We start from the raw sequence: 144179 nt of genomic DNA on the forward strand, positions 1-144179 counted from the left end.
TTTGATGACAGGGGTTATGGAACATTGTGATGTCAGGGGTCATGGAAAATTGTGCTGATAAGGGGATGTAGCATTGTGATGACAGGGGTCATGGAACATTGTGATAACAGGGGTGAGGGAGGATTGTGATGACAAGTGATGGAACATTGTGATATCTCATGTGAGAGAGCATTTGGATGAGAAGTGCATGGAGCATTGTGATTACAAGGTTTATGGAGCATAGCGATGACAAGGTTGTGGATCATTGTGATGAAAAGCACATGGCACATTGTGATGACAAGGGTCATGGAGCATTGTTCTGACAAAGGCATGGAGCATTGTGATGACAAGGGTCACGGAGAATTGTGATGAAATTTTCATGGAGCATTGTGGTTACAAAAGTCCCAGAGCCTTGCGATGACGCAGGCATGGACCGTTGTGATGACAAACGTTATGAAGCATTGTGACGACTGGAGTCACGGAGCATTGTGATGACAAGGTCATGGAGCATTGTGATGATAAGAGCATGGATCATTGTGATGACAGGGGCATGGAGCATTGGTCTGACCAGTTTAATAGATTATTGTGATGACATTGGACATGGTGCATTGTGATGACAAGGACATGGAGCATTGTGATGACAAGGGCATGGAGTATTGTGAAAACAGGTGTAAGGGGGCATTGTGATGACATATGTCATGGTCAATTTCAAAGACAATGGCATGGAGCATTGTGATGCCAAATGCCATGGTCCATTGCGATGACAGGGGCATGAAGCATTGTGATTACATAGGTCTTGGAGCATTGTGATGACAAAGGTCATGGAGCATTGTGATGAGAAATCCATGGAGCCTTCTGATGACATGTCTCAAGGAGCATTCTGATGAAAAGGGGCATGGAGCATTCTGATTACAGGGGTCTTGGAACATTGTGATAACAAGGGCAAGGAGCATTGGTCTAATAAGTTTCATGGATTATTGTGATGAGAGTTGGAATGGCACATTGTGATGACAAGGGCATGGAGCATTGTGATGACCAGGTTATGCAGTATTGTGAAGAGAGGTGTCAGGGAGCATTGTGATGACATATGTAATGGCCCATTGTGATGACAATGGCATGGAGCATTGTGATGCCAAGTGTCATGGAGGATTCTGATGACAAAGGTAATGGAGCATTGTGATGACAATGGCTTGGAACATTGTGATGATAAGGGTCAGGGAGCATTTTGCTGACAAGTGCACGGAGAATTGTGATGACAAGCGTCATGGAGCATTCTGAGGACAAGCTTGTGGAGTATTTTGATGACAATGGCATGGAGCACTGGGATGAAAACGGCATGTGGATTTGTGTTGAAAGTCGCATGGAGCCTTTTCGTGACACAGTTCAAGGAGCATTCTGACGACAAGTGTCAGGGAGCATTTTGATGACAAGTGTATGGAGAATTGTGATCACAAATTTCATGGAGCATTGTGATGAAAAGGGCATGGAGTATTGTGATGACAGGCATCATGGAGCGTTGTGAGGACAAGTGTTATTGAACATTTTGATCACAAGGGTTTGGAGCATTGTGATGACAGAGGTCATGGATCATTTTGATTTCAAGGAGCATGGAGCATTTTGATGACAAGTGCCTGAAGCAATGTGATCCCAAGGTTCCTGGAGGATTGTGATGACAATGGTAATGGAGTATTGTGATGACAATCGCATAGAGCATTGTAATGACAAGGTCATGTAGCATTTTGCTGACAAAGGCATGGAGCACTGTGATGACAGATGTCATGGAGCACTGTGATTACAAGCGTCATGGAACATTGGGATGACAAGTGCATGGATCATTGTGATGACAAGGGTCATGGAGCACTGGGCTGAAAATGTACATGGAGTATTGTGATGACAGGGGTCATGGAGCATTGTGATGACAAGGTCATGGAGCTTTGTTATGACAGGGGCATGGAGCATTGGTCTTACAAGTTTCATAGATTATTGTGATGACAGTGGATATGGTGCATTGTGATGACCAGGGCATGGAGCATTGTGATGACAAGGGACTGGAGTATTGTGAAGACAGGTGTCAGGGGGCATTGTGATGAAATATGTCATGGTCCATTGCGATGACAATAGCATGGAGCATAGTGATGCCAAATGCAAGGGAAGATTGTGATGACAAATATAATGGAGCACTGTGATGACTAGGGCTTGGAGCATTATGAAGACAAGGGCCATTGAGAATTTTCATGACAATGTCGTGAACCATTGTGATGACAAGGTCCTGGAGCATTGTGATGAGAAAACCATGGAGCCTTGCGATGACAAGTCTCATGGAGCATACTGATGAAAAGGGGCATGGGGCATTCTGATTACAGGGGTCTTAAACATTGTGATAACAAGAGCATGGAGCAATGTGATGACAAGGGCATGGACCATTGGTCTAATAAGTTTCATGGATTATTGTGATGACAGTTGGAATGGCGCATTATGAAGACAAGAGCATGGAGCATTGTGATGACCAGATCATGCAGTATTGTGAAGAGAGGTGTCAGGGAGCATTGTGATGACATATGTAATGGCCCATTGTGATGACAATGGCATGGAGCATTGTGATGATGAGGGTCAGGGAGCATTTTGCTGACAAGTGCACGGAGAATTGTGATGACAAGCGTCATGGAGCATTCTGATGACAAGCTTGTGGAGTATTTTGATGACAATGGCATGGAGCACTGGGATGAAAACGGCATGTGGATTTGTGATGAAAATGGCATGGAGCCTTTTCGTGACACAGTTCAAGGAGCATTCTGACGACAAGTGTCAGGGAGCATTTTGATGACAAGTGTATGGAGAATTGTGATGAAAAAGTTCATGGAGCATTGTGATGAAAAGGGCATGGAGTATTGTGATGACAGGCATCATGGAGCGTTGTGAGGACAAGTGTTATTGAACATTGTGATCACAAGGGTTTGGAGCATTGTGATGACAGAGGTCATAGATCATTTTGATTTCAAGGAGCATGGAGCATTGTGATGACAAGGGCCTGAAGCAATGTGATCCCAAGGTTCCTGGAGGATTGTGATGACAATGGTAATGGAGTATTGTGATGACATGCGCATAGAGCATTGTAATGACAAGGTCATGTAGCATTTTGCTGACAAAGGCATGGAGCATTGTGATGACAGATGTCATGGAGCACTGTGATTACAAGCGTCATGGAACATTGGGATGACAAGTGCATGGATCATTGTGATGACAAGGGTCATGGAGCACTGGGTTGAAAATGTTCATGGAGTATTGTGATGACAGGGGTCATGGAGCATTGTGATGACAAGGGCATGGAGCATAGTTATGACAGGGGCATGGAGCATTGGTCTGACAAGTTTCATAGATTATTGTGATGACAGTGGACATGGTGCATTGTGATGACAAGGGCATAGAGCATTGTGATGACAAGGGCATGGAGTATTGTGAAGACAGGTGTCAGGGGGCATTGTGATGAAATATGTCATGGTCCATTGCGATGACAATAGCATATAGCATAGTGATGCCAAATGCAAGGGAGGATTGTGATGACAAATATAATGGAGCACTGTGATGACTAGGGCTTGGAGCATTATGAAGACAAGGGCCATTGAGAATTTTCATGACAATGTCGTGAACCAGTATGATGTCAATGTCCTGGAGCATTGTGATGAGAAAACCATGGAGCCTTGCGATGACAAGTCTCATGGAGCATACTGATGAAAAGGGGCATGGGGCATTCTGATTACAGGGGTCTTGGAACATTGTGATAACAAGAGCATGGAGCAATGTGATGACAAGGGCATGGAGCATTGGTCTAATAAGTTTCATGGATTATTGTGATGACAGTTGGAATGGCACATTATGAAGACAAGAGCATGGAGCATTCTGATGACCAGTTCATACAGTATTGTGAAGAGAGGTGTCAGGGAGCATTGTGATTACATATGTAATGGCCCATTGTGATGACAATGGCTTGGAGCATTGTGTTTCCAAGTGTCATGGGGGATTCTAATGACAAAGGTAATGGAGCATTGTGATGACAATGGCTTGGATCATTGTGATGACAAGGGTCAGGGAGCATTGTGCTGACAAGTGCATGGAGAATTGTGATGACAAGGGTCATGGAGCACTCTGATGACAAGCTTGTGTAGTATTTTGATGACAATGGCATGGAGCATTGGGATGAAAACAGCATGGGGCTTTGTGATGAAAAAGGCATGGAGCCTTTTCGTCACAGGGTTCAAGGTGCATTCTGACGACAAGTGTCAAGGAGCATTGTGATGACAAGTGTATTGAGAATTGTGATCACAAAGGTCATGGAGCATTGTGATGAGAAGACCATGGATAATTGTGATGATGAGCGTCATGGGGTGTTGTGATGATAAGTGTTTTGCAACATTGTGATCACCAGGGTTCGGAGCATTGTGATGACAGAGGTCATGGAGCATTTTGATTTCACTGTGATGACAATAGCCTGAAGCATTATGATGATGGGCATGGTGCATTGTTATGACAGTGTTCATGGAGCATTGAGATGAAAAGGGGCATGGAGCATTGTGATTACAGGGGTCTTGGAGCATTGTGATGACAAGGGCATGGAGCATTGTGATGAGAAGTGCATGGAACATTCTGATGATATGCATCATGGAGCTTTGTGATGACAAGGGCAAGGAGCATTATGATTACAGGGGTCTTGGAGCACTGTGATGAAAAGGGCATGGATCATTGTGATGAAAAAGGCATGGAGCCTTGTCATGACAGAGTTCATGGAGCATACTGACGACAAGTGTCAGGGAGCATTGTGATGAAAAGAGTATTGAGAATTGTGATGACAAAGGTCATGGAGCCTTGTGATGAGAAGACCATGGATAATAGTGATGATTAGCGTCATGGGGTTTTGTGATGATAAGTGTTATGCAACATTGTGATCACCAGGGTTTGGAGCATTGTGATGACAGAGGTCATGGAGCATTTTGATTTCATTGTGATGACAATAGCCTGAAGCATTATGATGATGGGCATGGTTCATTGTGATGACAGGGTTCATGGAGCATTGTGATGAAAAGGAGCATGGAACACTGGGCTGAAAATGTTCATGGAGTATGTGATGACAGGGGTCTTGGAGCATTGTGATTACAAGAGTCCCGGATCATTGTGTTGTCAGGTGTTATGGAGTGTTGTGATGACAGTGGTCATGGAGCATTGTGATGATATTGGTCATGGAGCACTGTCATGAGAAGGTCATGGAGCATTGGGCTGAAAATGTTCATGGAGTATTGTGATGACATGGGTCATGGAGCATTGTGATGACAAGGGAATGGAGCATGGTGATGACAAGGTCTTGGAGCATTGTGATTAGATGACAATGGAGACATGTGATGACAAGTCTCATGGAGCATTCTGTTGAAAAGGGGCATGGAGCACTGTGATTACAGGGGTCTTGGAGTATTGTGATGACAAGGGCATGGAGCATTGTGAAGAGAAGGCCATGGAACATTCGAATGACATGCGTCATGGAGCTTTGTGATGACAAGGGCATGGAGCATTGTGATTACATGGGTCTTGGAGCATTGTGATGACAAGGGTCATGAAGCCTTGTGATGACAAGGCCCTGGAACATTTTGATGGCAGGGGTCATGGAGCATTGTTATGACAGAGGTAATGGAGCATTGTAATGAGAAGGGCATTGTGCATTGGTCTGAAATGTTTCATGGATTATTGTGATGAGATTGGGCATGGAGCATTTTGATGACAAGGGCACGGTGCACTGTGATACATGGGTCATGGAGGATTGTAATGACAAGGGCATCGAGCATTGTGATGATAAGTGTCATGGAGCTTTGTGATGACAAGGGCATGGAGCAATGTGATGAGAGTGTTCATGGAGCGTTGTGATGTCAATGACATGGAGCATTGTGATGCCAAGGGTCATGGAGCTTTGTGATGACAATGGTCATGAAGCATTTTGATGACAAGGGTGTGGTGCATTGTGATGAGAAGGGCAGGGAGCCTTTTGATGACAGGGTCATGTAGTAATTTGATGAAAAGTGTCATGGAACATTTTGATGACAGGGGTTATGGAAAATTGTGATGTCAGGGTTCATGGAACATTGTGCTGATAAGGGGATGTAGCACTGTGATGACAGGGGTCATGGAACATTGCGATAACAGGGGTGAGGGAGGATTGTGATGACTAGTGATGGAACATTGTGATATCTCATGTGAGAGAGCATTTGGATGAGAAGTGCATGGAGCATTGTGATTACAAGGTTTATGGAGCATAGCGATGACAAGGTTGTGGATCATTGTGATGAAAAGCGCATGGTACATTGTGATGACAAGGGTCATGGAGCATTGTGATCAAAAATTCATGGAGCATTGTGGTTACAAAGGTCACAGAGATTTGCGATGACGCGGGCATGGACCGTTGTGTTGAGAAACGTTATGAAGCATTGTGATGACTGGGGTCACGGAGCATTCTGATGACAGGGGTCATGGAGGTTGTTCTGACAAAGGCATGGAGCATTGTGATGACAAGTGTCACGGAACATTGTGATTAAAAGTTCATGGAGCATTGTGGTTACATAGGTCACAGAGCCTTGTGATGATGCGGGCATGTACCGTTGTGATGACAAATGTTATGAAGCATTGTGATGACTGGAGTCAAGGAGCATTGTGATGACAGGGGTCATGAAGCATTGTGATGACAAGGGCATGGAGCAATGTGATGAAAGGGTCATGGAGCATTGGTCTGACAAGTTTCATAGATTATTGTCATGACAGTGTACATGGTGCATTGTGATGACAAGGTCATGGATTATTGTGAAGACAGGTGTCAGGGAGCATTGTGATGACATATGTCATGGTCCATTGCGATGACAATGGCATGGAGCATTGTGATGCCAAATGTAATGGAGGATTGTGATGACAAATATAATGGAGCATTGGGATGACTAGGGCTTGGAGCATTATGATGACAAGGGCCATTGAGAGTTTCATGATAAGGTCGTGAAGCAATGTGATGACAAGTTCCTGGAGCACTGTGATGAGAAAACCATGGAGCCTTGTGATGACAAGTCTCATGGAGCATACTGATGAAAAGGGGCATGGAGCATTCTGATTACAGGGGTCTTGGAACATTGTGAGAACAAGGGCATGGAGCATTGTGATGACAAGGGCATGGAGCATTGGTCTAATATGTTTCATGGATTATTGCGATGACAGTTGGAATGGCGCATAGTGATGAAAAGGGCATGGAGCGTAGTGATGACCAGGTCATGCAGTATTGTGAAGACAGGTGTCAGGGAGCATGGTGATGACATATGTTATGGCCCATTGTGATGACAATGGCATGGAGCATTGTGATGCCAAGTGTCATGGAGGATTCTGATGACAAAGGTAATGGTGCATTGTGAAGACAATGGCTTGGAGCATTGTGATGACAAGGGTCAGGGAGCATTGTGCTGACAAGTGCATGGAGAATTGTGATGACAAGGGTCATGGAGCATTCTGATGACAAGCTTGAGGAGTATTTTGATGACAATGGCATGGAACATTGGGATGAAAATGGCATGGGGCACTGTGATGAAAAACCATAGAGCCTTTTCGTGACAGGTTTCAAGGAGCATTCTGATGACAAATGTCAGGGAGCATTTTGATGACAAGTGTATTGAGAATTGTGATGACAAAGGTCATGGAGCATTGTGATGAAAACGGCATGGAGTATTGTGATGACAGGCATCATGGAGCGTTGTGATAACAAGTGTTATGGAACACTGTGATCACAAGTGTTTGGAGCATTGTGATGACAGAGGTCATGGATCATTTTGATTTCAAGGAGCATGGAGCAGTGTGATGACCAGGGCATGGATCAATGTGATCCCAAGGTTCATGGAGGATTGTGATGACAATGTTAATGGAGTATTGTGATGACAAGCGCATAGAGCATTGTAATGACAAGGTCATGTACCATTTTGCAGACAATGGCATGGAGCATTGTGATGACATGTGTCATGGAGCACTGTGATGACAAGCGTCACAGAGCATTGTGAATACATGGGTCATGGAGCATTGGGATGACAAGGTCATGGATCATTGTGATGACATGGGTCATGGAGCACTGTGCTGAATATGTTCATAAAGTGTTGTGATGACAGGGGTCATGGAACATTGTGATGACTAGGGAATGGAGCATTGTGATGACAAGAGTCCTGGATCATTTTGTTGTCAGGTGTCATGGAGTGTTGTGATGACAGTGGTCATGGAGCATTGTGATGATATTGGCCATGGAGCATTGTGATGAGAAAGTCGTGGAGCATTGGACTGAAAGTATTCATGGATTATTGTGATGACAGGGGCCATGGAGCATTCTGATGACAACGGAACGGAGCATGGTGATGACAAGGTCGTGGAGCATTGTGATGAGAAGACCATGGAGACTTGAGATGACAAGTCTCATGGAGCATTCTGATGAAAAGGGGCATGGAGCATTGTGATTACAGGGGTCTTGGTGCACTGTGATGAGAAGGGAATGGAGCATTGTGATGAGAAGGCCATGAAGCATTCTGATGACATGCGTTATGGAGTTCTTGATGACAAGGGCTTGGAGCATTGTGATTACAGGGATCTTGGAGCATTGTGATGAAAAGGGCATGGATTATTGTGATGAAAAAGGCATGGAGCCTTGTCATGACAGGGTTCAAGGAGCATACTGACGACAAGTGTCAGGGAGCATTGTGATGACAAGTGTATTGAGCATTGTGATGACAAAGATCATGGAGCATTGTGATGAGAAGGCCATGGATAATTGTGATGATGTGCGTCATGGGGTGTTGTGATGATACGTGTTATGGAACATTGTGATCACAAGGGTTTGGAGCATTATGATGACAGAGGTCATGGAGAATATTGATTTCATTGTGATGACAATAGCCTGAAGCATTATGATGATGGGCATGGTGCATTGTGATGACAGGGTTCATGGAGCATTGAGATGAAAAGTGGCATAGAGCATTGTGTTTACAGGGGTCTTAGAGCATTATGATGACTAGGGTATGGAGCATTGTGATGTGAAGGCCATGGAACATTCTGATCACATGCGTCATGGAGCTTTGTGATGACAAGGGCATGGAGCATTGTGATGACAGGGTCATGGAGCATTCGTCTGAAAAGTTTCACAGATTATTGTGATGACAGTGGACATGGTGCATTGTGATGACAAGGGCATGGAGCATTGTGATGACAAGGGCATGGATTATTGTGAAGACAGGTGTCAGGGAGCATTGTGATGACATATGTCATGGTCCGTTGCGATGACAATGGCATGTAGCATTGTGATTCCAAATGTAAGGGAGTATTGTGATGACAAATATAATGGAGTATTGTGATGACGAGGGCAAGGAGCATTATGATGACAAGGGCCGTTGAGAATTCCCATGACAATGTCGTGAAGCATTGTCATGACAATTTCCTGGAGCATTGTGTTGAGAAATCCATGGAGCCTTGTGATGACAGGTCTCATGGAGCATAATGATGTAAACGGGCATGGAGCATTCTGATTACAGGGGTCTTGGAACATTGTGATAACAAGGGCGTGGAGCATTGTGATGACAAGGGCATGGAGCATTGTGATGAGAATGCCATGCAACATTCTGAAGACATGCGTCATGGAGCTTTGTGATGAAAAGTGCATGGAGCATTGTGATTACAGTGGTCTTCAGCATTGTGATGACAAGTGTCATGGAATCTTGTGATGACTAGGCCGTGGAACACTGTGATGGCAAGGGTCATGGTGCATTGTTATGACAGGGGTAATGGAGCATTTTGATGAGAAGGTCATGGAACATTGGTGTGAAATGTTTCATGAATTATTGTGATGAGAGTGGGCATGGAGCATTATGATGACAAGGGCAAGGAACACTGTGATACATGTGTCATGCAGGATTTTAATGACAATGGCATGGAGCATTGTGATGAGAAGGGCATCGAGCATTGTGATGACAAGTGTCATGGAGCTTTGTGATGACAAGGTCATGGAGCATTGTGATGAGAAGACCATGGATAATTGTGATGATGAGCGTCATGGGGCATTGTGATGACAAGTGTTATAGAATATTGTGATCACAAGGGTTTGGAGCATTGTTATGACAGAGGTCATGGAGCATTTTGATTTCATTGGGATGACAATAGCATGAAGCATTATGATGATGGGCATGGTGCATTGTGATCACAGGGTTCATGGATCATTGAGATGAAAATGGGCATAGAACATTGTGATTACAGGGTTCTTGGAGCATTGTGATGAGAAGGGTCATGGAGCTTTGTGATGACAAGGCCATGGAATATCGTGATGGCAAGGGCATGGCGCATTGTGATGAGAAGTCCATAGAGCATTCTTATGACATGTGACATGGAGCTCTGTGAAGACAAGGGCATGGAGCAATGTGATGAGAGCGTTCATGGAGCATTGTGAAGAAAATGACATGGAGCACTGTGATGCCAAGGGTCAAGGATCTTTGTGATGACAAAGGTCATGGAGCATTTTGATGGCAAGGGCATTGTGCATTTTGATGAGAAGGGCAGGGAGCATTCTGATAACAGGGTCATGGAGCAATTTGATGAAAAGTGTCATGGAACATTTTGCTGACAGGTGTTATGGAACATTGTGATGTCAGGGGTCATTGAACATTTTGATGATAAGTGCATGTAGCATTGTGATGACAGGAGTCATGGAACATTGTGATGACAGCGGTGTGGGAGTATTGTGACAAATAGTGATTTAGAATTGTGATATCAGTGGTGAGAGAGCATTTTGATGAGAAGTGCAAAGAGCATTGTGATGACAAATTTTAAGGAGCATTGTGATGACAAGATTGTGGAGCACTGTAATGACAAGCGCATGGTGCATTGTGATGACATGTGTCATGGAGCATTGTGCTGACAAGTGCATGGAGCATTGTGATGACAAGGGACAAAGAGCATTGTGATGAAAAATTCATGGAGCATTGTGGTTAAAAAGTCACAGAGACTGTTGATGATGAGGGCATCGACCATTGTGATGACAAATGTCATGAAGCATTGTGATGACTGGAGTCACGGAGCATTGTGATGACAGGGGACATGGAGCACTGTGATAACAATGGCATGGAGCATTGTGATGACAAGGGCATGGAACATTGGTCTAATAACTTTCATGGAGTATTGCGATGACAGCTGGAATTGCGCATTGTGATGACAAGGGCATGGAGCATTGTGATGACAAGGGTCAGGGAGCATTGTGCTGACAAGTGCATGGAGAATTGTGATGACAAGGGTCATGGAGCATCCTGATGACAAGCTTGTGCAGTATTCTGATGACAATGGCATGGAGCATTGTGATGAAAACGGCATGGGGCATTGTGATGAAAAAGGCATGGAGCCTTTTCATGACAGTGTTCAAGGAGCATTCTGACGACAAGTGTCAGGGAGCATTGTGATGACAAGTGTATTGAGAATTGTGATGACAAAGGTCATGGAGCATTGTGATGAAAAGGGCAAGGAGTATTGTGATGACAGGCATCATGGAGCTTTGTGATGACCAGTGTTATGGAACATTGTGATCACAAGGGTTTGGAGCATTGTGATGACACAGGTCATGGATCATTTTTATTTCAAGGGGCATGGAGTATTGTGATAAGAAGGGCATGAAGAAATGTGATACCCAAGTTCATGGAGGATTATGATGACAATGGAAATGGAGTACTGTGATGACAAGCGCATAGAGGATTGTAATGACAAGGTCATGTAGAATTTTGCTGACAAGGGCATGAAGCATTGTGAAGACATGTGTCGTGGAGCACTGTGATGACAAGCGTCAAGGAGCATTGTGAATACAGGGGTCATGGCGCATTGGGATGACAAGAGCATGGAGCACTGTGATTTCAGGGGTCTTGAGCATTGTGATGAGAAGTATCATGGAACCTTGTGATGACTAGGCCGTGGAACATTGTGATGGCAGGGGTCATTTTGCATTGTTATGACAGGGGTAATGGAGCATTGTGATGAAAAGGATATGGAACTTTGGTCTGAACTGTTTCATGGATTATTGTGATGAGAATGGGCAGGGAGCATTGTGATGACCAAGGCACGGGACACTATGATACATGGGTCATGCAGGACTGTAATAACAATGACATGGAGCATTGTGATGAGAAGGGCATCGAGCATTGTGATGACAAGTGTCATGGAGCTTTGTGATGACAAGGGCATGGAGCAATGTGATGAGAGGGATCATGGAGCATTGTGATGTCAATGACATGGAGCATTGTGATTCCAAGTGTCTTGGAGCTTTGTGATGACAAAGGTCATGGAGCATTTTGATGACAAAGGCATGGTGCATTGTGGTGAGAATTGCAGGGATCATTTTGATGACCGGGTCATGCAGCAATTTGATAAAAAGTGTAATGGAATATTTTGATGGCAGGGGTTATAGAACATTGTGATGTCAGGGGTCTTGGAGCTTTGGGATGGAATGGGTCATGGAGCATTTTGTTGACAGGGGTTATGGAACATTGTGATGGCAGGGGTCATGGAACACTGTGATTATAAGGGGATGTAGCATTGTGATGACAGCGTCATGGAATATTGTGATTACAAGGGTGAGGGAGTATTGTGATGACTAGTGATGGAACATTGTGATATCTCTGGTGAGAGAGCATTTTGATGAGAAGTGCATGGACCATTGTGCTTACTAGGTTTATGGCGTATTGCAATGACAAGGTTGTGGACCGTTGTGATGAAATGCACATGGCACATTGTGATGACAGTGGTCATGGAGCATTGTTCTGACAAAGACATGAAGCATTGTGATGACAAGTTTCACAGACAATTGTGATGAAAAGTTCATGGAGAATTGTTGTTACAAAGGTCACAGAGCCTTGTGATGATGCGGGATGGACCATAGTGATGAAAAACGTTATGAAGCATTGTGATGACTGGAGTCATCGAGCATTGTGATGACAGGGGTCATGGAACATTGTGATGACAAGGGCATGGAACATTTTGATGACAGTGGCATGGAGCATTGGTCTGACAAGTTGCATAGATTATTGTGATGAGAGTGGGAATTGTGCATTGTAATGACAAGGGCATGGAGCATTGTGATGACAAAACAATGGAGCCTTGTGATGACAAGTATCATGGTGCATACTGATGAACAGGGGCATGGAGCATTGTGATTACAGGGGTCTTGGAACATTGTGAAGACAAGGGAATGGAGCATTGTGAGAAGAAGGCCAAGGAGCACTCTGATGTCATGCGTCATTGAGCTTTGTGATGACAAGGGCATGGATCATTGTGATTACAGGGGTCTTGGAGCATTGTGATGAAAATGGCATGGAGCCTTGTCATGACAGGGTTCAAGGAGCATACAGACAACAAGTGTCAGGGAGCAGTTTGATGACAAGTGTATTGAGCATTGTGATGACGAAGGTCATGGCGCATGTGATGAGAAGGCCATGGTTAATTGTGATGACGAGCGTCATGGGGCATTTTGATGACAAGTGTTATGGAATATTGAGATCACAAGGGTTTGGAGCATTGTTATGACAGAGGTCATGGAACATTCTGATTTCATTGTTATGACAATAGCATGAAGCATTATGATGATGGGCATGGTGCATTGTGATGACAGTGTTCATGGATCATTGAGATGAAAAGGGGCATAGAGCATTGTGATTACAGTGTTCTTGGAGCATTGTGATGAGAAGGGTCATGGAGCCTGTGATGACAAGGCCATGGAACATCGTGATTACAGGGGTCATGGAGCATTGTTATGACAGGTGTAATGGAGCATTGTGATGGCAAGGGCATGGAGCATTGTGATGAGAAGGCCATGGAGCATTCTGATGACATGTGTCATGCAGCTATGTGAAGACAAGGGCATGGAGCAATGTGATGAGAGCGTTCATAGAGCATTGTGATGACAATGACATGGAGCATTGTGATGCCAAGGGTCATGGATCTTTGTGATGACAAAGGTCATGGAGCATTTTGATGGCAACGGCGTTGTGCATTGTGATGAGGAGGGCAGGGATTATTCTGATGACAGGGTCATGGAGCAATTTGATGAAAAGTGTCATGGAATATTTTGATGACAGGTGTTATGGAACATTGTAATGTCAGGGTTCAACGAACATTTTGATGATAAGTGCATGTAGCACTGTGATGACAGGAGTCATGGATCATTGTGTTGACAGGGGTAAGAGAGTACTCTGGCAAATAATGATGTAGAATTGTGATATCAGTGGTGAGAGAGCATTTGATGAGAAGTGCATGGAGCATTGTGACTACAAATTTTATGGAGCATTGTGATGACAAGTTTGTGGAGCACTGTGATGAAAAGCGCATGGTGCATTGTGATGACATGCGTCATGGAGCATTGTGCTGACAAGCGCATGGAGCATTGTGATAACAAGGGTCATGGAGCATTGTGCTGAGAAAGGCATAGAGCATTGTGATGACAAGGGTCAAAGTGCATTGTGATGAAAAGTTCATGGAGCATTGTGGTTAAAATGGTCACAGAGACTGTTGATGATGAGGGCATGGACCACTGTGATGACAAAGGTCATGAAGCATTGTGATGACTGGAGTCACGGAGCATTGTGATGACAGTGGTCATGGAGCATTGTGATAACAAGGGTATGGAGCATTGTGATGACAAGGGCATGGAACATTAGTCTAATAAGTTTCAAGGATTGTTGCGATGACAGTTGGAATGGTGCATTGTGATGACAAGGGCATGGAGCATGGTGATGACCAGGTCATGCAGTATTGTGAAGACAGGTGTCAGGGAGCATTGTGATCACATATGTAATGGCCCATTATGATGTTGATGTCATGGAGAATTGTCATGGCAAGTGTCATGGAAGATTCTGAGGACAAAGGTAATGGAGCTTTGTGATGACAATGGCTTGGAGCATTGTGATGACAAGCGTCAGTGAGCATTGTGCTGAGAAGTGCATGGAGAATTGTGATGACAAGCGTCATGGAGCATTCTGATGAAAAGCTTGTGGAGTATTTTGATGACAATGGCATGGAGCATTGTGATGAAAACGGCATGGGGCATTGTGATGAAAAAGGCATGGAGCCTTTTCGTGACAGGTTTCAAGGAGCATTCTGATGACAAGTGTCAGGTAGCATTGTGATGACAAGTGTATTGAGAATTGTGGTGACAAAACTCATGGAGCATTGTGATGAAAAGGGCATGGAGTATTGTGATGACAGGCATCATGGAGCGTTGTGAAGACAAGTGTTATGGAACATTGTGATCACAAGTGTTTGGAGCATTGTGATGACAGAGGTCATGGATCATTTTGATTTCAAGGAGCATGGAGCATTCTGATGAGAAGGGCATGAAGCAATGTGATCCCAATGTTCATGGAGGATTGTGATGACAATGGAAATGGAGTATTGTGATGACAAGCGCATAGAGCATTGTAATGACAAGGTCATGTAGCATTTTGCTGACAAAGGCATGGAGCATTGTTATGACATGTGTCATGGAGCACTGTGATGACAAGCGTCAAGGAGCATTGTGAATACAGGGGTCATGGAGCATTGGGATTACAAGGGCATAGATCATTGTGATGACAAGGGTCATGGAGCACTGGGCTGAAAATGTTCATGGAGAGTTGTGATTACAGGTGTCATGGAACATTGTGACGACAAGGGAACGGAGCATTGTGAAGACAAGAATCCCGGATCATTGTTTTGTCGGGTGTCATGGAGTGTTGTGATGACTGTGGTCATGGTGCATTGTGATGATATTGGCAATGGAGCATTGTGAAGAGAAGGTCGTGGAGCACAGGGCTGAAAATGTTCATGGATTACTGTGATGACAGGGATCATGAAGAATTGTGATGACAAGGGAATGGATCATGGTGATGAAAAGTTCCTGGAACATTGTGAAGAAAAGACCATGGAGACTTGTGATGGCAAGTCTCATGGAGCATTGTGATGAAAAGGGGCATGGAGCATTGTGCTTACAGGGGTCTAGGAGCATTGTGATGACTAGGGCATAGAGCATTGTGATGAGAAGGTCATGGAGCATTCTGATGACATGCGTCATGGAGTTTTGTGATGACAAGGGCATGGAGCATTGTGATTACAGGGACCTTGGAGGATTATGATGAAATGGTCATGGATCATTGTGATGAAAAAGGCATGGAAACTTGTCATGACAGGGTTCAAGGAGCATACTGACGACAAGTGTCAGGGAGCATTTGTGATGACAAATGTATTGAGAATTGTGATGACAAGATCATGGAGCATTGTGATGAGAAGTCCATGGATAATTGTGATGATGAGCGTCATGGGGTGTTGTGATGATATGTGTTATGCAACATTGTGATCACAAGGGTTTGGAGCATTATGATGACAGAGGTCATTCAGAATATTGATTTCATCGTGATGACAACAGCGTGAAGCATTATGATGATGGGTATGGTGCATTGTGATGACAGGGTTCATGGAGCACTAAGATGAAAAGGGGCATGGAGCATTGTGATTACAAGGCTCTTGGAGCATTGTGATGACAGATTTCATGGAGCATTGAGATGAAAATGGGCATGGAGCATTTTGACTACAAGGGACTTGGAGCATTGTGATGACAAGGGCATGGAGCATTTTGATGAGAAGGCCATGGAACATTCTGATGACATGCGTCATGGAGCTTTGTGATGACAAGCGCATGGAGCATTGTGATTTCAGAGGTCTTGAGTATTGTGATAAAAAGTATCATGGAACCTTGTGATGACTAGGCCGTGGAACATTGTGATGGCAGTTGTCAGGGTGCATTGTTATGACAGGGGTAATGGAGAATTGTGATGAAAAGGGTATGGAACATTGGTCTGAAATGTTTCATGGATTATTGTGATGAGAGTAGGCATGGAGCATTGTGAAGACAAGGGCACGGAACACTGTGATACATGGGTCATGCAGGACTGTAATGACAAGGCATGGAGCATTGTGATGAGAAGCTCATCGAGCATTGTGATGACAAGTGTCATGGAGCTGTGTGATGACAAGGGCATGGAGCAATGTGATGAGAGGGTTCAAGGAGCATTGTGATGACAATCACATGGAGCATTGTGATGCCAAGTGTCTTGGAGCTTTGTGATGACAAGGCATGGAACATTTTGATGAGAAGGGCAGGGAGCATTTTGATGACCAGCTCATGCAGCAATTTGATAAAAAGTATAATGGAACATTTTGATGGCAGGGGTTATAGAACATTGTGATGTCAGGGGTCTTGGAGCTTTGGTATGGAATGGGTCATGGAGCATTTTGATGACAGGGTTTATGGAATATTGTGATGGCAAGGGTCATGGAACATTGTGATGATAAGGGGATGTAGCATTGTGATGACAGGGTCATGGAACATTGTGATTACAAGGGTGAGGGTGTATTGTGATGACTAGTATTGGAACATTGTGATATCTCTGGTGAGAGAGCATTTTGATGAGAAGTGCATAGACTATTGTGATTACAAGGTTTATGGAGCATTGCAATGACAAAGTTTAGAACGTTGTGATGAAATGTTCGTGGCACATTGTGATGACAATGGTCTTGGAGCATTGTTCTGACAAATACATGGAGCATTGTGATGACAAGTTTCTCAGAGAATTGTGATGAAAAGTTCATGGAGCATTGTGGTTTCAAAGATCACAGAGCCTTGTGATGACGCAGGCATGGACCACTGTGATGACAAAGGTTATGAAGCATTGTGATGACTGGAGTCACGGAGCATTGTGATGACAGGGGTCATGGAGCATTGTGATGACAAGAGCATGGAGCATTGTGATGACAGTGGCATGGAGCATTGGTCTGACTAGTTTCATAGATTATTGTGAAGAGAGTGGGCATGGTGCATTGTGATGAGAAGGTCGTGGAGCATTGGGCTGAAAATGTTCATGGATTATTGTGATGAAAGTGGTCATGGAGCATTGTGATGACAAGGGCATGGCACATTGTGATGAGAATGCCAGGAAACAGTCTGATGACATGCCTCATGGAGCTTTTTGATGACAAGGCCATGAAGCATGGTGATTACAGGGATCTTGGAGCATTGTGATGAAAAGGGCATGGATTATTGTGATGAAAAAGGCATGGAGCCTTGTCATGACAGGGTTCAAGGAGAATACTGACGACAAGTGTCAGCGAGCATTGTGATGACAAGTGTATTGAGCATCGTGATGACAAAGATCATGGAGCATTGTGATGAGAAGACCATGGATAATTGTGATGATGAGCCTCAAGGGGTGCTGTAATTATAAGTTTTATGGAACATTGTGATCACAAGGGTTTTCAGCATTATGATGTCAGAGGTCATGGAGAATACTGATTTCATTGTGATGACAATAGACTGAAGTATTATGATGATGGGCATCGTGCACTGTGATGACAGGGTTCATGGAGCATTGAGATGAAATGGGGCATGGAGCATTGTTTTTACAAGGGTCTTGGAGCATTATGATGACAAGGGCATGGATAATTGTGATGAGAAGGCCATGGAACATTCTGATGACATGCGTCATGGAGCTTTGTGATGAGAAGGGCATGGAGCATTGTGATTACAGTGTTTTTCAGCATTGTAATGACAAGTGTCATGGAACCTTGTGAAGACGAGGCCGTGGAACATTGTGATGGCAGGGTTCATGGTGCATTTTTATGACGGAAGTAATGGAGCATTGTGATGAGAAGGGCATGGAACATTGGTCTGAAATGTTTCATGAATTTTTGTGATGAGAGTGCGCATGGAGCATTGTGATGACAAGGGTACGGAACACTATGATACATTCGTCATGCAGGATTGTAATGACAAAGGCATGGAGCATTGTGATGAGAAGGGCATCGAGCATTGTGATGACAAGTGTCATGGAGCTTTGTGATGACAAGAGCATTGAGCAAAGTTATGAGAGGGTTCATGGAGCATTGTGATGACAATGACATTTAGCATTGTGATGCCAGGGGTCATGGAGTTTTCTGCTGACAAGTCATGGAGCATTTTGATGACAAGGACATGGTGCATTGTGATGACAAGTTTCTCAGAGAATTGTGATGAAAAGTTCATGGAGCATTGTGGTTACAAAGATCACAGAGCCTTGTGATGACGCGGGCATGGACCATTGTGATGACAAACGTTATGAAGCATTGTGATGACTGTAGTCACGGAGCATTGTGATGACAGGCGTCATGGAGCATTGTGATGACAAGGGCATGGAGCATAGTGATGACAGTGTCATGGGGCATTGGTCTGACAATTTTCATAGATTATTGTGATGAGAGTGGGCATGGTGCATTGTGATGACAAGGGCATGGAGCATTGTGATGATAAGGTCATGGAGTATTGTGAAGACAGGTGTCAGGGAGCACTGTTATGACATATATCATGATCCATGGCGATGACAATGGCATGGAGCTTTGTGATACCAAATGTAATGGAGGATTGTGATGATTATGGCTGGGAGCATTATGATGACAAAGGCCATTGAAAATTTTGATGACAAGGTCGTGAAGCATTGTGATGACAATGTACTGGAGAATTGTGATGATAAAACCATGGAGCCTTGTGAAGAAGAGTCTCATGGAGCATACTGATGAAATAGGCATGGATCATTGTAATTACAGGGCTCTTGGAACATTGTGAAGACAAGGGCATGGAGCATTGTGAGGAGAAGACCAAGGAGCCTTCTGATGGCATGCGTCTTTGAGGTGTGTGAAGACATTGGCATGGACCATTGTGATTACATGGGACTTGGAGCATTGTGATGAAAAGGGCATGGATCATTGTGATGAAAATGGCATGGAGCCTTGTCATGACAGGGTTCAAGAAGCATACAGACAACAAGTGTCAGGGAGCATGTTGATGACAAGTGTATTGAGCATTGTGATGACGAAGGTCATGGAGTATTGTGATGAGAAGACCATGGATAATTGTGATGATGAGCATCATTGGGCATTGTGATGACAAATGTTATAGAATATTGTGATCACAAGGGTTTGGAGCATTGTTATGACAGAGGTCATGGAACATTTTGATTTCATTGTTATGACAATAGCATGAAGCATTATGATGATGGGCATTGTGCATTGTGATGATAGGGTTCATGGATCATTGAGATGAAAATGGGCATAGAGCACTGAGATTACAGTGTTATTGGAGCATTGTGATGAGAAGGGTCATGGAGCCTTGTATTGACAAGGCCATGGAACATCGTTATGGCAAGGGTCATGGAGCATTGTTATGACAGTTGTAATGGAGCATTGTGATGGCAAGGGCATGGAGCATTGTGATGAGAAGGCCATGGAGCATTCTGATGACATGTGTCATGGAGCTATGTGAAGACAAGGGCATGGAGCAATGTGATGAGAGCGTTCATGGAGCATTGTGATGACAATGACATGGAGCATTGTTATGCAAAGGGTCATGGATCTTTGTGATGACAATGTCATGGAGCATTTTGATGGCAAGGGCGATGAGCATTGTGATGAGAAGGGCAGGGAGCACTGTGATGACAGGGTCTTGGAGCAATTTGATGAAAGGTGTCATGGAACATTTTGATGACAAGTGTTATGGAACATTGTGATGTCAGTGGTCATCGAACTTTGTGATGATATGTGCATGTAGCATTGTGATGACAGGAGTCATGGAACATTGTGATGACAGGGGTGAGGGAGTATTGTGACAAATAGTGATGTAGCATTGTGATATCAGTGGTGAGAGAGCATTTTGATGAGAAGTGCATGGAGCACTGTGATGACAAATTTTATGAAGCATTGTGATGACAATGTTGTGGAGCACTGTGATGACAATCGCATGGTGCATTGTGATGATATGTGTCATGTAGCATTTTGATGAAAAGTGCATGGAGCATTGTGATGACAAGGGTCATGGAGCATTGTGCTGAGAAAGGCATAGAGCATTGTGATGACAAGGGTCAAAGAGCATTGTGATGAAAAGTTCATGGAGCATTGTGGTTAAAAAGGTCACAGAGATTGTTGATGACGAGGGCATGGACCATTGTGATGACAAAGGTCATGAAGCATTGTGATGACTGGAGTCACGGAGCACTGTGATGACAGGGGTCAAGGAGCATTGTGATAACAAGGGCATGGAGCATTGTGATGACAAGGGCATGGAACATTGGTCTAATAAGTTTCATGGAGTATTGCGATGACAGTTGGAATGTCACACTGTGATGACAAGGGCATGGAGCATTGTGCTTACAAGTTTTATGGAGCATTGCAATGACAAGGTTGTGGACCGTTGTGATGAAATGCGCATGGCACATTTTGATGACAATGGTCATGGAGCATTGTTCTGACGAAGACATGGAGCATTGTGATGACAAGTTTCACAGAGAAATGTGATGAAATGTTCATGGAGCATTGTGGTTACAAAGGTCACAGAGCCTTTTGAAGACGTGGACATGGACCATTGTGATGACAAACGTTATGAAGCATTGTGATGACTGGAGTCACGGAGCATTGTGATGACAGGGGTCATGGAGCATTGTGATGACAAGGGCATGGAGCATTGTGATGACAGTGGCATGGAGCATTGGACTGACTAGTTTCATAGATTATTGTGAAGAGAGTGTGCATGGTGCATTGTGATGAAAAGGGCATGGCACATTGTGATGACAATGGTCATGGAGCATTGTTCTGACAAAGACATAGAACATTGTTATGACAAGCGTCACAGAGAATTGTGATGAAAAGTTCATGGAGCATTGTGGTTACAAAGGTCACAGAGCCTTGTGATGACTCGGGCATGGACCTTTGTGATGACAATCGTTATGAAGCATTGTGATGACTGGAGTCACGGAGCATTGTGATGACAGGGGTCATGGAGCATTATGATGACATGTGTCATGGAGAATTGTGCTGACAAGTGCATGGAGCTTTGTGATGAAAAGGGTCATGGAGCATTGTGCTGAGAAAAGCTTAGAGCATTGTGATGACAAGTGTCAAAGAGCATTGTGATGAAAAGTTCATGGAGCATTGTGGTTAAAAAGTCACAGAGACTGTTGATGACGAAGGCATGGACCATTGTGATGACAAAGGTCATGAAGCATTGTGATGAATGGAGTCAAGGAGCATTGTGATGACAGGAATCATGGAGCATTGTGATAACAAGGGCATGGAAAATTGTTCCATTAAGTTTCATGGATTATTGCGATGACTGTTGGAATGGCACATTGTGATCACAAGGGCATGGAGCATTGTGATGACCAGGTCATGCAGTATTGCGAAAACAAGTGTCAGGGAGCATTGTGATCACATATGTAATGGCCCATTTTGATGACAATGGCATGGAGCATTGTGATGCCAAGTGTCATGGAATATTCTGATGAAAAATGTAATGGAGCATTGTGATGACAATGGCTTGGAGCACTGTGATACAAGGGTCAGGGAGCATTGTGCTGACAAGTGAATGGAGAATTGTGATGACAAGATTCATGGAACATTCTGATGACAAGCTTGTGGAGTATTTTGATGACAATGGCATGGAGCATTGTGATGAAAATGGCATGGGACATTGTGATGAAAAAGGCATGGAGCCTTTTCGTGACAGGTTTCAAGGAGCATTCTGATGACAAGTGTCAGGGAGCACTTTGATGACAAGTGTATTGAGAATTTTGATGACAAAGATCATGGAGCATTGTGATGAAAAGGGAATGGAGTATTGTGATGACAGGCATCATGGAGCATTGTGATAACAAGTGTTATGGAACATTGTGATCACAAGGGTTTGGAGCATTGTGATGACAGAGGTCATGGATCATTTTGATTTCAAGGAGCATGGAGCATTTTGATGACAAGGGCATGTAGCAATATGACGCCAAGGTTCATGGAGTATTGTGATGACAAAGGAAATGGAGTATTGTGATGACAAGCGCATATAGGATTGTAATGACAAAGTCATGTAGCATATTGCTGACAAAGGCATGGAGCATTGTGATGACATGTATCATGGAGCACTGTGATGACACGCGTCACGGAGCATTGTGAATAGAGGGGTCACGGAACATTGTGATGACAAGGGCATGGATCATTGTGATGACAATTGTCATGGAGCACTGCGCTGAAAATGTTCATGGAGTGTAGTGATGACAGGTGTCATGGAGCATTGTGATGACTAGGGAATTGGACATTGTGATGACAAGAGTCCCAGATGATTGTGTTGTCAGGTGTCATGGAGTGTTGTGATGACAGTGGTCATGGAGCATTGTGATGATATTGGCCACAGAGCATTGTGATGAGAAGTTCGTGGAGCATTGGGCTGAAAATGTTCATGGATTATTGTGATGACATGGGTCATGGAGCATTGTGATGACAAGGGAATGGAGCAGGGTGATGACAAGGTCCTGGAGCATTGTGATGAGAAGACCATGGAGACTTGTGATGACAAGTCTCATGGAACATTCTGATGAAAATGGACTTGGAGCATTGTGATTACAGGGGTGTTGGAGCATTGTGATTACAAGGGCATGGAGCATTGTGATGAGAAGGCCATGGAACATTCTGATGACATGCGTCATGGAGCTTTTTGATGACAAGGGCAAGGAGCATTGTGATTTCAGTGATCTTGGAGCATTGTAATGAAAAGGGCATGGATTATTGTGATGAAAAATTCATGGAGCCTTTTCATGACAGGGTTCAAGGAGCATACTGATGACAAGTGTCAGGGATCATTGTGATGACAAGTGTATTGAGCATCTTGATGACAAAGATCTTGGAGCACTGTGATGAGAAGACCATGGATAATTGTGATGATGAGCGTCATCGGGTGTTGTGATGATAAGTGTTATGGAACATTGTGATCCCAAGGGTTTGGAGCATTATGATGATAGAGGTCATGGAGTATATTGATTTCATTGTGCTTAAAATAGCCTGAAGCATTATGATGATGTGCATGATGCATTGAGATGACAGGGTTCATGGTGCATTGAGATGAAAAGGGGCATTCAGCATTGTGTTTACAGGGGTCTTGGAGCATTGTGATGAAAAGGGCTTGGATCATTTTGATAAGTGTCATGGAGCATTGGGATGAAAATGTACATGAAGTATTGTGATGACAGGGGTCATGGAGCATTGTGATGACAGAGGTCATGGAGAATTTTGATTTCCTTGTGCTGACAATAGCCTGAAGCATTATGATGATGGGCATGATGCATTGTGATGACAGAGTTCATGGATCATTGAGATGAAAAAGGGCATGGGGCATTGTGATTAAGGGGTCTTGGAGCATTTTGATGACAAGAGAAAGGAGCATTTTCATGAGAAAGCCATGGAACATTCTGATGACATGTGTCATAGGGCTTTGTGAAGACACGCGCATGGAACATTGTGATTACAGGGGTCTTGGAGCATTGTGATGACAAGGGTCATGGAGCCTTGTGGTGACAAGGCCGTGGAACATTGTGATGGCAGTGGTCATGGAGCATTGTTATCAGAGGGGTAATGGAGCATTGTGATGAGAAGGGCATGGAGCATTGTGATTACAAGCTTTATGGTGCATGGCGATGAGTAATTTGTGGACCATTGTGATGAAAAGTGCGTGGCACATTTTGATGACAAGAGTCATGTAGCATTTTTCTGACAAACACATGGAGCATTGTGATGACAAGTATTACGGAGCATTTTGATGAAAATATCATGGAGCATTGTGGTTACAGAGGTCACAGAGCCTTGTGACGAAGCGGGCATGGACCATTGTGATGACAAATGTTATGAAGCATTGTGATGCCTAGAGTCACGGAGCATTGTGATGACAGGGGTCATGGAGCTTTGTGATGACAAGTGCATGGAGTAATGTGATGAGAGTGTTCATGGAGCATTGTGATGACAATGATATGGAGCCTTGTGATGCCAAGGGTCATGGAGCTTTATGATGACAAGTCATGGAGCATTTTGATGACAAGGACATGGTGCATTGTGATGAGAAAGGCAGGGAGCATTTTGATGACCGGGTCAAGCAGCAAGTTAATGAAAAGTGTAATGGAACATTTTGATGGCAGGGGTTACAGAACATTGTGATGTCAGGGTTCTTGGAGATTTGGGATGAAAAGGGTCATGGAGCATTTTGATGACAGGGGTTATGGAACATTGTGATGTCAGGTGTCAGGGAACATTGTTAGGATAAGAGGATGTAGCATTGTGATGACAGGGTCATGGAACATTGTGATTACATGTGTGAGGTAGTATTGTGATGACTAGTGATGGAACATTGTGATATCTCTGGTGAGAGAGCATTTTGATGAGAAGTGCATGGACAATTGTTATTACAAGGTTTATGGAGCATTGCAATGACAAGGTTGTGTACTGTTGTGATGAAATGTGCGTGGCACATTGTGATGACAATGGTCATGGAGCATTGTTCTGACAAAGACAAGGAGCATTGTGATGACAAGGGTCACAGAGAATTGTGATGAAAATTTCATGGAGCTTTGTGGTTACAAAGGTCACAGAGCGTTGTGAGGACTCGGGCATGGACCATTGTGATGACACACGTTATGAAGCATTGTGATGACTGGAGTCACGGAGCATTGTGATGACAGTTGTCATGGAGCATTGTGATGACAAGGGCATGGAACATTGTGATGGCAGGGGCATGTAGCATTGGTCTGACAAGTTACATAGATTATTGTGATGACATTGAGCATGGTGCATTGTGATGACAAGGGCATGGAGCATTGTGATAAGTAGGTCATGGAGTATTGTGAAGTCAGGTGTCAGGGAGCATTGTGATGAAATATGTCATGGTCCATCGCGATGACAATGGCATGGAGCATTGTGATGCCAAATGTAAGGGAGGATTGTGATGACAAATATAATGGAGCATTGTGATGATTAGGGCTTGGAGCATTATGATGACAAGGGCCATTGAAAATTTTCATGACAAGGTCGTGAAGCATTGTGATGACAAGGTCCTGGAGCATTGTGATGAGAAAACCATGGAAAGATGTGATGACCATTCTCATGGAGCTTACTGATGAAAAGGGGCATGGAGCATTGTGAATACAGGGGTCTTGGAACATTGTGCTGACAAGGGCATGGAGCATTGTGAGGAGAAGACCAAGGAGCATTCTGATGGCATGCGTCATTGAGCTTTGTGATGACAAGGGCATGGAGCATTGTGATTACAGGGGTCTTGGACCACTGTGATGAAAAAGGCATGGATCATTGTGATGAAAAAGGCATGGAGCCTTGTCATGACAGGGTTCAAGGAGCATACAAACAACAAGTGTCTGGGAGCATTTTGATGACAAGTGTATTGAGCATTGCGATGACGAATGTCATGGAGCATTGTGATGAGAAGACCATGGATAATTGTGATGACGAGCGTCATGGGGCATAGTGAAGACAAGTGTTATGGAATATTGTGATCACAAGGGTTTGGAGCATTGTGATGACAGAGGTCATGGAGCATTTTGATTTCATTGTGATGACAATAGCATGAAGCATTATGATGATGGGCATGGTGCATTGTGATGACAGGTTTCATGGATCATTGAGATGAAAAGGGGCATACAGCATTGTGATTACAGGGTTCTTGGAGCATTGTGATGAGAAGGGTCATGGAGCCTTGTCATGACAAGGCCATGGGACTTCGTGATGGCAGGGGTCATGGAGCATTGTTATGACAGGTGTAATGGAGCATTGTCATGGCAAGGGCATGGAGCATTGTGATGAGAAGGGCAGGGAGCATTCTGATGACATGTGTCATGGAGCTTTGTGAAGACAAGGGCATGGAGCAATGTGAAGAGAGCGTTCATGGAGCATTGTGATGACAATGACATGGAGCATTGTGATGCCAAGGGTCATAGATCTTTGTGATGACAAATGTCAAGGAGCATTTTGATGGCAAGGTCATTGTACATTGTGATGAGAAGGGCAGGGAGCATTGTGATGACAGGGTCATTAAGCAATTTGATGAAAAGTGTCATGGAACATTTTGATGACAGGTGTTATGGAACATTGTGATGTCAGGGGTCATCGAACATTCTGATGATAAGTGCATTTAGCATTGTGCTGACAGGAGTCATGGAACATTGTGATGACAGGGGTGACGGAGTATTGTGACAAATAGTGATGTAGCATTGTGATATCAGTGGTGAGAGAACATTTTGATGAGAAGTGCATGGAGCATTGTGATGACAAATTTTATGGAGCATTGTGATGACAAGATTGTGGAGCACTGTGATGACAAGCACATGGTGCATTGTGATGACATGTGTCATGGAGCATTGTGCTGACAAGCGCATGGAGCATTGTGATGACAAGGGTCATGGAGCATTGTGCTGAGAAGGGCATAGAGCATTGTGATGACAAGTGTCAAAGACCATTGTGATGAAATGTTCATGGAACATTGTGCTTAAAAAGGTCACAGAGACTGTTGATGACGAGGGCATGGACCATTGTGATGACAAAGGTCAAGAAGCATTGTGATGACTGGAGTCACGGAGCATCATGATGACAAGGGTCATGGAGCATTGTGATAACAAGGGCATGGAGCATTGTGATGACAAGTGCATGGAACAATGGTCTAATAACTTTCATGGATTTTCGCGATGACAGTTGGAATGGCGCATTGTGTTGACAAGGGCATGGAGCATTGTGATGACCAGGTCATTCAGTACTGTGAAGACAGGTGTCAGGGAGCATTGTAATGACATATGTAATTGCCCATTGTGATGACAATGGCATCGAGCATTGTGATGACAAATGTCATAGAGCTTTGTGATGATAATTGTTATGCAACATTGTGATCACAAGGGTTTGGAGCATTAGGAACACAGAGGTCATGGAGAATATTGATTTAATTGTGATGACAATAGCCTGAAGCTTTTTGATGATGGGCATGGTTCTTTGTGATGCCAGGGTTCATGAAGCACTGAGATGAAATGGGGCATGGAGCTATGTGATTAGAGGGGTCTTGGAGCATTGTGATGACAAAGGTATGGAACATTGTGATGAGAAGGTCATGGAACATTAAGATGGCATGCGTCATGGAGCTTTGTGATGACAAGGGAATGTAGCATTGTGATTTCAGGGGTCTTGAGCATTCTGATGAGAAGTGTCATGGAACTTGGTGATGACTAGGCCATGGAATATTGTGATGGCAGGGGTCATGGTGCATTTTTATGACAGGGGTAATGGAGCATTGTGATGAGAAGGGTATGGAACTTTGGTCTGAAATGTTTCATGGATTATTGTGATGAGAGTGGGCATGGAGCATTGTGATGACAAGGGCACGGAACACTGTGATACATGGGTCATGCAGGACTGTAATGACAAGGGCATGGAGCATTGTGATTAGAAGGTCATCGAGCATTGTGATGACAAGTGTCATGGAGCTTTGTGATGACAAGGGCATGGAGCAAAGTTATGAGAGGGTACATGGAGCATTGTGATGACAATGACATGGAGCAGTGTGATGCCAAGTGTCATGGATCTTTGTGATGACAAAGGTCAGGAGCATTTTGATGGCAAGGGCGTTGTGCATTGTGATGAGAAGGGCAGGGAGCATCCTGATGACAGGGTCATGGAGCAATTTAATGAAAAGTTTTATGGAACATTTTGATGACAGTTGTTATGGAACACTGTGATGTCAGGGGGCATGGAGCATTTTGATGACGAGGTCATGCAGTATTGTGAAGAGAGGTGTCAGGGAGCATTGTGATGACATATGTAATGGCCCATTGTGATGACAATGGAATGGAGCATTGTGATGCCAAGTGTCCTGGAGGATTCTGATGACAAAGGTAATGGAGCACTGTGATGACAATGGCTTGGAGCATTGTGATGACAAGGTTCAGGGAGCATTGTGCTGACAAGTGCATGGAGAATTGTGATGACATGGGTCATGGAGCATTCTGATGACAAGCTTGTGGAGTATTTTGATGACAATGGCATGGAGCATTGTGATGAAAACGGCATGGGGCATTGTGATGAAAATGCATGGAGACTTTTCGTGACAGGGTTCAAGGAGCATTCTGACGACAAGTGTCAGGGAGCATTGTGATGACATGTGTATTGAGAATTGTGATCACAAAGGTCATGGACCATTATGATGAAAAGGGTATGGAGTATTGTGATGACAGGCATCATGGAGCGTTGTGATGACCAGTGTTATGGAACATTGTGATCACAAGGGTTTGGAGCATTATGATGACAGAGTTCATGGATCATTTTGATTTCAAGGAGCATGGAGCATTGTGATGACAAGGGCATGAAGCAATGTGATCGCAAGATTCATGGAGGATTGTGATGACAATGGAAATTGAGTATTGTGATGAAAAGCGCATAGAGCATTGTAATAACAAGGTCATGTAGCATTTTGCTGACAAAGGCATGGAGCATTGTGATGACAGGTGTCATGGAGCACTGGGCTGAAAATGTTCATGGAGTGTTCTGATGACTTGGTTCATGGAGCATTGTGAGGACTAGGGAATGGAGCATTGTGATCACAAGAGTCCAGGATCATTGCGTTGTCAAGGGTCATGGAGTGTTGTGATGACAGTGGTCATGGAGCACTGTGATTATATTGGCCATTGAGGATTGTGATGAGTAGGTCGTGGAGCATTGGGCTGAAAATGATCATGGATTATCGTGATGACAGGGGTCATGGAGCATTGTGTTGACAAGGGAATGGAGTATGGTGATAACAAGGTCCTGGAGCATTGTGATGAGAAGACCAGGAGACTTGTGATGACAAGTCTCATGGAGCATTCTGATGAAAAGGGGCATGTAGCATTGTGATTACAGGGTCTTGGAGCATTGTGATGACTAGGGCATGGAGCATTCTGATGACATGCGTCATGGAGTTTTTTGATGACAAGGGTATGGAGCATTGTGATTACCGGGGTCTTGGAACATTGTGAGGACTACGGCATGAAGCATTTTGAGGAGAAGAAGAAGGAGCATTCTGATGGCATGCGTCATTGAGCTTTGTGATGACAAGGGCATGGAGCATTGAAATTACATGGGTCTCGGAGCACTGTGATGAAAAGGGCATGGATCATTGTTATGAAAAAGGCATGCAGCCTTGTTATGACAGGGTTCAAGGAGCAAACAGACAACAAGTGTCAGGGAGCGTTTTGATGACAAGTGTGTTGCGCATTGTGATGACAACCGTCATGGAGCATTGTGATGAGAAGTCCATTGATAATTGTGATGACGAGCGTCATGGGGCATTGTGATGACAAGTGTTATGGAATATTGTGATCACAAGGGTTTGGAGCATTGTTATGACAGAGGTCATGGAGCATTTTTATTTCATTGTGATGACAATAGCCTGAAACCTTAGGACGATGGGCATGGTGCATTGTGATGACAGGATTCATGGATCATTGTGATGAAAAAGGGCATAGAGCATTGTGATTACAGGGTTCTTGGAGCCTTGTGATGAGAAGGGTCTTGGAGCTATGTGATGACAAGCCATGGAACATCGTGATGGCAGGGGTCATGGAGCATTTTTATGACTGGGGTAATGGAGCATTGTCATGGCAAGGACATGGAACATTGTGATGAGAAGGCCATGGAGCATTCTGATGACATTTGTCATGGAGCTTTGTGAAGAGAAGGGCATGGAGCAATGTGATGAGAGCGTTCATGGAGCATTGTGATTAAAAGTGTCATGGAGCCTTGTGCTGATAAAGGCATAGAGCATTGTGATGACAAGGGTCGAAGAGCATTGTGATGAAAAGTTCATGGAGCATTGTGGTTAAAAAGGTCACAGAGTCTGTTGATGACGAGGGCATGGACCATTGTGATGACAAAGGTCATGAAGCATTGTGATGACTGGAGTCACAGAGCATTGTGATGACAGGGGTCATGGAGCATTGTGATAACAAGGGCATGGAGCATTGTGATGACAAGGGCATAGAGCATTGGTCTATTAAATTTCAAGGATTATTGCGAGGACAGTTGGAATGGCACATTGTGATGACAAGGTCATGGAGCATTGTGATGACCAGGTCATGTAGTATTGTGATGACAATGGAAGGGAGCATTGTGATGAAAAGGGCATGGAGTATTGTGATGACAGGCATCATGGAGCATTGTGATGACAAGTGTTATGGAACACTGTGATCACAAGGGATTGGAGCCTTGTGGTGACAGAGGTCATGGCTCATTTGATTTCAAGGAGCATGGAGCATTGTGATGACCAGGTCATGCACTATTGTAAAGACAGGTGTCAGGTAGCATTGTTATGCTAAGTGTAATGGAAGATTCTGATGACTAAGGTAATGGAGCATTGTGATGACAGTGGCTTGGAGCATTGTGATAACAAGGGTCAGGGAGCATTGTGCTCACAAGTGCATGGAGAATTGTGATGACAAGAGTCATGGAGCATTCTGATGACAAGCTTGTGGAGTACTTTGATGACAATGGCATGGAGCATTGTGATGAAAACGGAATGGGGCTTTGTGATGAAAAAGGCATGGAGCCTTTTCGTGACAGGGTTCAAGGAGCATTCTGATGACAAGTGTCAGGGAGCATTGTGATGACAAGTGTATTGAGAATTGTGGTGACAAAGCTCATGGAGCATTGTGATGAAAAGGGCATGGAGTATTGTGATGACAGGCATCATGGAGCGTTGTGAGGACAAGTGTTATGGAACATTGTGATCACAAGCTTTTGGAGCACTGTGATGACAGAGGTCATGGATCATTTTGATTTCAAGGAGCATGGAGCATTGTGATGACAAGGGCATGAAGCAATGTGATCCCAAGATACATGGAGGATTGTGATGACAATGGAAATGGAGTATTGTGATGACAAGCGCATAGAGCATTGTAATGACAATGTCATGTAGCATTTTGCTGACAAAGGCATGGAGCATTGTGATGACATGTGTCATGGAGCACTGTGATGAGAAGCGTCAAGGAGCATTGTGAATACAGGGGTCATGGAGCATTGGGATGACAAGGGCCATGGAGCACTGGCCTGAAAATATACATGGAGTGTTGTGATAACAGGGGTCATGGAGCATTGTGATGATTAGGGAATGGAGCATTGTGATGACAAGAGTCCCTAATCATTGTGTTGTCAGGTGTCATGGAGTGTTGTGATGACTGTGGTCATGGAGCATTGTGATGATATTGGACATGGAGCATTGTGATGAGAAGGTCGTGGATCATTAGGCTGAAAATGTTCATGGATTATTGTGATGACAGTGCTCATGGAGCATTGTGATGACAAGGGAATGGAGCATCGTGATGTCAAGGTCCTGGAGCATTGTGATGAGAAGACCATGGAGACTTGTGATGGCAAGTCTCATGGAGCATTCTGATGAAAAGGGGCATGGAGCATTGTGATTACAGGGGTCTTGAAGCATTGTGATGACTAGGGTATAGAGCATTGTGACGAGAAGGCCATGGAGCATTGGTCTGACAAGTTTCATAGATTATTGTGATGACAGTGGGAATGGTGCATTGTGATGACAAAGGCATGGAGCACTGTGATGAGAAGCTCATGGAGTATTGTGAAGACAGATGCCAAAGAGCATTGTGATGACATATGTCTTGGTCGATTGCGATGACAATGGCATGGAGCATTCTGATGCCAAATGTAATGGAGAATGGTGATGACAAATATAATGGAGCATTGTGATGATTAGGGCTTCGAGCATTATGATGACAAGGGCCATTGAAAATTTTCATGACAAGGTCGAGAAGCATTGTGATGACAAGGTCCTGGAGCATTGTGATGACAAAACCATGGAGCCTTGTGATGACAAGTCTCATGGAGCATACTGATGAAAAGGGGCATGGAGCATTGTGATTACAGGTGTCTTGGAACATTGTGATGACAAGGGCATAGATCATTGTGAGGAGAAGACCAAGGAGCATTCTGATGGCATGCGTCATTTAGCTTTGTGATGACAAGTGCGTGGAGCATTGTGATTACATGGGACTTGGAGCATTGTGATCAAAAGGTCATGGATCATTGTGATGAAAAAGGCATGGAGCCTTGTCATGACAGGGTTCAAGGAGCATACAGACAACAAGTGTCAGGGAGCATTTTGATGACAATTGTATTGAGCATTGTGATGACAAAGTTCATGGAGCATTGTGATGAGAAGCCCATGGATAATTGTGATGACGAGCTTCATGGGGCATTGTGATGACACGTGTTATGGAATATTGTGATCACAAGGGTTTGGAGCATTGTTATGACAGAGGTCATGGAACATTTTGATTTCATTGTTATGAAAATAGCATGAAGCATTATGATGATGGGCATGGTGCATTGTGATGACAAGGTTCATGGATCATTGAGATGAAAAGGGGCATAGAGCATTGGGATTACAGTGTTCTTGGAGCATTGTGATGAGAAGGGTCATGGAGCCTTGTGATGACAATGCCATGGAACATTGTGATGGCAGGGGTCATGGAGCATTGTTATGACAGTTGTAATGGAGCATTGTGATGGCAAGGGCATGGAGCATTGTGATGAGAAGGCCATGGAGCATTCTGATGACATGTGTCATGGATCTATGTGAGGACAAGGGCATGGAGCAATGTGATGAGAGCGTTCATGGAGCATTGTGATGACAATGACATGGAGCATTGTGATGCCAAGTGTCATGGATCATTGTGATGACAAATGTCATGGAGTATTTTGATGGCAAGGGCTTTGTGCATTGTGATGAGAAGGGCAGAGAGCATTGTGATGACAGGGTCATAGAGCAATTTGATGAAAAGTGGCATGGAACATTTTGATGATAGGTGTTATGGAACATTGTGATTTCAGAGGTCATCGAACATTGTGATGATAAGTGCATGTAGCATTGTGATAACAGGAGTCATGGAACATTATGATGAAAGGGGTGAGGGAGTATTGTGACAAATAGTGATGTAGCATTGTGATATCAGTGGAGAGAGAGCATTTTGATGAGAAGTGCATGGAGCATTGTGATGACAAATTTTATGGAGCATTGTGAAGACAATGTTGTGGATCACTGTGATGACAAGTGCATGGTGCATTGTAATGAGATGTGTCATGGAGCATTGTGCTGACAAGCGAATGGAGCATAGTGATGACAAGGGTCATGGAGCATTTTGCTGAGCAGGGCATAGAGCATTGTGATGACAAGGGTCAAAGAGCATTGTGATGAAAAGTTCATGGAGCATTGTGGTTAAAAAGGTCACAGAGACTGTTGATGACGAGGGCATGGACCATTGTGTTGACAAAGGTCATGAAGCATTGTGATGACTGGAGTCACGGAGCATTGTGATGACAGGGGTCATGGAGCATTGTGATAACAAGGGCATGGAGCATTGTGATGACAAGTACATGGAACATTGGTCTAATAAGCTTCATGGAGTATTGCGATGACAGTTGGAATGGCACACTGTGATGACAAGGACATGGAGCATTGTGATGACCAGGTCATGCGTTTGGTGAAGACAGGTGTCAGGGAGCAATGTGATCACATATGTAATGGCCCATTGTGATGAGGATGGCATGGAGCATTGTGCTGCCAAGTGTCAGGGAGGATACTGATGAAAAATGTAATGGAGCATTGTGATGACAATTGCTTGGAGCATTGTGATGACAAGGGTCAGGGAGAATTGTGCTGACAAGTGCATGGAGAATTGTGATGACAAGTGTCATGGAGCATTCTGATGACAAGCTTGTGGTGTATTTTGATGACAATGGCATGGAGCATTGTGAGGAAAACGGCATGGGGCATTGTGATGAAAAAGGCATGGAGCCTTTTCGTGACAGGGTTCAAGGAGCATTCTGATGACAAGTGTCAGGGAGCATTGTGATGACAAATGTATTGAGAATTGTGGTGACAAAGCTCATGGAGCATTGTGATGAAAAGGGCATGGAGTATTCTGATGACAGGCATCATGGAGCGCTGTGAGGACAAGTGTTATGGAACATGGTGATCACAAGGGTATGGAGCATTGTGATGACACAGGTCATGGATCATTTTGATTTCAAGGAGCATGGAGCATTGTGATGACAAGGGCATGAAGCAATGTGATCCCCCAATTCATGCAGGATTGTGATGACAATGCAAGTCGAGTGTTGTAATGACAAGCGCATAGAGGATTTTAATGACAAGGTCATGTAGCATTTTGCTGACAAAGTCATGGAGCATTGTGATGACATGTGTCATGGAGCATTGTGCTGACAAGCGCATGGAGCATTGTGATGAGAAGGCCATGGAGCATTCTGATGACATGCGTCATGGAGTTTTGTGATGACAAGGGCATGGAGCATTGTGATTACAGGGAACTTGGAGGACTGTGATGAAATGATCATGGATCATTGTGATGAAAAATGCATGGAACCTTGTCATGACAGGGTTCAAGGAGCATACTGACGACAAGTGTCAGGGATCATTGTGATGACAAGTGTATTGAGCATTGTGATGACAAAGATCATGGAGCATTGTGATGAGAAGACCATGGATCATTGTGATGATGAGCGTCATGGGGTGTTGTAATGATACGTGTTATGCAACATTGTGATCACTAGGGTTTGGAGCATTATGATGACAGAGGTCATGCAGGATATTGATTTCATTGTGATGACAATAGCCTGAAGCATTATGATGATGGGCATGGTGCATTGTGATGACAGGGTTCATGGAGCACTGAGATGAAAAGGGGCATGGAGCATTGTGATTACAAGGGTCTTGGAGCATTGTGATGACAGATTTCATGGAGCATTGAGATGAAAAGTGGCATGGAGCAGTGTGATTACAATGGTCTTGGAGCATTGTGATGACAAGTGCATGGAGCATTGTGATGAGAAGGCCATGGAACATTCTGATGACATGCGTCATGGGGCTTTGTGATGACAAGGGCATGGAGCATTGTGATTTCAGGGGTCTTGAGCATTGTAATGAAAAATATCATGGAACCTTGTGATGACTAGGCCGTGGAACATTGTGATGGCAGGTGTCATGGTGCATTCTTATGACAGGGGTAATTAAGCAATGTGATGAGAAGGGTATGGAACTTTGGTCTGAAATGTTTCATGGATTATTGTGATGAGAGTGGGCATGGAGCATTGTGATTACATGGGACTTGGAGCATTGTGATGAAAAGGGCATGGATCATTGTGATGAAAAAGGCATGGAGCCTTGTCATTACAGGGTTCAAGGAGCATACAGACAACAAGTGTCAGGGAGCATGTTGATGACAAGTGTATTGAGCATTGTGATGACGAAGGTCATGGAGCATTGTTATGAGAAGACCATGGATAATTGTGATGACGAGCGTCATGGGGCATTGTGATGACAAGTGTTATGGAATATTGTGATCACAAGTGTTTGGAGCATTGTTATGACAGAGGTCATGGAGCATTTTGATTTCATTGTTATGACAATAGCATGAAGCATTATGATGATGGGCATGGTGCATTGTGATGACAGGGTTCATGGACCATTGAGATGAAAAGGGGCATATGGCATTGTGATTACAGTGTTCTTGAAGCATTGTGATGAGAAGGGTCATGGAGCCTTTGATGACAAGGCCATGGAACTTCGTGATGGCAGGGGTCATGGAGCATTGTTATGACAGTGGTAATGGAGCACTGTGATGGCAAGGGCATGGAGCATTGTGATGAGAAGGCCATGGAGCATTCTGATGACGTGTCATGGAGCTATGTGAAGACAAGGGCATGGAGCAATGTGATGAGAGCGTTCATGGAGCATTGTGATGACAATGACATGGAGCATTGTGATTCCAAGAGTCATGGATCTTTGTGATGACAAAGGTCATTGAGCATTTTGATGGCAAGGGCGTTGTGCATTGTGATGAGTAGGGCAGGGAGCATTCTGATGACTGGGTCATGGAGCAATTTGATGAAAAGTGTCATGGAACATTTTGATGACAGGTGTTATGGAACATTGTGATGTCAGGGGTCATCGAACATTGTGATGATAAGTGCATGTAGCATTGTGATAACAGGAGTCATGGAACATTATGATGACAGGGGTGAGGGAGTATTGCGACAAATAGTGATGTAGCATTGTGATATCAGTGGTGAGAGAGCATTTTGATGAGAAGTGCATGGAGCATTGTGATGACAAATTTTATGGAGCATTGTGAAGACAATGTTGTGGATCACTGTGATGACAAGTGCATGGTGCATTGTAATGACATGTGTCATGGAGCATTGTGCTGACAAGCGAATGGAGCATTGTGATGACAAGGGTCATGGAGCATTGTGCTGAGCAAGTCATAGAGCATTGTGATGACAAGGGTCAAAGAGCATTGTGATGAAAAGTTCATGGAGCATTGTGGTTAAAAAGGTCACAGAGACTGTTGATGACGAGGGCATGGAGCATTGTGTTGACAAAGGTCATGAAGCATTGTGATGACTGGAGTCACGGAGCATTGTGATGACAGGGGTCATGGAGCATTGTGATAACAAGGGCATGGAGCATTGTGATGACAAGTACATGGAACATTGGTCTAATAAGCTTCATGGAGTATTGCGATGACAGTTGGAATGGCACACTGTGATGACAAGGACATGGAGCATTGTGATGACCAGGTCATGCGTATGGTGAAGACAGGTGTCAGGGAGCACTGTGATCACATATGTAATGGCCCATTGTGATGAGGATGGCATGGAGCATTGTGCTGCCAAGTGTCAGGGAGGATTCTGATGAAAAAGGTAATGGAGCATTGTGATGACAATTGCTTGGAGCATTGTGATGACAAGGGTCAGGGAGAATTGTGCTGACAAGTGCATGGAGAATTGTGATGACAAGTGTCATGGAGCATTCTGATGACAAGCTTGTGGAGTATTTTGATGACAATGGCATGGAGCATTGTGAGGACAACGGCATGGGGCATTGTGATGAAAAAGGCATGGAGCCTTTTCCTAACAGGGTTCAAGGAGCATTCTGATGACAAGTGTCAGGGAGCATTGTGATGACAAGTGTATTGAGAATTGTGGTGACAAAGGTCATGGAGCATTGTGATGAAAAGGGCATGGAGTATTTTGATGACAGGCATCATGGAGCGTTGTGAGGACATGTGTTATGGAACATTGTGATCACAAGGGTTTGGAGCATTGTGATGACAGAGGTCATGAATCATTTTGATTTCAAGGAGAATGGAGCATTGTGATGACAAGGGCATGAAGCAATGTGATCCCCCAATTCATGGAGGATTGTGATGACAATGCAAGTCGAGTATTGTAATGACAATCGCATAGAGGATTGTAATGACAAGGTCATGTAGCATTTTGCTGACAAAGGCATGGAGCATTGTGATGACATGTGTCATGGAGCATTGTGCTGACAAGCGCATGGAGCATTGTGATGAGAAGGCCATGGAGCATTCTGATGACATGCGTCATGGCGTTTTGTGATGACAAGGGCATGGAGCATTGTGATTACAGGGACCTTGGAGGACTGTGAAGAAATGATCATGGATCATTGTGATGAAAAATGCATGGAACCTTGTCATGACAGGGTTCAAGGAGCATACTGACGACAAGTGTCAGGGATCATTGTGATGACAAGTGTATTGAGCATTGTGATGACAAAGATCATGGAGCATTGTGATGAGAAGACCATGGAGCATTGTGATGATGAGCGTCATGGGGTGTTGTGATGATACGTGTTATGCAACATTGTGATCACTAGGGTTTGGAGCATTATGATGACAGAGGTCATGCAGAATATTGATTTCATTGTGATGACAATAGCCTGAAGCATCATGATGATGGGCATGGTGCATTGTGATGACAGGGTTCATGGAGCACTGAGATGAAAAGGGGCATGGAGCATTGTGATTACAAGGGTCTTGGAGAATTGCGATGACAGATTTCATGGAGCATTGAGATGAAAAGTGGCATGGAGCAGTGTGATTACAATGGTCTTGGAGCATTGTGATGACAAGTGCATGGAGCATTTTGATGAGAAGGCCATGGAACATTCTGATGACATGCGTCATGGGGCTTTGTGATGACAAGGGCATGGAGTATTGTGATTTCAGGGGTCTTGAGCATTGTAATGAAAAATATCATGGAACCTTGTGATGACTAGGCCGTGGAACATTGTGATGGCAGGTGTCATGGTGCATTCTTATGACAGGGGTAATTAAGCAATGTGATGAGAAAGGTATGGAACTTTGGTCTGAAATGTTTCATGGATTATTGTGATGAGAGTGGGCATGGAGCATTGTGATTACATGGGACTTGGAGCATTGTGATGAAAAGGGCATGGATTATTGTGATGAAAAAGGCATGGAGCCTTTTCATGACAGGGTTCAAGGAGCATACAGACAACAAGTGTCAGGGAGCATGTTGGTGACAAGTGTATTGAGCATTGTGATGACGAAGGTCATGGAATATTGTGATGAGAAGACCATGGATAATTGTGATGACGAGCGTCATGGGGCATTGTGATGAAAAGTGTTATGGAATATTGTGATCACAAGTGTTTGGAGCATTGTTATGACAGAGGTCATGGAGCATTTTGATTTCATTGTTATGACAATAGCATGAAGCATTATGATGATGGGCATGGTGCATTGTGATGACAGGGTTCATGGACCATTGAGATGAAAAGGGGCATATGGCATTGTGATTACAGTATTCTTGAAGCATTGTGATGAGAAGGGTCATGGAGCCTTGTGATGACAAGGCCATGGAACTTCGTGATGGCAGGGGTCATGGAGCATTGTTATGACAGTGGTAATGGAGCATTGTGATGGCAAGGGCATGGAGCATTGTGATGAGAAGGCCATGGAGCATTCTGATGACGTGTCATGGAGCTATGTGAAGACAAGGGCATGGAGCAATGTGATGAGAGCGTTCATGGAGCATTGTGATGAAAATGACATGGAGCATTGTGATGCCAAGGGTCATGGATCTTTGTGATGACAAAGGTCATTGAGCATTTTGATGGCAAGGGCGTTGTGCATTGTGATGAGTAGGGCAGGGAGCATTCTGATGACTGGGTCATGGAGCAATTTGATGAAAAGTGTCATGGAACATTTTGATGACAGGTGTTATGGAACATTGTGATGTCAGGGGTCATCGAACATTGTGATGATAAGTGCATGTAGCATTGTGATAACAGGAGTCATGGAACATTATGATGACAGGGGTGAGGGAGTATTGTGACAAATAGTGATGTAGCATTGTGATATCAGTGGTGAGAGAGCATTTTCATGAGAAGTGCATGGAGCACTGTGATGACAAATTTTATGGAGCATTGTGATGGCAAGGTTGAGGAGCACTGTGATGACAAGCGCATGGTGCATTGTGATGACATGTGTCATGGAGCATTGTGCTGACAAGCGCATGGAGCATTGTGATGACAAGTGTCATGGAGCAATTTGCTGAAAAAGGCAGAGAGCATTGTGATGACAGGGGTCAAAGAGCAGTGTGATGAAAAGTTCATGGATCATGGTGGTTAAAACGGTCACAGAGACTGTTGAAGATGAGGGCATGGACCACTGTGATGACAAAGGTCATGAAGCATTGTGATGACTGGAGTCATGGAGCATTGTGATGACAGGGGTCATGGAGCATTGTGATAACGAGGGTATGGAGCATGGTGATAACAAGGGCATGGAACATTGGTCTAATAAGTATCATGGATGGTTGCGATGACAGTTGGAATGGCGCATTGTGATGACAAGGGCATGGAGCATTGTGATGACCAGGTCATGCAGTATTGTGAAGACAGGTGTCAGGGAGCATTGTGATCACATGTGTAATGGCCCATTGTGATGAGGATGGCATGGAGCATATTGATGCCAGGTGTCATGGAGGATTCTGATGACAAAGGAAATGGAGCATTGTGATGACAATGGCTTGGAGCATTGTGATGACAAGGGTCAGCGAGCATTGTGCTGACAAGTGCATGGTGAATTGTGATGACAAGAGTCATGGAGCATTCTGATGACAAGCTTGTGGAGTACATTGATGACAATGGCATGGAGCATTGTGATGAAAACGGAATGGGGCTTTGTGATGAAAAAGGCATGGAGCCTTTTCGTGACAGGGTTCAAGGAGCATTCTGATGACAAGAGTCAGGGAGCATTGTGATGACAAGTGTATTGAGAATTGTGGTGACAAAGGTCATGGAGCATTGTGATGAAAAGGGCATGGAGTATTGTGATGACAGGCATCATGGAGCGTTGTGAGGACAAGTGTTATGGAACATTGTGATCACAAGCTTTTGGAGCACTGTGATGACAGAGGTCATGGATCATTTTGATTTCAAGGAGCATGGAGCATTGTGATGACAAGGGCATGAAGCAATGTGATCCCAAGATACATGGAGGATTGTGATGACAATGGAAATGGAGTATTGTGATGACAAGCGCATAGAGCATTGTAATCACAATGTCATGTAGCATTTTGCTGACAAAGGCATGGAGCATTGTGATGACATGTGTCATGGAGCACTGTGATGAGAAGCGTCAAGGAGCATTGTGAATACAGGGGTCATGGAGCATTGGGATGACAAGGGTCATGGAGCACTGGCCTGAAAATATTCATGGAGTGTTGTGATAACAGGGGTCATGGAGCATTGTGATGACTAGTGAATGGAGCATTGTGATGACAAGAGTCCCTAATCATTGTGTTGTCAGGTGTCATGGAGTGTTGTGATGACTGTGGACATGGAGCATTGTGATGATATTGGACATGGAGCATTGTGATGAGAAGGTCGTGGATCATTGGGCTGAAAATATTCATGGATTATTGTGATGACAGGGCTCATGGAGCATTGTGATGACAAGGGAATGGAGCATGGTGATGTCAAGGTCCTGGAGCATTGTGATGAGAAGACCATGGAGACTTGTGATGGCAAATCTCATGGAGCATTCTGATGAAAATGGGAATGGAGCATTGTGATTACAGGGGTCTTGAAGCATTGTGATGACTAGGGTATAGAGCATTTTGATGAGAAGGCCATGGAGCATTGGTCTGACATGTTTCATAGATTATTGTGATGACAGTTGTCATGGTGCATTGTGATGACAAAGGCATGGAGCACTGTGATGAGAAGCTCATGGAGTATTGTGAAGACAGATGTCAAAGAGCATTGTGATGACATATGTCTTGGTCGATTGCGATGACAATGGCATGGAGCATTGTGATGCCAAATGTAATGGAGAATTGTGATGACAAATATAATGGAGCATTGTGATGATTAGGGCTTCGAGCATTATGATGACAAGGGCCATTGAAAATTTTCATGACATGGTCGAGAAGCATTGTGATGACAAGGTCCTGGAGCATTGTGATGACAAAACCATGGAGCCTTGTGATGACGAGTCTCATGGAGCATACTGATGAAAAGGGGCATGGAGCATTGTGATTACAGGTGTCTTGGAACATTGTGATGACAAGGGCATGGATCATTGTGAGGAGAAGACCAAGGAGCATTCTGATGGCATGCGTCATTGAGCTTTGTGATGACAAGTGCATGGAGCATTGTGATTACATGGGTCTTGGAGCATTGTGATGAAAAGGTAATGGATCATTGTGATGAAAAAGGCATGGAGCCTTATCATGACAGGGTTCAAGGAGCATACAGACAACAAGTGTCAGGGAGCATTTTGATTACAAGTGTATTGAGCATTGTGATGACAAAGCTCATGGAGCATTGTGATGAGAAGACCATGGATAATTGTGATGACGAGCGTCATGGGGCATTGTGATGACACGTGTTATGGAATATTGTGATCACAAGGGTTTGGAGCATTGTTATGACAGAGATCATGGAGCATTTTGATTTCATTGTGATGACAATAGCATGAAGCATTATGATGATGGGCATGGTGCATTGTTATGACAGGGTTCATGTATCATTGAGATGAAAGGGGCCATAGAGCATTGTGATTACATGGTTCTTTTAGCATTGTGATGAGAAGGGTCATGGAGCTTTGTGATGACAAGGCCATGGAATATCGTGATAGCAGGGCTCATGGAGAATTGTTATGACTGGGGTAATTCAGCATTGTGATGGCAAGGGCATGGAGCATTGTGATCAGAAGGCCATGGAGCATTCTGATGACATGTGTCATGGAGCTTTGTGAAGACAAGGACATGTAGCAATGTGATGAGAGCGTACATGGAGCATGGTGATGACAAGGACATGGAGCATTGTGATGCCAAGGGTCATGGATCTTTGTGATGACAAAGGTCATTGAGCATTTTGATGACAAGGGCGTTGTGCATTGTGATGAGTAGAGCAGGTAGCATTCTGATGACTTGGTCATGGAGCAATTTGATGAAATGTGTCATGGAACATTTTGATGACAGGTGTTATGGAACATGGTGATGTCAGGGGTCATCGAACATTGTGATGATAAGTGCATGTAGCATTGTGATGACAGGAGTCATGGAACATTATGATGACAGGGGTGAGGGAGTATTGTGACAAATAGTGATGTAGCATTGTGATATCAGTGGTGAGAGAGCATTTTGATGAGAAGTGTATGGAGCATTGTGATGATAAATTTTATGGAGCATTGTGATGACAAGGTTGTGGAGCACTGTGATGACAAGCGAATGGTGCATTGTGATGACATGTGTCATGGAGCATTGTGCTGACAAGCGCATGGAGCATTGTGATGACAAAGGTCATGGAGCATTGTGCTGAGAAAGGCATAGAGCATTGTGATGACAAGGGTCAAAGAGCATTGTGATGAAAAGTTCATGGAGCATTGGGGTTAAAAAGGTCACAGAGACTGTTGATGACGAGTGCCTGGACCATTGTGATGACAAAGGCCATGAAGCATTGTGATAACTGGAGTCACGGAGCATTGTGATGACAGGGGTCATGGAGCATTGTGATAACAAGGGCATGGAGCATTCTGATGACCAGGGAATGAAACATTGGTCTAATAATTTTCATGGATTGTTGCGATGACAGTTGGAATGGCGCATTGTGATGACATGGGCATGGAGCATTGTGATGACCAGGTCATGCACTATTGTAAAGACAGGTGTCAGGTAGCATTGTGATGCTAAGTGTCATGGAGGATTCTGATGACTAAGGTAATGGAGCATTGTGATGACAATGGCTTGGAGCATTGTGATAACAAGTGTCAGGGAGCATTGTGCTGACAAGTGCATGGAGAATTGTGATGACAAGGGTCATGGAGCATTCTGATGACAAGCTTGTGGAGTACATTGATGACAATGGCATGGAGCATTGTGATGAAAACGGAATGGGGCTTTGTGATGAAAAAGGCATGGAGCCTTTTCGTGACAGGGTTCAAGGAGCATTCTGATGACAAGAGTCAGGGAGCATTGTGAAGACAAGTGTATTGAGAATTGTGGTGACAAAGCTCATGGAGCATTGTGATGAAAAGGGCATGGAGTATTGTGATGACAGGCAACATGGAGCGTTGTGAGGACAAGTGTTATGGAACATTGTGATCACAAGCTTTTGGAGCACTGTGATGACAGAGGTCATGGATCATTTTGATTTCAAGGAGCATGGAGCATTGTGATGACAAGGGCATGAAGCAATGTGATCCCAAGAATCATGGAGGATTGTGATGACAATGGAAATGGAGTATTGTGATGACAAGCGCATAGAGCATTGTAATGAAAATGTCATGTAGCATTTTGCTGACAAAGGCATGGAGCATTGTGATGACGTGTCATGGAGCACTGTGATGAGAAGCGTCAAGGAGCATTGTGAATAGAGGGGTCATGGAGCATTGGGATGACAAGGGTCATGGAGCACTGGCCTGAAAATATTCATGGAGTGTTGTGATAACAGGGGTCATGGAGCATTGTGATGACTAGGGAATGGAGCATTGTGATGACAAGAGTCCCTAATCATTGTGCTGTCAGGTGTCATGGAGTGTTGTGATGACTGTGGTCATGGAGCATTGTGATGATATTGGACATGGAGCATTGTGATGAGAAGGTCTTGGATCATTGGGCTGAAAATGTTCATGGATTATTGTGATGACAGTGTTCATGGTGCATTGTGATGACAAGGGAATGGAGCATGGTGATATCTAGGTCCTGGAGCATTGTGATGAGAAGACCATGGAGACTTGTGATGGCAAGTCTCATGGAGCATTCTGATGAAAAGGGGCATGGAGCATTGTGATTACAGGGGTCTTGAAGCATTGTGATGACTAGGGTATAGAGCATTGTGATGAGAAGGCCATGGATCATTGGTCTGACAAGTTTCATAGATTATTGTGATGACAGTGGGCATGGTGCATTGTGATGACAAAGGCATGGAGCACTGTGATGAGAAGCTCATGGAGTATTGTGAAGACAGATGTCAAAGAGCATTGTGATGACATATGTCTTGGTCGATTGCGATGACAATGGCATGGAGCATTGTGATGCCAAATGTAATGGAGAACGGTGATGACAAATATAATGGAGCATTGTGATGATTAGGGCTTCGAGCATTATGATGACAAGGGCCATTGAAAATTTTCATGACAAGGTCGAGAAGCATTGTGATGACAAGGTCCTGGAGCATTGTGATGACAAAACCATGGAGCCTTGTGATGACAAGTCTCATGGAGCATACTGATGAAAAGGGGCATGGAGCAATGTGATTACAGGTGTCTTGGAACATTGTGATGACAAGGGCATGGATCATTGTGAGGAGAAGTCCAAGGAGCATTCTGATGGCATGCATCATTGAGCTTTGTGATGACAAGTGCATGGAGCATTGTGATTACATGGGTCTTGGAGCATTGTGATGAAAAAGTCATGGATCATTGTGATGAAAAAGGCATGGAGCCTTGTCATGACAGGGTTCAAGGAGCATACAGACAAAAAGTGTCAGGGAGCATTTTGATGACAATTGTATTGAGCATTGTGATGACAAAGGTCATGGAGCATTGTGATGAGAAGACCATGGATAATTGTGATGACGAGCTTCATGGGGCATTGTGATGACACGTGTTATGGAATATTGTGATCACAAGTGTTTGGAGCATTGTTATGACAGAGGTCATGGAACATTTTGATTTCATTGTTATGAAAATAGCATGAAGCATTATGATGATGGGCATGGTGCATTGTGATGACAGTGTTCATGGATCATTGAGATGAAAAGGGGCATAGAGCATTGGGATTACAGTGTTCTTGGAGCATTGTGATGAGAAGGGTCATGGAGCCGTGTGATGACAAGGCCATGGAACATCGTGATGGCAGGGGTCATGGAGCATTGTTATGACAGGTGTAATGGAGCACTGTGATGGCAAGGGCATGGAGCATTGTGATGAGAAGGCCATGGAGCATTCTGATGACATGTGTCATGGATCTATGTGAAGACAAGGGCATGGAGCAATGTGATGAGAGCGTTCATGGAGCATTGTGATGACAATGACATGGAGCATTGTGATGCCAAGTGTCATGGATCATTGTGATGACAAATGTCATGGAGCATTTTGATGGCAAGGGCTTTGTGCATTGTGATGAGAAGGGCAGGGAGCATTGTGTTGACAGGGTCATAGAGCAATTTGATGAAAAGTGGCATGGAACATTTTGATGATAGGTGTTATGGAACATTGTGATTTCAGAGGTCATCGAAGATTATGATGATAAGTGCATGTAGCATTGTGATGACAGGAGTCATGGAACATTGTGATGACAGGGGTGAGGGAGTATTGTGACAAATAGTGATGTAGCATTGTGATATCAGTGGTGAGAGAGCATTTTGATGAGAAGTGCATGGAGCCTTGTGATGACAAATTTTATGGAGCATTGTGAAGACAATGTTGTGGATCACTGTGATGACAAGTGCATGGTGTATTGTAATGACATGTGTCATGGAGCATTGTGCTGACAAGCGAATGGAGCATTGTGATGACAAGGGTCATGGAGCATTGTGCTGAGCAAGTCATAGAGCATTGTGATAACAAGGGTCAAAGAGCATTGTGATGAAAAGTTCATGGAGCATTGTGGTTAAAAAGGTCACAGAGACTGTTGATGACGAGGGCATGGATCATTGTGTTGACAAAGGTCATGAAGCATTGTGATGACTGGAGTCACGGAGCATTGTGATGACAGGGGTCATGGAGCATTGTGATAACAAGGGCATGGAGCATTGTGATGACAAGTACATGAAACATTGGTCTAATAAGCTTCATGGAGTATTGCGATGACAGTTGGAATGGCACACTGTGATGACAAGGACATGGAGCATTGTGATGACCAGGTCATGCGTATGGTGAAGACAGGTGTCAGGGAGCACTGTGATCACATATGTAATGGCCCATTGTGATGAGGATGGCATGGAGCATTGTGTTGCCAAGTGTCAGGGAGGATTCTGATGACAAAGGTAATGGAGCATTGTGATGACAATTGCTTGGAGAATTGTGATGATAAGGGTCAGGGAGAATTATGCTGACAAGTGCATGGAGAACTGTGATGGCAAGTGTCATGGAGCATTCTGATGACAAGCTTGTGGAGTATTTTGATGACAATGGCATGGAGCATTGTGAGGAAAACGGCATGGTGCATTGTGATGAAAAAGGCATGGAGCCTTTTCGTGACAGGGTTCAAGGAGCATTCTGATGACAAGTGTCAGGGAGCATTGTGATGACAAGTGTATAGAGAATTGTGGTGACAAAGGTCATGGAGCATTGTGATGAAAAGGGCATGGAGTATTGTGATGACAGGCATCATGGAGCGTTGTGAGGACAAGTGTTATTGAACATTGTGATCACAAGGGCTTGGAGCATTGTGATGACAGAGGTCATGGATCATTTTGATTTCAAGGAGCATGGAGCATTGTGATGACAAGGGCATGAAGCAATGTGATCCCCCAATTCATGGAGGATTGTGATGACAATGCAAGTCGAGTATTGTGATGACAAGGGCATAGAGGATTATAATGACAATGTCATGTAGCATTTTGCTGACAAAGTCTTGGAGCATTGTGATGACATGTGTCATGGAGCACTGTGATTAGAAGCGTCAAGGAGCATTGTGAATACAGTGGTCATGGATCATTGGGATGACAAGGGCATGGATCATTGTGATAAAAAGGGACATGGAGCACTGGGCTGAAAATGTTCATGGAGAGTTGTGATGACAGGTGTCATGGAGCATTGTGATGACTAGGGAATGGAGCATTGCGATGACAAGAGTCCAGGATCATTGTGTAGTCAGGTGTCATGGAGTGTTGTGATGACAGAGGTCATGGAGCATTGTGATGACTAGGGAATGGAGCATTGTGATGACAAGAGTCCTGGATCATTGTGTTGTCAGGTGTCATGGATTGTTGTGATGACAGTGGTCATGGAGCATTGTGATGATATTGGCAATGGAGCATTGTGTTGAGAAGGTCGTGGAGCATTGGGCTGAAAATGTTCATGGATTATTGTGATGACAGTGATCATGGAGCATTGTGATGACAAGGGAATGGATCATGGTGATGACAAAGTCCTGGAACATTGTGATGAGAAAACCATGAAGACTTGTAATGGCAAGTCTCATGGAGCATTCTGATGAAAAGGGGCATGGAGCATTGTGATTACAGGGGTCTTGGAGCATATTTATGACTAGGGCATAGAGCATTGTGATGAGAAGGCCATGGAGGATTCTGATGACATGCGTCATGGAGTTTTGTGATGATAAGGGAATGGAGCATTATGATTACAGGGACCTTGGAGCATTGTGATGAAATGGTCATGGATCATTGTGATGAAAAATGCATGGAAACTTGTCATGACAGGGTTCAAGTAGCATACTGACGACAAGGGTCAGGAAGCATTGTGATGACAAGTGTATTGAGCATTGTGATGACAAAGATCATGGAGCATTTTGATGAGAAGACCATTGATAATTGTGATGATGAGCGTCATGGGGTGTTGTGATGATACGTGTTATGCAACATTGTGATTACAAGGGTTTGGAGCATTATGATGACAGAGGTCATGGAAAATATTTATTTCATTGTGATGACAATAGCCTGAAGCATTATGATGATGGGAATGGTGCATTGTGATGACAGGGTTCATGGAGCATTTAGATGAAAAGGGGCATGGAGCATTGTGATTACAAGGGTCTTGGAGCATTGTGATGACAGATTTCATGGGGCATTGAGATGAAAAAGGGCATGGAACATTGTGATTACAAGGGTCTTGGAGAATTGTGATGACAAGGGCATGGAGCATTGTGATGAGAAGGCCAAGGAACATTCTGATGACATGCGTCATGGAGCTTTGGGATGACAAGGGCATGGAGCATTGTGATATCAGGGCTCTTGAGCATTGTGATGAGTAGTATCATGGAGTCTTGGGATGACTAGGCCGTGGAACATTGTGATGGCAGGGGTCATGGTGCATTGTTATGACAGGGGTAATGGAGCATTGTGATGAGAAGGGTATGGAACTTTGGTCTGAAATGTTTCATGGATTATTGTGATGAGAGTGGGCATGGAGCATTGTGATGACAAGGGCACGGAACAATGTGATACATGGGTCACGCAGGACTGTAATGACAAGGGCATGGAGCATTGTGATGAGAAGGACATCGAGCATTGTGATGACAAGTGTCATGGAGCTTTGTGATAACAAGGGCATGGAGCAATGTGATGAGAGGGTTCATGGAGCATTGTGATGACAATGACATGGAGCATTGTGATGACAAGGGTCTTGGAGCTTTGTGATGACAAGTCATGGAGCATTTTGATGAGAAGGGCAGGGAGCATTTTGATGACCGTGTCATGCTGAAATTTGATAAAAAGTGTAATGGAGCATTTTGATGGCAGGGGTTATAGAACATTGTGATGTCAGGGGTCTTGGAGGTTGGGATGGAAAGGGTCATTGAGCATTTTGATGACAGGGCTTATGAACATTGTGATGGCAGGGGTCATGGAACATTGTTATGATAAGGGAATGTAGCATTGTGATGACAGTGTCATGGAACATTGTGATTACAAGGGTGAGGGAGTATTTTGATGACTACTGATGTAACATTGTGATATGTCTGGTGAGAGAGCATTTTGATGAGAATTACATTGACCATTGTGATTACAAGTTTTATGGAGCATTGCAATGACAAGGTTGTGGACCGTTGTGATGAACTGCGCGTGGCACATTCTGATGACAATGGTCATGGAGAATCGTTCTGACAAAGAAATGGAGCATTGTGATGACAAGTTTCACAGAGAATTGTTATGAAATGTTCATGAAGAATTGTGGTTACAAATTTCAAAGAGCTTTGTGATGACGGGGGCATGGACCATTGTGATGACAAACGTTATGAAGCATTGTGATGACTGTAGTCATGGAGCATTGTGATGACAGGGGTCATGGAGCCTTGTGATGACAAGGGCATGGAGCATTGTGATGACAGTGGCATGGGGCATTTGTATGACAAGTTTCATAGATTATGGTGATGAGAGTGGGCATTGTGCATTGTAATGACAAGGGCATGGAGCATTGTGATGATAAGGTCATGGAGTATTGTGAAGAAAAGTGTCAGGGAGCATTGTGATGACATATGTCATGGTCCATTGCGATGACAGTGGCATGGATCATTGTGATACCCAAATGTAATGGAGGATTGTAATGACAAATATAATGGAGCATTGTGATGATTAGGGCTTGGAGCATTATGATGACAAGGGCCATTGAAAATTTTCAGGACAAGGTCGTGAAGCATTGTGATGACAAGGTCCTGGAGCATTGTGATGACAAAACTATGGAGGCTTGTGATGACAATTCTCATGGAGCATACTGATGAAATGGGGCATGGGGCATTGTGATTACAGGGTTCTTGGAACATTGTGATGATAAGTGCATGGAGAATTGTGAGGAGAAGACAAAGGAGCATTCTGATGGCATGCGTCATTGAGCTTTGTGATGACAATGGCATGGACCATTGTGATTACATGGGACTTGGAGCATTGTGATGCAAAGGGCATGGATCATTGTGATGAAAAAGGCATGGAGCCTTGTCGTGACAGGTTTCAAGGAGCATACAGACAACAAGTGTCAGGGAGCATGTTGATGACAAGTGTATTGAGCATTGTGATGTCAAAGCTCATGGAGCATTGTGATGAGAAGACCATGGATAATTGTGATGACGAGCGTCATGGGGCATTGTGATGACAAGTGTTATGGAATATTGTGATCACAAGTGTTTGGAGCATTGTTATGACAGAGGTCATGGAGCAATTTGATTTTATTGTGATGACAATAGCATGAAGCATTATGATGATGGGCATGGTGCATTGTCATGACAGGGTTCATGGATCATTGAGATGAAAAGGGGCATAGAGCATTGTGATTACAGTGTTCTTGGAGCATTGTGTTGAGAAGGGTCATGGAGCCTTTGATGACAAGGCCATGGAACTTCGTGATGGCAGGGGTCATGGAGCATTGTGATGGCAAGGGCATGGAGCATTGTGATGAGAAGGCCATGGAGCATTCTGATGACGTGTCATGGAGCTATGTGAAGACAAGGGCATGGAGCAATGTGATGAGAACGTTCATGGAACATTGTGATGACAATGACATGGAGCATTGTGATGCCAAGGGTCATGGATCTTTGTGATGACAAAGGTCATTGAGCATTTTGATGGCAAGGGCGTTGTGCATTGTGATGAGTAGGGCAGGGTCAATTCTGATGACAGGGTCATGGAGCAATTTGATGAAAAGTGTCAAGGAACATTTTGATGACAGTTGTTATGGAACATTGTGATGTCAGGGGTCATCGAACATTGTGATGATAAGTGAATGTAGCATTGTGATGACAGGAGTCATGGAAAATTATGATGACAGGGGTGAGGGAGTATTGTGACAAATAGTAATGTAGCATTGTGATATCAGTGGTGAGAGAGCATTTTGATGAGAAGTGCATGGAGCACTGTGATGACAAATTTTATGGAGCATTGTGATGACAAGGTTGTGAAGCACTGTGATGACAAGTGCATGGTGCATTATGATGACATCTGTCAGGGAGCATTGTGATGACTAGTGTAAAGAGAATTGTGGTGACAAAGGTCATGGAGCACTGTGATGACAAGAGTCAAGATCATTGTGAATACAGGCGTCATGGAGCATTGGGATGACAAGGGCATGAATCATTGTGATGACAAGGGTCATGGAGCACTGGGCTGAAAATGTTCATGGAGAGTTGTGATGTCAGGGTTCATGGAGCATTGTGATGCCTAGGGAATGGAGCATTGTGATGACAAATGTCCCAGATCATTGTGTTGTCAGGTGTCATGGAGTGTTGTGAGGACTGTGGTCATGGAGCACTGTGATGATATTGGCCATGGAGCATTATGATGAGAAGGTCGTGGAGCATTGGGCTGACATTTGTTCATGGATTATTGAGATGACAGGGGTCATGTAGCATTGTGATGACAAGGGAATGGATCATGGTGATGACAACGTCCTGGAGCACTGTGATGGGAAGACCATGGAGACTTGTGATGAAAAGTCTCATGGAGCATTCTGATGAAAAGGGGCATGGAGCATTGTGATTACAGGGGTCTTGGAGCACTGTGATGAAAAGGGCATGGAACATTGTGATGAGAAGGCCAGGAAACATTCTGATGACATGCCTCATGGAGCTTTTTGATGACAAGGCCATGAAGCATTGTGATTACAGGGATCTTGGAGCACTGTGATGGAAAGGGAATGGATTATTGTGATGAAAAAGGCATGGAGCCTTGTCATGACAGGGTTCAAGGAGCATACTGACGACAAGTGTCAGGGAGCATTGTGATGACAAGTGTATTGAGCATCAGGATGACAAAGGTCATGGAGCATTGTGATGAGAAGACCATGGATAATTGTGATGATGAGCGTCATTGGGTGCTGTGATGATAAGTTTATGGAACATTGTGATCACAAGGGTTTGGAGCATTATGATGTCAGAGGTCATGGACAATATTGATTTCATTGTGATGACAATAGACTGAAGTATTATGATGATGGGCAACGTGCACTGTGATGACAGGGTTCATGGAGCATTGAGATGAAAATGGGCATGGTGCATTGTGTTTACAAGGTCCTGGAGCATTGTGATGACAAGGGCAAGGATCATTGTGATGAGAAGGCCATGGAATATTCTGATGACATGCGTCATGGAGCTTTGTGATGAGAAGGGCATGGAGCATTGTGATTACAGTGGTTTTCAGCATTGTGATGACAAGTGTCATGGAACCTTGTGAAGACTACGCCGTGGAACATTGTGATGGCAGGGTTCATGGTGCATTGTTATGACAGAGGTAATGGATCATTGTGATGAGAAGGCCATGGAACATTGGTCTGAAATGTTTCATGGATTTTTGTGATGAGAGTGGGCATGGAGCATTTTGATGACAAGGGTACGGAACTCTATGATACATTCGTCATGCAGGATTGTAATGACAAGGGCATGGAGCATTGTGATGAGAAGGGCATCGAGCATTGTTATGACAAGTGTCATGGAGCTCTGTGATGACAAGGGCATTGAGCAATGTTATGAGAGGGTTCATGGAGCATGGTGATGACAATGACATTTAGCATTGTGATGCCTGGGGTCATGGAGCATTCTGCTGACCAGTCATGGAACATTTTGATGACAAGGACATGGTGCATTGTGATGAGAAGGGCAGGGAGCATTTTGATGACCGGGTCATGCAGCAATTTGATGAAAAGTGTAATGGAACATTTTGATGGCGGGGTTTATAGAACATTGTGATGTCAGGGGTCTTGGAGCTTTGGGATGAAAAGGATCATGGAGCATTTTGATGACATGGGTTATGGAACATTGTGATGTCATGGGTCATGGAACATTGTGTTGATAAGGGGATGTAGCAGTGTGATGACAGGGTCATGGAACATTCTGATTACAGGGCTGAGGGAGTATTGCGATGACTAGGGATGGAATACTGTGATATCTCTGGTAACAGCGCATTTTGATGAGAAGTGCATGGAGAATTGTGATTACAAAGTTTATGGAGCATTGCAATGACAAGATTGTGGACCGTTGTGATGAAATGCGCATGGCACACTGTGATGATAATGGTTATGGAGCATTGTTCTGACAAAGACATGTAGCATTGTGATGACGTGGGTCACAGAGAATTGTGATGAAAAGTTCATGGAGCATTGTGGTAACAAATGTCACAGAGCCTTGTGATGACGCGGGCTTGGACAATTTTGAGGAAAAACGTTATGAAGCATTGTGATGACTGGAGTCACTGAGCATTGTGATGACAGGGGTCATGGAGGTCTGTGATGACATGTGTCATGGAACATTGTGCAGACAAGTGCATGGAGCATTTTGATGACCAGGGTCATGGAGCATTGTGCTGAGAAAGGCATAGAGCATTGTGATGACAAGGGTCAAAGAGCATTGCGAAGAAACGTTCATGGAGCATTGGGGTTAAAAAGGTCACAGAGACAGTTGATGACAAGGACATGGACCATTGTGATGACAAAGTTCATGAAGCATTGTGATGACTGGAGTCACGGAGCATTGTGATGACATGGGTCATGGAGCATTGTGATAACAAGGGCATGGAGCATTGTGATGACAAGGGCATGGAACATTGGTGTAATAAGTTTCATGGTTTGTTGCGATGACAGTTGGAATGGCCTACTGTGATGACAAGGGCATGGAACATTGTGATGAGAAGGCCATGGAGCATTCTGATGACATGTGTCATGGAACTATGTGAAGACAAGGGCATGGAGCAATGTGATGAGAGCGTTCATGGAGCATTGTGATGACAATGACATGGAGCATTGTGATGCCAAGGGTAATGGATCTTTGTGATGACAAAGGTCATGGAGCATTTTGATGGCAAGGGCGTTGTGCATTGTGATGAGAAGGGCAGGGAGCATTCTGATGACTGGGTCATAAAGCAATTTTTTTTTATTTTATTTATTTTTTTTATTTTACAAATTTAATTAGTTATACATATACATATGTTCCCATATCCCCTCCCTTTTGCGTCTCCCTCCCACCCTCCCTATCCCACCCCTCCAGGCGGTCACAAAAAACCGAGCTGATCTCCCTGTGCTATGCGGCTGCTTCCCACTAGCTATCTACCTTACGTTTGGTAGTGTATATATGTCCATGCCGCTCTTTCACTTTGTCACAGCTTACCCTTCCCCCTCCCCATATCCTCAAGTCCATGCTCTAGTAGGTCTGTGTCTTTATTCCTGTCTTACCCCTATGTTCTTGATGACATTTTTTTCTTAAATTCCATATATATGTGTCAGCATACAGTATTTGTCTTTCTCTTTCTGACTTACTTCACTCTGTATGACAGACTCTAGGTCCATCCACCTCATTACAAATAGCTCAATTTCATTTCTTTTTATGGCTGAGTAATATTCCATTGTATATATGTGCCACATCTTCTTTATCCATTCATCCGATGATGGACACTTAGGTTGTTTCCATCTCCGGGCTATTGTAAATAGGGCTGCTATGAACATTTTGGTACATGTCTCTTTTTGAATTATGGTTTTCTCAGGGTATATGCCCAGTAGTGGGATTGCTGGGTCATATGGTAGTTCTATTTGTAGTTTTTTAAGGAACCTCCATACCGTTCTCCATAGTGGCTGTACCAATTCACATTCCCACCAGCAGTGCAAGAGTGTTCCCTTTTTTCCGCACCCTCTCCAGCATTTATTGTTTCTAGATTTTTTGATGATGGCCGTTCTGACTGGTGTGAGATGATATCTCATTGTAGTTTTGATTTGCATTTCTCTAATGAGTAAAGATGTTGAGCATCCTTTCATGTGTTTGTTGGCTGTCTGTATATCTTCTGTGGAGAAATGTCTATTTAGGTCTTCTGCCCATTTTTGGATTGGGTTGTTTGTTTTTTTGCTATTGAGCTGTATGAGCTGCTTATAAATTTTGGAGATTAATCCTTTGTCAGTTGCTTCATTTGCAAATATTTTCTCCCATTCTGAGGGTTGTCTTTTCGTCTTGTTTATGGTTTCCTTTGCTGTGCAAAAGCTTTTAAGTTTCATTAGGTCCCATGTGTTTATTTTTGTCTTTATTTCCATTTCTCTAGGAGGTGGGTCAAAAAGGATCTTGCTGTGATTTATGTCATAGAGTGTTCTGCCTATGTTTTCCTCTAGGAGTTTGATAGTGTCTGGCCTTATATTTAGGTCTTTAATCCATTTTGAGCTAATTTTTGTGTATGGTGTTAGGGAGTGATCTAATCTCATACTTTTACATGTCCCTGTCCAGTTTTCCCAGCACCACTTATTGAAGAGACTGTCCTTTCTCCACTGTACATTCCTGCCTCCTTTATCAAAGATAAGGTGACCATATGTCCGTGGGTTTATCTCTGGTCTTTCTATCCTGTTCCATTGATCTATCTTTCTGTTTTTGTGCCAGTACCATACTGTCTTGATTACTGTAGCTTTGTAGTATAGTCTGAAGTCAGGGAGCCTGATTCCTCCAGCTCCATTTTTCGTTCTCAAGATTGCTTTGGCTATTCGGGGTCTTTTGTGTTTCCATACAAATTGTGAAATTTTTTGTTCTAGTTCTGTGAAAAATGCCATTGGTAGTTTGATAGGTATTGCATTGAATCTGTAGATTGCTTTGGGTAGTAGAGTCATTTTCACAATGTTGATTCTTCCAATCCAAGAACATGGTACATCTCTCCATCTGTTTGTATCATCTTTAATTTCTTTCATCAGTGTCTTATAATTTTCTGCATACAGGTCTTTTGTCTCCTTAGGTAGGTTTATTCCTAGATATTTTATTCTTTTTGTTGCAATGGTAAATGGGAGTGTTTCCTTGATTTCACTTTCAGATTTTTCATCATTAGTATATAAGAATGCCAGAGATTTCTGTGCATTAATTTTGTATCCTGCAACTTTACCAAATTCATTGATTAGCTCTAGTAGTTTTCTGGTAGCATCTTTAGGATTCTCTATGTATAGTATCATGTCATCTGCAAACTGTGACAGCTTTACTTCTTCTTTTCCCATTTGGATTCCTTTTATTTCCTTTTCTTCTCTGATTGCTGTGGCTAAAACTTCCAAAACTAGGTTGAATAAGAGTGGTGAGAGTGGGCAACCTTGTCTTGTTCCTGATCTTAGTGGAAATGGTTTCAGTTTTTCACCATTGAGGACGATGCTGGCTGTGGGTTTGTCATATATGGCCTTTATTAAGTTGAGGAAAGTTCCCTCTATGCCTACTTTCTGCAGGGTTTTTATCATAAATGGGTGTTGAATTTTGTCAAAAGCTTTATCTGCATCTATTGAGATGATCATATGGTTTTTCTCCTTCAGTTTGTTAATATGGTGTATCACATTGATTGATTTGCGTATATTGAAGAATCCTTGCATTCCTGGAATAAACCCCACTTGATCATGGTGTATGATCCTTTTAATGTGCTGTTGGATTCTGTTTGCTAGTATTTTGTTGAGGATTTTTGCATCTATGTTCATCAGTGATATTGGCCTGTAGTTTTCTTTCTTTGTGACATCCTTGTCTGGTTTTGGTATCAAGGTGATGGTGGCCTCGTAGAATGAGTTTGGGAGTGTTCCTCCCTCTGCTATATTTTGGAAGAGTTTGAGAAGGATAGGTGTTAGCTCTTCTCTAAATGCTTGATAGAATTCGCCTGTGAAGCCATCTGGTCCTGGGCTTTTGTTTGTTGGAAGATTTTTAATCACAGTTTCAATTTCAGTGCTTGTGATTGGTCTGTTCATATTTTCTATTTCTTCCTGATTCAGTCTTGGTAGGTTGTGCATTTCTAAGAATTTGTCCATTTCTTCCAGGTTGTCCATTTTATTGGCATAGAATTGCTGATAGTAATCTCTCATGATCTTTTGTATTTCTGCAGTGTCAGTTGTTACTTCTCCTTTTTCATTTCTAATTCTATTGATTTGAGTCTTCTCCCTTTTTTTCTTGATGAGTCTGGCTAATGGTTTATCAATTTTGTTTATCTTCTCAAAGAACCAGCTTTTAGTTTTATTGATCTTTGCTATCGTTTCCTTCATTTCTTTTTCATTTATTTCTGATCTGATTTTTATGATTTCTTTCCTTCTGCTAACTTTGGGATGTTTTTGTTCTTCTTTCTCTAATTGCTTTAGGTGCAAGGTTAGGTTGTTTATTCGAGATATTTCCTGTTTCTTAAGGTGGGATTGTATTGCCATAAACTTCCCTCTTAGAACTGCTTTTGCTGCATCCCATAGGTTTTGGGTCGTCGTGTCTCCATTGTCATTTGTTTCTAGGTATTTTTTAATTTCCTCTTTGATTTCTTCAGTGATCACTTCGTTATTAAGTAGTGTATTGTTTAGCCTCCATGTGTTTGTATGTTTTACAGCTCTTTTCCTGTAATTGATATCTAGTCTCATAGCATTGTGGTCGGAAAAGATACTTGATACAATTTCAATTTTCTTAAATTTACCAAGGCTTGATTTGTGACCCAAGATATGATCTATCCTGGAGAATGTTCCATGAGCACTTGAGAAAAATGTGTATTCTGTTGTTTTTGGATGGAATGTCCTATAAATATCAATTAAGTCCATCTTGTTTAATGTATCATTTAAAGCTTGTGTTTCCTTATTTATTTTCATTTTGGATGACCTGTCCATTGGTGAAAGTGGGGTGTTAAAGTCCCCTACTATGATTGTGTTACTGTCGATTTCTCCTTTTATGGCTGTTAATATTTCCCTTATGTATTGAGGTGCTCCTATGTTTGGTGCATAAATATTTACAATTGTTATATCTTCTTCTTGGATTGATCCCTTGATCATTATGTAGTGTCCTTCTGTGTCTCTTCTAGTTGTCTTTATTTTAAAGTCTATTTTGTCTGATATGAGAATTGCTACTCCAGCTTTCTTTTGGTTTCCATTTGCATGGAATATCTTTATCCATCCCCTTACTTTCAGTCTGTATGTGTCTCTAGGTCTGAAGTGGGTCTCTTGTAGACAGCATATATATGGTTCTTGTTTTTGTATCCATTCAGCCAGTCTGTGTCTTTTGGTGGGAGCATTTAGTCCATTTACATTTAAGGTAATTATTGATATATGTTCCTATTCCCATTTTCTTAATTGTTTTGGGTTCTTTATTGTAGTTCTTTTCCTTCTGTTGTGTTTCTTGCCTAGAGAAGTTCCTTTAGCATTTGTTGTAAAGCTGGTTTGGTGGTGCTGAACTCTCTCAGCTTTTGCTTGTCTGTAAAGGTTTTAATTTCTCCATCAAATCTGAATGAGATCTTTGCTGGGTAGAGTAATCTTGGTTGCAGGTTTTTCTCCTTCATCACTTTAAGTATGTCCTGCCACTCCCTTCTGGCTTGTAGAGTTTCTGCTGAGAGACCAGCTGTTATCCTGATGGGGATTCCCTTGTGTGTTATTTGTTGTTTTTGCCTTGCTGCTTTTAATATGATTTCTTTGTGTTTAACTTTTGACAGTTTGATTAATATGTGTCTTGGTGTATTTCTCCTTGGATTTATTCTGTATGGGACTCTCTGTGCCTCCTGGACTTGATTAACTATTTCCTTTCCCATATTAGGGAAGTTTTCAACTATAATCTCTTCAAATATTTTCTCAGTCCCTTTTTTTTTCTCTTCTTCTTCTGGAACCCCTATAATTCGAATGTTGGTGCGTTTAATGTTGTCCCAGAGGTCTCTGAGACTTCCTCTGTTCTTTTCATTCTTTTTTCTTTATTTTGCTGTGCAGCAGTTATTTCCACTATTTTATCTTCCACCTCACTTATCCGTTCTTCTGCCTCAGTTATTCTGCTATTGATCCCATCTAGAGTATTTTTTATTTCATTTATTGTGTTTTTAATCGATGCTTGATTCGTCTTTAGTTCTTCTAGGTCCTTGTTAACTGTTTCTTGCATTTTGTCTATTCTATTTCCAAGATTTTGGATCATCTTTACCATCATTATTCTGAATTCTTTTTCAGATAGACTGCCTATTACCTCTTCATTTGTTAGGTCTGGTGGGTTTTTATCTTGCTCCTTCTCCTGCTGTGTGTTTTTCTGTCTTCTCATTTTGCTTATATTACTGTGTTTGGGGTCTCCTTTTTGCAGGCTGCAGGTTCGTAGTTCCCGTTATTTTTGGTGTCTGTCCCCAGTGGCTAAGGTTGGTTTAGTGGGTTGTGTAGGCTTCTTGGTGGAGGGGACTACTGCCTGTGTTCTGGTGGATGAGGCTGTATCTTGTCTTTCTGGTGGGCAGGTCCACGCCTGGTGGTGTGTTTTGGGGTGTTTGCGGACTTTTTATGGATTGAGGCAGCCTCTCTGCTAATGGGTGGCGTTGTGTTCCTGTCTTGCTAGTTGTTTGGCAGAGGGTGTCCAGCACTGTAGCTTGCTGGTCGTTGAGTGAAGCTGGGTGCTGGTGTTGAGATGGAGATCTCTGGAAGATTTTCGCCGTTTGATATTATGTGGAGCTGGGAGGTCTCTTGTGGACCAGTGTCCTGAAGTTCGCTCTCCCACCTCAGAGGCACAGCACTGACTCCTGGTTACTCAATTTGGGATGATTTGTTGTCTATTCATGTATTCCACAGATGCAGGGTACATGGAGTTGATTGTGGAGCTTTAATCCGCTGCTTCTGAGGCTGCTGGGAGAGGTTTCCCTTTCTCTTCTTTGTTCTCACAGCTCCTGGGTCTCAGCTTTGGATTTGGCCCCGCCTCTGCGTGTAGGTCGCCGGAGGGCGTCTGTTCTTCGCTCAGACAGGACAGGGTTAAAGGAGAAGCCTCTTCGGGGACTCTGGCTCACTCAGGCCGGGAGGGAGGGAGGGGCACGGAGTGAGGGGCGAGCCTGCAGCGGCAGAGGTCGGCGTGACGTTGCACCAGCCTGAGGCGCGTCGTGCGTTCTCCCAGGGAAGCCGCCCCTGGATCCCGGGATCCCGGCAGTGGCAGGCTGCACAGGCTCCCGGAAGGGCGGTGTGGACAGTGACCTGCGCTCGCACACAGGCTTCTTGGCGGCGGCAGCAGCAGCCCCAGCGTCCCACGCCCGTCTCTGGGCTCCGCGCTTTCAGCCGCGACTCGCGCCCGTCTCTGGAGCTCCTTTACGCGGCGCTCTTAATCCCCTCTCCTCGCACACCAGGAAACCAAGAGGGAAGAAAAAGTCTCCTGCCTCTTTGGCAGCTCCAGAGTTTTCCCGGACTCCCTCCCGGCTAGCTGTGGCACATTAGCTCCCTTCAGGCTGAGTTCTCGCCGCCAGCCCCAGTCCTCTCCCTGCGCTCTGACCGAAGCCCGAGCCTCAGCTCCAGCGCCGTCCGCCCCGGCGGGGGAGCAGACAAGCCTCTCGGGCTGGTGAGTGCCGCTCGGCACCGCTCCTCTGTGCGGGAATCTCTCTGCTTTGCCCTCCCCAGGTATGTGGGGAGTTTCTTGCCTTTTGGGAGGTCTGGGGTCTTCTGCCAGCGTTCAGTAGGTGTTCTGTAGGAGTTGTTCCACGTGTAGCTGTATTTCTGGTGTATCTGCGGGGAAGAAGGTGATCTCCGCGTCTTACTCTTCCGCCATCTTACCCGGAAGTCCATAAAGCAATTTGCTGAAAAGTGTCATGGAACATTTTGATGACAGGTGTTATGGAACATTGTGATTTCAGGGGTCATCGAACATTGTGATGATAAGTGCATGTAGCATTGTGATGACAGGAGTCATGGAACATTGTGATGACAGGGGTGAGGGAGTATTGTGACAAATAGTGATGTAGCATTGTGATATCAGTGGTGAGAGAGCATTTTGATGAGAAGTGCATGGAGCACTGTGATGACAAATTTTATGGAGCATTGCGATGACAAGGTTGTGGAGCACTGTGATGACAAGCGCATGGTGCATTGTGATGACATGTGACATGGAGCATTGTGCTGACAAGCGCATGGAGCACTGTGATAACAAGGTTCATGGAGCATTGTGCTGAGAAAGACATAGAAAATTGTGATGACAAGGGTCAAAGAGCAATGTGATGAAAAGTTCATGGAGCATTGTGGTTGAAAAGATCACAGAGACTGTTGATGACGAGGGCATGGACCATTGTAATGACAAAGGTCATGAAGCATTGTGATGACTGGAGTCATGGAGCATTGTGCTGACAGGAGTCATGGAGCATTGTGATAATAATGGCATTGAGCATCGTGATGAGAATGGCATGGAACATTTGTCTAATGAGTTTCATGCAGTATTTCGATGACAGTTGGAATGGCATACTGTGATGACAAGGGCATGGAGCATTGTGATGACCAGGTCATGCCGTATTGTGAAGACAGGTGTCAGGGAGCATTGTGATCACATATGTAATGGCCCATTGTGATGAGGATGGCAGGAGTATTGTGATGCCAAGTGTCAGGGAGGATTTTGATGACAAAGTTAATGGAGCATTGTGATGACAATGGCTTGGAGCATTGTGATGACAAGGGTCATGGAGCATTCTGATGACAAGCTTGTGGAGTATTTTGATGACAATGGCATGGAGCATTGTGATGAAAACGGCATGGGGCATTGTGATGAAAAAGGCATGGAGCCTTTTCGTGATAGGGTTCAAGGAGCATACTGATGACAAGTGTCAGGGAGCATTGTGATGACAAGTGTATTGAGAAATGTGGTGACAAAAGTCATGGAGCATTGTCATGAAAAGGGCATGGAGTATTGTGATGACAGGCATCATGGAGCGTTATGATGACAAGTGTTATGGAACATTGTGATCACAAGGGTTTGGAGCATTGGGATGATAGAGGTCATGGATCATTTTGATTTCAAGGAGCATGGAGCATTGTGATGACAAGGGCATGAAGCAATGTAATCCCAAAGTTCATGGAGGATTGTGATGACAATGGAAATAGAGTATTTTGATGACAAGCTCATAGAGTATTGTAATGACAAGGTCATGTAGCATTTTGCTGACAAAGGCATGGAGCATTGTGATGACATGTGTCATGGAGCTCTGTGATGACAAGCGTCAAGGAGCATTGTGAATTCAGGGGTCATGGAGCATTGGGATGACAAGGGCATGGATCACTCTGATGACAAGGGTCATGGAGCACTGGGCTGAAAATGTTAATGGAGTGTTGTGATGACAGGGGTCATGGAGCATTGTGATGACAAGAGTCCCAGATCATTTTGTTGTCAGGTGTCATGGAGTGTTGTGATGACAGTGGTCATGGAGCATTGTGACGATATTGGCCATGGAGCATTGTGATGAGAAAGTCGTGGAGCATTGGGCTGAAAATATTCATGGATTATTGTGATGACAGGGGTCATGGAGCATTGTGATGACAAGGGAATGGAGCATGGTGATGACAAGGTCCTGGAGCATTGTGATGAGAAGTCCATGGCGACTTGTGATGACAAGTCTCATGGAGCATTCTGATGAAAAGGAGCATGGAGCATTGTGATTACAGGGGTCTTGGAGCATAGTGATGAGAAGACCATGGAGCATTGTGATGAGAAGTCCATGGAACATTCTGATGACATGCGTCATTCAGCTTTTTGATGTGAAGGGAATGGAGCATTGTGATTACAGGGATATTGGAGCATTGTGATGAAAAGGTCATGGATTATTGTGATGAAAAAGGCATGGAGCCTTCTCATGACAGGGTTCAAGGGGAATACTGACGACAAGTGTGAGGGAGCATTGTGATGACAAGTGTATTGAGCATTTTGATGACAAAGATCATGGAGCATTGTGATGAGAAGTCCATGGATAAATGTGATGATGAGCATTATGGGATGTTGTGATGATAAATGTTATGGAACATTGTGATCACAAGGGTTTGGAGCATTGTTACGACAGAGGTCATGGAACATTTTGATTTCGTTGTTATGACAATAGCATGAAGCATTATGATGATGGGCATGGTGCATTGTGATGACAGGGTTCATGGAGCATTGAGATGAAAAGGGGCATGGAGCATTATGTTTACAGGGGTCTTGGAGCATTGTGATGACAATGGCATGGAGCATTGTGATGAGAAGGCCATGGAACTTTCTGATGTCATGCGTCATAGAGCTTTGTGATAACAAGGGCATGGAGCATTGTGATTTCAGTGGTCTTCAGAATTGCGATGACAAGTTTCATGGAACATTTTGATGACTGGGCCGTGGTACATTGTGATGGCAGGGGTCATGGTGCATTGTTATGACAGAGGTAATGGAGCATTGTGATGAGAAGGGCATGGAACATTGGTCTGAAATGTTTCATGGATTTATGTGATGAGAGTGGGCATGGAACATTGAGATGACAAGTGTCATGGAGCTTTGTGATGACAAGGGCATTGAGCAATGTTATGAGAGGTTTCATGGAGCATTGTGATGACAATGACATGGAACATTGTGCTGCCAAGGGTCATGGAGCTTTGTGATGACAAGTCATGGAGCATTTTGATTATAAGTGCATGGTGCATTGTGATGAGAAGGGCAGGGAGCATTTTGATGACCGGGTCATGCAGCAATTTGATGAAAAGTGTAATGGAATATTTGGATGGAAGGGGTTATAAAACATTGTGATGTCAGCGGTCTTGGAGCTTTGGGATGAAAAGGGTCATGGAGCATTTTCATGACAGGGTTTATGGAACATTGTGATGTCAGTGGTCATGGAACATTGTGATGAAATGTGTCAAGGAACATTGTGCTGACAAGTGCAATGAACATTGTGATGACAAGGGTCATGGAGCATTGTGCGGAGAAAAGCATAGAGCATTGTTATGCCAAGGGTCAAAGAGCATTGTGATGAAAAGTTCATGGAACATTTAGGTTAAAAAGGTCACAGAGACGGTTGCTGAGGAGGGCATGGACCACTTTAATGACAAAGGTCATGAATCATTTTGATGACTGGAGTCACCGAGCATTGTGATGACAGGGGTCATGGACCATTGTGATGACAAGGGCATGGAGCATTGTGATGACAGGTGCATGGAGCAATGGTCTGACAAGTTTCATAGATTATTGTAATGAGAGTGGGCATGGTGCATTGTGATGACAAGAGCATGGAGCATTGTAATGATAAGGTCATGTAGTATTGTGAAGACAGGTGTCAGGGAGCATTTTGATGACATATGTTATGGTCCATTGCGATGACAATGGCATGGAGCATTGTGATGCCAAATGTAATGGAGGACTGTGATGACAAATATAATGCAGCATTGTGATGATTAGGGCATGGAGCATTATGATGACAAGGGCCATTGAAAATTTTCTTGAAAGGGTCATGAAGCATTGTGAGGACAAGTCCTGGAGCATTGTGATAACAAACACATGGAGCCTTGTGATGACAAGTCTCATGGAGCATACTGATGAAAAGGGGTATGGAGCATTGTGATTACAGGGGTCTTCGAACAATGTGATGACAAGGGCATGGAGCATAGTGAGGAGAAGACCAAGGAGCATTCTGATGGGATGCGTCATTGAGCTTTGTGATGACAAGGGCATGGAGCATTGTGATTACATGGGTTTTGGAGCATTGTGAGGAAAAGGGCCTGGAGCATTGTGATGAAAAGGGCATGGATCATTGTGATGAAAAAGGCATGGACACATGTCAAGACAGTGTTCAAGGAGCATACAGACAACAAGTGTCAGGGAGCATTTTGATGACAAGTGTATTGAGCATTTTGATGACGAAGGTCATGTAGCATTGTGATGAGAAGACCATGGATAATTGTGATGACGAGCGTCCTGGGGCATTGTGATGACAAGTGTTATGGAATACTGTGATCACTAGGGTTTGGAGCATTGTTATGACAGAGGTAATGGAGCATTAGATTTCATTGTGATGACAATAGCATGAAGCATTATGATGATGGGCATGGTGCATTGTGATGACAGGGTTCATGGATCATTGAGATGAATAGGGGCATAGAGCATTGTGATTACAGTGTTCTTGGAGCATTGTGATGAGAAGGGTCATGGAGCCTTGTGATGAGAAGGCCATGGATCTTCGTGATGGCAGGGGTCATGGAGCATTGTTATGACAGGTGTAATGGAGCATTGTGATGGCAAGGACATGGAGCATTGTGATGAGAAGGCCATGGAGCATTCTGATGACATGTATCATGGAGCTATGTGAAGACAAGGGCATGGAGCAATGTGATGCGAGTGTTCATGGAGCATTGTGATGACAATGACATGGAGCATTGTGATGCCAAGGGTCATGGATCTTTGTGATGACAAAGGTCATGGAGCATTTTGATGGCAAGGGCGTTGTTCATTGGGATGAGAAGGGCATGGAGCATTGTGATGACAGGGTCATGGAGCAAGTTGATGAAAAGTCTCATGGAAAATTTTGATGACAGGTGTTATGGAACATTGTGATGCCAGGGGTCATCGATCATTGTGATGATAAGTGCATGTAGCATTGTGATGACAGGAGTCATGGAACATTGTGATGACAGGGGTGAGGGAGTATTGTGACAAATAGTAATGTAGCATTGTGATATCAGTGGTAAGAGAGCATTTTGATGAGAAGTGCATGGAGCATTGTGATGACAAATTTTATGGAGCATTGTGATGACAAGATTGTGGAGCACTGTGATGACAAGCGCATGGTCCATTGTGATGAAATGTGTCATGGAGCATTGTGCTGACAAGCGCATGGAGCATTGTGATGACAAGGGTCATGGAGCATTGTGCTGAGAAAGGCATAGAGCATTGTGATGACAAGGGTCAAAGAGCATTGTGATGAAAAGTTCATGGAGCATTGTGGTTAAAAAGGTCACAGAGACTGTTGAAGACGAGGGCATGGACCATTGTGATGACAAAGGTCATGAAGCATTGTGATGACTGGAGTCACGGAGCATTGTGATGACAGGGGTCATGGAGCATTGTGATAACAAGGGCATGGAGCATTGTGATGACAAGGGCATGGAACATTGGTCTAATAAGTTTCATGGATTATTGCGTTGACAGTTGGAAAAGCGCATTGTGATGACAAGGGCATGGAGCATCCTGATGACCAGGTCATGCAGTATTGTGAAACCAGGTGTCAGGGAGCATTGTGATGACATATGTAATGGCCCATTGTGATGACAATGGCATGGAGCATTGTGATGCCAATTGTCATGGAGGATTCTGATGACAAAGTTAATGGAGCATTGTGATGACAATGGCTTGGAGCATTGTGATGACAAGGGTCAGGGAGCATTGTGCTGACAAGTACATGGAGAATTGTGATGACAAGGGTCATGGAGCATTCTGATGACAAGCTTGTGGAGTATTTTGATGACAATGGAATGGACTATTGTGATGAAAATGGAATGGGGCCTTTTGATGAAAAACGTATGAAGCCTTTTCATCACAGGGTTCAAGGAGCATTCTGATGACAAGTGTCAGGGAGCATTGTGATGACAAGTGTATTGAGCATTGTGATGACAAAGGTCATGGAGGTTGTAATGAAAAGGTCATGGAGTATTGTGATGACAGGCATCATGGAGCGTTGTGATGACAAGTGTTATGGAACATAGTGATCACAAGTGTTTGGAGCATTGTGATGACAGAAGTTTGGATCATTTTGACTTCAAGGAGCATGGAGCATTGTGATGACAAGGGCATGAAGCAATGTGATCCCAAGGTTCATGGAGGATTGTGATGACAATGGAAATGGAGTATTGTGATGACATGCGCATAGAGGACTGTAATGACAAGGTCTTGTAGCATTTTGCTGACAAAGGCATGGACCATTGTGATGACATGTGTCATGGATCACTGTGATGAAAAGCTTCACGGAGCATTGTGAATACAGGGGTCATGGAGCATTGGGATGACAAGGGCATGGATCAATGTGATGACACGGGTCATGGAGCACTGGGCTGAAAATATTCATGGAGTGTTGTGATGACAGGGGTCATGGAGCATTGTGATGACTAGGGAATGGAGCATTGTGATGACAAGTGTCCCGGCTCATTGTGTTGTCAGCTGTCATGGAGTGTTGTGATGACAGTGGTCATGGAGCATTGTGATGATATTGGCCATGGAGCATTGTGATGAAACGTCGTGGAGCATTGGGCTGACAATGTTCATGGATTACTGTGATGACAGTGGTCATGGAGCATTGTGATGACAAGGGAATGGAGCATGGTGATGACAAGTTCCTGGACCATTGTGATGATAAGACCATGGAGACTTGTGATGACAAGTCTCATGGAGCATTCTGATGAAAAGGGGCATGGAGCATTGTGATTACAGGGGTCTTGGAGCATTGAGATGACAAGGACATGGAACATTGTGATGAGAAGGCCATGGAGCATTCTGATGACATGCGTCATGGAGTTTTGTGATGACAAGGACATGGAGCATTGTGATTACAGAGATCTTGGAGAATTGTGATGAAAAGGTCATAGATCATTGTGATGAAAAAGGCATGGAGCCTTGTCATGACAGGGTGCAAGGAGCATACTGACAAGTGTCAGGGAGCATTGTGATGACAAGTGTATTGAGCATTGTGATGACAAAGGTCAAGGAACATTGTGATGAGAAGTCCATTGATAATTGTGATGACGAGCCACATGGGGCATTGTGATGACAAGTGTTATGGAATATTGTGATCACAAGGGTTTAGAGCATTATTATGACAGAGGTCATGGAGCATTTTGATTTCATTGTGATGAGAATAGCATGAAGCATTATGATGATGGGCATGGTGCATTGTGATGACAGGTTTCATGGATCATTGAGATGAAAAATGGCATAGAGCATTGTGCTTACAGTGTTCTTGGAGCATTGTGATGAGAAGGGTCATGGAGCCTTGTGATGACAAGACCATGGAACATCCTGATGGCATGGGTCATGGAGCATTGTTATGACAGGTGTAATGGAGCATTGTGATGGCAAGGGCATGGATCATTGTGATGAGAAGCCCATGGAGCATTGTGATGACATGTGTCATGGAGCTTTTTGATGACAACGGCATGGAGCAATGTGATGAGAGCGTTCATGGAGCATTGTGATGACAATGACATGGAGCATTGTGATGCCAAGGGTCATGGATCTTTGTGATGACAATGGTCATGGACCATTTTGATGGCAAGGGCGTGGTGCATTGTGATGAGAAGGGCAGGGAGCATTCTGATGACAGGGTCATGGAGCAATTGGATGAAAAGTGTCATGGAACATATTGATGACAGTTGTTATGGAACATTGTGATGTCAGGGGTCACCGAACATTGTGATGATAATTGCATGTAGCATTGTGATGACAGGAGTCATGGAACATTGTGATGACAGGGGTGAGGGAGTATTGAGACAAATAGTGATGTAGCATTGTGATATCAGTGGTGAGAGAGGATTTTGATGAGAAGTGCATGGAGCATTGTGATGACAAATTTTATGGAGCATTGTGATGACAAGATTGTGGAGCAATGTGATGACAAGCACATGGTGCATTGTGATGACATGTGTCATGGAGCATTGTGGTGACAAACGCATGGAGCCTTGTGATGACAAGGGTCATGGAGCATTGTGCTGAGAAAGGCATAGAGCATTGTGATGACAAGGGTCAAAGAGCATTGTGATGAAAAGTTCATGGAGCATTGTGGTTAAAAAGGTCACAGAGACTGTTGATGACGAGGGCATGGACCATTGTGATGACAAAGGTCATGAAGCATTGTGATGACTGGAGTCACGGAGCATTGTGATGACAGGGGTCATGGAGCATTGTGATGACAAGGGCATGGAACATTGGTCTAATAAGTTTCATGGATTATTGTGATGACAGTTGGAATGGCGCATTGTGATGACAAAGGCATGGAGCATCCTGATGACCAGGTCAGGCAGTATTGTGAAGACAGGTGTCAGGGAGCATTGTGATGACATATGTAATGGCCCACTGTGATGACGATGGCATGGAGCATTGTGATGCCAAGTGTCATGGAGGATTCTGATGACAAAAGTAATGGAGCATTGTGATGACCATGGCTTGGAGCATTGTGAGGACAAGGGTCAGGGAGCATTGTGCTGACAAGTGCATGGAGAATTGTGATGACAAGGGTCATGGAGCATTCTGATGACAAGCTTTTGGAGTATTTTGATGACAATGGCATGGAGCATTGTGATGAAAACGGCATGGGGCATTGTGATGAAAAAGGCATGGAGGCTTTTCTTGACAGGGTTCAAGGAGCATTGTCATGACAAGTGTCAGGGAGCATTTTGATGACAAGTGTATTGAGAATTGTGATGAGAAAGGTCATGGAGCTTTGTAATGAAAAGGGCATGGAGCATTGTGATGAGAGGCATCATGGAGTGTTGTCATGAGAAGAGTTATGGTACATTGTGATCACAAGGGTTTGGAGCATTGTGATGACAGAGGTCATGGATCATTTTGATATCAAGGAGCATGGAGCATTGTCATGACAAGGGAATGGAGCATGGTGATGTCAAGGTCCTGGAGCATTGTGATGAGAAGACCATGGAGAGTTGTGATGACAAGCCTCATGGAGCATTCTGAAGAAAAGGGGCCTGGAGCATTGTGTTTACAGTGGTCTTGGTGCATTGTGATGACTAGGGCATGGAGCATTGTGATGACAAATCCATGGAGCATTCTGTTGACATGCGTCATGGAGTTTTGTGATGACAAGCGCATGGAGCATTGTGATTACAGGGATCTTGGAGTATTGTGATGAAAAAGTCATGGATCATTGTGATGAAAAAGGCATGGAGCCTTGTCATGACAGGGTTCAAGGAGCATACTGACGACAAGTGTCAGGGATCATTGTGATGACAAGTTTATTGAGCATTGGGATGACAAAAATCATGGAGCATTGTTAAGGAGACCATGGAAAATTGTGATGATGAGCATCATGGTGTGTTGTGATGATAAGTGTTATGCAACATTGTGATCACAAGGGTTTGGAGCATTATGATGACAGAGGTCATGGAAAATATTGATTTCATTGTGATGACAATAGCCTGAAGCATTATGATGATGTGCATGGTGCATTGTAATGACAGGGTTCATGGATCATTGAGATGAAAAGGGGCATGGAGCATTGTAATTACAAGGGTTTTGGAGCATTGTGATGACAAGGGCAAGGATCATTGTGATGAGAAGGCCATGGAACATTCTGATTACATGCGTCATGTAGCTTTGTGATGACAAGGGCATGGAGGATTGTGATTTCAGGGGTCTTGAGCATTGTGATGAGAAGTGTCATGGAACCTTGTGATGACTAGGCCGTGGAACATTGTGATGGCAGCGGTCATGGTGCATTGTTATGACAGGGGTAATGGAGCATTGTGATGAGAAGGGTATGGAACTTTGCTCTGAAATGTTTCATGGATTATTGTGATGAGAGTGGGCATGGAGCATTGTGATGACAAGGGCACGGAACACTGTGATACATGGGTCATGCAGGACTGTAATGACAAGGGCATGGAGCATTGTGATGAGAAGGGCATCGAGCATTGTGATGACAAGTATCATGGAGCTTTGTGATGACAATGGCATTGAACAATGTTATGAGAGGGTTCATGGAGCATTGTGATGACAATGACATGGAGCAGTGTGATGCCAAGGATCATGGAGCTTTGTGATGACAAGTTATGGAGCATTTTGATGACAAGGGCATGGTGCATTGTGATGAGAAGGGCAGGGAGCATTTTGATGACCGGGTCATGCAGCAATTTGATAAAAAGTGTAATGGAACATTTAGATGGCAGGGGTTATAGAACATTGTGATGTCAGGGGTTTGGAGCTTTGGGATGGAAAAGGTCATGGAGGATTTTGATGACAGGGTTTATGGAACATTGTGATGGCAGGGGTCATGGAACATTGTGATGATAAGTGGATGTAGCATTGTGATGACAGGGTCATGGATCATTGTGATTCCACGGGTGAGGGAGTATTGTGATGACTAATGATGGAACATTGTGATATCTCTGGTGAGAGAGCATTTTGATGAGAAGTGCATGGACCATTGTGATTACAAGGTTTATGGAGCATTGCAATGACAAGGTTGTGGACTGTTGTGGTGAGATGCGCATGGCACATTGTGATGACAATGGTCATGGAGCATTGCTCTGAAAAAAACATGGAGCATTGTGATGACAAGGGTCACAGAGAATTGTGATGAAAAGTTCATGGAGCATTGTGGTTACAAAGGTCACAGAGACTTGTGATGACGCGGGCATGGACCATTGTAATGACAAACGTTATGAAGCATTGTGATGACTGGAGTCACGGAGCATTGTGATGACAGGGGTCATGAGCATTGTGATGACAAGGGCATGGTGCATTGTGATGACAGAGGCATGGAGCACTGGTCTCACATGTTTCATAGATTATTATGATGAGAGTGGGCATGGTGCATTGTGATGACAAGGGCATGGAATATTGGTCTAATAAGTTTCATGGATTATTGCGATTACATTTGGAATGGCGCATTTTGATGAAAAGGGCATGGAGCATCCTGATGACCAGGTCATGCAGTATTGTGAAGCCAGGTGTCAGGGAGCATAGTGATGACATATGTAATGGCCCATTGTGATGACGATGGCATGGAGCATAGCGATGACAAGTGTCATGGAGGAATCTGATGATAAAGGCAATGGAGCATTGTGATGACAATGGCTTGGAGCATTGTGATGAAAAGGGTCATGGAACATTCTGATGACAAGCTTGTGGAGTATTTTGATGACAATGGCATTGAGTATTGTGATGAAAATGGAATGGGGCATTGTGATGGTAAAGGCATGAAGCCTTTTCGTGACAGGGTTCAAGGAGCATTCTGATGACAAGTGTCAGGGAGCATTGTGATGACAAGTGTATTGAGAATTGTTATGATAAAGGTCATGGAGCTTTGTAATGAAAAGGGCATGGAGTATTGTGATGACAGGCATCATGGAGCGTTGTGATGACAAGTGTTATAGAACATTGTGATCACAAGTGTTTGGAGCATTGTGATGACAGAGGTTTGGATCATTTTGACTTCAAGGAGCATGGAGCATTGTGATGACAAGGGCATGAAGCAATGTGATCCCAAGGTACATGGAGGATTGTGATGACAATAGAAATGGAGCATTGTGATGACAAGCGCATAGAGGACTGTAATGACAAGTTCTTGTAACATTTTGCTGATAAAGGCATGGAGCATTGTGATGACATGTGTCATGGAGCACTGTGATGACAAGCTTCACGGAGTATTGTGAATACAGGGGTCATGGAGCATTGGGATGACAAGGGCATGGATCATTGTGATGACAAGGGTCATGGAGCACTGGGCTGAAAATGTTCATGGAGTGTTGTGATGACAGGTGTCATGGAGCATTGTGATGACTAGTGAATGGAGCATTTTGATGAGAAGAGTCCCGGATCATTGTGTTGTCAGGTGTCATGGAGTGTTGTGATGACAGTGGTCATGGAGCATGGTGATGATATTGGCCATGGAGCATTGTGATGAGAAGGTAGTGGAGCATTGGGCTGAAAATATTCATGGATTATTGTGATGACAGGGGTCATGGAGCATTGTGATGACAAGAGAATGGAACATGGTGATGACAAGGTCCTGGAGCATTGTGATGAGAAGACCATGGAGACTTGTGATGACAAGTCTCATGGAGCATTCTGATGAAAAGGGGCATGGAGCATTGTGATTACAGGGGTCTTGGAGCATTGTGATGAAAAGGGGATGGATCATTGTGATGAGAAGGCCATGGAGCATTCTGATGACATGTGTCATGGAGTTTTGTGATGACAAGGGCATGGAGCATTGTGATTACAGGGATCTTGGAGGATTGTGATGAAAAGGTCTTGGATCATTGTGATGAAAAAGGCATGGAGCCTTGTCATGACAGGTTGCAAGGAGCATACTGACGACAAGTGTCAGGGAGCACTGTGATGATAAGTGTATTAAGCATTGTGATGACAAAGATCATGGAGCATTGTGATGAGAAGACCATGGATAACTGTGATGATTAGCGTCATGGGGTGTTGTGATGATAAGTGTTATGCAACATTGTGATCACAAGGGTTTGGAGCATTATGATCACAGAGGTCATTTAAAATATTGATTTAATTGTGATGACAATAGCCTGAAGCATTATGATGATGTCCATGGTTCATTGTGATGACAGGGTTCATGATGCATTGAGATAAAAAGGGGCATGGAGCATTGTGATTACAGGGGTCTTGGAGCATTGTGATGACAAGGGTATGGAGCATTGTGATGAGAAGGCCATGGATCATTCTGATGACATGCGTCATGGAGCTTTGTGATGACAAGGGAATGTATCATTGTGATTTCAGGGGTCTTGAGCATTGTAATGAGAAGTGTCATGGAACCTGGTGATGACTAGGCCGTGGAATATTGTGATGGCAGGGGTCATGGTGCATTGTTATGACAGGGGTAATGGAGCATTGTGATGAGAAGGGTATGGAACTTTGGTCTGAAATGTTTCATGGATTATTGTGATGAGAGTGGGCATGGAGCATTGTGATGACAAGTGTCATGGAGCTTTGTGATGACAAGGGCACTGAGCAATATTATGAGAGGTTTCATGGAGCATTGTGATGACAATGACATGGAGCATTGTGATGCCAAGGGTCATGGAGCATTTTGATAACAAGTCATGGAGCTTTTTGATGACAAGAGCATTGTGCATTGTGATGGGAAGGGCAGGGAGCATTTTGATGAACGGTTTATGCAGCAATTTGATAAAAAGTGTAATAGAACATTTAGATGGCAGGTGTTATAGAACATCGTGATGGCAGGGGTCATGGAGCATTGTTATGACAAGGGTAATGGAGCATTGTGATGGCAAGGGCTTGGAGCATTGTGATGAGAAGGCCATGGAGCATACTAATGACATGTGTCATGGAGCTATGTGAAGACAAGGGCCTGGAGCAATGTGATGAGAGCGTTCATGGAACATTGTGATGACAATGACATGGAGCATTGTGATGCCAAGGGTCATGGATCTTTGTGATAACAAAGGTCATGGAGCATTTTGATGGCAAGGGCGTTGTGCATTGTGATGAGAATGGCAGGGAGCATTGTGATGACTGGGTCATGGAGCAATTTGATGAAAAGTGTCATGGAACATTTTGATGACAGGTGTTATGGAACATTGTGATGTCAGGGGTTATCGAACATTGTGATGATAAGTGCATGTAGCATTGTGATGACAGGAGTCATGGAACATTGTGATGAGAGGGGTGAGGAAGTATTGTGACAAATAATGATGTAGCATTGTGATATCAGTGGTGAGAGAGCATTTTGATGAGAAGTGCATGGGGCATTGTGATGACAAATTTTATAGAGCATTGTGATGACAATGTTGTGGAGCACTGTGATGACAAGCGCATGGTGCATTGTGATGACATGTGTCATGGAGCATTGTGCTGACAAGCACATGGAGCTTTGTGATGACAAGTGTCATGGAGCATTGTGCTGAGAAAGGCATAGAGCATTGTGATGACAAGGGTCAAAGAGTATTGTGATGAAAAGTTCATGGAGCATTGTGGTTAAAAAGGTCACAGAGACTGTTGATGACGAGGGCATGGACCATTGTGATGACAAAGGTAATGAATCACTGAGATGACTGGAGTCACGGAGCATTGTGATGACAGGGTTCATGGAGCATTGTGATAACAAGGGCATGGAGCATTGTGATGACAAGGCAATGGAACATTGGTCTAATACCTTTCATGGAGTATTGCGATGAGAGTTGGAATGGCACTCTGTGATGACAAGGGCATGGAGCATTGTGATGACCAGGTCATGTCGTATTGTGAAGACAGGTTTCAGAGAGCATTGTGATCACATATGTAATGGCCCATTGTGATGAGGATGGCATGGAGCATTGTGATGCCAAGTGTCAGGGAGGATTCTGATGACAAAGGTAATGGAGCATTGTGATGACTGGATTCACGGAGCATTCTGATGACAGGGGTCATGGAGCATTGTGATGACAAGGGCATGTAGCATTGTGATGACAGGGGCATGGAGCACTGGTCTGAGAAGTTTCATAGATTATTGAGATGACAGTGGACATGGTGCATTGTGATGACAAGGGCATGGAGCATTGTGATGACAAGGGCATTGAGTATTGTGAAGACAGGTGACAGGGAGCATTGTGACGACATATATCATGGTCCATTGCGATGACAATGGCATGGAGCATTGTGATGCCAAATGTATTTGAGGATTGTGTTGACAAATATAAAGGAGCATTGTGATGACTAGGGCTTGGAGCATTATGATGACAAGGGCTATTGAGAATTTTCATGACAAGGTCCTGAAGCGTTGAGATGACAAGGACCAGGAGCATTGTGATGAGAAATCCATGGAGCCTTGTGATGACACGTCTCATGGAGCATACTGATGAAAAGGGGCATGGAGCATTGTGATGACCAGGTCATGCAGTATTGTGAAGAGAAGTGTCAGGGAGCATTGTGATGACATATGTAATGGCCCATTGTGATGACAATGGCATGGCTCATTGGGATGCCATGTGTCATGGAGGATTCTGATGACAAAGGGAATGGAGCATTGTGGTGACAATGGCTTGGAGCATTGTTATGAGAAGGGTCAGTGAGCATTGTGCTGACAAGTGCATGGAGAATTGTGATGACAAGGGTCATGGAGCATTCTGATGACAAGCTTGTGGAGTATTTTGATGACAATGGCATGGAGCATTGGGATGAAAACCGCATGGGGCTTTGTGATGAAAAAGGCATGGAGCCTTTTCGTGACAGGTTTCAAGGAGCATTCTGAGGACAAGTGTCAGGGAGCATTGTGATGACAAGTGTATTGAGAATTGTGGTGACAAAGGTCATGGAGCATTGTGATGAAAAGGGCATGGAGTATTGTGATGACAGGCATCATGGAGCGTTGTGATGACAAGTGTTATGGAACATTGTGATCACAAGGGTTTGGAGAATTGTGATGAAAGAGGTCATGGATCATTTTGATTTCAAGGAGCATGGAGCATTTTGATGACATGCGCATGAAGCAATGTGATCCTAAGGTACATGGAGGATTGTGATGACAATGGTAATGGAGTATTGTGATGATAAGCACATAGAGCATTGTACTGACAAGGTCATGTAGCATATTGCTGACAAAGGCATGGAGCATTGTGATGACATGTGACATGGAGCAATGTGATGAAAAGCGTCACGGAGCATTGTGAATACAGGGGTCATGGAGCATTGGGATGACAAGGGCATGGATCATTGTGATGACAAGTGTCATGGAGCATTGGGCTGAAAATGTACATGGAGTATTGTGATGACAGGGGACATGGAGCACTGTGATTGCAGGGGTCTTGGAGCATTGTGATGACAAGAGTCCCGGATCATTGTGTTGTCAGGTGTCATGGAGTTTTGTGATGACAGTGGTCATGGAGCATTGTGATAATATTGGTCATGGAGCATTGTGATGAGAAGGTCATGGAGCATTGTGCTGAAAATATTCATGGAGTATTGTGATGACAGGGGTCATGGAGCATTGTGATGACAAGGGAATGGAGCATTGTGATGAGATGACCATGGAGACTTGTGATGACAAGTCTAATGGAGCATTCTGATGAAAAGGGGCATGGAGCATTGTGATTACGGAGGTCTTGGAGCATTGTGCTGACAAGGGCTTGGAGCATTGTGAGGAGAAGGCCATGGAACATTCTGATGACATGCGTCATGGAGCTTTTTTGACTAGGGCATGGAGCATTGTGATTACATGGGTCTTGGAGCATTGTGATGACAAGGGTCATGGAGCCTTGTGATGACAAGGCCCGGGAACATTGTGATGGCAGGGGTCATGGAGCTTGTTATGACAGAAGTAATGGAGCATTGTGATGAGAAGGGCATTGAGCTTTGCTCTGAAATGTTTCATGGATTATTGTGATGAGAGTGGACATGGCACATTGTGATGACAAGGGCACGGTACACTGTGATACATGGGTCATGGAGGATTGTAATGACAAGGGCATGGATTATTGTGATGAGAAGGGCATCGAGCAATGTGATGACAAGTGCCATGGAGCTTTGTGATGACAAGGGCATGAAGCAATGTGATGAGAGGGTTCATGGAGCATTGTGATGACAATGACATGTAGCATTGTGATGCCAAAGGTCATGGAGCTTAGTGATGACAAAGGTCATGGAGCATTTTGATGACAGGGTCATGCAGCAATTTGATGAAAAGTGTAATGGAACCTTTTGATGACAGGGGTTATAGAACATTGTGATGCCAGGGGTCATGGAGCTTTGGGATGAAAAGGGTCATAGAGCATTTTGATGACAGGGGTTATGGAACATTGTGATGTCAGGGGTCATGGAACATTGTGCTGATAAGGGGATGTAGCATTGTGATGACAGGGGTCATGGAATATTGTGATAACAGGGGTGAGGGAGGATTGTGATGACTAGTGATGGAACATTGTGATATCTCATGTGAGAGAGCATTTGGATGAGAAGTGCATGGAGCATTGTGATTACAAGGTTTATGGAGCATAGCGATGACAAGTTTTTGGATCATTGTGATGAAAAGTGCATGGCACATTGTGATGACAAGGGTTATGGAGCATTGTTCTGACAAAGACATGGAGTATAGTGATGACAAAGGTCACAGAGCATTGTGATGAAAAGTTCAAGGACATTTTGTTTAAAAAGTCACAGAGCCTTGTGATGATGCGGACATGGACCGTTGTGATGACAAACGTTATGAAGCATTGTGATGACTGGAGTCACGGAGCATTGTGATGACAGGGGTCATGGAGCATTGTGATGAAAAGGGCATGGAACATTGTGATGACCGGGGCATGGAGCTTTGGTCTGACTAGTTTCAGAGATTATTGTGATGACAGAGGACATGGTGCATTGTGATGACAAGGGCATGGATCATTGTGATGACAAGGGCATGGAGTATTGTGAAGACAGGTGTCAGGGAGCATTGTGATGACATATGTCATGGTCCATTGCGATGACAATGGCAGGGAGCATTGTGATGCCAAATGTAATGGAGGATTGTGATGACAAATATAATGGAGCATTGTGATGACTAGGGCTTGGAGCATTATGATGACAAGGGCCATTGAGAATTTTCATGACAATGTCGTGAAGAATTGTGATGACAAGGTCCTGGAGCATTGTGATGAGAAAACCATGGAGCCTTGTGATGACAAGTCTCATGGAGCATACTGATGAAAAGGGGCAAGGAGCATTCTGATTACAGGGGTCTTGGAACATTGTGATAACAAGTGCATGGAGCATTGTGATGACATGGGCATGCAGCATTGGTCTAATAAGTTTCATGGATTATTGTGATGAGAGTTGCAATGGCGCATTGTGATGACAAGGGCATGGAACTTTGTGATGACCAGGTCATGCAGTATTGTGAAGAGAGGTGTCAGTGAGCATTGTGATGACATATGTAATGGCCCATTGTGATGACAATGGCATGGAGCATTGTGATGCCAAGTGTCATGAGGGATTCTGATGAAAAAGGTAATGGAGCATTGTGATGACAATGGCTTGGAGCATTGTGATGACAAGGGTCAGGGAGCATTCTGATGACAAGCTTGTGGAGTATTTTGATGACAATGGCATGGAGCATTGGGATGAAAACGGCATGGGGCTTTGTGATGAAAAAGGCATGGAGCCTTTTCGTGCCAGGTTTCAAGGAGCATTATGACGACAAGTGTCAGGGAGCATTGTGAGGACAAGTTTATTGAGAATTGTGATGACAAAGTTCATGGAGCATTGTGATGAAAAGGGCATGGAGTATTGTGATGACAGGCATCATGGAACGTGAGGACAAGTGCTTTGGAACATTGTGATCACAAGGGATTGGAACATTGTGATGACAGAGGTCATGGATCATTTTTATTTCAAGGTGCATGAAGCACTGAGATGACAAGGGCATGAATCATTGTGATCCCAAGGTTCATGGAGGATTGTGATGACAATGGTAATGGAGTATTGTGATGACAAGCGCATAGAGCATTGTAATGACAAGGTCATGTAGCATTTTGCTGACAAAGGCATGGAGCATTGTGATGACAGGTGTCATGGAGCACTGTGATGACAAGCGTCACGGAGCATTGTGAATACAGGGGTCATGGAGCATTGGGATAACAAGGACATGGACCATTTTGATGACAAGGGTCATGGAGCATTGGGCTGAAAATGTTCATGAAGTATTTTGATGACAGGGGTCATGGAGCATTGTGATTACAGGGGTCTTGGAGCATTACGATGACAAGGGTCTCAGATCACTGTGTTGTCAGGTGTCATGGGGTGTTGTGATGACTGTGGTCATGGAGCATTGTGATATTTGTCATGGAGCATTGTGATGAGAATGTCATGGAGCACTGGGCTGAATATGTTCATGGAGTATTGTGATGACAGGGGTCATGGAGCATTGTGATGACAAGGGAATGGAGCATGGTGATGACAAGGTCTTGGAGCACTGTGATGAGTTAAGCATGGAGACTTGTGATGACTAGTCTAATGGAGCATTCTGATGAAAAGGGGTATGGAGCATTATGATTACGGGGGTCTTGGAGCATTGTGATGACAAGGGCATGGAGCATCGTGAGGAGAAGGCAATGGAACATTCTGATGACATGCGTCATGGAGCTTTGTGATGACAAGGGCATGGAGCATTGTGATTACATGGGTCTTGGAGCATTGTGTTGACAGGGACATTGAGCACTGGTCTGACAAGTTTCATAGATTATTGTGATGACAGTGGATATGGTGCATTGTGATGACAAGGGCATGGAGCATTGTGATGAGAAGGTCATGGAGCATTGGGCTGAAAATGTTCATGGAGTATTGTGATGACAGGGGTCTTGGAGCATTGTGATGACAAGGGTCCCGGATTATTGTGTTGTCAGGTGTCATGGAGTGTTGTGATGAGAGTGGTCATGGAGTTTTGTGATGACAAGGGCATCGAGCATTGTGATTACAGGGACCTTGGAGCATTGTGATGAAATGGTCATGGATCATTGTGATGAAAAATGCATGGAAACTTGTCATGACAGGGTTCAAAGAGCATACTGACAACAAGGTTCAGGGAGCATTGTGATGACAAGTGTATTGAGCATTGTGATGACAAAGATCATGGAGCATTGTGATGAGAAGACCATGGATAATTGTGATGATGAGCGTCATGGGGTGTTGTGATGATACGTGTTATGCAACATTGTGATCACAAGGGTTTGGAGCATTATGATGACAGAGGTCATGCAGAATATTGATTTCATTGTGATGACAATAGCCTGAAGCATTATGATGATGGGAATGGTGCATTGTGATGACAGGGTTCATGGAGCATTGAGATGAAAAGGGGCATGGAGCATTGTGATTAAAAGGGTCTTGGAGCATTGTGATAACAGACTTCATGGAGCATTGAGATGAAAAGGGGCATGGAGCATTGTGATGACAAAGGTCTTGGAGCATTGTGATGACAAGGGCATGGAGCATTGTGATATCAGGGGTCTTGAGCATTGTGATGAGAATTATCATGGAACCTTGTGATGACTAGGCCGTGGATCATTGTGATGGCAGGTGTCATGGTGCATTTTTATGACAGGGTTAATGGAGCATTGTGATGAGAAGGGTATGGAACTTTGGTCTGATATGTTTCATGGATTATTGTGATGAGAGGGTTCATGGAGCATTGTGATGACAATGTCATGTAGCATTGTGATGCCAAAGGTCATGGAGCTTTGTGATGACAAATGTCATGGAGCATTTTGATGACAGGGTCATGCAGCAATTTGATGAAAAGTGTAATGGAACCTTTTGATGACAGGGGTTATAGAACATTGTGATGCCAGGGGTCATGGAGCTTTGGGATGAAAAGGGTCATAGAGCATTTTGATGACAGGGGTTATGGAACATTGTGATGTCAGGGGTCATGGAACATTGTGCTGATAAGGGGATGTAGCATTGTGATGACAGGGGTCATGGAATATTGTGATAACAGGGGTGAGGGAGGATTGTGATGACTAGTGATGGAACATTGTGATATCTCATGTGAGAGAGCATTTGGATGAGAAGTGCATGGAGCATTGTGATTACAAGGTTTATGGAGCATAGCGATGACAAGTTTTTGGATCATTGTGATGAAAAGCGCATGGCACATTGTGATGACAAGGGTTATGGAGCATTGTTCTGACAAAGACATGGAGTATAGTGATGACAAAGGTCACAGAGCATTGTGATGAAAAGTTCAAGGACATTTTGTTTAAAAAGTCACAGAGCCTTGTGATGATGCGGACATGGACCGTTGTGATGACAAACGTTATGAAGCATTGTGATGACTGGAGTCACGGAGCATTGTGATGACAGGGGTCATGGAGCATTGTGATGAAAAGGGCATGGAACATTGTGATGACAGGGGCATGGAGCTTTGGTCTGACTAGTTTCAGAGATTATTGTGATGACAGAGGACATGGTGCATTGTGATGACAAGGGCATGGATCATTGTGATGACAAGGGCATGGAGTATTGTGAAGACAGGTGTCAGGGAGCATTGTGATGACATATGTCATGGTCCATTGCGATGACAATGGCAGGGAGCATTGTGATGCCAAATGTAATGGAGGATTGTGATGACAAATATAATGGAGCATTGTGATGACTAGGGCTTGGAGCATTATGATGACAAGGGCCATTGAGAATTTTCATGACAATGTCGTGAAGAATTGTGATGACAAGGTCCTGGAGCATTGTGATGAGAAAACCATGGAGCCTTGTGATGACAAGTCTCATGGAGCATACTGATGAAAAGGGGCATGGAGCATTCTGATTACAAGGGTCTTGGAACATTGTGATAACAACTGCATGGAGCATTGTGATGACATGGGCATGCAGCATTGGTCTAATAAGTTTCATGGATTATTGTGATGAGAGTTGCAATGGCGCATTGTGATGACAAGGGCATGGAACTTTGTGATGACCAGGTCATGCAGTATTGTGAAGAGAGGTGTCAGGGAGCATTGTGATGACATATGTAATGGCCCATTGTGATGACAATGGCATGGAGCATTGTGATGCCAAGTGTCATGAGGGATTCTGATGAAAAAGGTAATGGAGCATTGTGATGACAATGGCTTGGAGCATTGTGATGACAAGGGTCAGGGAGCATTCTGATGACAAGCTTGTGGAGTATTTTGATGACAATGGCATGGAGCATTGGGATGAAAATGGCATGGGGCTTTGTGATGAAAAAGGCATGGAGCCTTTTCGTGCCAGGTTTCAAGGAGCATTATGACGACAAGTGTCAGGGAGCATTGTGAGGACAAGTTTATTGAGAATTGTGATGACAAAGTTCATGGAGCATTGTGATGAAAAGGGCATGGAGTATTGTGATGACAGGCATCATGGAGCGTTGTGAGGACAAGTGCTTTGGAACATTGTGATCACAAGGGATTGGAACATTGTGATGACAGAGGTCATGGATCATTTTTATTTCAAGGAGCATGGAGCACTGTGATGACAAGGGCATGAATCAATGTGATCCCAAGGTTCATGGAGGATTGTGATGACAATGGTAATGGAGTATTGTGATGACAAGCGCATAGAGCATTGTAATGACAAGGTCATGTAGCATTTTGCTGACAAAGGCATGGAGCATTGTGATGACAGGTGTCATGGAGCACTGTGATGACAAGCGTCACGGAGCATTGTGAATACAGGGGTCATGGAGCATTGGGATAACAAGGACATGGACCATTTTGATGACAAGGGTCATGGAGCATTGGGCTGAAAATATTCATGAAGTATTTTGATGACAGGGGTCATGGAGCATTGTGATTACAGGGGTCTTGGAGCATTACGATGACAAGGGTCTCAGATCACTGTGTTGTCAGGTGTCATGGGGTGTTGTGATGACTGTGGTCATGGAGCATTGTGATGATATTTGTCATGGAGCATTGTGATGAGAATGTCATGGAGCACTGGGCTGAATATGTTCATGGAGTATTGTGATGACAGGGGTCATGGAGCATGGTGATGACAAGGTCTTGGAGCACTGTGATGAGTTAAGCATGGAGACTTGTGATGACTAGTCTAATGGAGCATTCCGATGAAAAGGGGCATGGAGCATTGTGATTACGGGGGTCTTGGAGCATTGTGATGACAAGGGCATGGAGCATTGTGAGGAGAAGGCAATGGAACATTCTGATGACATGCGTCATGGAGCTTTGTGATGACAAGGGCATGGAGCATTGTGATTACATGGGTCTTGGAGCATTGTGTTGACAGGGACATTGAGCACTGGTCTGACAAGTTTCATAGATTATTGTGATGACAGTGGATATGGTGCATTGTGATGACAAGGGCATGGAGCATTGTGATGAGAAGGTCATGGAGCATTGGGCTGAAAATGTTCATGGAGTATTGTGATGACAGGGGTCTTGGAGCATTGTGATGACAAGGGTCCCGGATTATTGTGTAGTCAGGTGTCATGGAGTGTTGTGATGAGAGTGGTCATGGAGTTTTGTGATGACAAGGGCATTGAGCATTGTGATTACAGGGACCTTGGAGCATTGTGATGAAATGGTCATGGATCATTGTGATGAAAAATGCATGGAAACTTGTCATGACAGGGTTCAAGGAGCATACTGACGACAAGGTTCAGGGAGCACTGTGATGACAAGTGTATTGAGCATTGTGATGACAAAGATCATGGAGCATTATGATGAGAAGACCATGGATAATTGTGATGATGAGCGTCATGGGGTGTTGTGATGATACGTGTTATGCAACATTGTGATCACAAGGGTTTGGAGCATTATGATGACAGAGGTCATGCAGAATATTGATTTCATTGTGATGACAATAGCCTGAAGCATTATGATGATGGGCATGGTGCATTGTGATGACAGGGTTCATGGAGCATTGAGATGAAAAGGAGCATGGAGCATTGTGATTACAAGGGTCTTGGAGCATTGTGATAACAGACTTCATGGATCATTGAGATGAAATGGGGCATGGAGCATTGTGATGACAAAGGTCTTGGAGCATTGTGATGACAAGGGCATGGAGCATTGTGATGAGAAGGCCATGGAACATTCTGATGACATGCGTCATGGATCTTTGTGATGACAAGGGCATGGAGCATTATGATATCAGGGGTCTTGAGCATTGTGATGAGAATTATCATGGAACCTTGTGATGACTAGGCCGTGGATCATTGTGATGGCAGGTGTCATGGTGCATTGTTATGACAGGGTTAATGGAGCATTGTGATGAGAAGGGTATGGAACTTTGGTCTGAAATGTTTCATGGATTATTGTGATGAGAGTGGGCATGGAGCATTGTGATGACAAGGGCACGGAACACTGTGATACATGGGTCATGCAGGACTGTAATGACAAGGGCATGGAGCATTGTGATGAGAAGGGCATCGAGCATTGTGATGACAAGTGTCATGGAGCTGTGTGATGACAAGGGCATGGAGCAATGTGGTGAGAGGGCTCATGGAGCATTGTGATGACAATGACAGGGAGCATTGTGATGCCAAGGGTCTTGGAGCTTTGTGATGACAAGTCATCGAGCATTTTGATGAGAAGGGCAGGGAGCATTTTGATGACCGGGTCATGCAGCAATTTGATAAAAAGTGTAATGGAACATTTTGATGGCAGGGGTTATAGAACATTGTGATGGCAGGGGTCTTGGAGCTTTGGAATGGAAAGGGTCATGGAGCATTTTGATGACAGGGCTTATGGAACATTGTGATGGCAGGGGTCATGGAACATTGTGACGATAAGGGAATGTAGCATTGTGATGACAGTGTCATGGAACATTGTGATTACTAGGATGAGGGTGTATTGTGATGACTAGTGATGGAACATTGTGATATCTCTGGTGAGAGAGCATTTTGATGAGAAGTGCATGGACCATTGTGATTACAAGGTTTATGGAACATTGCAATGACAAGGTTTGGAACGTTGTGATGAAATGCACGTGGCACATTGTGATGACAATCGTCATGGAGCATTGTTCAGACAAAGACATGGAGCATTGTGATGACAAGTTTCTCAGAGAATTGTGAGGAAAAGTTCATGGAGCATTGTGGTTACAAAGGTCATAGAGCCTTGTGATTACGCGGGCATGGACCATTGTGATGACAAACGTTATGAAGCATTGTGATGACTAGATTCACAGAGCATTGTGATGACAGGGGTCATGGAGCATTGTGATGACAAGGGCATGGAGATTTGGGATGACAGTGGCATGGAGCATTGGTCTGACAAGTTTCATAGATTATTGTGATGAGAGTGGGCATGGTGCATTGTGATGACAAGGGCATGGAGCATTGTGATGATAAGGTCATGGAGTATTGTGAAGACAGGTGTCAGGGAGTATTGTGATGACATATGTCATGGTCCATGGCGATGACAATGGCATGGAGCTTTGTGATACCAAATGTAATGGAGGATTGTGATGACAAATATAATGGAGCATTGTGATGATTAGGGCTTGAAACATTATGATGACAAGGGCCATTGAAAATTTTGATGACAAGGTCGTGAAGCATTGTGATGACAAGGTCCTGGAGCATTGTGATGACAAAACCATGGAGTCTTGTGATGACAAGTCTCATGGAGTATACTGATGAAAAGGGGAATGGAGTATTGTGATTACAGGGGTCTTGGAACATTGTGAAGACAAGGGCATGAAGCACTGTGAGGAGAAGACCAAGGAGCATTCTGATGGCATGCGTCATTGTGCTTTGTGATGACAATGGCATGGACCATTGTGATTACATGGGACTTGGAGCATTGTGATGAAAAGGGCATGGATCATTGTGATGAAAAAGGCATGGAGCCTTGTCATGACAGGGTTCAAGGAGCATACAGACAACAAGTGTCAGGGAGCATGTTGATGACAAGTGTATTGAGCATTGTGATGACGAAGGTCATGGAGCATTGTGATGACAATGGCTTGGAGCATTGTGATGACAAGGGTCAGGGAGCACTGTGCTGACAAGTGCATGGAGAATTGTGATGACAAGGGTCATGGAGCATTTTGATGACAAGCTTGTGGAGTATTTTGATGACAACGGCATGGAGCATTGTGATGAAAATGGCATGGGGCATTGTGATGTAAAAGGCATGGAGCCTTTTCGTGACAGGTTTCAAGGAGCATTCTGATGACAAGTGTCAGGGAGCATTGTGATGACAAGTGTATTGAGAATTGTGGTGACAAAGGTCAAGGAGCATTGTGATGAAAAGGGCATGGAGTATTGTGGTGACAGGCATCATGGAGCGTTGTGATGACAAGTGTTATGGAACATTGTGATCACAAGGGTTTGGAGCATTGTGATGACAGAGGTCATGGATCATTTTGATTTCAAGGAGCATGGAGCATTGTGATGACAAGGGCATGAAGCAATGTGATCCCAAAGTTTATGGAGGATTGTGATGACAATGGAAATGGAGTATTGTGATGACAAGTGCATAGAGCATTGTAATGACAATGTCATGTAGCATTTTGCTGACAAAGGCATGGAGCATTGTGATGACATGTGTCATGGAGCACTGTGATGACAAGCGTCAAGGAGCATTGTGAATACAGGGGTCATGGAGCATTGGGATGACAAGGGCATGGATCATTGTGATGACAAGTGTCATGGAGCATTGGGCTGAAAATGTACATGGAGTATTGTGATGACAGGGGACATGGAGCACTGTGATTGCAGGGGTCTTGGAGCATTGTGACGACAAGAGTCCCGGATCATTGTGTTGTCAGGTGTCATGGAGTTTTGTGATGACAGTGGTCATGGAGCATTGTGATAATATTGGTCATGGAGCATTGTGATGAGAAGGTCATGGAGCATTGTGCTGAAAATATTCATGGAGTATTGTGATGACAGGGGTCATGGAGCATTGTGATGACAAGGGAATGGAGCATTGTGATGAGATGACCATGGAGACTTGTGATGACAAGTCTAATGGAGCATTCTGATGAAAAGGGGCATGGAGCATTGTGATTACGGGGGTCTTGGAGCATTGTGCTGACAAGGGCTTGGAGCATTGTGAGGAGAAGGCCATGGAACATTCTGATGACATGCGTCATGGAGCTTTTTTGACTAGGGCATGGAGCATTGTGATTACATGGGTCTTGGAGCATTGTGATGACAAGGGTCATGGAGCCTTGTGATGACAAGGCCCGGGAACATTGTGATGGCAGGGGTCATGGAGCTTGTTATGACAGAAGTAATGGAGCATTGTGATGAGAAGGGCATTGAGCTTTGGTCTGAAATGTTTCATGGATTATTGTGATGAGAGTGGACATGGCACATTGTGATGACAAGGGCACGGTACACTGTGATACATGGGTCATGGAGGATTGTAATGACAAGGGCATGGATTATTGTGATGAGAAGGGCATCGAGCAATGTGATGACAAGTGCCATGGAGCTTTGTGATGACAAGGGCATGAAGCAATGTGATGAGAGGGTTCATGGGGCATTGTGATGACAATGACATGTAGCATTGTGATGCCAAAGGTCATGGAGCTTTGTGATGACAAAGGTCATGGAGCATTTTGATGACAGGGTCATGCAGCAATTTGATGAAAAGTGTAATGGAACCTTTTGATGACAGGGGTTATAGAACATTGTGATGCCTGGGGTCATGGAGCTTTGGGATGAAAAGGGTCATAGAGCATTTTGATGACAGGGGTTATGGAACATTGTGATGTCAGGGGTCATGGAACATTGTGCTGATAAGGGGATGTAGCATTGTGATGACAGGGGTCATGGAATATTGTGATAACAGGGGTGAGGGAGGATTGTGATGACTAGTGATGGAACATTGTGATATCTCATGTGAGAGAGCATTTGGATGAGAAGTGCATGGAGCATTGTGATTACAAGGTTTATGGAGCATAGCGATGACAAGTTTTTGGATCATTGTGATGAAAAGCGCATGGCACATTGTGATGACAAGGGTTATGGAGCATTGTTCTGACAAAGACATGGAGTATAGTGATGACAAAGGTCACAGAGCATTGTGATGAAAAGTTCAAGGACATTTTGTTTAAAAAGTCACAGAGCCTTGTGATGATGCGGACATGGACCGTTGTGATGACAAACGTTATGAAGCATTGTGATGACTGGAGTCACGGAGCATTGTGATGACAGGGGTCATGGAGCATTGTGATGAAAAGGGCATGGAACATTGTGATGACAGGGGCATGGAGCTTTGGTCTGACTAGTTTCAGAGATTATTGTGATGACAGAGGACATGGTGCATTGTGATGACAAGGGCATGGATCATTGTGATGACAAGGGCATGGAGTATTGTGAAGACAGGTGTCAGGGAGCATTGTGATGACATATGTCATGGTCCATTGCGATGACAATGGCAGGGAGCATTGTGATGCCAAATGTAATGGAGGATTGTGATGACAAATATAATGGAGCATTGTGATGACTAGGGCTTGGAGCATTATGATGACAAGGGCCATTGAGAATTTTCATGACAATGTCGTGAAGAATTGTGATGACAAGGTCCTGGAGCATTGTGATGAGAAAACCATGGAGCCTTGTGATGACAAGTCTCATGGAGCATACTGATGAAAAGGGGCATGGAGCATTCTGATTACAAGGGTCTTGGAACATTGTGATAACAACTGCATGGAGCATTGTGATGACATGGGCATGCAGCATTGGTCTAATAAGTTTCATGGATTATTGTGATGAGAGTTGCAATGGCGCATTGTGATGACAAGGGCATGGAACTTTGTGATGACCAGGTCATGCAGTATTGTGAAGAGAGGTGTCAGGGAGCATTGTGATGACATATGTAATGGCCCATTGTGATGACAATGGCATGGAGCATTGTGATGCCAAGTGTCATGAGGGATTCTGATGAAAAAGGTAATGGAGCATTGTGATGACAATGGCTTGGAGCATTGTGATGACAAGGGTCAGGGAGCATTCTGATGACAAGCTTGTGGAGTATTTTGATGACAATGGCATGGAGCATTGGGATGAAAATGGCATGGGGCTTTGTGATGAAAAAGGCATGGAGCCTTTTCGTGCCAGGTTTCAAGGAGCATTATGACGACAAGTGTCAGGGAGCATTGTGAGGACAAGTTTATTGAGAATTGTGATGACAAAGTTCATGGAGCATTGTGATGAAAAGGGCATGGAGTATTGTGATGATAGGCATCATGGAGCGTTGTGAGGACAAGTGCTTTGGAACATTGTGATCACAGGGGATTGGAACATTGTGATGACAGAGGTCATGGATCATTTTTATTTCAAGGAGCATGGAGCACTGTGATGACAAGGGCATGAATCAATGTGATCCCAAGGTTCATGGAGGATTGTGATGACAATGGTAATGGAGTATTGTGATGACAAGCGCATAGAGCATTGTAATGACAAGGTCATGTAGCATTTTGCTGACAAAGGCATGGAGCATTGTGATGACAGGTGTCATGGAGCACTGTGATGACAAGCGTCACGGAGCATTGTGAATACAGGGGTCATGGAGCATTGGGATAACAAGGACATGGACCATTTTGATGACAAGGGTCATGGAGCATTGGGCTGAAAATGTTCATGAAGTATTTTGATGACAGGGGTCATGGAGCATTGTGATTACAGGGGTCTTGGAGCATTACGATGACAAGGGTCTCAGATCACTGTGTTGTCAGGTGTCATGGGGTGTTGTGATGACTGTGGTCATGGAGCATTGTGATGATATTTGTCATGGAGCATTGTGATGAGAATGTCATGGAGCACTGGGCTGAATATGTTCATGGAGTATTGTGATGACAGGGGTCATGGAGCATGGTGATGACAAGGTCTTGGAGCACTGTGATGAGTTAAGCATGGAGACTTGTGATGACTAGTCTAATGGAGCATTCCGATGAAAAGGGGCATGGAGCATTGTGATTACGGGGGTCTTGGAGCATTGTGATGACAAGGGCATGGAGCATTGTGAGGAGAAGGCAATGGAACATTCTGATGACATGCGTCATGGAGCTTTGTGATGACAAGGGCATGGAGCATTGTGATTACATGGGTCTTGGAGCATTGTGTTGACAGGGACATTGAGCACTGGTCTGACAAGTTTCATAGATTATTGTGATGACAGTGGATATGGTGCATTGTGATGACAAGGGCATGGAGCATTGTGATGAGAAGGTCATGGAGCATTGGGCTGAAAATGTTCATGGAGTATTGTGATGACAGGGGTCTTGGAGCATTGTGATGACAAGGGTCCCGGATTATTGTGTAGTCAGGTGTCATGGAGTGTTGTGATGAGAGTGGTCATGGAGTTTTGTGATGACAAGGGCATTGAGCATTGTGATTACAGGGACCTTGGAGCATTGTGATGAAATGGTCATGGATCATTGTGATGAAAAATGCATGGAAACTTGTCATGACAGGGTTCAAGGAGCATACTGACGACAAGGTTCAGGGAGCACTGTGATGACAAGTGTATTGAGCATTGTGATGACAAAGATCATGGAGCATTATGATGAGAAGACCATGGATAATTGTGATGATGAGCGTCATGGGGTGTTGTGATGATACGTGTTATGCAACATTGTGATCACAAGGGTTTGGAGCATTATGATGACAGAGGTCATGCAGAATATTGATTTCATTGTGATGACAATAGCCTGAAGCATTATGATGATGGGCATGGTGCATTGTGATGACAGGGTTCATGGAGCATTGAGATGAAAAGGAGCATGGAGCATTGTGATTACAAGGGTCTTGGAGCATTGTGATAACAGACTTCATGGATCATTGAGATGAAATGGGGCATGGAGCATTGTGATGACAAAGGTCTTGGAGCATTGTGATGACAAGGGCATGGAGCATTGTGATGAGAAGGCCATGGAACATTCTGATGACATGCGTCATGGATCTTTGTGATGACAAGGGCATGGAGCATTATGATATCAGGGGTCTTGAGCATTGTGATGAGAATTATCATGGAACCTTGTGATGACTAGGCCGTGGATCATTGTGATGGCAGGTGTCATGGTGCATTGTTATGACAGGGTTAATGGAGCATTGTGATGAGAAGGGTATGGAACTTTGGTCTGAAATGTTTCATGGATTATTGTGATGAGAGTGGGCATGGAGCATTGTGATGACAAGGGCACGGAACACTGTGACACATGGGTCATGCAGGACTGTAATGACAAGGGCATGGAGCATTGTGATGAGAAGGGCATCGAGCATTGTGATGACAAGTGTCATGGAGCTGTGTGATGACAAGGGCATGGAGCAATGTGGTGAGAGGGCTCATGGAGCATTGTGATGACAATGACAGGGAGCATTGTGATGCCAAGGGTCTTGGAGCTTTGTGATGACAAGTCATCGAGCATTTTGATGAGAAGGGCAGGGAGCATTTTGATGACCGGGTCATGCAGCAATTTGATAAAAAGTGTAATGGAACATTTTGATGGCAGGGGTTATAGAACATTGTGATGGCAGGGGTCTTGGAGCTTTGGAATGGAAAGGGTCATGGAGCATTTTGATGACAGGGCTTATGGAACATTGTGATGGCAGGGGTCATGGAACATTGTGACGATAAGGGGATGTAGCATTGTGATGACAGTGTCATGGAACATTGTGATTACTAGGATGAGGGTGTATTGTGATGACTAGTGATGGAACATTGTGATATCTCTGGTGAGAGAGCATTTTGATGAGAAGTGCATGGACCATTGTGATTACAAGGTTTATGGAACATTGCAATGACAAGGTTTGGAACGTTGTGATGAAATGCACGTGGCACATTGTGATGACAATCGTCATGGAGCATTGTTCAGACAAAGACATGGAGCATTGTGATGACAAGTTTCTCAGAGAATTGTGAGGAAAAGTTCATGGAGCATTGTGGTTACAAAGGTCACAGAGCCTTGTGATTACGCGGGCATGGACCATTGTGATGACAAACGTTATGAAGCATTGTGATGACTAGATTCACAGAGCATTGTGATGACAGGGGTCATGGAGCATTGTGATGACAAGGGCATGGAGATTTGGGATGACAGTGGCATGGAGCATTGGTCTGACAAGTTTCATAGATTATTGTGATGAGAGTGGGCATGGTGCATTGTGATGACAAGGGCATGGAGCATTGTGATGATAAGGTCATGGAGTATTGTGAAGACAGGTGTCAGGGAGTATTGTGATGACATATGTCATGGTCCATGGCGATGACAATGGCATGGAGCTTTGTGATACCAAATGTAATGGAGGATTGTGATGACAAATATAATGGAGCATTGTGATGATTAGGGCTTGAAACATTATGATGACAAGGGCCATTGAAAATTTTGATGACAAGGTCGTGAAGCATTGTGATGACAAGGTCCTGGAGCATTGTGATGACAAAACCATGGAGTCTTGTGATGACAAGTCTCATGGAGTATACTGATGAAAAGGGGAATGGAGTATTGTGATTACAGGGGTCTTGGAACATTGTGAAGACAAGGGCATGAAGCACTGTGAGGAGAAGACCAAGGAGCATTCTGATGGCATGCGTCATTGTGCTTTGTGATGACAATGGCATGGACCATTGTGATTACATGGGACTTGGAGCATTGTGATGAAAAGGGCATGGATCATTGTGATGAAAAAGGCATGGAGCCTTGTCATGACAGGGTTCAAGGAGCATACAGACAACAAGTGTCAGGGAGCATGTTGATGACAAGTGTATTGAGCATTGTGATGACGAAGGTCATGGAGCATTGTGATGACAATGGCTTGGAGCATTGTGATGACAAGGGTCAGGGAGCACTGTGCTGACAAGTGCATGGAGAATTGTGATGACAAGGGTCATGGAGCATTTTGATGACAAGCTTGTGGAGTATTTTGATGACAACGGCATGGAGCATTGTGATGAAAATGGCATGGGGCATTGTGATGTAAAAGGCATGGAGCCTTTTCGTGACAGGTTTCAAGGAGCATTCTGATGACAAGTGTCAGGGAGCATTGTGATGACAAGTGTATTGAGAATTGTGGTGACAAAGGTCAAGGAGCATTGTGATGAAAAGGGCATGGAGTATTGTGGTGACAGGCATCATGGAGCGTTGTGATGACAAGTGTTATGGAACATTGTGATCACAAGGGTTTGGAGCATTGTGATGACAGAGGTCATGGATCATTTTGATTTCAAGGAGCATGGAGCATTGTGATGACAAGGGCATGAAGCAATGTGATCCCAAAGTTTATGGAGGATTGTGATGACAATGGAAATGGAGTATTGTGATGACAAGTGCATAGAGCATTGTAATGACAATGTCATGTAGCATTTTGCTGACAAAGGCATGGAGCATTGTGATGACATGTGTCATGGAGCACTGTGATGACAAGCGTCAAGGAGCATTGTGAATACAGGGGTCATGGAGCATTGGGATGACAAGGGCATGGATCATTGTGATGACAAGTGTCATGGAGCATTGGGCTGAAAATGTACATGGAGTATTGTGATGACAGGGGACATGGAGCACTGTGATTGCAGGGGTCTTGGAGCATTGTGACGACAAGAGTCCCGGATCATTGTGTTGTCAGGTGTCATGGAGTTTTGTGATGACAGTGGTCATGGAGCATTGTGATAATATTGGTCATGGAGCATTGTGATGAGAAGGTCATGGAGCATTGTGCTGAAAATATTCATGGAGTATTGTGATGACAGGGGTCATGGAGCATTGTGATGACAAGGGAATGGAGCATTGTGATGAGATGACCATGGAGACTTGTGATGACAAGTCTAATGGAGCATTCTGATGAAAAGGGGCATGGAGCATTGTGATTACGGGGGTCTTGGAGCATTGTGCTGACAAGGGCTTGGAGCATTGTGAGGAGAAGGCCATGGAACATTCTGATGACATGCGTCATGGAGCTTTTTTGACTAGGGCATGGAGCATTGTGATTACATGGGTCTTGGAGCATTGTGATGACAAGGGTCATGGAGCCTTGTGATGACAAGGCCCGGGAACATTGTGATGGCAGGGGTCATGGAGCTTGTTATGACAGAAGTAATGGAGCATTGTGATGAGAAGGGCATTGAGCTTTGGTCTGAAATGTTTCATGGATTATTGTGATGAGAGTGGACATGGCACATTGTGATGACAAGGGCACGGTACACTGTGATACATGGGTCATGGAGGATTGTAATGACAAGGGCATGGATTATTGTGATGAGAAGGGCATCGAGCAATGTGATGACAAGTGCCATGGAGCTTTGTGATGACAAGGGCATGAAGCAATGTGATGAGAGGGTTCATGGGGCATTGTGATGACAATGACATGTAGCATTGTGATGCCAAAGGTCATGGAGCTTTGTGATGACAAAGGTCATGGAGCATTTTGATGACAGGGTCATGCAGCAATTTGATGAAAAGTGTAATGGAACCTTTTGATGACAGGGGTTATAGAACATTGTGATGCCTGGGGTCATGGAGCTTTGGGATGAAAAGGGTCATAGAGCATTTTGATGACAGGGGTTATGGAACATTGTGATGTCAGGGGTCATGGAACATTGTGCTGATAAGGGGATGTAGCATTGTGATGACAGGGGTCATGGAATATTGTGATAACAGGGTTGAGGGAGGATTGTGATGACTAGTGATGGAACATTGTGATATCTCATGTGAGAGAGCATTTGGATGAGAAGTGCATGGAGCATTGTGATTACAAGGTTTATGGAGCATAGCGATGACAAGTTTTTGGATCATTGTGATGAAAAGCGCATGGCACATTGTGATGACAAGGGTTATGGAGCATTGTTCTGACAAAGACATGGAGTATAGTGATGACAAAGGTCACAGAGCATTGTGATGAAAAGTTCAAGGACATTTTGTTTAAAAAGTCACAGAGCCTTGTGATGATGCGGACATGGACCGTTGTGATGACAAACGTTATGAAGCATTGTGATGACTGGAGTCACGGAGCATTGTGATGACAGGGGTCATGGAGCATTGTGATGAAAAGGGCATGGAACCTTGTGATGACAGGGGCATGGAGCTTTGGTCTGACTAGTTTCAGAGATTATTGTGATGACAGAGGACATGGTGCATTGTGATGACAAGGGCATGGATCATTGTGATGACAAGGGCATGGAGTATTGTGAAGACAGGTGTCAGGGAGCATTGTGATGACATATGTCATGGTCCATTGCGATGACAATGGCAGGGAGCATTGTGATGCCCAATGTAATGGAGGATTGTGATGACAAATATAATGGAGCATTGTGATGACTAGGGCTTGGAGCATTATGATGACAAGGGCCATTGAGAATTTTCATGACAATGTCGTGAAGAATTGTGATGACAAGGTCCTGGAGCATTGTGATGAGAAAACCATGGAGCCTTGTGATGACAAGTCTCATGGAGCATACTGATGAAAAGGGGCATGGAGCATTCTGATTACAGGGGTCTTGGAACATTGTGATAACAAGTGCATGGAGCATTGTGATGATATGGGCATGCAGCATTGGTCTAATAAGTTTCATGGATTATTGTGATGAGAGTTGCAATGGCGCATTGTGATGACAAGGGCATGGAACTTTGTGATGACCAGGTCATGCAGTATTGTGAAGAGAGGTGTCAGGGAGCATTGTGATGACATATGTAATGGCCCATTGTGATGACAATGGCATGGAGCATTGTGATGCCAAGTGTCATGAGGGATTCTGATGAAAAAGGTAATGGAGCATTGTGATGACAATGGCTTGGAGCATTGTGATGACAAGGGTCAGGGAGCATTCTGATGACAAGCTTGTGGAGTATTTTGATGACAATGGCATGGAGCATTGGGATGAAAACGGCATGGGGCTTTGTGATGAAAAAGGCATGGAGCCTTTTCGTGCCAGGTTTCAAGGAGCATTATGACGACAAGTGTCAGGGAGCATTGTGAGGACAAGTTTATTGAGAATTGTGATGACAAAGTTCATGGAGCATTGTGATGAAAAGGGCATGGAGTATTGTGATGACAGGCATCATGGAGCGTTGTGAGGACAAGTGCTTTGGAACATTGTGATCACAAGGGATTGGAACATTGTGATGACAGAGGTCATGGATCATTTTTATTTCAAGGAGCATGGAGCACTGTGATGACAAGGGCATGAATCAATGTGATCCCAAGGTTCATGGAGGATTGTGATGACAATGGTAATGGAGTATTGTGATGACAAGCGCATAGAGCATTGTAATGACAAGGTCATGTAGCATTTTGCTGACAAAGGCATGGAGCATTGTGATGACAGGTGTCATGGAGCACTGTGATGACAAGCGTCACGGAGCATTGTGAATACAGGGGTCATGGAGCATTGGGATAACAAGGACATGGACCATTTTGATGACAAGGGTCATGGAGCATTGGGCTGAAAATGTTCATGAAGTATTTTGATGACAGGGGTCATGGAGCATTGTGATTACAGGGGTCTTGGAGCATTACGATGACAAGGGTCTCAGATCACTGTGTTGTCAGGTGTCATGGGGTGTTGTGATGACTGTGGTCATGGAGCATTGTGATGATATTTGTCATGGAGCATTGTGATGAGAATGTCATGGAGCACTGGGCTGAATATGTTCATGGAGTATTGTGATGACAGGGGTCATGGAGCAGTGTGATGACAAGGGAATGGAGCATGGTGATGACAAGGTCTTGGAGCACTGTGATGAGTTAAGCATGGAGACTTGTGATGACTAGTCTAATGGAGCATTCTGATGAAAAGGGGCATGGAGCATTGTGATTACGGGGGTCTTGGAGCATTGTGATGACAAGGGCATGGAGCATTGTGAGGAGAAGGCAATGGAACATTCTGATGACATGCGTCATGGAGCTTTGTGATGACAAGGGCATGGAGCATTGTGATTACATGGGTCTTGGAGCATTGTGTTGACAGGGACATTGAGCACTGGTCTGACAAGTTTCATAGATTATTGTGATGACAGTGGATATGGTGCATTGTGATGACAAGGGCATGGAGCATTGTGATGAGAAGGTCATGGAGCATTGGGCTGAAAATGTTCATGGAGTATTGTGATGACAGGGATCTTGGAGCATTGTGATGACAAGGGTCCCGGATTATTGTGTTGTCAGGTGTCATGGAGTGTTGTGATGAGAGTGGTCATGGAGTTTTGTGATGACAAGGGCATCGAGCATTGTGATTACAGGGACCTTGGAGCATTGTGATGAAATGGTCATGGATCATTGTGATGAAAAATGCATGGAAACTTGTCATGACAGGGTTCAAGAAGCATACTGACGACAAGGTTCAGGGAGCATTGTGATGACAAGTGTATTGAGCATTGTGATGACAAAGATCATGGAGCATTGTGATGAGAAGACCATGGATAATTGTGATGATGAGCGTCATGGGGTGTTGTGATGATACGTGTTATGCAACATTGTGATCACAAGGGTTTGGAGCATTATGATGACAGAGGTCATGCAGAATATTGATTTCATTGTGATGACAATAGCCTGAAGCATTATGATTATGGGCATGGTGCATTGTGATGACAGGGTTCATGGAGCATTGAGATGAAAAGGGGCATGGAGCATTGTGATTACAAGGGTCTTGGAGCATTGTGATAACAGACTTCAAGGAGCATTGAGATGAAATGGGGCATGGAGCATTGTGATGACAAAGGTCTTGGAGCATTGTGATGACAAGGACATGGAGCATTGTGATGAGAAGACCATGGAACATTCTGATGACATGCGTCATGGAGCTTTGTGATGACAAGGGCATGGAGCATTATGATATCAGGGGTCTTGAGCATTGTGATGAGAATTATCATGGAACCTTGTGATGACTAGGCCGTGGATCATTGTGATGGCAGGTGTCATGGTGCATTGTGATGACAGGGTTAATGGAGCATTGTGATGAGAAGGGTATGGAACTTTGGTCTGAAATGTTTCATGGATTATTGTGATGAGAGTGGGCATGGAGCATTGTGATGACAAGGGCACGGAACACTGTGATACATGGGTCATGCAGGACTGTAATGACAAGGGCATGGAGCATTGTGATGAGTAGGGCATCGAGCATTGTGATGACAAGTGTCATGGAGCTGTGTGATGACAAGGGCATGGAGCAATGTGGTGAGAGGGCTCATGGAGCATTGTGATGACAATGACAGGGAGCATTGTGATGCCAAGGGTCTTGGAGCTTTGTGATGACAAGTCATCGAGCATTTTGATGAGAAGGGCAGGGAGCATTTTGATGACCGGGTCATGCAGCAATTTGATAAAAAGTGTAATGGAACATTTTGATGGCAGGGGTTATAGAACATTGTGATGGCAGGGGTATTGGAGCTTTGGAATGGAAAGGGTCATGGAGCATTTTGATGACAGGGCTTATGGAACATTGTGATGGCAGGGGTCATGGAACATTGTGATGATAAGGGGATGTAGCATTGTGATGACAGTGTCATGGATCATTGTGATTACAAGGATGAGGGTGTATTGTGATGACTAGTGATGGAACATTGTGATATCTCTGGTGAGAGAGCATTTTGATGAGAAGTGCATGGACCATTGTGATTACAAGGTTTATGGAACATTGCAATGACAAGGTTTGGAACGTTGTGATGAAATGCACGTGGCACATTGTGATGACAATGGTCATGGAGCATTGTTCAGACAAAGACATGGAGCATTGTGATGACAAGTTTCTCAGAGAATTGTGATGAAAAGTTCATGGAGCATTGTGGTTACAAAGGTCACAGAGCCTTGTGATTACGCGGGCATGGACCATTGTGATGACAAACGTTATGAAGCATTGTGATGACTGGAGTCACAGAGCATTGTGATGACAGGGGTCATGGAGCATTGTGATGACAAGGGCATGGAGAATTGTGATGACAGTGGCATGGAGCATTGGTCTGACAAGTTTCATAGATTATTGTGATGAGAGTGGGCATGGTGCATTGTGATGACAAGGGCATGGAGCATTGTGATGATAAGGTCATGGAGTATTGTGAAGACAGGTGTCAGGGAGTATTGTGATGACATATGTCATGGTCCATGGCGATGACAATGGCATGGAGCTTTGTGATACCAAATGTAATGGAGGATTGTGATGACAAATATAATGGAGCATTGTGATGATTAGGGCTTGAAACATTATGATGACAAGGGCCATTGAAAATTTTGATGACAAGGTCGTGAAGCATTGTGATGACAAGGTCCTGGAGCATTGTGATGACAAAACCATGGAGTCTTGTGATGACAAGTCTCATGGAGTATACTGATGAAAAGGGGAATGGAGTATTGTGATTACAGGGGTCTTGGAACATTGTGAAGACAAGGGCATGAAGCACTGTGAGGAGAAGACCAAGGAGGATTCTGATGGCATGCGTCATTGTGCTTTGTGATGACAATGGCAAGGACCATTGTGATTACATGGGACTTGGAGCATTGTGATGAAAAGGGCATGGATCATTGTGATGAAAAAGGCATGGAGCCTTGTCATGACAGGGTTCAAGGAGCATACAGACAACAAGTGTCAGGGAGCATGTTGATGACAAGTGTATTGAGCATTGTGATGACGAAGGTCATGGAGCATTGTGATGACAATGGCTTGGAGCATTGTGATGACAAGGGTCAGGGAGCACTGTGCTGACAAGTGCATGGAGAATTGTGATGACAAGGGTCATGGAGCATTTTGATGACAAGCTTGTGGAGTATTTTGATGACAACGGCATGGAGCATTGTGATGAAAATGGCATGGGGCATTGTGATGTAAAAGGCATGGAGCCTTTTCGTGACAGGTTTCAAGGAGCATTCTGATGACAAGTGTCAGGGAGCATTGTGATGACAAGTGTATTGAGAATTGTGGTGACAAAGGTCAAGGAGCATTGTGATGAAAAGGGCATGGAGTATTGTGGTGACAGGCATCATGGAGCGTTGTGATGACAAGTGTTATGGAACATTGTGATCACAAGGGTTTGGAGCATTGTGATGACAGAGGTCATGGATCATTTTGATTTCAAGGAGCATGGAGCATTGTGATGACAAGGGCATGAAGCAATGTGATCCCAAAGTTTATGGAGGATTGTGATGACAATGGAAATGGAGTATTGTGATGACAAGTGCATAGAGCATTGTAATGACAATGTCATGTAGCATTTTGCTGACAAAGGCATGGAGCATTGTGATGACATGTGTCATGGAGCACTGTGATGACAAGCGTCAAGGAGCATTGTGAATACAGGGGTCATGGAGCATTGGGATGACAAGGGCATGGATCATTGTGATGACAAGTGTCATGGAGCATTGGGCTGATAATGTACATGGAGTATTGTGATGACAGGGGACATGGAGCACTGTGATTGCAGGGGTCTTGGAGCATTGTGACGACAAGAGTCCCGGATCATTGTGTTGTCAGGTGTCATGGAGTTTTGTGATGACAGTGGTCATGGAGCATTGTGATAATATTGGTCATGGAGCATTGTGATGAGAAGGTCATGGAGCATTGTGCTGAAAATATTCATGGAGTATTGTGATGACAGGGGTCATGGAGCATTGTGATGACAAGGGAATGGAGCATTGTGATGAGATGACCATGGAGACTTGTGATGACAAGTCTAATGGAGCATTCTGATGAAAAGGGGCATGGAGCATTGTGATTACGGGGGTCTTGGAGCATTGTGCTGACAAGGGCTTGGAGCATTGTGAGGAGAAGGCCATGGAACATTCTGATGACATGCGTCATGGAGCTTTTTTGACTAGGGCATGGAGCATTGTGATTACATGGGTCTTGGAGCATTGTGATGACAAGGGTCATGGAGCCTTGTGATGACAAGGCCCGGGAACATTGTGATGGCAGGGGTCATGGAGCTTGTTATGACAGAAGTAATGGAGCATTGTGATGAGAAGGGCATTGAGCTTTGGTCTGAAATGTTTCATGGATTATTGTGATGAGAGTGGACATGGCACATTGTGATGACAAGGGCACAGTACACTGTGATACATGGGTCATGGAGGATTGTAATGACAAGGGCATGGATTATTGTGATGAGAAGGGCATCGAGCAATGTGATGACAAGTGCCATGGAGCTTTGTGATGACAAGGGCATGAAGCAATGTGATGAGAGGGTTCATGGAGCATTGTGATGACAATGACATATAGCATTGTGATGCCAAAGGTCATGGAGCTTTGTGATGACAAAGGTCATGGAGCATTTTGATGACAGGGTCATGCAGCAATTTGATGAAAAGTGTAATGGAACCTTTTGATGACAGGGGTTATAGAACATTGTGATGCCAGGGGTCATGGAGCTTTGGGATGAAAAGGGTCATAGAGCATTTTGATGACAGGGGTTATGGAACATTGTGATGTCAGGGGTCATGGAACATTGTGCTGATAAGGGGATGTAGCATTGTGATGACAGGGGTCATGGAATATTGTGATAACAGGGGTGAGGGAGGATTGTGATGACTAGTGATGGAACATTGTGATATCTCATGTGAGAGAGCATTTGGATGAGAAGTGCATGGAGCATTGTGATTACAAGGTTTATGGAGCATAGCGATGACAAGTTTTTGGATCATTGTGATGAAAAGCGCATGGCACATTGTGATGACAAGGGTTATGGAGCATTGTTCTGACAAAGACATGGAGTATAGTGATGACAAAGGTCACAGAGCATTGTGATGAAAAGTTCAAGGACATTTTGTTTAAAAAGTCACAGAGCCTTGTGATGATGCGGACATGGACCGTTGTGATGACAAACGTTATGAAGCATTGTGATGACTGGAGTCACGGAGCATTGTGATGACAGGGGTCATGGAGCATTGTGATGAAAAGGGCATGGAACATTGTGATGACAGGGGCATGGAGCTTTGGTCTGACTAGTTTCAGAGATTATTGTGATGACAGAGGACATGGTGCATTGTGATGACAAGGGCATGGATCATTGTGATGACAAGGGCATGGAGTATTGTGAAGACAGGTGTCAGGGAGCATTGTGATGACATATGTCATGGTCCATTGCGATGACAATGGCAGGGAGCATTGTGATGCCAAATGTAATGGAGGATTGTGATGACAAATATAATGGAGCATTGTGATGACTAGGGCTTGGAGCATTATGATGACAAGGGCCATTGAGAATTTTCATGACAATGTCGTGAAGAATTGTGATGACAAGGTCCTGGAGCATTGTGATGAGAAAACCATGGAGCCTTGTGATGACAAGTCTCATGGAGCATACTGATGAAAAGGGGCATGGAGCATTCTGATTACAGGGGTCTTGGAACATTGTGATAACAAGTGCATGGAGCATTGTGATGACATGGGCATGCAGCATTGGTCTAATAAGTTTCATGGATTATTGTGATGAGAGTTGCAATGGCGCATTGTGATGACAAGGGCATGGAACTTTGTGATGACCAGGTCATGCAGTATTGTGAAGAGAGGTGTCAGGGAGCATTGTGATGACATATGTAATGGCCCATTGTGATGACAATGGCATGGAGCATTGTGATGCCAAGTGTCATGAGGGATTCTGATGAAAAAGGTAATGGAGCATTGTGATGACAATGGCTTGGAGCATTGTGATGACAAGGGTCAGGGAGCATTCTGATGACAAGCTTGTGGAGTATTTTGATGACAATGGCATGGAGCATTGGGATGAAAACGGCATGGGGCTTTGTGATGAAAAAGGCATGGAGCCTTTTCGTGCCAGGTTTCAAGGAGCATTATGACGACAAGTGTCAGGGAGCATTGTGAGGACAAGTTTATTGAGAATTGTGATGACAAAGTTCATGGAGCATTGTGATGAAAAGGGCATGGAGTATTGTGATGACAGGCATCATGGAGCGTTGTGAGGACAAGTGCTTTGGAACATTGTGATCACAAGGGATTGGAACATTGTGATGACAGAGGTCATGGATCATTTTGATTTCAAGGAGCATGGAGCACTGTGATGACAAGGGCATGAATCAATGTGATCCCAAGGTTCATGGAGGATTGTGATGACAATGGTAATGGAGTATTGTGATGACAAGCGCATAGAGCATTGTAATGACAAGGTCATGTAGCATTTTGCTGACAAAGGCATGGAGCATTGTGATGACAGGTGTCATGGAGCACTGTGATGACAAGCGTCACGGAGCATTGTGAATACAGGGGTCATGGAGCATTGGGATAACAAGGACATGGACCATTTTGATGACAAGGGTCATGGAGCATTGGGCTGAAAATGTTCATGAAGTATTTTGATGACAGGGGTCATGGAGCATTGTGATTACAGGGGTCTTGGAGCATTACGATGACAAGGGTCTCAGATCACTGTGTTGTCAGGTGTCATGGGGTGTTGTGATGACTGTGGTCATGGAGCATTGTGATGATATTTGTCATGGAGCATTGTGATGAGAATGTCATGGAGCACTGGGCTGAATATGTTCATGGAGTATTGTGATGACAGGGGTCATGGAGCATTGTGATGACAAGGGAATGGAGCATGGTGATGACAAGGTCTTGGAGCACTGTGATGAGTTAAGCATGGAGACTTGTGATGACTAGTCTAATGGAGCATTCTGATGAAAAGGGGCATGGAGCATTGTGATTACGGGGGTCTTGGAGCATTGTGATGACAAGGGCATGGAGCATTGTGAGGAGAAGGCAATGGAACATTCTGATGACATGCGTCATGGAGCTTTGTGATGACAAGGGCATGGAGCATTGTGATTACATGGGTCTTGGAGCATTGTGTTGACAGGGACATTGAGCACTGGACTGACAAGTTTCATAGATTATTGTGATGACAGTGGATATGGTGCATTGTGATGACAAGGGCCTGGAGCATTGTGATGAGAAGGTCATGGAGCATTGGGCTGAAAATGTTCATGGAGTATTGTGATGACAGGGGTCTTGGAGCATTGTGATGACAAGGGTCCCGGATTATTGTGTTGTCAGGTGTCATGGAGTGTTGTGATGAGAGTGGTCATGGAGTTTTGTGATGACAAGGGCATCGAGCATTGTGATTACAGGGACCTTGGAGCATTGTGATGAAATGGTCATGGATCATTGTGATGAAAAATGCATGGAAACTTGTCATGACAGGGTTCAAGGAGCATACTGACGACAAGGTTCAGGGAGCATTGTGATGACAAGTGTATTGAGCATTGTGATGACAAAGATCATGGAGCATTGTGATGAGAAGACCATGGATAATTGTGATGATGAGCGTCATGGGGTGTTGTGATGATACGTGTTATGCAACATTGTGATCACAAGGGTTTGGAGCATTATGATGACAGAGGTCATGCAGAATATTGATTTCATTGTGATGACAATAGCCTGAAGCATTATGATTATGGGCATGGTGCATTGTGATGACAGAGTTCATGGAGCATTGAGATGAAAATGGGCATGGAGCATTGTGATTACAAGGGTCTTGGAGCATTGTGATAACAGACTTCAAGGAGCATTGAGATGAAATGGGGCATGGAGCATTGTGATGACAAAGGTCTTGGAGCATTGTGATGACAAGGGCATGGAGCATTGTGATGAGAAGGCCATGGAACATTCTGATGACATGCGTCATGGAGCTTTGTGATGACAAGGTCATGGAGCATTATGATATCAGGGGTCTTGAGCATTGTGATGAGAATTATCATGGAACCTTGTGATGACTAGGCCGTGGATCATTGTGATGGCAGGTGTCATGGTGCATTGTGATGACAGGGTTAATGGAGCATTGTGATGAGAAGGGTATGGAACTTTGGTCTGAAATGTTTCATGGATTATTGTAATGAGAGTGGGCATGGAGCATTGTGATGACAAGGGCACGGAACACTGTGATACATGGGTCATGCAGGACTGTAATGACAAGGGCATGGAGCATTGTGATGAGAAGGGCATCGAGCATTGTGATGACAAGTGTCATGGAGCTGTGTGATGACAAGGGCATGGAGCAATGTGGTGAGAGGGCTCATGGAGCATTGTGATGACAATGACAGGGAGCATTGTGATGCCAAGGGTCTTGGAGCTTTGTGATGACAAGTCATCGAGCATTTTGATGAGAAGGGCAGGGAGCATTTTGATGACCGGGTCATGCAGCAATTTGATAAAAAGTGTAATGGAACATTTTGATGGCAGGGGTTATAGAACATTGTGATGGCAGGGGTCTTGGAGCTTTGGAATGGAAAGGGTCATGGAGCATTTTGATGACAGGGCTTATGGAACATTGTGATGGCAGGGGTCATGGAACATTGTGATGATAAGGGGATGTAGCATTGTGATGACAGTGTCATGGAACATTGTGATTACAAGGATGAGGGTGTATTGTGATGACTAGTGATGGAACATTGTGATATCTCTGGTGAGAGAGCATTTTGATGAGAAGTGCATGGACCATTGTGATTACAAGGTTTATGGAACATTGCAATGACAAGGTTTGGAACGTTGTGATGAAATGCATGTGGCACATTGTGATGACAATGGTCATGGAGCATTGTTCAGACAAAGACATGGAGCATTGTGATGACAAGTTTCTCAGAGAATTGTGATGAAAAGTTCATGGAGCATTGTGGTTACAAAGGTCACAGAGCCTTGTGATTACGCGGGCATGGACCATTGTGATGACAAACGTTATGAAGCATTGTGATGACTGGAGTCACAGAGCATTGTGATGACAGGGGTCATGGAGCATTGTGATGACAAGGGCATGGAGAATTGTGATGACTGTGGCATGGAGCATTGGTCTGACAAGTTTCATAGATTATTGTGATGAGAGTGGGCATGGTGCATTGTGATGACAAGGGCATGGAGCATTGTGATGATAAGGTCATGGAGTATTGTGAAGACAGGTGTCAGGGAGTATTGTGATGACATATGTCATGGTCCATGGCGATGACAATGGCATGGAGCTTTGTGATACCAAATGTAATGGAGGATTGTGATGACAAATATAATGGAGCATTGTGATGATTAGGGCTTGAAACATTATGATGACAAGGGCCATTGAAAATTTTGATGACAAGGTCGTGAAGCATTGTGATGACAAGGTCCTGGAGCATTGTGATGACAAAACCATGGAGTCTTGTGATGACAAGTCTCATGGAGTATACTGATGAAAAGGGGAATGGAGTATTGTGATTACAGGGGTCTTGGAACATTGTGAAGACAAGGGCATGAAGCACTGTGAGGAGAAGACCAAGGAGGATTCTGATGGCATGCGTCATTGTGCTTTGTGATGACAATGGCATGGACCATTGTGATTACATGGGACTTGGAGCATTGTGATGAAAAGGGCATGGATCATTGTGATGAAAAAGGCATGGAGCCTTGTCATGACAGGGTTCAAGGAGCATACAGACAACAAGTGTCAGGGAGCATGTTGATGACAAGTGTATTGAGCATTGTGATGACGAAGGTCATGGAGCATTGTGATGACAATGGCTTGGAGCATTGTGATGACAAGGGTCAGGGAGCACTGTGCTGACAAGTGCATGGAGAATTGTGATGACAAGGGTCATGGAGCATTTTGATGACAAGCTTGTGGAGTATTTTGATGACAACGGCATGGAGCATTGTGATGAAAATGGCATGGGGCATTGTGATGTAAAAGGCATGGAGCCTTTTCGTGACAGGTTTCAAGGAGCATTCTGATGACAAGTGTCAGGGAGCATTGTGATGACAAGTGTATTGAGAATTGTGGTGACAAAGGTCAAGGAGCATTGTGATGAAAAGGGCATGGAGTATTGTGGTGACAGGCATCATGGAGCGTTGTGATGACAAGTGTTATGGAACATTGTGATCACAAGGGTCTGGAGCATTGTGATGACAGAGGTCATGGATCATTTTGATTTCAAGGAGCATGGAGCATTGTGATGACAAGGGCATGAAGCAATGTGATCCCAAAGTTTATGGAGGATTGTGATGACAATGGAAATGGAGTATTGTGATGACAAGTGCATAGAGCATTGTAATGACAATGTCATGTAGCATTTTGCTGACAAAGGCATGGAGCATTGTGATGACATGTGTCATGGAGCACTGTGATGACAAGCGTCAAGGAGCATTGTGAATACAGGGGTCATGGAGCATTGGGATGACAAGGGCATGGATCATTGTGATGACAAGTGTCATGGAGCATTGGGCTGAAAATGTACATGGAGTATTGTGATGACAGGGGACATGGAGCACTGTGATTGCAGGGGTCTTGGAGCATTGTGACGACAAGAGTCCCGGATCATTGTGTTGTCAGGTGTCATGGAGTTTTGTGATGACAGTGGTCATGGAGCATTGTGATAATATTGGTCATGGAGCATTGTGATGAGAAGGTCATGGAGCATTGTGCTGAAAATATTCATGGAGTATTGTGATGACAGGGGTCATGGAGCATTGTGATGACAAGGGAATGGAGCATTGTGATGAGATGACCATGGAGACTTGTGATGACAAGTCTAATGGAGCATTCTGATGAAAAGGGGCATGGAGCATTGTGATTATGGGGGTCTTGGAGCATTGTGCTGACAAGGGCTTGGAGCATTGTGAGGAGAAGGCCATGGAACATTCTGATGACATGCGTCATGGAGCTTTTTTGACTAGGGCATGGAGCATTGTGATTACATGGGTCTTGGAGCATTGTGATGACAAGGGTCATGGAGCCTTGTGATGACAAGGCCCGGGAACATTGTGATGGCAGGGGTCATGGAGCTTGTTATGACAGAAGTAATGGAGCATTGTGATGAGAAGGGCATTGAGCTTTGGTCTGAAATGTTTCATGGATTATTGTGATGAGAGTGGACATGGCACATTGTGATGACAAGGGCACGGTACACTGTGATACATGGGTCATGGAGGATTGTAATGACAAGGGCATGGATTATTGTGATGAGAAGGGCATCGAGCAATGTGATGACAAGTGACATGGAGCTTTGTGATGACAAGGGCATGAAGCAATGTGATGAGAGGGTTCATGGGGCATTGTGATGACAATGACATGTAGCATTGTGATGCCAAAGGTCATGGAGCTTTGTGATGACAAAGGTCATGGAGCATTTTGATGACAGGGTCATGCAGCAATTTGATGAAAAGTGTAATGGAACCTTTTGATGACAGGGGTTATAGAACATTGTGATGCCTGGGGTCATGGAGCTTTGGGATGAAAAGGGTCATAGAGCATTTTGATGACAGGGGTTATGGAACATTGTGATGTCAGGGGTCATGGAACATTGTGCTGATAAGGGGATGTAGCATTGTGATGACAGGGGTCATGGAATATTGTGATAACAGGGGTGAGGGAGGATTGTGATGACTAGTGATGGAACATTGTGATATCTCATGTGAGAGAGCATTTGGATGAGAAGTGCATGGAGCATTGTGATTACAAGGTTTATGGAGCATAGCGATGACAAGTTTTTGGATCATTGTGATGAAAAGCGCATGGCACATTGTGATGACAAGGGTTATGGAGCATTGTTCTGACAAAGACATGGAGTATAGTGATGACAAAGGTCACAGAGCATTGTGATGAAAAGTTCAAGGACATTTTGTTTAAAAAGTCACAGAGCCTTGTGATGATGCGGACATGGACCGTTGTGATGACAAACGTTATGAAGCATTGTGATGACTGGAGTCACGGAGCATTGTGATGACAGGGGTCATGGAGCATTGTGATGAAAAGGGCATGGAACCTTGTGATGACAGGGGCATGGAGCTTTGGTCTGACTAGTTTCAGAGATTATTGTGATGACAGAGGACATGGTGCATTGTGATGACAAGGGCATGGATCATTGTGATGACAAGGGCATGGAGTATTGTGAAGACAGGTGTCAGGGAGCATTGTGATGACATATGTCATGGTCCATTGCGATGACAATGGCAGGGAGCATTGTGATGCCAAATGTAATGGAGGATTGTGATGACAAATATAATGGAGCATTGTGATGACTAGGGCTTGGAGCATTATGATGACAAGGGCCATTGAGAATTTTCATGACAATGTCGTGAAGAATTGTGATGACAAGGTCCTGGAGCATTGTGATGAGAAAACCATGGAGCCTTGTGATGACAAGTCTCATGGAGCATACTGATGAAAAGGGGCATGGAGCATTCTGATTACAGGGGTCTTGGAACATTGTGATAACAAGTGCATGGAGCATTGTGATGACATGGGCATGCAGCATTGGTCTAATAAGTTTCATGGATTATTGTGATGAGAGTTGCAATGGCGCATTGTGATGACAAGGGCATGGAACTTTGTGATGACCAGGTCATGCAGTATTGTGAAGAGAGGTGTCAGGGAGCATTGTGATGACATATGTAATGGCCCATTGTGATGACAATGGCATGGAGCATTGTGATGCCAAGTGTCATGAGGGATTCTGATGAAAAAGGTAATGGAGCATTGTGATGACAATGGCTTGGAGCATTGTGATGACAAGGGTCAGGGAGCATTCTGATGACAAGCTTGTGGAGTATTTTGATGACAATGGCATGGAGCATTGGGATGAAAACGGCATGGGGCTTTGTGATGAAAAAGGCATGGAGCCTTTTCGTGCCAGGTTTCAAGGAGCATTATGACGACAAGTGTCAGGGAGCATTGTGAGGACAAGTTTATTGAGAATTGTGATGACAAAGTTCATGGAGCATTGTGATGAAAAGGGCATGGAGTATTGTGATGACAGGCATCATGGAGCGTTGTGAGGACAAGTGCTTTGGAACATTGTGATCACAAGGGATTGGAACATTGTGATGACAGAGGTCATGGATCATTTTTATTTCAAGGAGCATGGAGCACTGTGATGACAAGGGCATGAATCAATGTGATCCCAAGGTTCATGGAGGATTGTGATGACAATGGTAATGGAGTATTGTGATGACAAGTGCATAGAGCATTGTAATGACAAGGTCATGTAGCATTTTGCTGACAAAGGCATGGAGCATTGTGATGACAGGTGTCATGGAGCACTGTGATGACAAGCGTCACGGAGCATTGTGAATACAGGGGTCATGGAGCATTGGGATAACAAGGACATGGACCATTTTGATGACAAGGGTCATGGAGCATTGGGCTGAAAATGTTCATGAAGTATTTTGATGACAGGGGTCATGGAGCATTGTGATTACAGGGGTCTTGGAGCATTACGATGACAAGGGTCTCAGATCACTGTGTTGTCAGGTGTCATGGGGTGTTGTGATGACTGTGGTCATGGAGCATTGTGATGATATTTGTCATGGAGCATTGTGATGAGAATGTCATGGAGCACTGGGCTGAATATGTTCATGGAGTATTGTGATGACAGGGGTCATGGAGCATTGTGATGACAAGGGAATGGAGCATGGTGATGACAAGGTCTTGGAGCACTGTGATGAGTTAAGCATGGAGACTTGTGATGACTAGTCTAATGGAGCATTCCGATGAAAAGGGGCATGGAGCATTGTGATTACGGGGGTCTTGGAGCATTGTGATGACAAGGGCATGGAGCATTGTGAGGAGAAGGCAATGGAACATTCTGATGACATGCGTCATGGAGCTTTGTGATGACAAGGGCATGGAGCATTGTGATTACATGGGTCTTGGAGCATTGTGTTGACAGGGACATTGAGCACTGGTCTGACAAGTTTCATAGATTATTGTGATGACAGTGGATATGGTGCATTGTGATGACAAGGGCATGGAGCATTGTGATGAGAAGGTCATGGAGCATTGGGCTGAAAATGTTCATGGAGTATTGTGATGACAGGGGTCTTGGAGCATTGTGATGACAAGGGTCCCGGATTATTGTGTTGTCAGGTGTCATGGAGTGTTGTGATGAGAGTGGTCATGGAGTTTTGTGATGACAAGGGCATCGAGCATTGTGATTACAGGGACCTTGGAGCATTGTGATGAAATGGTCATGGATCATTGTGATGAAAAATGCATGGAAACTTGTCATGACAGGGTTCAAGGAGCATACTGACGACAAGGTTCAGGGAGCACTGTGATGACAAGTGTATTGAGCATTGTGATGACAAAGATCATGGAGCATTATGATGAGAAGACCATGGATAATTGTGATGATGAGCGTCATGGGGTGTTGTGATGATACGTGTTATGCAACATTGTGATCACAAGGGTTTGGAGCATTATGATGACAGAGGTCATGCAGAATATTGATTTCATTGTGATGACAATAGCCTGAAGCATTATGATGATGGGCATGGTGCATTGTGATGACAGGGATCATGGAGCATTGAGATGAAAAGGAGCATGGAGCATTGTGATTACAAGGGTCTTGGAGCATTGTGATAACAGACTTCATGGAGCATTGAGATGAAATGGGGCATGGAGCATTGTGATGACAAAGGTCTTGGAGCATTGTGATGACAAGGGCATGGAGCATTGTGATGAGAAGGCCATGGAACATTCTGATGACATGCGTCATGGAGCTTTGTGATGACAAGGGCATGGAGCATTATGATATCAGGGGTGTTGAGCATTGTGATGAGAATTATCATGGAACCTTGTGATGACTAGGCCGTGGATCATTGTGATGGCAGGTGTCATGGTGCATTGTTATGACAGGGTTAATGGAGCATTGTGATGAGAAGGGTATGGAACTTTGGTCTGAAATGTTTCATGGATTATTGTGATGAGAGTGGGCATGGAGCATTGTGATGACAAGGGCACGGAACACTGTGATACATGGGTCATGCAGGACTGTAATGACAAGGGCATGGAGCATTGTGATGAGAAGGGCATCGAGCATTGTGATGACAAGTGTCATGGAGCTGTGTGATGACAAGGGCATGGAGCAATGTGGTGAGAGGGCTCATGGAGCATTGTGATGACAATGACAGGGAGCATTGTGATGCCAAGGGTCTTGGAGCTTTGTGATGACAAGTCATCGAGCATTTTGATGAGAAGGGCAGGGAGCATTTTGATGACCGGGTCATGCAGCAATTTGATAAAAAGTGTAATGGAACATTTTGATGGCAGGGGTTATAGAACATTGTGATGGCAGGGGTCTTGGAGCTTTGGAATGGAAAGGGTCATGGAGCATTTTGATGACAGGGCTTATGGAACATTGTGATGGCAGGGGTCATGGAACATTGTGACGATAAGGGGATGTAGCATTGTGATGACAGTGTCATGGAACATTGTGATTACAAGGATGAGGGTGTATTGTGATGACTAGTGATGGAACATTGTGATATCTCTGGTGAGAGAGCATTTTGATGAGAAGTGCATGGACCATTGTGATTACAAGGTTTATGGAACATTGCAATGACAAGGTTTGGAACGTTGTGATGAAATGCACGTGGCACATTGTGATGATAATGGTCATGGAGCATTGTTCAGACAAAGACATGGAGCATTGTGATGACAAGTTTCTCAGAGAATTGTGAGGAAAAGTTCATGGAGCATTGTGGTTACAAAGGTCACAGAGCCTTGTGATTACGCGGGCATGGACCATTGTGATGACAAACGTTATGAAGCATTGTGATGACTAGATTCACAGAGCATTGTGATGACAGGGGTCATGGAGCATTGTGATGACAAGGGCATGGAGATTTGGGATGACAGTGGCATGGAGCATTGGTCTGACAAGTTTCATAGATTATTGTGATGAGAGTGGGCATGGTGCATTGTGATGACAAGGGCATGGAGCATTGTGATGATAAGGTCATGGAGTATTGTGAAGACAGGTGTCAGGGAGTATTGTGATGACATATGTCATGGTCCATGGCGATGACAATGGCATGGAGCTTTGTGATACCAAATGTAATGGAGGATTGTGATGACAAATATAATGGAGCATTGTGATGATTAGGGCTTGAAACATTATGATGACAAGGGCCATTGAAAATTTTGATGACAAGGTCGTGAAGCATTGTGATGACAAGGTCCTGGAGCATTGTGATGACAAAACCATGGAGTCTTGTGATGACAAGTCTCATGGAGTATACTGATGAAAAGGGGAATGGAGTATTGTGATTACAGGGGTCTTGGAACATTGTGAAGACAAGGGCATGAAGCACTGTGAGGAGAAGACCAAGGAGCATTCTGATGGCATGCGTCATTGTGCTTTGTGATGACAATGGCATGGACCATTGTGATTACATGGGACTTGGAGCATTGTGATGAAAAGGGCATGGATCATTGTGATGAAAAAGGCATGGAGCCTTGTCATGACAGGGTTCAAGGAGCATACAGACAACAAGTGTCAGGGAGCATGTTGATGACAAGTGTATTGAGCATTGTGATGACGAAGGTCATGGAGCATTGTGATGACAATGGCTTGGAGCATTGTGATGACAAGGGTCAGGGAGCACTGTGCTGACAAGTGCATGGAAAATTGTGATGACAAGGGTCATGGAGCATTTTGATGACAAGCTTGTGGAGTATTTTGATGACAACGGCATGGAGCATTGTGATGAAAATGGCATGGGGCATTGTGATGTAAAAGTCATGGAGCCTTTTCGTGACAGGTTTCAAGGAGCATTCTGATGACAAGTGTCAGGGAGCATTGTGATGACAAGTGTATTGAGAATTGTGGTGACAAAGGTCAAGGAGCATTGTGATGAAAAGGGCATGGAGTATTGTGGTGACAGGCATCATGGAGCGTTGTGATGACAAGTGTTATGGAACATTGTGATCACAAGGGTTTGGAGCATTGTGATGACAGAGGTCATGGATCATTTTGATTTCAAGGAGCATGGAGCATTGTGATGACAAGGGCATGAAGCAATGTGATCCCAAAGTTTATGGAGGATTGTGATGACAATGGAAATGGAGTATTGTGATGACAAGTGCATAGAGCATTGTAATGACAATGTCATGTAGCATTTTGCTGACAAAGGCATGGAGCATTGTGATGACATGTGTCATGGAGCACTGTGATGACAAGCGTCAAGGAGCATTGTGAATACAGGGGTCATGGAGCATTGGGATGACAAGGGCATGGATCATTGTGATGACAAGTGTCATGGAGCATTGGGCTGAAAATGTACATGGAGTATTGTGATGACAGGGGACATGGAGCACTGTGATTGCAGGGGTCTTGGAGCATTGTGACGACAAGAGTCCCGGATCATTGTGTTGTCAGGTGTCATGGAGTTTTGTGATGACAGTGGTCATGGAGCATTGTGATAATATTGGTCATGGAGCATTGTGATGAGAAGGTCATGGAGCATTGTGCTGAAAATATTCATGGAGTATTGTGATGACAGGGGTCATGGAGCATTGTGATGACAAGGGAATGGAGCATTGTGATGAGATGACCATGGAGACTTGTGATGACAAGTCTAATGGAGCATTCTGATGAAAAGGGGCATGGAGCATTGTGATTACGGGGGTCTTGGAGCATTGTGCTGACAAGGGCTTGGAGCATTGTGAGGAGAAGGCCATGGAACATTCTGATGACATGCGTCATGGAGCTTTTTTGACTAGGGCATGGAGCATTGTGATTACATGGGTCTTGGAGCATTGTGATGACAAGGGTCATGGAGCCTTGTGATGACAAGGCCCGGGAACATTGTGATGGCAGGGGTCATGGAGCTTGTTATGACAGAAGTAATGGAGCATTGTGATGAGAAGGGCATTGAGCTTTGGTCTGAAATGTTTCATGGATTATTGTGATGAGAGTGGACATGGCACATTGTGATGACAAGGGCACGGTACACTGTGATACATGGGTCATGGAGGATTGTAATGACAAGGGCATGGATTATTGTGATGAGAAGGGCATCGAGCAATGTGATGACAAGTGCCATGGAGCTTTGTGATGACAAGGGCATGAAGCAATGTGATGAGAGGGTTCATGGGGCATTGTGATGACAATGACATGTAGCATTGTGATGCCAAAGGTCATGGAGCTTTGTGATGACAAAGGTCATGGAGCATTTTGATGACAGGGTCATGCAGCAATTTGATGAAAAGTGTAATGGAACCTTTTGATGACAGGGGTTATAGAACATTGTGATGCCAGGGGTCATGGAGCTTTGGGATGAAAAGGGTCATAGAGCATTTTGATGACAGGGGTTATGGAACATTGTGATGTCAGGGGTCATGGAACATTGTGCTGATAAGGGGATGTAGCATTGTGATGACAGGGGTCATGGAATATTGTGATAACAGGGGTGAGGGAGGATTTTGATGACTAGTGATGGAACATTGTGATATCTCATGTGAGAGAGCATTTGGATGAGAAGTGCATGGAGCATTGTGATTACAAGGTTTATGGAGCATAGCGATGACAAGTTTTTGGATCATTGTGATGAAAAGCGCATGGCACATTGTGATGACAAGGGTTATGGAGCATTGTTCTGACAAAGACATGGAGTATAGTGATGACAAAGGTCACAGAGCATTGTGATGAAAAGTTCAAGGACATTTTGTTTAAAAAGTCACAGAGCCTTGTGATGATGCGGACATGGACCGTTGTGATGACAAACGTTATGAAGCATTGTGATGACTGGAGTCACGGAGCATTGTGATGACAGGGGTCATGGAGCATTGTGATGAAAAGGGCATGGAACATTGTGATGACAGGGGCATGGAGCTTTGGTCTGACTAGTTTCAGAGATTATTGTGATGACAGAGGACATGGTGCATTGTGATGACAAGGGCATGGATCATTGTGATGACAAGGGCATGGAGTATTGTGAAGACAGGTGTCAGGGAGCATTGTGATGACATATGTCATGGTCCATTGCGATGACAATGGCAGGGAGCATTGTGATGCCAAATGTAATGGAGGATTGTGATGACAAATATAATGGAGCATTGTGATGACTAGGGCTTGGAGCATTATGATGACAAGGGCCATTGAGAATTTTCATGACAATGTCGTGAAGAATTGTGATGACAAGGTCCTGGAGCATTGTGATGAGAAAACCATGGAGCCTTGTGATGACAAGTCTCATGGAGCATACTGATGAAAAGGGGCATGGAGCATTCTGATTACAGGGGTCTTGGAACATTGTGATAACAAGTGCATGGAGCATTGTGATGACATGGGCATGCAGCATTGGTCTAATAAGTTTCATGGATTATTGTGATGAGAGTTGCAATGGCGCATTGTGATGACAAGGGCATGGAACTTTGTGATGACCAGGTCATGCAGTATTGTGAAGAGAGGTGTCAGGGAGCATTGTGATGACATATGTAATGGCCCATTGTGATGACAATGGCATGGAGCATTGTGATGCCAAGTGTCATGAGGGATTCTGATGAAAAAGGTAATGGAGCATTGTGATGACAATGGCTTGGAGCATTGTGATGACAAGGGTCAGGGAGCATTCTGATGACAAGCTTGTGGAGTATTTTGATGACAATGGCATGGAGCATTGGGATGAAAACGGCATGGGGCTTTGTGATGAAAAAGGCATGGAGCCTTTTCGTGCCAGGTTTCAAGGAGCATTATGACGACAAGTGTCAGGGAGCATTGTGAGGACAAGTTTATTGAGAATTGTGATGACAAAGTTCATGGAGCATTGTGATGAAAAGGGCATGGAGTACTGTGATGACAGGCATCATGGAGCGTTGTGAGGACAAGTGCTTTGGAACATTGTGATCACAAGGGATTGGAACATTGTGATGACAGAGGTCATGGATCATTTTTATTTCAAGGAGCATGGAGCACTGTGATGACAAGGGCATGAATCAATGTGATCCCAAGGTTCATGGAGGATTGTGATGACAATGGTAATGGAGTATTGTGATGACAAGCGCATAGAGCATTGTAATGACAAGGTCATGTAGCATTTTGCTGACAAAGGCATGGAGCATTGTGATGACAGGTGTCATGGAGCACTGTGATGACAAGCGTCACGGAGCATTGTGAATACAGGGGTCATGGAGCATTGGGATAACAAGGACATGGACCATTTTGATGACAAGGGTCATGGAGCATTGGGCTGAAAATGTTCATGAAGTATTTTGATGACAGGGGTCATGGAGCATTGTGATTACAGGGGTCTTGGAGCATTACGATGACAAGGGTCTCAGATCACTGTGTTGTCAGGTGTCATGGGGTGTTGTGATGACTGTGGTCATGGAGCATTGTGATGATATTTGTCATGGAGCATTGTGATGAGAATGTCATGGAGCACTGGGCTGAATATGTTCATGGAGTATTGTGATGACAGGGGTCATGGAGCATTGTGATGACAAGGGAATGGAGCATGGTGATGACAAGGTCTTGGAGCACTGTGATGAGTTAAGCATGGAGACTTGTGATGACTAGTCTAATGGAGCATTCCGATGAAAAGGGGCATGGAGCATTGTGATTACAGGGGTCTTGGAGCATTGTGATGACAGGGTCATGGAGCAAGTTGATGAAAAGTCTCATGGAAAATTTTGATGACAGGTGTTATGGAACATTGTGATGCCAGGGGTCATCGATCATTGTGATGATAAGTGCATGTAGCATTGTGATGACAGGAGTCATGGAACATTGTGATGACAGGGGTGAGGGAGTATTGTGACAAATAGTAATGTAGCATTTTGATATCAGTGGTAAGAGAGCATTTTGATGAGAAGTGCATGGAGCATTGTGATGACAAATTTTATGGAGCATTGTGATGACAAGATTGTGGAGCACTGTGATGACAAGCGCATGGTCCATTGTGATGAAATGTGTCATGGAGCATTGTGCTGACAAGCGCATGGAGCATTGTGATGACAAGGGTCATGGAGCATTGTGCTGAGAAAGGCATAGAGCATTGTGATGACAAGGGTCAAAGAGCATTGTGATGAAAAGTTCATGGAGCATTGTGGTTAAAAAGGTCACAGAGACTGTTGAAGACGAGGGCATGGACCATTGTGATGACAAAGGTCATGAAGCATTGTGATGACTGGAGTCACGGAGCATTGTGATGACAGGGGTCATGGAGCATTGTGATAACAAGGGCATGGAGCATTGTGATGACAAGGGCATGGAACATTGGTCTAATAAGTTTCATGGATTATTGCGTTGACAGTTGGAAAAGCGCATTGTGATGACAAGGGCATGGAGCATCCTGATGACCAGGTCATGCAGTATTGTGAAACCAGGTGTCAGGGAGCATTGTGATGACATATGTAATGGCCCATTGTGATGACAATGGCATGGAGCATTGTGATGCCAATTGTCATGGAGGATTCTGATGACAAAGTTAATGGAGCATTGTGATGACAATGGCTTGGAGCATTGTGATGACAAGGGTCAGGGAGCATTGTGCTGACAAGTACATGGAGAATTGTGATGACAAGGGTCATGGAGCATTCTGATGACAAGCTTGTGGAGTATTTTGATGACAATGGAATGGACTATTGTGATGAAAATGGAATGGGGCCTTTTGATGAAAAACGTATGAAGCCTTTTCATCACAGGGTTCAAGGAGCATTCTGATGACAAGTGTCAGGGAGCATTGTGATGACAAGTGTATTGAGCATTGTGATGACAAAGGTCATGGAGGTTGTAATGAAAAGGTCATGGAGTATTGTGATGACAGGCATCATGGAGCGTTGTGATGACAAGTGTTATGGAACATAGTGATCACAAGTGTTTGGAGCATTGTGATGACAGAAGTTTGGATCATTTTGACTTCAAGGAGCATGGAGCATTGTGATGACAAGGGCATGAAGCAATGTGATCCCAAGGTTCATGGAGGATTGTGATGACAATGGAAATGGAGTATTGTGATGACATGCGCATAGAGGACTGTAATGACAAGGTCTTGTAGCATTTTGCTGACAAAGGCATGGACCATTGTGATGACATGTGTCATGGATCACTGTGATGAAAAGCTTCACGGAGCATTGTGAATACAGGGGTCATGGAGCATTGGGATGACAAGGGCATGGATCAATGTGATGACACGGGTCATGGAGCACTGGGCTGAAAATATTCATGGAGTGTTGTGATGACAGGGGTCATGGAGCATTGTGATGACTAGGGAATGGAGCATTGTTATGACAAGTGTCCCGGCTCATTGTGTTGTCAGCTGTCATGGAGTGTTGTGATGACAGTGGTCATGGAGCATTGTGATGATATTGGCCATGGAGCATTGTGATGAAACGTCGTGGAGCATTGGGCTGACAATGTTCATGGATTACTGTGATGACAGTGGTCATGGAGCATTGTGATGACAAGGGAATGGAGCATGGTGATGACAAGTTCCTGGACCATTGTGATGATAAGACCATGGAGACTTGTGATGACAAGTCTCATGGAGCATTCTGATGAAAAGGGGCATGGAGCATTGTGATTACAGGGGTCTTGGAGCATTGAGATGACAAGGACATGGAACATTGTGATGAGAAGGCCATGGAGCATTCTGATGACATGCGTCATGGAGTTTTGTGATGACAAGGACATGGAGCATTGTGATTACAGAGATCTTGGAGAATTGTGATGAAAAGGTCATAGATCATTGTGATGAAAAAGGCATGGAGCCTTGTCATGACAGGGTGCAAGGAGCATACTGACAAGTGTCAGGGAGCATTGTGATGACAAGTGTATTGAGCATTGTGATGACAAAGGTCAAGGAACATTGTGATGAGAAGTCCATTGATAATTGTGATGACGAGCCACATGGGGCATTGTGATGACAAGTGTTATGGAGCTTTTTGATGACAACGGCATGGAGCAATGTGATGAGAAGGGTCATGGAGCCTTGTGATGACAAGACCATGGAACATCCTGATGGCATGGGTCATGGAGCATTGTTATGACAGGTGTAATGGAGCATTGTGATGGCAAGGGCATGGATCATTGTGATGAGAAGCCCATGGAGCATTGTGATGACATGTGTCATGGAGCTTTTTGATGACAACGGCATGGAGCAATGTGATGAGAGCGTTCATGGAGCATTGTGATGACAATGACATGGAGCATTGTGATGCCAAGGGTCATGGATCTTTGTGATGACAATGGTCATGGACCATTTTGATGGCAAGGGCGTGGTGCATTGTGATGAGAAGGGCAGGGAGCATTCTGATGACAGGGTCATGGAGCAATTTGATGAAAAGTGTCATGGAACATATTGATGACAGTTGTTATGGAACATTGTGATGTCAGGGGTCACCGAACATTGTGATGATAATTGCATGTAGCATTGTGATGACAGGAGTCATGGAACATTGTGATGACATGGGTGAGGGAGCATTGTGCTGACAAGTGCATTGAGAATTGTGATGACAAGGGTCATGGAGCATTCTGATGACAAGCTTTTGGAGTATTTTGATGACAATGGCATGGAGCATTGTGATGAAAACGGCATGGGGCATTGTGATGAAAAAGGCATGGAGGCTTTTCTTGACAGGGTTCAAGGAGCATTGTCATGACAAGTGTCAGGGAGCATTTTGATGACAAGTGTATTGAGAATTGTGATGAGAAAGGTCATGGAGCTTTGTAATGAAAAGGGCATGGAGCATTGTGATGAGAGGCATCATGGAGTGTTGTCATGAGAAGAGTTATGGTACATTGTGATCACAAGGGTTTGGAGCATTGTGATGACAGAGGTCATGGATCATTTTGATTTCAAGGAGCATGGAGCATTGTCATGACAAGGGAATGGAGCATGGTGATGTCAAGGTCCTGGAGCATTGTGATGAGAAGACCATGGAGAGTTGTGATGACAAGCCTCATGGAGCATTCTGAAGAAAAGGGGCCTGGAGCATTGTGTTTACAGTGGTCTTGGTGCATTGTGATGACTAGGGCATGGAGCATTGTGATGAGAAATCCATGGAGCATTCTGTTGACATGTGTCATGGAGTTTTGTGATGACAAGCGCATGGAGCATTGTGATTACAGGGATCTTGGAGTATTGTGATGAAAAAGTCATGGATCATTGTGATGAAAAAGGCATGGAGCCTTGTCATGACAGGGTTCAAGGAGCATACTGACGACAAGTGTCAGGGATCATTGTGATGACAAGTGTATTGAGCATTGGGATGACAAAAATCATGGAGCATTGTTAAGGAGACCATGGAAAATTGTGATGATGAGCATCATGGTGTGTTGTGATGATAAGTGTTATGCAACATTGTGATCACAAGGGTTTGGAGCATTATGATGACAGAGGTCATGGAAAATATTGATTTCATTGTGATGACAATAGCCTGAAGCATTATGATGATGTGCATGGTGCATTGTAATGACAGGGTTCATGGATCATTGAGATGAAAAGGGGCATGGAGCATTGTAATTACAAGGGTTTTGGAGCATTGTGATGACAAGGGCAAGGATCATTGTGATGAGAAGGCCATGGAACATTCTGATTACATGCGTCATGTAGCTTTGTGATGACAAGGGCATGGAGGATTGTGATTTCAGGGGTCTTGAGCATTGTGATGAGAAGTGTCATGGAACCTTGTGATGACTAGGCCGTGGAACATTGTGATGGCAGCGGTCATGGTGCATTGTTATGACAGGGGTAATGGAGCATTGTGATGAGAAGGGTATGGAACTTTGCTCTGAAATGTTTCATGGATTATTGTGATGAGAGTGGGCATGGAGCATTGTGATGACAAGGGCACGGAACACTGTGATACATGGGTCATGCAGGACTGTAATGACAAGGGCATGGAGCATTGTGATGAGAAGGGCATCGAGCATTGTGATGACAAGTATCATGGAGCTTTGTGATGACAATGGCATTGAACAATGTTATGAGAGGGTTCATGGAGCATTGTGATGACAATGACATGGAGCAGTGTGATGCCAAGGATCATGGAGCTTTGTGATGACAAGTTATGGAGCATTTTGATGACAAGGGCATGGTGCATTGTGATGAGAAGGGCAGGGAGCATTTTGATGACCGGGTCATGCAGCAATTTGATAAAAAGTGTAATGGAACATTTAGATGGCAGGGGTTATAGAACATTGTGATGTCAGGGGTTTGGAGCTTTGGGATGGAAAAGGTCATGGAGGATTTTGATGACAGGGGTTATGGAACACTGTGATGGCAGGGGTCATGGAACATTGTGATGATAAGTGGATGTAGCATTGTGATGACAGGGTCATGGATCATTGTGATTCCACGGGTGAGGGAGTATTGTGATGACTAATGATGGAACATTGTGATATCTCTGGTGAGAGAGCATTTTGATGAGAAGTGCATGGACCATTGTGATTACAAGGTTTATGGAGCATTGCAATGACAATGTTGTGGACTGTTGTGGTGAGATGCGCATGGCACATTGTGATGACAATGGTCATGGAGCATTGCTCTGAAAAAAACATGGAGCATTGTGATGACAAGGGTCACAGAGAATTGTGATGAAAAGTTCATGGAGCATTGTGGTTACAAAGGTCACATAGACTTGTGATGACGCGGGCATGGACCATTGTAATGACAAACGTTATGAAGCATTGTGATGACTGGAGTCACGGAGCATTGTGATGACAGGGGTCATGAGCATTGTGATGACAAGGGCATGGTGCATTGTGATGACAGAGGCATGGAGCACTGGTCTGACATGTTTCATAGATTATTATGATGAGAGTGGGCATGGTGCATTGTGATGACAAGGGCATGGAATATTGGTCTAATAAGTTTCATGGATTATTGCGATGACATTTGGAATGGCGCATTTTGATGAAAAGGGCATGGAGCATCCTGATGACCAGGTCATGCAGTATTGTGAAGCCAGGTGTCAGGGAGCATAGTGATGACATATGTAATGGCCCATTGTGATGACGATGGCATGGAGCATAGCGATGACAAGTGTCATGGAGGAATCTGATGATAAAGGCAATGGAGCATTGTGATGACAATGGCTTGGAGCATTGTGATGAAAAGGGTCATGGAACATTCTGATGACAAGCTTGTGGAGTATTTTGATGACAATGGCATTGAGTATTGTGATGAAAATGGAATGGGGCATTGTGATGGTAAAGGCATGAAGCCTTTTCGTGACAGGGTTCAAGGAGCATTCTGATGACAAGTGTCAGGGAGCATTGTGATGACAAGTGTATTGAGAATTGTTATGATAAAGGTCATGGAGCTTTGTAATGAAAAGGGCATGGAGTATTGTGATGACAGGCATCATGGAGCGTTGTGATGACAAGTGTTATAGAACATTGTGATCACAAGTGTTTGGAGCATTGTGATGACAGAGGTTTGGATCATTTTGACTTCAAGGAGCATGGAGCATTGTGATGACAAGGGCATGAAGCAATGTGATCCCAAGGTACATGGAGGATTGTGATGACAATAGAAATGGAGCATTGTGATGACAAGCGCATAGAGGACTGTAATGACAAGTTCTTGTAACATTTTGCTGACAAAGGCATGGAGCATTGTGATGACATGTGTCATGGAGCACTGTGATGACAAGCTTCACGGAGTATTGTGAATACAGGGGTCATGGAGCATTGGGATGACAAGGGCATGGATCATTGTGATGACAAGGGTCATGGAGCACTGGGCTGAAAATGTTCATGGAGTGTTGTGATGACAGGTGTCATGGAGCATTGTGATGACTAGTGAATGGAGCATTTTGATGAGAAGAGTCCCGGATCATTGTGTTGTCAGGTGTCATGGAGTGTTGTGATGACAGTGGTCATGGAGCATGGTGATGATATTGGCCATGGAGCATTGTGATGAGAAGGTAGTGGAGCATTGGGCTGAAAATATTCATGGATTATTGTGATGACAGGGGTCATGGAGCATTGTGATGACAAGAGAATGGAACATGGTGATGACAAGGTCCTGGAGCATTGTGATGAGAAGACCATGGAGACTTGTGATGACAAGTCTCATGGAGCATTCTGATGAAAAGGGGCATGGAGCATTGTGATTACAGGGGTCTTGGAGCATTGTGATGACAAGGGGATGGATCATTGTGATGAGAAGGCCATGGAGCATTCTGATGACATGTGTCATGGAGTTTTGTGATGACAAGGGCATGGAGCATTGTGATTACAGGGATCTTGGAGGATTGTGATGAAAAGGTCTTGGATCATTGTGATGAAAAAGGCATGGAGCCTTGTCATGACAGGGTGCAAGGAGCATACTGACGACAAGTGTCAGGGAGCACTGTGATGATAAGTGTATTAAGCATTGTGATGACAAAGATCATGGAGCATTGTGATGAGAAGACCATGGATAACTGTGATGATAAGCGTCATGGGGTGTTGTGATGATAAGTGTTATGCAACATTGTGATCACAAGGGTTTGGAGCATTATGATCACAGAGGTCATGGAAAATATTGATTTAATTGTGATGACAATAGCCTGAAGCATTATGATGAGGTCCATGGTTCATTGTGATGACAGGGTTCATGATGCATTGAGATAAAAAGGGGCATGGAGCATTGTGATTACAGGGGTCTTGGAGCATTGTGATGACAAGGGTATGGAGCATTGTGATGAGAAGGCCATGGATCATTCTGATGACATGCGTCATGGAGCTTTGTGATGACAAGGGAATGTATCATTGTGATTTCAGGGGTCTTGAGCATTGTAATGAGAAGTGTCATGGAACCTGGTGATGACTAGGCCGTGGAATATTGTGATGGCAGGGGTCATGGTGCATTGTTATGACAGGGGTAATGGAGCATTGTGATGAGAAGTGTATGGAACTTTGGTCTGAAATGTTTCATGGATTATTGTGATGAGAGTGGGCATGGAGCATTGTGATGACAAGGGCACAGAACACTGTGATACATGGGTCATGCAGGACTCTAATGACAAGGGCATGGAGCATTGTGATGAGAAGGGCATCGAGCATTGTGATGACAAGTGTCATGGAGCTTTGTGATGACAAGGGCACTGAGCAATATTATGAGAGGTTTCATGGAGCATTGTGATGACAATGACATGGAGCATTGTGATGCCAAGGGTCATGGAGCATTTTGATAACAAGTCATGGAGCTTTTTGATGACAAGAGCATTGTGCATTGTGATGGGAAGGGCAGGGAGCATTTTGATGAACGGTTTATGCAGCAATTTGATAAAAAGTGTAATAGAACATTTAGATGGCAGGTGTTATAGAACATCGTGATGGCAGGGGTCATGGAGCATTGTTATGACAAGGGTAATGGAGCATTGTGATGGCAAGGGCTTGGAGCATTGTGATGAGAAGGCCATGGAGCATACTAATGACATGTGTCATGGAGCTATGTGAAGACAAGCGCCTGGAGCAATGTGATGAGAGCGTTCATGGAACATTGTGATGACAATGACATGGAGCATTGTGATGCCAAGGGTCATGGATCTTTGTGATAACAAAGGTCATGGAGCATTTTGATGGCAAGGGCGTTGTGCATTGTGATGAGAATGGCAGGGAGCATTGTGATGACTGGGTCATGGAGCAATTTGATGAAAAGTGTCATGGAACATTTTGATGACAGGTGTTATGGAACATTGTGATGTCAGGGGTTATCGAACATTGTGATGATAAGTGCATGTAGCATTGTGATGACAGGAGTCATGGAACATTGTGATGACAGGGGTGAGGAAGTATTGTGACAAATAATGATGTAGCATTGTGATATCAGTGGTGAGAGAGCATTTTGATGAGAAGGGCATGGGGCATTGTGATGACAAATTTTATAGAGCATTGTGATGACAATGTTGTGGAGCACTGTGATGACAAGCGCATGGTGCATTGTGATGACATGTGTCATGGAGCATTGTGCTGACAAGCACATGGAGCTTTGTGATGACAAGTGTCATGGAGCATTGTGCTGAGAAAGGCATAGAGCATTGTGATGACAAGGGTCAAAGAGTATTGTGATGAAAAGTTCATGGAGCATTGTGGTTAAAAAGGTCACAGAGACTGTTGATGACGAGGGCATGGACCATTGTGATGACAAAGGTAATGAATCACTGAGATGACTGGAGTCACGGAGCATTGTGATGACAGGGGTCATGGAGCATTGTGATAACAAGGGCATGGAGCATTGTGATGACAAGGCAATGGAACATTGGTCTAATACCTTTCATGGAGTATTGCGATGAGAGTTGGAATGGCACTCTGTGATGACAAGGGCATGGAGCATTGTGATGACCAGGTCATGTCGTATTGTGAAGACAGGTTTCAGAGAGCATTGTGATCACATATGTAATGGCCCATTGTGATGAGGATGGCATGGAGCATTGTGATGCCAAGTGTCAGGGAGGATTCTGATGACAAAGGTAATGGAGCATTGTGATGACTGGATTCACGGAGCATTCTGATGACAGGGGTCATGGAGCATTGTGATGACAAGGGCATGTAGCATTGTGATGACAGGGGCATGGAGCACTGGTCTGAGAAGTTTCATAGATTATTGAGATGACAGTGGACATGGTGCATTGTGATGACAAGGGCATGGAGCATTGTGATGACAAGGGCATTGAGTATTGTGAAGACAGGTGACAGGGAGCATTGTGACGACATATGTCATGGTCCATTGCGATGACAATGGCATGGAGCATTGTGATGCCAAATGTATTTGAGGATTGTGTTGACAAATATAAAGGAGCATTGTGATGACTAGGGCTTGGAGCATTATGATGACAAGGGCTATTGAGAATTTTCATGACAAGGTCCTGAAGCGTTGAGATGACAAGGACCAGGAGCATTGTGATGAGAAATCCATGGAGCCTTGTGATGACACGTCTCATGGAGCATACTGATGAAAAGGGGCATGGAGCATTGTGATAACCAGGTCATGCAGTATTGTGAAGAGAAGTGTCAGGGAGCATTGTGATGACATATGTAATGGCCCATTGTGATGACAATGGCATGGCTCATTGGGATGCCATGTGTCATGGAGGATTCTGATGACAAAGGGAATGGAGCATTGTGGTGACAATGGCTTGGAGCATTGTTATGAGAAGGGTCAGTGAGCATTGTGCTGACAAGTGCATGGAGAATTGTGATGACAAGGGTCATGGAGCATTCTGATGACAAGCTTGTGGAGTATTTTGACGACAATGGCATGGAGCATTGGGATGAAAACCGCATGGGGCTTTGTGATGAAAACGGCATGGAGCCTTTTCGTGACAGGTTTCAAGGAGCATTCTGAGGACAAGTGTCAGGGAGCATTGTGATGACAAGTGTATTGAGAATTGTGGTGACAAAGGTCATGGAGCATTGTGATGAAAAGGGCATGGAGTATTGTGATGACAGGCATCATGGAGCGTTGTGATGACAAGTGTTATGGAACATAGTGATCACAAGGGTTTGGAGAATTGTGATGAAAGAGGTCATGGATCATTTTGATTTCAAGGAGCATGGAGCATTTTGATGACATGCGCATGAAGCAATGTGATCCTAAGGTACATGGAGGATTGTGATGACAATGGTAATGGAGTATTGTGATGATAAGCACATAGAGCATTGTACTGACAAGGTCATGTAGCATATTGCTGACAAAGGCATGGAGCATTGTGATGACATGTGACATGGAGCAATGTGATGAAAAGCGTCACGGAGCATTGTGAATACAGGGGTCATGGAGCATTGGGATGACAAGGGCATGGATCATTGTGATGACAAGTGTCATGGAGCATTGGGCTGAAAATGTACATGGAGTATTGTGATGACAGGGGACATGGAGCACTGTGATTGCAGGGGTCTTGGAGCATTGTGATGACAAGAGTCCCGGATCATTGTGTTGTCAGGTGTCATGGAGTTTTGTGATGACAGTGGTCATGGAGCATTGTGATAATATTGGTCATGGAGCATTGTGATGAGAAGGTCATGGAGCATTGTGCTGAAAATATTCATGGAGTATTGTGATGACAGGGGTCATGGAGCATTGTGATGACAAGGGAATGGAGCATTGTGATGAGATGACCATGGAGACTTGTGATGACAAGTCTAATGGAGCATTCTGATGAAAAGGGGCATGGAGCATTGTGATTACGGGGGTCTTGGAGCATTGTGCTGACAAGGGCTTGGAGCATTGTGAGGAGAAGGCCATGGAACATTCTGATGACATGCGTCATGGAGCTTTTTTGACTAGGGCATGGAGCATTGTGATTACATGGGTCTTGGAGCATTGTGATGACAAGGGTCATGGAGCCTTGTGATGACAAGGCCCGGGAACATTGTGATGGCAGGGGTCATGGAGCTTGTTATGACAGAAGTAATGGAGCATTGTGATGAGAAGGGCATTGAGCTTTGCTCTGAAATGTTTCATGGATTATTGTGATGAGAGTGGACATGGCACATTGTGATGACAAGGGCACGGTACACTGTGATACATGGGTCATGGAGGATTGTAATGACAAGGGCATGGATTATTGTGATGAGAAGGGCATCGAGCAATGTGATGACAAGTGCCATGGAGCTTTGTGATGACAAGGGCATGAAGCAATGTGATGAGAGGGTTCATGGAGCATTGTGATGACAATGACATGTAGCATTGTGATGCCAAAGGTCATGGAGCTTAGTGATGACAAAGGTCATGGAGCATTTTGATGACAGGGTCATGCAGCAATTTGATGAAAAGTGTAATGGAACCTTTTGATGACAGGGGTTATAGAACATTGTGATGCCAGGGGTCATGGAGCTTTGGGATGAAAAGGGTCATAGAGCATTTTGATGACAGGGGTTATGGAACATTGTGATGTCAGGGGTCATGGAACATTGTGCTGATAAGGGGATGTAGCATTGTGATGACAGGGGTCATGGAATATTGTGATAACAGGGGTGAGGGAGAATTGTGATGACTAGTGATGGAACATTGTGATATCTCATGTGAGAGAGCATTTGGATGAGAAGTGCATGGAGCATTGTGATTACAAGGTTTATGGAGCATAGCGATGACAAGTTTTTGGATCATTGTGATGAAAAGTGCATGGCACATTGTGATGACAAGGGTTATGGAGCATTGTTCTGACAAAGACATGGAGTATAGTGATGACAAAGGTCACAGAGCATTGTGATGAAAAGTTCAAGGACATTTTGTTTAAAAAGTCACAGAGCCTTGTGATGATGCGGACATGGACCGTTGTGATGACAAACGTTATGAAGCATTGTGATGACTGGAGTCACGGAGCATTGTGATGACAGGGGTCATGGAGCATTGTGATGAAAAGGGCATGGAACATTGTGATGACCGGGGCATGGAGCTTTGGTCTGACTAGTTTCAGAGATTATTGTGATGACAGAGGACATGGTGCATTGTGATGACAAGGGCATGGATCATTGTGATGACAAGGGCATGGAGTATTGTGAAGACAGGTGTCAGGGAGCATTGTGATGACATATGTCATGGTCCATTGCGATGACAATGGCAGGGAGCATTGTGATGCCAAATGTAATGGAGGATTGTGATGACAAATATAATGGAGCATTGTGATGACTAGGGCTTGGAGCATTATGATGACAAGGGCCATTGAGAATTTTCATGACAATGTCGTGAAGAATTGTGATGACAAGGTCCTGGAGCATTGTGATGAGAAAACCATGGAGCCTTGTGATGACAAGTCTCATGGAGCATACTGATGAAAAGGGGCATGGAGCATTCTGATTACAGGGGTCTTGGAACATTGTGATAACAAGTGCATGGAGCATTGTGATGACATGGGCATGCAGCATTGGTCTAATAAGTTTCATGGATTATTGTGATGAGAGTTGCAATGGCGCATTGTGATGACAAGGGCATGGAACTTTGTGATGACCAGGTCATGCAGTATTGTGAAGAGAGGTGTCAGGGAGCATTGTGATGACATATGTAATGGCCCATTGTGATGACAATGGCATGGAGCATTGTGATGCCAAGTGTCATGAGGGATTCTGATGAAAAAGGTAATGGAGCATTGTGATGACAATGGCTTGGAGCATTGTGATGACAAGGGTCAGGGAGCATTCTGATGACAAGCTTGTGGAGTATTTTGATGACAATGGCATGGAGCATTGGGATGAAAACGGCATGGGGCTTTGTGATGAAAAAGGCATGGAGCCTTTTCGTGCCAGGTTTCAAGGAGCATTATGACGACAAGTGTCAGGGAGCATTGTGAGGACAAGTTTATTGAGAAGTGTGATGACAAAGTTCATGGAGCATTGTGATGAAAAGGGCATGGAGTATTGTGATGACAGGCATCATGGAACGTGAGGACAAGTGCTTTGGAACATTGTGATCACAAGGGATTGGAACATTGTGATGACAGAGGTCATGGATCATTTTTATTTCAAGGTGCATGAAGCACTGAGATGACAAGGGCATGAATCAATGTGATCCCAAGGTTCATGGAGGATTGTGATGACAATGGTAATGGAGTATTGTGATGACAAGCGCATAGAGCATTGTAATGACAAGGTCATGTAGCATTTTGCTGACAAAGGCATGGAGCATTGTGATGACAGGTGTCATGGAGCACTGTGATGACAAGCGTCACGGAGCATTGTGAATACAGGGGTCATGGAGCATTGGGATAACAAGGACATGGACCATTTTGATGACAAGGGTCATGGAGCATTGGGCTGAAAATGTTCATGAAGTATTTTGATGACAGGGGTCATGGAGCATTGTGATTACAGGGGTCTTGGAGCATTACGATGACAAGGGTCTCAGATCACTGTGTTGTCAGGTGTCATGGGGTGTTGTGATGACTGTGGTCATGGAGCATTGTGATATTTGTCATGGAGCATTGTGATGAGAATGTCATGGAGCACTGGGCTGAATATGTTCATGGAGTATTGTGATGACAGGGGTCATGGAGCATTGTGATGACAAGGGAATGGAGCATGGTGATGACAAGGTCTTGGAGCACTGTGATGAGTTAAGCATGGAGACTTGTGATGACTAGTCTAATGGAGCATTCTGATGAAAAGGGGCATGGAGCATTATGATTACGGGGGTCTTGGAGCATTGTGATGACAAGGGCATGGAGCATCGTGAGGAGAAGGCAATGGAACATTCTGATGACATGCGTCATGGAGCTTTGTGATGACAAGGGCATGGAGCATTGTGATTACATGGGTCTTGGAGCATTGTGTTGACAGGGACATTGAGCACTGGTCTGACAAGTTTCATAGATTATTGTGATGACAGTGGATATGGTGCATTGTGATGACAAGGGCATGGAGCATTGTGATGAGAAGGTCATGGAGCATTGGGCTGAAAATGTTCATGGAGTATTGTGATGACAGGGGTCTTGGAGCATTGTGATGACAAGGGTCCCGGATTATTGTGTTGTCAGGTGTCATGGAGTGTTGTGATGAGAGTGGTCATGGAGTTTTGTGATGACAAGGGCATCGAGCATTGTGATTACAGGGACCTTGGAGCATTGTGATGAAATGGTCATGGATCATTGTGATGAAAAATGCATGGAAACTTGTCATGACAGGGTTCAAGGAGCATACTGATGACAAGGTTCAGGGAGCATTGTGATGACAAGTGTATTGAGCATTGTGATGACAAAGATCTTGGAGCATTATGATGAGAAGACCATGGATAATTGTGATGATGAGCGTCATGGGGTGTTGTGATGATACGTGTTATGCAACATTGTGATCACAAGGGTTTGGAGCATTATGATGACAGAGGTCATGCAGAATATTGATTTCATTGTGATGACAATAGCCTGAAGCATTATGATGATGGGCATGGTGCATTGTGATGACAGGGTTCAAGGAGCATTGAGATGAAAAGGGGCATGGAGCATTGTGATTACAAGGGTCTTGGAGCATTGTGATAACAGACTTCATGGATCATTGAGATGAAATGGGGCATGGAGCATTGTGATGACAAAGGTCTTGGAGCATTGTGATGACAAGGGCATGGAGCATTGTGATATCAGGGGTCTTGAGCATTGTGATGAGAATTATCATGGAACCTTGTGATGACTAGGCCGTGGATCATTGTGATGGCAGGTGTCATGGTGCATTTTTATGACAGGGTTAATGGAGCATTGTGATGAGAAGGGTATGGAACTTTGGTCTGATATGTTTCATGGATTATTGTGATGAGAGGGTTCATGGAGCATTGTGATGACAATGACATGTAGCATTGTGATGCCAAAGGTCATGGAGCTTTGTGATGACAAAGGTCATGGAGCATTTTGATGACAGGTTCATGCAGCAATTTGATGAAAAGTGTAATGGAACCTTTTGATGACAGGGGTTATAGAACATTGTGATGCCAGGGGTCATGGAGCTTTGGGATGAAAAGGGTCATAGAGCATTTTGATGACAGGGGTTATGGAACATTGTGATGTCAGGGGTCATGGAACATTGTGCTGATAAGGGGATGTAGCATTGTGATGACAGGGGTCATGGAATATTGTGATAACAGGGGTGAGGGAGGATTGTGATGACTAGTGATGGAACATTGTGATATCTCATGTGAGAGAGCATTTGGATGAGAAGTGCATGGAGCATTGTGATTACAAGGTTTATGGAGCATAGCGATGACAAGTTTTTGGATCATTGTGATGAAAAGCGCATGGCACATTGTGATGACAAGGGTTATGGAGCATTGTTCTGACAAAGACATGGAGTATAGTGATGACAAAGGTCACAGAGCATTGTGATGAAAAGTTCAAGGACATTTTGTTTAAAAAGTCACAGAGCCTTGTGATGATGCGGACATGGACCGTTGTGATGACAAACGTTATGAAGCATTGTGATGACTGGAGTCACGGAGCATTGTGATGACAGGGGTCATGGAGCATTGTGATGAAAAGGGCATGGAACATTGTGATGACAGGGGCATGGAGCTTTGGTCTGACTAGTTTCAGAGATTATTGTGATGACAGAGGACATGGTGCATTGTGATGACAAGGGCATGGATCATTGTGATGACAAGGGCATGGAGTATTGTGAAGACAGGTGTCAGGGAGCATTGTGATGACATATGTCATGGTCCATTGCGATGACAATGGCAGGGAGCATTGTGATGCCAAATGTAATGGAGGATTGTGATGACAAATATAATGGAGCATTGTGATGACTAGGGCTTGGAGCATTATGATGACAAGGGCCATTGAGAATTTTCATGACAATGTCGTGAAGAATTGTGATGACAAGGTCCTGGAGCATTGTGATGAGAAAACCATGGAGCCTTGTGATGACAAGTCTCATGGAGCATACTGATGAAAAGGGGCATGGAGCATTCTGATTACAAGGGTCTTGGAACATTGTGATAACAACTGCATGGAGCATTGTGATGACATGGGCATGCAGCATTGGTCTAATAAGTTTCATGGATTATTGTGATGAGAGTTGCAATGGCGCATTGTGATGACAAGGGCATGGAACTTTGTGATGACCAGGTCATGCAGTATTGTGAAGAGAGGTGTCAGGAAGCATTGTGATGACATATGTAATGGCCCATTGTGATGACAATGGCATGGAGCATTGTGATGCCATGTGTCATGAGGGATTCTGATGAAAAAGGTAATGGAGCATTGTGATGACAATGGCTTGGAGCATTGTGATGACAAAGGTCAGGGAGCATTCTGATGACAAGCTTGTGGAGTATTTTGATGACAATGGCATGGAGCATTGGGATGAAAACGGCATGGGGCTTTGTGATGAAAAAGGCATGGAGCCTTTTCGTGCCAGGTTTCAAGGAGCATTATGACGACAAGTGTCAGGGAGCATTGTGAGGACAAGTTTATTGAGAATTGTGATGACAAAGTTCATGGAGCATTGTGATGAAAAGGGCATGGAGTATTGTGATGACAGGCATCATGGAGCGTTGTGAGGACAAGTGCTTTGGAACATTGTGATCACAAGGGATTGGAACATTGTGATGACAGAGGTCATGGATCATTTTTATTTCAAGGAGCATGGAGCACTGTGATGACAAGGGCATGAATCAATGTGATCCCAAGGTTCATGGAGGATTGTGATGACAATGGTAATGGAGTATTGTGATGACAAGCGCATAGAGCATTGTAATGACAAGGTCATGTAGCATTTTGCTGACAAAGGCATGGAGCATTGTGATGACAGGTGTCATGGAGCACTGTGATGACAAGCGTCACGGAGCATTGTGAATACAGGGGTCATGGAGCATTGGGATAACAAGGACATGGACCATTTTGATGACAAGGGTCATGGAGCATTGGGCTGAAAATGTTCATGAAGTATTTTGATGACAGGGGTCATGGAGCATTGTGATTACAGGGGTCTTGGAGCATTACGATGACAGGGGTCTCAGATCACTGTGTTGTCAGGTGTCATGGGGTGTTGTGATGACTGTGGTCATGGAGCATTGTGATGATATTTGTCATGGAGCATTGTGATGAGAATGTCATGGAGCACTGGGCTGAATATGTTCATGGAGTATTGTGATGACAGGGGTCATGGAGCATTGTGATGACAAGGGAATGGAGCATGGTGATGACAAGGTCTTGGAGCACTGTGATGAGTTAAGCATGGAGACTTGTGATGACTAGTCTAATGGAGCATTCCGATGAAAAGTGGCATGGAGCATTGTGATTACGGGGGTCTTGGAGCATTGTGATGACAAGGGCATGGAGCATTGTGAGGAGAAGGCAATGGAACATTCTGATGACTTGCGTCATGGAGCTTTGTGATGACAAGAGCATGGAGCATTGTGATTACATGGGTCTTGGAGCATTGTGTTGACAGGGACATTGAGCACTGGTCTGACAAGTTTCATAGATTATTGTGATGACAGTGGATATGGTGCATTGTTATGACAAGGGCATGGAGCATTGTGATGAGAAGGTCATGGAGCATTGGGCTGAAAATGTTCATGGAGTATTGTGATGACAGGGGTCTTGGAGCATTGTGATGACAAGGGTCCCGGATTATTGTGTTGTCAGGTGTCATGGAGTTTTGTGATGAGAGTGGTCATGGAATTTTGTGATGACAAGGGCATCGAGCATTGTGATTACAGGGACCTTGGAGCATTGTGATGAAATGGTCATGGATCATTGTGATGAAAAATGCATGGAAACTTGTCATGACAGGGTTCAAGGAGCATACTGACGACAAGGTTCAGGGAGCACTGTGATGACAAGTGTATTGAGCATTGTGATGACAAAGATCATGGAGCATTATGATGAGAAGACCATGGATAATTGTGATGATGAGCGTCATGGGGTGTTGTGATGATACGTGTTATGCAACATTGTGATCACAAGGGTTTGGAGCATTATGATGACAGAGGTCATGCAGAATATTGATTTCATTGTGATGACAATAGCCTGAAGCATTATGATGATGGGCATGGTGCATTGTGATGACAGGGTTCATGGAGCATTTAGATGAAAAGGAGCATGGAGCATTGTGATTACAAGGGTCTTGGAGCATTGTGATAACAGACTTCATGGAGCATTGAGATGAAATGGGGCATGGAGCATTGTGATGACAAAGGTCTTGGAGCATTGTGATGACAAGGGCATGGAGCATTGTGATGAGAAGGCCATGGAACATTCTGATGACATGCGTCATGGAGCTTTGTGATGACAAGGGCATGGAGCATTATGATATCAGGGGTCTTGAGCATTGTGATGAGAATTATCATGGAACCTTGTGATGACTAGGCCGTGGATCATTGTGATGGCAGGTGTCATGGTGCATTGTGATGACAGGGTTAATGGAGCATTGTGATGAGAAGGGTATGGAACTTTGGTCTGAAATGTTTCATGGATTATTGTGATGAGAGTGGGCATGGAGCATTGTGATGACAAGGGCACGGAACACTGTGATACATGGGTCATGCAGGACTGTAATGACAAGGGCATGGAGCATTGTGATGAGAAGGGCATCGAGCATTGTGATGACAAGTGTCATGGAGCTGTGTGATGACAAGGGCATGGAGCAATGTGGTGAGAGGGCTCATGGAGCATTGTGATGACAATGACAGGGAGCATTGTGATGCCAAGGGTCTTGGAGCTTTGTGATGACAAGTCATCGAGCATTTTGATGAGAAGGGCAGGGAGCATTTTGATGACCGGGTCATGCAGCAATTTGATAAAAAGTGTAATGGAACATTTTGATGGCAGGGGTTATAGAACATTGTGATGGCAGGGGTCTTGGAGCTTTGGAATGGAAAGGGTCATGGAGCATTTTGATGACAGGGCTTATGGAACATTGTGATGGCAGGGGTCATGGAACATTGTGATGATAAGGGGATGTAGCATTGTGATGACAGTGTCATGGAACATTGTGATTACAAGGATGAGGGTGTATTGTGATGACTAGTGATGGAACATTGTGATATCTCTGGTGAGAGAGCATTTTGATGAGAAGTGCATGGACCACTGTGATTACAAGGTTTATGGAGCATTGCAATGACAAGGTTTGGAACGTTGTGATGAAATGCACGTGGCACATTGTGATGATAATGGTCATGGAGCATTGTTCAGACAAAGACATGGAGCATTGTGATGACAAGTTTCTCAGAGAATTGTGAGGAAAAGTTCATGGAGCATTGTGGTTACAAAGGTCACAGAGCCTTGTGATTACGCGGGCATGGACCATTGTGATGACAAACGTTATGAAGCATTGTGATGACTAGATTCACAGAGCATTGTGATGACAGGGGTCATGGAGCATTGTGATGACAAGGGCATGGAGATTTGGGATGACAGTGGCATGGAGCATTGGTCTGACAAGTTTCATAGATTATTGTGATGAGAGTGGGCATGGTGCATTGTGATGACAAGGGCATGGAGCATTGTGATGATAAGGTCATGGAGTATTGTGAAGACAGGTGTCAGGGAGTATTGTGATGACATATGTCATGGTCCATGGCGATGACAATGGCATGGAGCTTTGTGATACCAAATGTAATGGAGGATTGTGATGACAAATATAATGGAGCATTGTGATGATTAGGGCTTGAAACATTATGATGACAAGGGCCATTGAAAATTTTGATGACAAGGTCGTGAAGCATTGTGATGACAAGGTCCTGGAGCATTGTGATGACAAAACCATGGAGTCTTGTGATGACAAGTCTCATGGAGTATACTGATGAAAAGGGGAATGGAGTATTGTGATTACAGGGGTCTTGGAACATTGTGAAGACAAGGGCATGAAGCACTGTGAGGAGAAGACCAAGGAGCATTCTGATGGCATGCGTCATTGTGCTTTGTGATGACAATGGCATGGACCATTGTGATTACATGGGACTTGGAGCATTGTGATGAAAAGGGCATGGATCATTGTGATGAAAAAGGCATGGAGCCTTGTCATGACAGGGTTCAAGGAGCATACAGACAACAAGTGTCAGGGAGCATGTTGATGACAAGTGTATTGAGCATTGTGATGACGAAGGTCATGGAGCATTGTGATGACAATGGCTTGGAGCATTGTGATGACAAGGGTCAGGGAGCACTGTGCTGACAAGTGCATGGAGAATTGTGATGACAAGGGTCATGGAGCATTTTGATGACAAGCTTGTGGAGTATTTTGATGACAACGGCATGGAGCATTGTGATGAAAATGGCATGGGGCATTGTGATGTAAAAGGCATGGAGCCTTTTCGTGACAGGTTTCAAGGAGCATTCTGATGACAAGTGTCAGGGAGCATTGTGATGACAAGTGTATTGAGAATTGTGGTGACAAAGGTCAAGGAGCATTGTGATGAAAAGGGCATGGAGTATTGTGGTGACAGGCATCATGGAGCGTTGTGATGACAAGTGTTATGGAACATTGTGATCACAAGGGTTTGGAGCATTGTGATGACAGAGGTCATGGATCATTTTGATTTCAAGGAGCATGGAGCATTGTGATGACAAGGGCATGAAGCAATGTGATCCCAAAGTTTATGGAGGATTGTGATGACAATGGAAATGGAGTATTGTGATGACAAGTGCATAGAGCATTGTAATGACAATGTCATGTAGCATTTTGCTGACAAAGGCATGGAGCATTGTGATGACATGTGTCATGGAGCACTGTGATGACAAGCGTCAAGGAGCATTGTGAATACAGGGGTCATGGAGCATTGGGATGACAAGGGCATGGATCATTGTGATGACAAGTGTCATGGAGCATTGGGCTGAAAATGTACATGGAGTATTGTGATGACAGGGGACATGGAGCACTGTGATTGCAGGGGTCTTGGAGCATTGTGACGACAAGAGTCCCGGATCATTGTGTTGTCAGGTGTCATGGAGTTTTGTGATGACAGTGGTCATGGAGCATTGTGATAATATTGGTCATGGAGCATTGTGATGAGAAGGTCATGGAGCATTGTGCTGAAAATATTCATGGAGTATTGTGATGACAGGGGTCATGGAGCATTGTGATGACAAGGGAATGGAGCATTGTGATGAGATGACCATGGAGACTTGTGATGACAAGTCTAATGGAGCATTCTGATGAAAAGGGGCATGGAGCATTGTGATTACGGGGGTCTTGGAGCATTGTGCTGACAAGGGCTTGGAGCATTGTGAGGAGAAAGCCATGGAACATTCTGATGACATGCGTCATGGAGCTTTTTTGACTAGGGCATGGAGCATTGTGATTACATGGGTCTTGGAGCATTGTGATGACAAGGGTCATTGAGCCTTGTGATGACAAGGCCCGGGAACATTGTGATGGCAGGGGTCATGGAGCTTGTTATGACAGAAGTAATGGAGCATTGTGATGAGAAGGGCATTGAGCTTTGGTCTGAAATGTTTCATGGATTATTGTGATGAGAGTGGACATGGCACATTGTGATGACAAGGGCACGGTACACTGTGATACATGGGTCATGGAGGATTGTAATGACAAGGGCATGGATTATTGTGATGAGAAGGGCATCGAGCAATGTGATGACAAGTGCCATGGAGCTTTGTTATGACAAGGGCATGAAGCAATGTGATGAGAGGGTTCATGGGGCATTGTGATGACAATGATATGTAGCATTGTGATGCCAAAGGTCATGGAGCTTTGTGATGACAAAGGTCATGGAGCATTTTGATGACAGGGTCATGCAGCAATTTGATGAAAAGTGTAATGGAACCTTTTGATGACAGGGGTTATAGAACATTGTGATGCCAGGGGTCATGGAGCTTTGGGATGAAAAGGGTCATAGAGCATTTTGATGACAGGGGTTATGGAACATTGTGATGTCAGGGGTCATGGAACATTGTGCTGATAAGGGGATGTAGCATTGTGATGACAGGGGTCATGGAATATTGTGATAACAGGGGTGAGGGAGGATTGTGATGACTAGTGATGGAACATTGTGATATCTCATGTGAGAGAGCATTTGGATGAGAAGTGCATGGAGCATTGTGATTACAAGGTTTATGGAGCATAGCGATGACAAGTTTTTGGATCATTGTGATGAAAAGCGCATGGCACATTGTGATGACAAGGGTTATGGAGCATTGTTCTGACAAAGACATGGAGTATAGTGATGACAAAGGTCACAGAGCATTGTGATGAAAAGTTCAAGGACATTTTGTTTAAAAAGTCACAGAGCCTTGTGATGATGCGGACATGGACCGTTGTGATGACAAACGTTATGAAGCATTGTGATGACTGGAGTCACGGAGCATTGTGATGACAGGGGTCATGGAGCATTGTGATGAAAAGGGCATGGAACATTGTGATGACCGGGGCATGGAGCTTTGGTCTGACTAGTTTCAGAGATTATTGTGATGACAGAGGACATGGTGCATTGTGATGACAAGGGCATGGATCATTGTGATGACAAGGGCATGGAGTATTGTGAAGACAGGTGTCAGGGAGCATTGTGATGACATATGTCATGGTCCATTGCGATGACAATGGCAGGGAGCATTGTGATGCCAAATGTAATGGAGGATTGTGATGACAAATATAATGGAGCATTGTGATGACTAGGGCTTGGAGCATTATGATGACAAGGGCCATTGAGAATTTTCATGACAATGTCGTGAAGAATTGTGATGACAAGGTCCTGGAGCATTGTGATGAGAAAACCATGGAGCCTTGTGATGACAAGTCTCATGGAGCATACTGATGAAAAGGGGCATGGAGCATTCTGATTACAGGGGTCTTGGAACATTGTGATAACAAGTGCATGGAGCATTGTGATGACATGGGCATGCAGCATTGGTCTAATAAGTTTCATGGATTATTGTGATGAGAGTTGCAATGGCGCATTGTGATGACAAGGGCATGGAACTTTGTGATGACCAGGTCATGCAGTATTGTGAAGAGAGGTGTCAGGGAGCATTGTGATGACATATGTAATGGCCCATTGTGATGACAATGGCATGGAGCATTGTGATGCCAAGTGTCATGAGGGATTCTGATGAAAAAGGTAATGGAGCATTGTGATGACAATGGCTTGGAGCATTGTGATGACAAGGGTCAGGGAGCATTCTGATGACAAGCTTGTGGAGTATTTTGATGACAATGGCATGGAGCATTGGGATGAAAACGGCATGGGGCTTTGTGATGAAAAAGGCATGGAGCCTTTTCGTGCCAGGTTTCAAGGAGCATTATGACGACAAGTGTCAGGGAGCATTGTGAGGACAAGTTTATTGAGAATTGTGATGACAAAGTTCATGGAGCATTGTGATGAAAAGGGCATGGAGTACTGTGATGACAGGCATCATGGAGCGTTGTGAGGACAAGTGCTTTGGAACATTGTGATCACAAGGGATTGGAACATTGTGATGACAGAGGTCATGGATCATTTTTATTTCAAGGAGCATGGAGCACTGTGATGACAAGGGCATGAATCAATGTGATCCCAAGGTTCATGGAGGATTGTGATGACAATGGTAATGGAGTATTGTGATGACAAGCGCATAGAGCATTGTAATGACAAGGTCATGTAGCATTTTGCTGACAAAGGCATGGAGCATTGTGATGACAGGTGTCATGGAGCACTGTGATGACAAGCGTCACGGAGCATTGTGAATACAGGGGTCATGGAGCATTGGGATAACAAGGACATGGACCATTTTGATGACAAGGGTCATGGAGCATTGGGCTGAAAATGTTCATGAAGTATTTTGATGACAGGGGTCATGGAGCATTGTGATTACAGGGGTCTTGGAGCATTACGATGACAAGGGTCTCAGATCACTGTGTTGTCAGGTGTCATGGGGTGTTGTGATGACTGTGGTCATGGAGCATTGTGATGATATTTGTCATGGAGCATTGTGATGAGAATGTCATGGAGCACTGGGCTGAATATGTTCATGGAGTATTGTGATGACAGGGGTCATGGAGCATTGTGATGACAAGGGAATGGAGCATGGTGATGACAAGGTCTTGGAGCACTGTGATGAGTTAAGCATGGAGACTTGTGATGACTAGTCTAATGGAGCATTCTGATGAAAAGGGGCATGGAGCATTGTGATTACGGGGGTCTTGGAGCATTGTGATGACAAGGGCATGGAGCATTGTGAGGAGAAGGCAATGGAACATTCTGATGACATGCGTCATGGAGCTTTGTGATGACAAGGGCATGGAGCATTGTGATTACATGGGTCTTGGAGCATTGTGTTGACAGGGACATTGAGCACTGGTCTGACAAGTTTCATAGATTATTGTGATGACAGTGGATATGGTGCATTGTGATGACAAGGGCATGGAGCATTGTGATGAGAAGGTCATGGAGCATTGGGCTGAAAATGTTCATGGAGTATTGTGATGACAGGGGTCTTGGAGCATTGTGATGACAAGGGTCCCGGATTATTGTGTTGTCAGGTGTCATGGAGTGTTGTGATGAGAGTGGTCATGGAGTTTTGTGATGATAAGGGCATCGAGCATTGTGATTACAGGGACCTTGGAGCATTGTGATGAAATGGTCATGGATCATTGTGATGAAAAATGCATGGAAACTTGTCATGACAGGGTTCAAGGAGCATACTGACGACAAGGTTCAGGGAGCATTGTGATGACAAGTGTATTGAGCATTGTGATGACAAAGATCTTGGAGCATTATGATGAGAAGACCATGGATAATTGTGATGATGAGCGTCATGGGGTGTTGTGATGATACGTGTTATGCAACATTGTGATCACAAGGGTTTGGAGCATTATGATGACAGAGGTCATGCAGAATATTGATTTCATTGTGATGACAATAGCCTGAAGCATTATGATGATGGGCATGGAGCATTGTGATTACAGGGGTCTTGGAGCATTGTGATGACAAGGGGATGGATCATTGTGATGAGAAGGCCATGGAGCATTCTGATGACATGTGTCATGGAGTTTTGTGATGACAAGGGCATGGAGCATTGTGATTACAGGGATCTTGGAGGATTGTGATGAAAAGGTCTTGGATCATTGTGATGAAAAAGGCATGGAGCCTTGTCATGACAGGGTGCAAGGAGCATACTGACGACAAGTGTCAGGGAGCACTGTGATGATAAGTGTATTAAGCATTGTGATGACAAAGATCATGGAGCATTGTGATGAGAAGACCATGGATAACTGTGATGATAAGCGTCATGGGGTGTTGTGATGATAAGTGTTATGCAACATTGTGATCACAAGGGTTTGGAGCATTATGATCACAGAGGTCATGGAAAATATTGATTTAATTGTGATGACAATAGCCTGAAGCATTATGATGAGGTCCATGGTTCATTGTGATGACAGGGTTCATGATGCATTGAGATAAAAAGGGGCATGGAGCATTGTGATTACAGGGGTCTTGGAGCATTGTGATGACAAGGGTATGGAGCATTGTGATGAGAAGGCCATGGATCATTCTGATGACATGCGTCATGGAGCTTTGTGATGACAAGGGAATGTATCATTGTGATTTCAGGGGTCTTGAGCATTGTAATGAGAAGTGTCATGGAACCTGGTGATGACTAGGCCGTGGAATATTGTGATGGCAGGGGTCATGGTGCATTGTTATGACAGGGGTAATGGAGCATTGTGATGAGAAGTGTATGGAACTTTGGTCTGAAATGTTTCATGGATTATTGTGATGAGAGTGGGCATGGAGCATTGTGATGACAAGGGCACAGAACACTGTGATACATGGGTCATGCAGGACTCTAATGACAAGGGCATGGAGCATTGTGATGAGAAGGGCATCGAGCATTGTGATGACAAGTGTCATGGAGCTTTGTGATGACAAGGGCACTGAGCAATATTATGAGAGGTTTCATGGAGCATTGTGATGACAATGACATGGAGCATTGTGATGCCAAGGGTCATGGAGCATTTTGATAACAAGTCATGGAGCTTTTTGATGACAAGAGCATTGTGCATTGTGATGGGAAGGGCAGGGAGCATTTTGATGAACGGTTTATGCAGCAATTTGATAAAAAGTGTAATAGAACATTTAGATGGCAGGTGTTATAGAACATCGTGATGGCAGGGGTCATGGAGCATTGTTATGACAAGGGTAATGGAGCATTGTGATGGCAAGGGCTTGGAGCATTGTGATGAGAAGGCCATGGAGCATACTAATGACATGTGTCATGGAGCTATGTGAAGACAAGCGCCTGGAGCAATGTGATGAGAGCGTTCATGGAACATTGTGATGACAATGACATGGAGCATTGTGATGCCAAGGGTCATGGATCTTTGT

This window comes from Mesoplodon densirostris, unplaced genomic scaffold, assembly GCF_025265405.1.
Source record: "Mesoplodon densirostris isolate mMesDen1 unplaced genomic scaffold, mMesDen1 primary haplotype scaffold_44, whole genome shotgun sequence".
Lineage (NCBI taxonomy): Eukaryota > Metazoa > Chordata > Mammalia > Artiodactyla > Ziphiidae > Mesoplodon > Mesoplodon densirostris.